Source organism: Bemisia tabaci, chromosome 9 (assembly GCF_918797505.1).
Source record: "Bemisia tabaci chromosome 9, PGI_BMITA_v3".
Lineage (NCBI taxonomy): Eukaryota > Metazoa > Arthropoda > Insecta > Hemiptera > Aleyrodidae > Bemisia > Bemisia tabaci.
This window is the reverse complement of record NC_092801.1, coordinates 21,252,042-21,396,220: the sequence shown is the minus strand read 5'-3', so window position 1 is coordinate 21,396,220 and position 144,179 is coordinate 21,252,042. Positions and strand designations below refer to the sequence as shown.

At 39.8% G+C, this 144,179-nt stretch overlaps 6 protein-coding genes across 9 annotated transcripts in view; 5 read left to right on the top strand and 1 right to left on the bottom strand.

Moving 5' to 3' along the window:
• LOC109040465 (uncharacterized) overlaps positions 1-10,931 on the top strand; it is a 22,071-nt gene extending 11,140 nt beyond the window's left edge. For 3 of the 4 annotated variants that reach the window (XM_072303905.1, XM_072303903.1, XM_019056422.2), the window contains 5 exons: positions 710-757; positions 3,218-3,700; positions 5,676-5,837; positions 7,602-7,681; positions 8,722-10,931. In XM_072303905.1, coding sequence (XP_072160006.1) covers positions 710-757; positions 3,218-3,700; positions 5,676-5,837; positions 7,602-7,678 — 770 coding nt within the window. In that variant the 3' untranslated portion in view covers positions 7,679-7,681; positions 8,722-10,931. Of the gene's footprint in view, positions 1-709; positions 758-3,217; positions 3,701-5,675; positions 5,838-7,601; positions 7,682-7,980; positions 8,218-8,721 lie in introns of those variants that run through there. The other variant, XM_072303904.1, reaches the window with a different exon arrangement.
• A 19,199-nt stretch (positions 10,932-30,130) lies between these two features.
• LOC109034654 (uncharacterized) lies at positions 30,131-101,437 on the top strand. The gene is made up of 10 exons (XM_072304460.1): positions 30,131-30,650; positions 33,368-33,415; positions 50,746-52,329; positions 55,029-56,549; positions 68,267-71,860; positions 79,962-81,260; positions 83,449-84,452; positions 87,064-89,056; positions 97,944-98,197; positions 99,324-101,437. Exons 3-10 carry the CDS (start codon positions 50,761-50,763, stop codon positions 99,643-99,645), a joined length of 11,556 nt encoding a protein of 3,851 aa, XP_072160561.1. The 5' UTR covers positions 30,131-30,650; positions 33,368-33,415; positions 50,746-50,760; the 3' UTR covers positions 99,646-101,437.
• Positions 38,014-38,610, top strand: LOC140225461 (N-glycosidase Npun_R5314-like). Its single transcript, XM_072304461.1, has one exon. The coding sequence runs from the start codon at positions 38,014-38,016 to the stop codon at positions 38,608-38,610; it is 597 nt and encodes a 198-aa protein (XP_072160562.1).
• A 210-nt stretch (positions 101,438-101,647) lies between the features above and the next one.
• LOC140225354 (uncharacterized) lies at positions 101,648-104,372 on the top strand. Its single transcript, XM_072303906.1, has 2 exons — positions 101,648-101,992; positions 103,567-104,372. Exon 2 carries the CDS (start codon positions 103,606-103,608, stop codon positions 104,224-104,226), a length of 621 nt encoding a protein of 206 aa, XP_072160007.1. The 5' UTR covers positions 101,648-101,992; positions 103,567-103,605; the 3' UTR covers positions 104,227-104,372.
• Positions 104,373-104,552: 180 nt separating this feature from the next.
• LOC109034653 (uncharacterized) lies at positions 104,553-134,781 on the bottom strand. Its single transcript, XM_072304459.1, has 6 exons — positions 134,584-134,781; positions 132,895-133,039; positions 130,023-130,236; positions 125,114-127,261; positions 112,150-113,697; positions 104,553-106,817 (listed from the first exon to the last, which is right to left on the bottom strand). The coding sequence occupies exons 3-6, from the start codon at positions 130,025-130,027 to the stop codon at positions 105,257-105,259; spliced, it is 5,262 nt and encodes a 1,753-aa protein (XP_072160560.1). The 5' UTR covers positions 130,028-130,236; positions 132,895-133,039; positions 134,584-134,781; the 3' UTR covers positions 104,553-105,256.
• A 7,633-nt stretch (positions 134,782-142,414) lies between these two features.
• Positions 142,415-144,179, top strand: part of LOC109034692 (WD repeat-containing protein 20) — a 19,582-nt gene continuing 17,817 nt past the window's right edge. Inside the window, exon 1 of the mRNA XM_019047968.2 lies at positions 142,415-143,365. Within this exon, the coding sequence (XP_018903513.1) occupies positions 143,111-143,365 (255 nt within the window). The 5' untranslated portion in view covers positions 142,415-143,110. The remainder of the gene's footprint in view (positions 143,366-144,179) is intronic.

Genomic DNA, 144,179 nt, shown 5'->3' with positions numbered 1-144,179 from the left:
AGACGGAAAATCGATCCATTTTGTAGACAGAAGAAAGATCTATTTTCTTTGGTAAATAGTGACACTCACTTTATATCTCCTGTCTAATTTCCATATGGTAGCTACTTTTTCTTTATTTTCTAAATTTTTTTCATGAAACGATTTCCTTTTGCTACTTGGGCTCAGATAACTTTTGTGCAGATTGATTAAAGTGAGAGGTGTTGGAGCACAATCCAAGGAAATGACGCAGCATGATGAGCTTTGAGCACCCAATATTTATCATTTTCTTATTCCTTACAGCTCAATATAAAGGGTTTTGACGGGCCGCCACCGAGTTTACCGACTGTTATTTTGCCTAAATAATTCACTGGAGAATGATAAGGAGGAAGCCTTTATTATCCATGCTGTTAAATTATTTTTATTTATTTATTTATTTTTTTTTAAACAATTTCAAATACAACATCAGCCTAATCGCATGCTCAATACCCAAAACCCAGGTTGCTATGGCCTGAGACGATGGAACTCAGACCACCTGGGCGGGAATTGAACCAGCCGTGGAATGAGCAGTGGATTTGTAAATTCCGAATGAAAAGTCTTCATGGTTGCCTTTCAATAGACTATTTCGGAACCTGACTGCCTTGTTTTTTTCTTAGCCTCATAGGTAAAATTATTTTGTGCAGTTGCTTTATTTGAATAATGCAAATCAATTTTCTTCTCCTCTTGTTTCCAGCTGGCAGTGTGGAGGAAGCGGCTACAGTCCTAAACTCCTTCAAAAAAAGTAAGAATAGTATGCTCTTACCAATTTTAACATGTATTGTAAGGCAAATGGATGTTCTCTTGACAGGTTTCATGTACAGACAGGGATGGAAAAAGCTCATTGGGTTATCAGCTTTTATGAGTCCCTTCATTTAACTGCCCCCATGAGACGTTTCTCTCCTCACATATTTTCAGGTAGCATTTACATTGATGTTCACACAGGAGTATGAGTGTGAGCTTCACTATTTCCCACAAACGCAGGAGGAGTTACATAGTTTCCTCCATTGAAAGTAGCAGGCCTAATCATTTCTTTATTGGAAAATAACGCATTTAACCGTTTCCTACACCTACCTAGTGGATCCGACCATTCAACAAAATTTCAAATAAAAATGTGTTACGCTAGATTCAAGAAAATCCCCAAAGCCTTCACATATTTTCCCCTCTTCAGGATGTTTCACATTCATTGTGCTATCGTCCAATCGAGGACTTTCTGCACGCATGTTACGGAAGTATTCGATAAACGACTCTTTTTTAGTTGAGACATTTGGAACTGAGCGGTAAGTTCCTGATAAGGCAGAGAGAATCTAAGGAAGTCTGTACATGATATTGAAGTGTAAAAGGTTGAAGGGAGCCGAAGGAAAAATGTCATTAAATCTTGAATTTTTGTGATCGGCTCCTAATGCACCCGTAATTTTTATTGCCATAAATCCTTCCTCTATAAATGGGTAACAGGAAGGGTTCTTAGTAACAAAGATTCACAAAAAGTCAAACGAATCTCTGTAAATATTTCTGTGTCGATTTTGGTATTATCGGGAAATTGAACAAGTCGAAGAACATTGTCAGTGATGAATATACATTATTTTCTCTAAGGAAAATGATTAGAGGTAGAACTCCATAAAACATACACTTCATATCTACTTTGCTAATTGTCGTTTTAAAATAACGCAGGAACCGAATTGAATCGTTCAACTGCACCAGATGGGATGTGTTGTAATGGCTGACTGTTTGAATAAATATCCGTACATAATCTGATGTCCCAGGGTGGGATAGAAAACATTTTTTGGGGGGAAAAATCAAATTGTCATAGTGGGAAGAAGTTGTGTTTCCGCATCATTTCAAAGTAAACAATAGGGTTTTTATCCTGTAGCATTGTACGGAACGATGCTAACCGACGTGGTATGTAAGTTTTCTTCTTCTTGTTTTTTATTTATTTTAGAAATGTACCAAAATTACACAGGACGCATTTTATCATCGATTCAGAGCCAATTTCTAATCATTCCTTTTAAATGTAAATCGAGTGGATAAGATTTTCCAAGCGTAAATGGAAGGATTTCATCGGTAACTGAGGAAAGATTTCGGGAAGGAAAGATGTTGCATCTCAAAATATCAGTCTTAGTCTGATAGTCAAGAGTGATCGAATTTTTGAATGCAATAAAATGTTATTGGATATTTTGGTGTTGATTTACGGAGAGAATATTGGGAATGCACCACTGTTCTACGTTGTTGGTACTTACAGATCGGGGCACATCTGTATTGTTTTTCTCGTGGATGGAAAGATGACAGCCATGCAGATGGATGTATAAGTATGTAGTGTTAGGTACAAAATCCAAATGAGACATAAGTTTCTTCCCAACATGACCCAGCGTATTGGGACGTTGGATTTACTTTGGGAACCGTTGATTTTCCCAGGAATCATCATTTAATGGAGGAAAGTGTTTGAATTCAGCTGGGAAAATACATGATCAATTACTGGGCGAGGTCCTTGCTTCATTTTGACTGCAGACGTGGGGAATTTGCCTCTGAAAAATCTTAACTTACAACTTCTATATTGATACTAGAGATGTTATCTGAACATTGAATAATTTGTAATTTTTTTTTTATGACAACTTGTGTATCATGAATACTGTAAAGTTTCTAATAACAACAGCAGAAAGGCTAACGTTGTTAAGCAGATGAAAAATCACAGGATTCTTCTGTGGCATATAAGAATATTCTTGTCTGGTTCATAAAGAGAGATGAGAATGATTTTACAGTAAAATAAAATTACCATTTGTACCATGAAGGAAGTAAAATAGGCGATGGTCCAACTCCATGGTAATAAGATAGGGTGCGGTCCTAGCATAAATAGTGGTATTTGCTAACAGTAACCTTTTTTAGAGGCTCCATTTATTTTACTCCCGGGATAATTCGTTTCGAAGACACAGACACATCTAGAGACAGACAATTATTTTTCATCTTTGAAATCAAGATGTTGGTATCAAAGATATTTCATTTTCATAAGGAAATGAGATTTTATGTCTTTGCAGAAGGTTTTCACTGATAAGCAAAGTAATAGACTCGTTACAAAAGTTGTGATAGGATTTCTTTTCCCGTCACCCAATGATCATCTTCCGCTCCAAGGGAGTATATATTTCACAGCAACTTCATTACATGGATTGGTATCTTTCTTTCTCTAAATAACCAGTTCTTTTTTTTCTTCCAGAAACATTGGACGCAATCAAATTAAATGACCTCAAAATTGAGAAACAGAAGATGGAAAAAAGGATTAGAGATGAACAGAGGCAGAAAAGGTTATTGGAGTATGAGAATAGCAGACTTGATGAGAAACGAAAGATGGAGAAAGATTTAAGAAGAACGAGACACAAGGAAGAGAGAGAAAAGGCAAATTACAGATACAAAAAAGACAAAGAAAGAAGACATAATAAGGAAGAGAAAAGAGAAAGTTACCGGCGGAAGAAAAACAAAGAAAGGAAGACACGCAAAGAAGAAGAAGAAGAAGAAACTTACAGACGGAAGAGAGACGAAGAAAGGAAGACACGCAAAGAAGAAGAAGAAAAAGAACGTAACAGACGGAACAGACACAAAGAAAGGAAGACACGCAAAGAAGAAGAAGAAAAAGAACGTTACAGACGGAAGAGAGGCGAAGAAAGAAGACAGGCAGAACAGGATAAGAGAACTGAGAGAGGTGAGTGTTGTCGAGAAAAGTAAATCCCATATTTTTAGTCAGTTGCTCCCCAGATAAATAGGCATTAGTAATCAACAAAAGAAGACTTTCAATGATTGAAGTAAGCAAGGAGCACAGTTAGATTCCCGGAGGGATGTGGAGCCTCCATCTCATCTCTCCCTTTACCCAAAGATAACATAAACAGGCCGAATTTGTCAGATTGGGGTGAAGTTTGAATGGGTTTAACTTTTATGGTGTTTGACGATTCATCTTTGTTCAGTGATTTTATAGTCCCTTTTCGTAATCTTATTTGGGCTGATTTTAAAGGTGAAATTTCATTATAATAATTGTTGAATATCCATGTTCCTGAAGTTGGATATTTGTTCGACATTATCGACATGAGGGGTGGATAATGAGATATTGAAAGACCCTCATTCTGTGAATGTCGTTCAGAGGGATATCCGTGGTTCAGTCAGTAAAACATATCTTTAATCACTTTGTATATAGGAAGAGAAAGAGAGCGGGTATCTTCGTATCTTCATGTGTTTATAATAAAAACAATTATTTTACAAATTACATAAACTGAGGTAACATATTGTGGGGAGAAACTGTATCTAATGTGAAACTTAGCATTCTCAAAAATGTTAACTTCTTCAGACAGAAATCCAGTATTAAGAAAATATTGTTGCCCGACAAAATTTCTTGCCTTGACGATCCCCTGCTTTGAAAAAAGAAGATTCAGGGGTTACATTCAAGAGAGAGAGGGGGGGGGGGGGGAATGATAAATTGGTTGTTTTCATGTAATAAGCAGTGGATTTTCAACTTAGTAACTCAAAATTTAGGAGAAAATCACGGTCATTTCACCCTCTTTGGTCAAAATGATGGATGAAGATGTGGTTCTTAAAATTTTGGACCCTCCAACATTTAAAAGATGCTCTGTTCAATTGGGGGAATTCACAATGGGGCGGTGGAAATTGGTTCGAATGATGGATATTCTGGGTAATAATCAAAGAAATAAACTACTTTCTGAGTCATAAAAAGCTGCTTTCGAAGGAACATGAGATGTTGGACAATGGAGTGGCACTGAGCAAAAGGCGGAGCAGGAGAAGGTTTTGGTTATTACTTGCATTATTCTATTATGTGGTGCTTCATGGTTTCAACGACCACAAACGGAATTCTAAAAGGCTTTCTATATTTGTGATTCTGGTTTGTCTTAATGCGAGTTCAAATGGTGAAAAGTAGGTAAACAAAAGTTACAAAAACGAATGTCAAATTGTTAATTGCATGTGGCAGGACAACAGAACGTCAAATGACGAATCTAGAAGAACATTAACAGGTTGTATACTAACACCTGAGGACGTCAACTTTCGAGTGCCATGACAAAAACTGTTGGCATGGTAGCTTTTCATTCAAAATGAGGTGGGACTTTTGGTGCCTTCAAAAGTCGTTTCTTCGGTTGAAATTGAACTAAAATTAAGACGGTAAAATAGGCACCACATTTTCTTCGTATTTTGCAAGTATGAATTAGGTAGAAATTAAAGAGGACATTGGTCATGACAATAGAAGGAACACTAGGGTAAGGTAAGAAATGTTTTTGGCATTTTGTCAAAAGCCGAAACGAAAACCAGTGAATATTTTGTAGCGGAATTTTTGGTTTCTTACTTGTAGCACAAGTTATAAGTTGTATCAGGCATTTGGGATAGGAGATTCAAAAAAGGAAGCAAGCAAATTGGCTTACGAAACTATCAAGAGTTGCATTTCCTTCTCTGCTGACACAATCATTCTCTCAAGTATCCAATCCTTTTAGCCAAAAGAAATATTTATGATCATACAATTATGAATCCAATGAAAATGGTATAGCTCAGCACAAGTAGCTGGAAGGGTTTTGGTGGAATTTCTGAGGTGGCCAATCGATGTTTCTACGTATCAAGGCTTATTTACAGTCAATCGTGTTAAAAGGTGGACAATGTTAATTGTTTGCATTTTCCTCTTTCAGGTTCCAGGACCCCTCCAACCTCACAGCAAGAAGGAACACCAAAAACACCCCCACGTATCATAGATTCAGGTTCCAGGACCCCTCCAACCTCACAGCAAGAAGGAACACCAAAAACACCCCCACATATCATAGATAACCTAACTATTTCCTCAAGTGAAAAGGGTATGATATTTGAATTATATTTGTGATTGACATACAATTGGAAGTATTTCTATCAAACGGAATCATGTGCATTAAGACATGAGGCCTGAGACCCGTAAGAATACATGCATAACAGGGCTCACGTCATAATGCACATAGTTCTGTTTGATAGAAATACGTCCAATTATTAATATAATAGGCATTGGAATAATATTTTTACGTTGATGGTAGATGGAGTCTGTTATGCACATGATGCCAGAATGAATCAGCCAAAAGGGTGAAAATAAATATCAAGGAAGTATGAAGCATTGCATCATAAATTATTTTTCAAATTACATCTTCTGGTAGCAAATTACTAAGAAGCAACAAGGTCATAACTTTAGTGATGCTTAAGGTGTTCCCTAACACCTGTCTTTTACGTGAATCTCAAAATTGAACTTGATAATCAATACATTGTCATCATAGTTTGACCCAAAGGCAATCAATGTATAAGTTTCAGCTGTCCAAGGTATCCTCAATAAGGATATTGGTCAAGCAAGAATGAAAAGTCACTCCCTTCTCTGTATAAGTATGGGTCTCATTATTAAATGGATTCCTCGGGCCTTAAGTTGGGTAAACACTAAGATAGGTACATCAATGTGTTATGTGAGTGTACAAACTCTCCGTTGTCTGCCCTATGAGAAGAAGTGGAGTTTTTTACACGGTGTTCTTGAGAAGGTATGAGCTGATGAGAAGAGCTGATATTGCCATGTGATAATATCGGGCATTGACTTGAAAAATTTGACAATTTCTGTGTTAAAGTACATTGGTAAGGTATAAATGGAAGAAACCACTGCTTTTGCTTCAAATATGTGAATATCAGAAGTGACAAACAAAATAATTAAGGATATTTTTGGTAGAAGGGGATAAGCGCCTTTAGCCCATTTTCGGGAGTACAAAATTTGTGAATTCTTGTAAGATAGCGTATCCAGTAAAATGTATGTAGCTTATAGGTGCTTCTGTATGATAGAAATGAACGAAAGATCATAGAGGAATTGGGATGCAAATTTTGCAAAGTTTTCATGTTTGTAAGAGAGTAGATAACCCTGATCCGCTGTGTGGTAGCCATCTATACACCTGCATCATCCATGCGCTGGCAACTAATGAACGAAGACTTCAGTAGCCTTATTTTTCTGGTTAAAATGAGAAAGGGGACATGTTTTTAGTAACCGCATACCCTTCTCAATTACCATTCATGTTGGAAAAAAAAAAAACTTAAATAATAAGAAGCAAATCGTCTCAGGAGCAGAAAGCAACCTGCCAATGAAATAAGTTGTGGATGTTTTCAAACATGAAAAATAAAAAATAAAAAAACAAAAGAAAAAATACGTTAGAAACATGCACAGGGCGGCGATCTGCTATTTTCCACACTCCTTTTCAAAGGTTTAGCAACTTACAAAGGAATTAAAGTTTAGGGGCAGTTCAACTAATGGAGGAAGTACATGATGTTCAAGCTTCAATTAGGGATTTTCTCCAAAATAAAATTTTCGGTTTACAATCTTTTACTGTCAAATACGCAATGCTGAGATTCAAAGTTAAACAAATTCTACTCATTAGGTGGTCGTTATGTTATCACAAGCCTGTAACATTGACTAAAAAAGCATGACGGTATGATATAGTTGTGTCTACAATGAAATATCATCATTGACTGAAGTTGACTGTTTTCGATTTTGAAATCATACTTATGTACTGAACTGTACGAAATTCTCTGATCTGTTAACTTGGACGTTTTTTTTACATTCACAGAAAACAATGATCACACTGGATTCGAAGGACCTATTGATTACACTGGGCGCGGTAGTTCGTGCGATTTTCCCAATTAGTAGGTGAGTTTTCAATTTGTTGCGAATACACTTAAAAATTGTATCATAGTAATCATTCTTGGAAGCAAAAGGTTTTAACTTAAGATTTTACTCCTCCTTCAGGTTAGTCATTGAGGATAATAAGCTTTTTTACAAATTTTGTTTTTACCCATCTTCTCAAGTACGGTCTATGAGGACAAGATTTAAAAAGTTCCCTGAGAAAATCTGCTTAAAAAGTTTTTCAATAGTGCAATAACATGGCTGTCTATTTTTGTTGTGTTCAATGTTCTGATACTGAGGACACTTTTGGTATTTGGCAACAGAGATTTGTTTCAAAATAATGCTACGAGATGAAACGGATGGTACAGATACAAATTTTTGGAAGTGAGTACTTGTCAATTGGGAATGTGGAGCTTGTGGTGACAAAACGGTTGTCAATGAGGATTAGGTACGAAACTTGTGTAAATTTAATGGTGATGGTATTATCCTCGAGAAAATTTTGAAGAGAGGTTTCATGCATGTTCGTTGCGCCTTCATATCCTTGAAATTGAGATAAGAGAAGCTTTCAATGGGAAAATGGCTATTTATAAAAAGACGATATACCATTATTAAAGGGTATAAGCCTTGGCATGATGTAATTAAGTCAAGTTTTCAAAACATTAATGAGGTCCTAGACTATTTCCATTCCTTTAAGGTGATGTTTTGAAGCCAAAGCTGAAGGAGGAATAAAACAAATGGAAGATTATTGAGTTTTTTCAAAGGGCGTACCGGTAATAAAGCAGTTCATTGTTCAGTGGACTTGTGGATGCAGAAAACAACATCCTACTAGAAATAGGCAGATGACAATACCTGAATTCTCTGAATGCTTGTGCTTGAGATTTTCAGCTCTAAAAGATGCAATGAGCCGTGGGAACTGATGAGTGGGGTTAATAATATAGGTAGTCTGTCTTCTTGTACCTGAATCCCCATCATAATTTATGAATAGAATGAGTTTGAATCAATGTTGTAGTCCGCGTCATTGTCTCTGTTCTTTTTTGACTGTTGATTTTCTTTTTTCTCTACAGGTTGGTGCACACGTCAGACAGAAGAGAATGAACCTGTCTACAATTTACATTTTTTCTTCACTTTTTCTTTTTATAAATTTAGTTTTTTTTTTTTAAGGTTTAATAACCGAATATAAGATGATAAATTCTTGATTAAACACTTTTTTGGATTAAACAATTGGTGCACACGTCAGACAGAAGAGAATGAACCTGTCTACAATTTACATTTTTTCTTCACTTTTTCTTTTTATAACTTTAGTTTTTTTTTTTAAGGTTTAATAACCGAATATAAGATGATAAATTCTTGATTAAACAATTTTTTGGATTAAACAATTGGTGCACACGTCAGACAGAAGAGAATGAACCTGTCTACAATTTATATTTTTTCTTCACTTTTTCTTTTTATAACTTTAGTTTTTTTTTGTAAGGTTTAATAACCGAATATAAGATGATAAATTCTTGATTAAACAATTTTTTGGATTAAACAATTGGTGCACACGTCAGACAGAAGAGAATGAACCTGTCTACAATTTACATTTTTTCTTCACTTTTTCTTTTTATAACTTTAGTTTTTTTTTTTTAAGGTTTAATAACCGAATATAAGATGATAAATTCTTGATTAAACAATTTTTTGGATTAAACAATTGATTATTATTTTTCTTGTGGTTATAATTTGAAATATATAATTTGACATATTCTAAGAACGGGATATAGTCTTTGTCTGTTATGAAATTAGCTTTAGTTTCTTCTCTTTCTTTTTTGAGAATCCAGATTAAATTTTTACAATGGTTACAATCTAAAATAGGGATTAGGTGCAAACATTTACTCTTTTTGAGTTCGTCTAAATTAGTTGGGTTACAAAGTTTACATTTAGCTATTTCAATATTATGTTGACACTAGCAGTTGACACTGAATTTATATTTAAGGTAAGAACCTAATTTTAATTGCATATTAAGTTTTTTGAAGGGAGTAGGTTTTTCTATTCCTGGTTTTTCAATTGAGGTCTTATTTTCTCCAGAAACAGAAGGTTCCTGTTTATTGAACAGTTCTGGGTGTTTTTCGGTTAGAAATTTAAAGACAGAGGGTTCAATTTTCTTAACGACTTCTAACATGTCATAGTTTTTATAAACATGCACTATACACGGTGAAAATTCCTTGTCTATATCACGTTTAACTGTGATTAAACTGTAACAATGTTCGCAAGAAAAGGGACTTGTCGAATGTTGACAGTCCAACCCCGGTATCCTTTCTTTGCTCATTTGATCTTTGCAAGAATTACAATTATTCAAGTCTTTCTTGTGAAGACACAAAAGGCCTTCTTCTAAAACAATCTCAGTATGTTTCGACTGTCCTATCTTATCCGGGTTTGTCTCCATTTCTTCAGTTTTCTCTATAAATAACTGCGGGTGATTTTCTATCAAGAGATTATAAAAGGAGGGCGAAAAATTGTTAAAAATTTCCAGCAATTTTCTTCTTTTAACGTTATCTTTACAAGTATGCACCAAGAAAGATAAATTAACGTCATTTTCAGCAACAATAAGAAGATTATAACAGAGTTCACAAATTATGGCTTTCGCTGAGTGTTGACAAATCAGATTCCGTATCCCTTTTTCTTCCATTGTATGTTGGCAAAGGTTACAGTTGCTTACGTCTTTCATGTGAATACAGATAAGGTCTTTAAAAGTCCAGTTGATGTCAGATTGTAATTCCGGATTTGCCAATGTCTTTGGTTCCATGATGGAAAACGTAAACAAACAGTCGAGCGTTCACCAAGTTAGTAAAAAGGCCACAGAAGAGTTTAGAGCTCAGTGCTACTGGTAAAGTTCTTATCAATTGGAGGAGTTGCCATAATTACGTTACAATTCACGTAAAACTGCTACTATATCAGGCAATCACTCCAGGACGGGCATCTAATATCGTTAAAAACGTAAGATATCTTGCCCGTAGCACAAAATCTTGCGAAAGTCAAATTATGATGTCGATCTGGAGAACAAGATCTTTCGATTGATCTAAAAACCAACACTTAAAACAACTTTTGACACCACAAGAAAATAAAGGTCCGTAGAGTGAGCAACTGTTGAACTTCAAGCTTCTACGGTTACAAACGAAGTCCCTTATAACTTTAGTAAAACTCGTGGAATTTAATTTAAGTAATGCCACACAATACAACCATGTTTACTATATTAACCATTCAGTTACAGCCTTTGCTGGTGTCCGTAAAATAAAATTATCTAATCTTAAAGGAATTTCGTTGTCGATGTTTTTCCTTTTTACAGTCAGAAATAAATAATTTTCATGTAATTATTCGATGAATAATGTGTTTTTTAAACACTGATTTATTGCTTCGTAAATACAGTAAGACATCAATTTGTCGGATAGCTATTTAAAGGATCAATCTTCTGGTTGCTTGAAGGGCTTCAAGCTAATGGACTCCGTATCAATCTATCAGTCCTGTGAAATCTGATTAGTTGAGGCCTTACTGTATTAAATTTGGCGTAGGTAAAGCTTATGAATTTATTACACTAGGGTAAGAATGCGGGAAAGATAGGGGGGACTAATATTGGTGGTGTAATCAAAAAACAATATCTTAATTTATCAAAATCTGGTAGTTCATGAGGAAAAGCAAGGTGATTTTCGAAGTCAGCACCCATAATACAGAGTATGGCTCACTTATAGCATGTCTGAGAATTTTCCTTGCGTCCTCTGCTGGGAAAGTTCCTTTGGTTAGATGGCTTTATTTTTTGCCTATATACATCCATTTAAAACTTTCTCATCATGTCATGGGATGTAATCTAAGTTCAGAATCTTTACATCATGAGGGTAAAGTGCAAAAGCGAACATCAAATAACACAGGTTGTCAGTCAGTTTTTTTTGGCACTTTTTCTACTCTTCGCGTGGTTTACTTCATGTGGTATAAAATTTTGGATCCGCTTTTGAGAGTGCAGAGGTTCCTATTTATAATTGTTTCTCCTTTTTTAAGGAAAGTATACAAATAGACTTGAATGAAACAATTGGTAATATCTTTCATCATTTCTCGGAATAATATTGGCAGATTTGGTGATGAGAAAGTGTGTCACTGCACCAGAGTGATTCAGGGGGCATCTTTTTCTCCTGCCAACAAGATGAAGTGATTCTCTTGAAGGCTCTCTGAGCACCTTTTCTGCCACAGGAGTATTACACAGTATCAGACGAAAAGAAAGGCGCACAAAGGTATGCAGATTGACTTGTATCGTTTACCATTATGTAGAGTCGACCTGATCCTACGATTTGCGGCTCCTGTTCGATCAATTTTTATGGAACTTGGTGTCTGGAGGTATGTTAGGACAAGAAGCATAAATTTCAACTATTTTCCAAAATCCAACAGTGGGTGTAGCCTAAAATGCTGTCTTGACGCATTCAAAATGATTCAACTTTGCAATCGTATGATATAACCAGTAGGTATATGGAGGAATTATCTAAGTTTAAAATTCCATTTGCTTGCAAGTGGTGAAGCAAATTTTTGTTTCGCAAAGTGATTTTATTCAAATCAAGCAGCAACACCCAACACAAGCGTTATGCACTGATTGTCGAGTTATGTAAGAATTAAAGAGTCAACACCTCGATTATTTAAAAGAAACTTGGACAATTTTTTAGTTTCGAAACGCTTAACTCTTCTTACTTTAAATAGAAATGGAAATTCCTGAACTCAGCTTCTGAACATATTAAGAACTGTATGAGAATTATATTTCAAATTTTGCCGCCTCGAAACGTGTGATGTAGGTGTTGTGGACGGAGGGGGGAGAAGGAAGTCATAACAAAAACATAACCTACGATTCATAGGTAAACAAACATGTATTTCAAGCATGGTGATTCTTAGTAGTGCTAGTGATAGTGTTCTGTTACTTTGGTACTTTCTCATGGAGTGGAAAAATATGTTTTTCCACGAGTTAATATCGTCGCTTAAAAGAAAGGCGATGTCTCTTACAAAGTTTTTTGAGAAGACACCCCCAGACATTCAGGAAGCTGGCAATTGTTGTTTCAGAATCAAGCACGGATACAGCGGGTAAGTTGTCAAATCAGAATGTAACTCATTTTTTAGTGTAGCTTTAATGAAAACGGACGGTTGGAGAGATTAGGGCAGAAAGAATCAGGAAGTTTCCATTGCCTTTAGAAAGAAATAGGGGGGCTGTGATTGAACCTAGGTATGAAGAATTTTCCTGAGAATATTTCTTTGCTCTCTGCATCTCTACGAGGAAAATTTCCTCTGTAATTCAAACAGAGAGTCGTAGGGGGAAAGCTCCAATTCAGTATTACAGTTTTTAGATGGGACGGAATGCTGCTGACGAAGGAGATTTAGCTGAAAGGCGACCATAGTCTTCTCAGAGGTGAAGTGAAATATTCTCTCTTTGAAAATGGGAAAAATTACTTACTGATGAGCAGGGTTTTCAGAATGGAGTTCACTGAAAGATGTTATCTAAATGCAGACAGCACACTGTCATATGTGCAGGAATCCAAAGTAGGGTGTCGTTTAAGGAGATGCGTGAAGTACATACCTTGGTGAGAAACCAAAGCATGGGACCACAGACATAGACGGATTGCAAGCTTTTCTTTCAGAATTTAAAGTTTAACATAAATTTAATTGCATCTGCAAAACAGAGCTAAGAGGAAAAAATTGTCGGACAGAATTAGTAAAACAGAGTAATTATCTTAAAACTGTACAAAAATACAAAGATAATTACTGATGATTGGTTTCAATGACTATCTACGTACTACAGTCTCTCCTACTGGAACTCTTAATGTAATAAATTTATTCTCTCATGCAGAAAGTAGAAGGACCTATAGAAGAGAAGAATGTTTTTTCTGAGAAACATCAGTAATTGGGGTGCTCCACAAATCATTTTACAGTGTCTGCCAAGTTCCATATTTCAACTCATAACACTGCAGTAATTTAAGTGTTGATCAAACAAGATGGTAACAATGAGGCTACTGTATTATCCAAATCATAAAAGTAAACAAAGACGAATCGGTCAAATTAGAAAGACGGTGGAAAGTGAAATAAGTAGACTTCCTTAGAAGTAACAGCACTAAAGTACACGCTAGATTAAGTATCATGTATGATCAGATTACAGAAAAGGAAAGGTAGGTAATCTGATCAAGGAAAGTGCCATTCATACCAGAGAATTGATGTACATAATGATTTGAAACATTATTAAGAAACCATATTAGAAAAATTCCCGGCTTTGCAAAGAATCCAGGATTTGCCATGATAAAAAGCAATTACTCTTGTGTGTTCCAACTATTAGGGTCCTTCTGAGTAAATATCAGCTGCAAATCCGAACGAAAAAAAAGCGCTCCCATGGAAAAGGAATTTCCTCGTTGTAGGTAAGGAATATAGGTAGGCGAAAAGAAAAGAGAATTTTCCGAGATTTTCCGCGGTGACATGATGTTTTTTTTGCTCAGTCGGACTCCTAGGATGCTTCCGAGTAGGTTTCAGCCCCTAAACCGAATGGACAAACAACAGTTTTCCCTTGGAAAAATCATTTCATCATTGTAGGTAAGGATTTCTGGGCGTCCTAAAAAATGATGAATTTTCCGAGATTTCCCGCGGTGACGTGATGTTTTTTTTGCTCAGTCGGACTCCTAGGACGCCTCTGAGTAGATTTCAGGCCCCTAACCGAATGGACAAACAACAGTTTTCCCTTGGAAAAATCATTTCATCATTGTAGGTAAGGATATTCTGGGCGTCCTAAAAAATGATGAATTTTCCGAGATTTTCCGCGGTGACGTGATGTTTTTTTTGCTCAGTCGGACTCCTAGGATGCTCTCGAGTAGTTTTCAGCCCCTAACCCGAATGGACAAACAACAGTTTTCCCTTGGAAAAATCATTTCATCATTGTAGGTAAGGAATTCTGGGCGTCCTAAAAAATAGATGAATTTTCCGAGATTTCCCGCGGTGACATGATGTTTTTTTTGCTCAGTCGGACTCCTAGGAGACTCTGGAGTAGGTTTCAGCCCCTAAACCGAATGGACAAAGAACAGTTTTCCCTTGGAAAAATCATTTCATCATTGTAGGTAAGGATTTCTGGGCGTCCTAAAAAATGATGAATTTTCCGAGATTTCCCGCGGTGACATGATGTTTTTTTTGCTCAGTCGGACTCCTAGGAGACTCTGGAGTAGGTTTCAGCCCCTAAACCGAATGGACAAACAACAGTTTTCCCTTGGAAAAATCATTTCATCATTGTAGGTAAGGATTTCTGGGCGTCCTAAAAAATGATGAATTTTCCGAGATTTCCCGCGGTGACATGATGTTTTTTTTGCTCAGTCGGACTCCTAGGAGACTCTGGAGTAGGTTTCAGCCCCTAAACCGAATGGACAAACAACAGTTTTCCCTTGGAAAAATCATTTCATCATTGTAGGTAAGGATTTCTGGGCGTCCTAAAAAATGATGAATTTTCCGAGATTTCCCGCGGTGACGTGATGTTTTTTTTGCTCAGTCGGACTCCTAGGAGACTCTGGAGTAGGTTTCAGCCCCTAAACCGAATGGACAAAGAACAGTTTTCCCTTGGAAAAATCATTTCATCATTGTAGGTAAGGATTTCTGGGCGTCCTAAAAAATGATGAATTTTCCGAGATTTCCCGCGGTGACGTGATGTTTTTTTTGCTCAGTCGGACTCCTAGGAGACTCTGGAGTAGGTTTCAGCCCCGAAACCGAATGGGCAAACAACAGTTTTCCCTTGCAAAAATCATTTCATCATTGTAGGTAAGGATTTCTGGGCGTCCTAAAAAATGAAGAATATTCCGAGATTTTCCGCGGTGACGTGATGTTTTTTTTGCTCAGTCGGACTCCTAGGAGACTCTGGGGTAGATTTCAGGCCCCTAACCGAATGGACAAACAACAGTTTTCCCTTGGAAAAATCATTTCATCATTGTAGGTAAGGATTTCTGGGCGTCCTAAAAAATGATGAATTTTCCGAGATTTTCCGCGGTGACGTGATGTTTTTTTTGCTCAGTCGGACTGCTAGGACGCCCCTAAGTAGATTTCAGGCCCCAAACCGAATGGACATGCAACAGCTTTCCCTTGGAAAAATCATTTTATCATTGTAGGTAACGAATATAGATAGGCGTAAGGAATAGAGACTTTTCCGAGATTTTCCGCGGTGACATGATGTTTTTTTTGCTCAGTCGGACTCCTAGGATGCTCTCGAGTAGGTTTCAGCCCCTAAACCGAATGGACAAACAACAGTTTTCCCTTGGAAAAATCATTTCATCATTGTAGGTAAGGATTTCTGGGCGTCCTAAAAAATGATGAATTTTCCGAGATTTCCCGCGGTGACGTGATGTTTTTTTTGCTCAGTCGGACTCCTAGGAGACTCTGGAGTAGGTTTCAGCCCCGAAACCGAATGGGCAAACAACAGTTTTCCCTTGCAAAAATCATTTCATCATTGTAGGTAAGGATTTCTGGGCGTCCTAAAAAATGAAGAATATTCCGAGATTTTCCGCGCTGACGTGATGTTTTTTTTGCTCAGTCGGACTCCTAGGACGCCCCTAAGTAGATTTCAGGCCCCAAACCGAATGGACATGCAACAGCTTTCCCTTGGAAAAATCATTTTATCATTGTAGGTAACGAATATAGATAGGCGTAAGGAATAGAGACTTTTCCGAGATTTTCCGCGGTGACATGATGTTTTTTTTGCTCAGTCGGACTCCTAAGATGCTCTCGAGTAGGTTTCAGCCCCTAAACCGAATGGACAATCAACAGTTTTCCCTTGGAAAAATCATTTCATCATTGTAGGTAAGGATTTCTGGGCGTCCTAAAAAATGATGAATTTTCCGAGATTTTCCGCGGTGACGTGATGTTTTTTTTGCTCAGTCGGACTCCTAGGACGCCCCTAAGTAGATTTCAGGCCCCAAACCGAATGGACATGCAACAGCTTTCCCTTGGAAAAATCATTTTATCATTGTAGGTAACGAATATAGATAGGCGTAAGGAATAGAGACTTTTCCGAGATTTTCCGCGGTGACATGATGTTTTTTTTGCTCAGTCGGACTCCTAGGATGCTCTCGAGTAGGTTTCAGCCCCTAAACCGAATGGACAAAGAACAGTTTTCCCTTGGAAAAATCATTTCATCATTGTAGGTAAGGATTTCTGGGAGTCCTAAAAAATGATGAATTTTCCGAGATTTCCCGCGGTGACATGATGTTTTTTTTGCTCAGTCGGACTCCTAGGAGACTCTGGAGTAGGTTTCAGCCCCTAAACCGAATGGACAAAGAACAGTTTTCCCTTGGAAAAATCATTTCATCATTGTAGGTAAGGATTTCTGGGCGTCCTAAAAAATGATGAATTTTCCGAGATTTCCCGCGGTGACATGATGTTTTTTTTGCTCAGTCGGACTCCTAGGAGACTCTGGAGTAGGTTTCAGCCCCTAAACCGAATGGACAAACAACAGTTTTCCCTTGGAAAAATCATTTCATCATTGTAGGTAAGGATTTCTGGGCGTCCTAAAAAATGATGAATTTTCCGAGATTTCTCGCGGTGACATGATGTTTTTTTTGCTCAGTCGGACTCCTAGGAGACTCTGGAGTAGGTTTTAGCCCCTAAACCGAATGGACAAACAACAGTTTTCCCTTGGAAAAATCATTTCATCATTGTAGGTAAGGATTTCTGGGCGTCCTAAAAAATGATGAATTTTCCGAGATTTCCCGCGGTGACATGATGTTTTTTTTGCTCAGTCGGACTCCTAGGACGCCCCTAAGTAGATTTCAGGCCCCAAACCGAATGGACATGCAACAGCTTTCCCTTGGAAAAATCATTTTATCATTGTAGGTAACGAATATAGATAGGCGTAAGGAATAGAGACTTTTCCGAGATTTTCCGCGGTGACATGATGTTTTTTTTGCTCAGTCGGACTCCTAGGATGCTCTCGAGTAGGTTTCAGCCCCTAAACCGAATGGACAATCAACAGTTTTCCCTTGGAAAAATCATTTCATCATTGTAGGTAAGGATTTCTGGGCGTCCTAAAAAATGATGAATTTTCCGAGATTTTCCGCGGTGACGTGATGTTTTTTTTTGCTCAGTCGGACTCCTAGGACGCCCCTAAGTAGATTTCAGGCCCCAAACCGAATGGACATGCAACAGCTTTCCCTTGGAAAAATCATTTTATCATTGTAGGTAACGAATATAGATAGGCGTAAGGAATAGAGACTTTTCCGAGATTTTCCGCGGTGACATGATGTTTTTTTTGCTCAGTCGGACTCCTAGGAGACTCTGGAGTAGGTTTCAGCCCCTAAACCGAATGGACAAAGAACAGTTTTCCCTTGGAAAAATCATTTCATCATTGTAGGTAAGGATTTCTGGGAGTCCTAAAAAATGATGAATTTTCCGAGATTTCCCGCGGTGACATGATGTTTTTTTTGCTCAGTCGGACTCCTAGGAGACTCTGGAGTAGGTTTCAGCCCCTAAACCGAATGGACAAAGAACAGTTTTCCCTTGGAAAAATCATTTCATCATTGTAGGTAAGGATTTCTGGGCGTCCTAAAAAATGATGAATTTTCCGAGATTTCCCGCGGTGACATGATGTTTTTTTTGCTCAGTCGGACTCCTAGGAGACTCTGGAGTAGGTTTCAGCCCCTAAACCGAATGGACAAACAACAGTTTTCCCTTGGAAAAATCATTTCATCATTGTAGGTAAGGATTTCTGGGCGTCCTAAAAAATGATGAATTTTCCGAGATTTCTCGCGGTGACATGATGTTTTTTTTGCTCAGTCGGACTCCTAGGAGACTCTGGAGTAGGTTTTAGCCCCTAAACCGAATGGACAAACAACAGTTTTCCCTTGGAAAAATCATTTCATCATTGTAGGTAAGGATTTCTGGGCGTCCTAAAAAATGATGAATTTTCCGAGATTTCCCGCGGTGACATGATGTTTTTTTTGCTCAGTCGGACTCCTAGGACGCCCCTAAGTAGATTTCAGGCCCCAAACCGAATGGACATGCAACAGCTTTCCCTTGGAAAAATCATTTTATCATTGTAGGTAACGAATATAGATAGGCGTAAGGAATAGAGACTTTCAGCCATTTTATCATTGTAGGTAACGAATATAGATAGGCGTAAGGAATAGAGACTTTTCCGAGATTTCCCGCGGTGACATGATGTTTTTTTTGCTCAGTCGGACTCCTAGGACGCCCCTAAGTAGATTTCAGGCCCCAAACCGAATGGACATGCAACAGCTTTCCCTTGGAAAAATCATTTTATCATTGTAGGTAACGAATATAGATAGGCGTAAGGAATAGAGACTTTTCCGAGATTTTCCGCGGTGACATGATGTTTTTTTTGCTCAGTCGGACTCCTAGGATGCTCTCGAGTAGGTTTCAGCCCCTAAACCGAATGGACAATCAACAGTTTTCCCTTGGAAAAATCATTTCATCATTGTAGGTAAGGATTTCTGGGCGTCCTAAAAAATGATGAATTTTCCGAGATTTCCCGCGGTGACATGATGTTTTTTTTGCTCAGTCGGACTCCTAGGATGCTCTCGAGTAGGTTTCAGCCCCTAAACCGAATGGACAAAGAACAGTTTTCCCTTGGAAAAATCATTTCATCATTGTAGGTAAGGATTTCTGGGCGTCCTAAAAAATGATGAATTTTCCGAGATTTCCCGCGGTGACATGATGTTTTTTTTGCTCAGTCGGACTCCTAGGAGACTCTGGAGTAGGTTTCAGCCCCTAAACCGAATGGACAAACAACAGTTTTCCCTTGGAAAAATCATTTCATCATTGTAGGTAAGGATTTCTGGGCGTCCTAAAAAATGATGAATTTTCCGAGATTTCCCGCGGTGACGTGATGTTTTTTTTGCTCAGTCGGACTCCTAGGAGACTCTGGAGTAGGTTTCAGCCCCTAAACCGAATGGACAAAGAACAGTTTTCCCTTGGAAAAATCATTTCATCATTGTAGGTAAGGATTTCTGGGCGTCCTAAAAAATGATGAATTTTCCGAGATTTCCCGCGGTGACGTGATGTTTTTTTTGCTCAGTCGGACTCCTAGGAGACTCTGGAGTAGGTTTCAGCCCCGAAACCGAATGGGCAAACAACAGTTTTCCCTTGCAAAAATCATTTCATCATTGTAGGTAAGGATTTCTGGGCGTCCTAAAAAATGAAGAATATTCCGAGATTTTCCGCGGTGACGTGATGTTTTTTTTGCTCAGTCGGACTCCTAGGAGACTCTGGAGTAGATTTCAGGCCCCTAACCGAATGGACAAACAACAGTTTTCCCTTGGAAAAATCATTTCATCATTGTAGGTAAGGATTTCTGGGCGTCCTAAAAAATGATGAATTTTCCGAGATTTTCCGCGGTGACGTGATGTTTTTTTTGCTCAGTCGGACTGCTAGGACGCCCCTAAGTAGATTTCAGGCCCCAAACCGAATGGACATGCAACAGCTTTCCCTTGGAAAAATCATTTTATCATTGTAGGTAACGAATATAGATAGGCGTAAGGAATAGAGACTTTTCCGAGATTTTCCGCGGTGACATGATGTTTTTTTTGCTCAGTCGGACTCCTAGGATGCTCTCGAGTAGGTTTCAGCCCCTAAACCGAATGGACAAACAACAGTTTTCCCTTGGAAAAATCATTTCATCATTGTAGGTAAGGATTTCTGGGCGTCCTAAAAAATGATGAATTTTCCGAGATTTCCCGCGGTGACGTGATGTTTTTTTTGCTCAGTCGGACTCCTAGGAGACTCTGGAGTAGGTTTCAGCCCCGAAACCGAATGGGCAAACAACAGTTTTCCCTTGCAAAAATCATTTCATCATTGTAGGTAAGGATTTCTGGGCGTCCTAAAAAATGAAGAATATTCCGAGATTTTCCGCGCTGACGTGATGTTTTTTTTGCTCAGTCGGACTCCTAGGACGCCCCTAAGTAGATTTCAGGCCCCAAACCGAATGGACATGCAACAGCTTTCCCTTGGAAAAATCATTTTATCATTGTAGGTAACGAATATAGATAGGCGTAAGGAATAGAGACTTTTCCGAGATTTTCCGCGGTGACATGATGTTTTTTTTGCTCAGTCGGACTCCTAAGATGCTCTCGAGTAGGTTTCAGCCCCTAAACCGAATGGACAATCAACAGTTTTCCCTTGGAAAAATCATTTCATCATTGTAGGTAAGGATTTCTGGGCGTCCTAAAAAATGATGAATTTTCCGAGATTTTCCGCGGTGACGTGATGTTTTTTTTGCTCAGTCGGACTCCTAGGACGCCCCTAAGTAGATTTCAGGCCCCAAACCGAATGGACATGCAACAGCTTTCCCTTGGAAAAATCATTTTATCATTGTAGGTAACGAATATAGATAGGCGTAAGGAATAGAGACTTTTCCGAGATTTTCCGCGGTGACATGATGTTTTTTTTGCTCAGTCGGACTCCTAGGATGCTCTCGAGTAGGTTTCAGCCCCTAAACCGAATGGACAAAGAACAGTTTTCCCTTGGAAAAATCATTTCATCATTGTAGGTAAGGATTTCTGGGAGTCCTAAAAAATGATGAATTTTCCGAGATTTCCCGCGGTGACATGATGTTTTTTTTGCTCAGTCGGACTCCTAGGAGACTCTGGAGTAGGTTTCAGCCCCTAAACCGAATGGACAAAGAACAGTTTTCCCTTGGAAAAATCATTTCATCATTGTAGGTAAGGATTTCTGGGCGTCCTAAAAAATGATGAATTTTCCGAGATTTCCCGCGGTGACATGATGTTTTTTTTGCTCAGTCGGACTCCTAGGAGACTCTGGAGTAGGTTTCAGCCCCTAAACCGAATGGACAAACAACAGTTTTCCCTTGGAAAAATCATTTCATCATTGTAGGTAAGGATTTCTGGGCGTCCTAAAAAATGATGAATTTTCCGAGATTTCTCGCGGTGACATGATGTTTTTTTTGCTCAGTCGGACTCCTAGGAGACTCTGGAGTAGGTTTTAGCCCCTAAACCGAATGGACAAACAACAGTTTTCCCTTGGAAAAATCATTTCATCATTGTAGGTAAGGATTTCTGGGCGTCCTAAAAAATGATGAATTTTCCGAGATTTCCCGCGGTGACATGATGTTTTTTTTGCTCAGTCGGACTCCTAGGACGCCCCTAAGTAGATTTCAGGCCCCAAACCGAATGGACATGCAACAGCTTTCCCTTGGAAAAATCATTTTATCATTGTAGGTAACGAATATAGATAGGCGTAAGGAATAGAGACTTTTCCGAGATTTTCCGCGGTGACATGATGTTTTTTTTGCTCAGTCGGACTCCTAGGATGCTCTCGAGTAGGTTTCAGCCCCTAAACCGAATGGACAATCAACAGTTTTCCCTTGGAAAAATCATTTCATCATTGTAGGTAAGGATTTCTGGGCGTCCTAAAAAATGATGAATTTTCCGAGATTTTCCGCGGTGACGTGATGTTTTTTTTTGCTCAGTCGGACTCCTAGGACGCCCCTAAGTAGATTTCAGGCCCCAAACCGAATGGACATGCAACAGCTTTCCCTTGGAAAAATCATTTTATCATTGTAGGTAACGAATATAGATAGGCGTAAGGAATAGAGACTTTTCCGAGATTTTCCGCGGTGACATGATGTTTTTTTTGCTCAGTCGGACTCCTAGGAGACTCTGGAGTAGGTTTCAGCCCCTAAACCGAATGGACAAAGAACAGTTTTCCCTTGGAAAAATCATTTCATCATTGTAGGTAAGGATTTCTGGGAGTCCTAAAAAATGATGAATTTTCCGAGATTTCCCGCGGTGACATGATGTTTTTTTTGCTCAGTCGGACTCCTAGGAGACTCTGGAGTAGGTTTCAGCCCCTAAACCGAATGGACAAAGAACAGTTTTCCCTTGGAAAAATCATTTCATCATTGTAGGTAAGGATTTCTGGGCGTCCTAAAAAATGATGAATTTTCCGAGATTTCCCGCGGTGACATGATGTTTTTTTTGCTCAGTCGGACTCCTAGGAGACTCTGGAGTAGGTTTCAGCCCCTAAACCGAATGGACAAACAACAGTTTTCCCTTGGAAAAATCATTTCATCATTGTAGGTAAGGATTTCTGGGCGTCCTAAAAAATGATGAATTTTCCGAGATTTCTCGCGGTGACATGATGTTTTTTTTGCTCAGTCGGACTCCTAGGAGACTCTGGAGTAGGTTTTAGCCCCTAAACCGAATGGACAAACAACAGTTTTCCCTTGGAAAAATCATTTCATCATTGTAGGTAAGGATTTCTGGGCGTCCTAAAAAATGATGAATTTTCCGAGATTTCCCGCGGTGACATGATGTTTTTTTTGCTCAGTCGGACTCCTAGGACGCCCCTAAGTAGATTTCAGGCCCCAAACCGAATGGACATGCAACAGCTTTCCCTTGGAAAAATCATTTTATCATTGTAGGTAACGAATATAGATAGGCGTAAGGAATAGAGACTTTCAGCCATTTTATCATTGTAGGTAACGAATATAGATAGGCGTAAGGAATAGAGACTTTTCCGAGATTTCCCGCGGTGACATGATGTTTTTTTTGCTCAGTCGGACTCCTAGGACGCCCCTAAGTAGATTTCAGGCCCCAAACCGAATGGACATGCAACAGCTTTCCCTTGGAAAAATCATTTTATCATTGTAGGTAACGAATATAGATAGGCGTAAGGAATAGAGACTTTTCCGAGATTTTCCGCGGTGACATGATGTTTTTTTTGCTCAGTTGGACTCCTAGGATGCTCTCGAGTAGGTTTCAGCCCCTAAACCGAATGGACAATCAACAGTTTTCCCTTGGAAAAATCATTTCATCATTGTAGGTAAGGATTTCTGGGCGTCCTAAAAAATGATGAATTTTCCGAGATTTCCCGCGGTGACATGATGTTTTTTTTGCTCAGTCGGACTCCTAGGATGCTCTCGAGTAGGTTTCAGCCCCTAAACCGAATGGACAAAGAACAGTTTTCCCTTGGAAAAATCATTTCATCATTGTAGGTAAGGATTTCTGGGCGTCCTAAAAAATGATGAATTTTCCGAGATTTCCCGCGGTGACATGATGTTTTTTTTGCTCAGTCGGACTCCTAGGAGACTCTGGAGTAGGTTTCAGCCCCTAAACCGAATGGACAAACAACAGTTTTCCCTTGGAAAAATCATTTCATCATTGTAGGTAAGGATTTCTGGGCGTCCTAAAAAATGATGAATTTTCCGAGATTTCCCGCGGTGACGTGATGTTTTTTTTGCTCAGTCGGACTCCTAGGAGACTCTGGAGTAGGTTTCAGCCCCTAAACCGAATGGACAAAGAACAGTTTTCCCTTGGAAAAATCATTTCATCATTGTAGGTAAGGATTTCTGGGCGTCCTAAAAAATGATGAATTTTCCGAGATTTCCCGCGGTGACGTGATGTTTTTTTTGCTCAGTCGGACTCCTAGGAGACTCTGGAGTAGGTTTCAGCCCCGAAACCGAATGGGCAAACAACAGTTTTCCCTTGCAAAAATCATTTCATCATTGTAGGTAAGGATTTCTGGGCGTCCTAAAAAATGAAGAATATTCCGAGATTTTCCGCGGTGACGTGATGTTTTTTTTGCTCAGTCGGACTCCTAGGAGACTCTGGGTAGATTTCAGGCCCCTAACCGAATGGACAAACAACAGTTTTCCCTTGGAAAAATCATTTCATCATTGTAGGTAAGGATTTCTGGGCGTCCTAAAAAATGATGAATTTTCCGAGATTTTCCGCGGTGACGTGATGTTTTTTTTGCTCAGTCGGACTGCTAGGACGCCCCTAAGTAGATTTCAGGCCCCAAACCGAATGGACATGCAACAGCTTTCCCTTGGAAAAATCATTTTATCATTGTAGGTAACGAATATAGATAGGCGTAAGGAATAGAGACTTTTCCGAGATTTTCCGCGGTGACATGATGTTTTTTTTGCTCAGTCGGACTCCTAGGATGCTCTCGAGTAGGTTTCAGCCCCTAAACCGAATGGACAAACAACAGTTTTCCCTTGGAAAAATCATTTCATCATTGTAGGTAAGGATTTCTGGGCGTCCTAAAAAATGATGAATTTTCCGAGATTTCCCGCGGTGACGTGATGTTTTTTTTGCTCAGTCGGACTCCTAGGAGACTCTGGAGTAGGTTTCAGCCCCGAAACCGAATGGGCAAACAACAGTTTTCCCTTGCAAAAATCATTTCATCATTGTAGGTAAGGATTTCTGGGCGTCCTAAAAAATGAAGAATATTCCGAGATTTTCCGCGCTGACGTGATGTTTTTTTTGCTCAGTCGGACTCCTAGGACGCCCCTAAGTAGATTTCAGGCCCCAAACCGAATGGACATGCAACAGCTTTCCCTTGGAAAAATCATTTTATCATTGTAGGTAACGAATATAGATAGGCGTAAGGAATAGAGACTTTTCCGAGATTTTCCGCGGTGACATGATGTTTTTTTTGCTCAGTCGGACTCCTAAGATGCTCTCGAGTAGGTTTCAGCCCCTAAACCGAATGGACAATCAACAGTTTTCCCTTGGAAAAATCATTTCATCATTGTAGGTAAGGATTTCTGGGCGTCCTAAAAAATGATGAATTTTCCGAGATTTTCCGCGGTGACGTGATGTTTTTTTTGCTCAGTCGGACTCCTAGGACGCCCCTAAGTAGATTTCAGGCCCCAAACCGAATGGACATGCAACAGCTTTCCCTTGGAAAAATCATTTTATCATTGTAGGTAACGAATATAGATAGGCGTAAGGAATAGAGACTTTTCCGAGATTTTCCGCGGTGACATGATGTTTTTTTTGCTCAGTCGGACTCCTAGGATGCTCTCGAGTAGGTTTCAGCCCCTAAACCGAATGGACAAAGAACAGTTTTCCCTTGGAAAAATCATTTCATCATTGTAGGTAAGGATTTCTGGGAGTCCTAAAAAATGATGAATTTTCCGAGATTTCCCGCGGTGACATGATGTTTTTTTTGCTCAGTCGGACTCCTAGGAGACTCTGGAGTAGGTTTCAGCCCCTAAACCGAATGGACAAAGAACAGTTTTCCCTTGGAAAAATCATTTCATCATTGTAGGTAAGGATTTCTGGGCGTCCTAAAAAATGATGAATTTTCCGAGATTTCCCGCGGTGACATGATGTTTTTTTTGCTCAGTCGGACTCCTAGGAGACTCTGGAGTAGGTTTCAGCCCCTAAACCGAATGGACAAACAACAGTTTTCCCTTGGAAAAATCATTTCATCATTGTAGGTAAGGATTTCTGGGCGTCCTAAAAAATGATGAATTTTCCGAGATTTCTCGCGGTGACATGATGTTTTTTTTGCTCAGTCGGACTCCTAGGAGACTCTGGAGTAGGTTTTAGCCCCTAAACCGAATGGACAAACAACAGTTTTCCCTTGGAAAAATCATTTCATCATTGTAGGTAAGGATTTCTGGGCGTCCTAAAAAATGATGAATTTTCCGAGATTTCCCGCGGTGACATGATGTTTTTTTTGCTCAGTCGGACTCCTAGGACGCCCCTAAGTAGATTTCAGGCCCCAAACCGAATGGACATGCAACAGCTTTCCCTTGGAAAAATCATTTTATCATTGTAGGTAACGAATATAGATAGGCGTAAGGAATAGAGACTTTTCCGAGATTTTCCGCGGTGACATGATGTTTTTTTTGCTCAGTCGGACTCCTAGGATGCTCTCGAGTAGGTTTCAGCCCCTAAACCGAATGGACAATCAACAGTTTTCCCTTGGAAAAATCATTTCATCATTGTAGGTAAGGATTTCTGGGCGTCCTAAAAAATGATGAATTTTCCGAGATTTTCCGCGGTGACGTGATGTTTTTTTTTGCTCAGTCGGACTCCTAGGACGCCCCTAAGTAGATTTCAGGCCCCAAACCGAATGGACATGCAACAGCTTTCCCTTGGAAAAATCATTTTATCATTGTAGGTAACGAATATAGATAGGCGTAAGGAATAGAGACTTTTCCGAGATTTTCCGCGGTGACATGATGTTTTTTTTGCTCAGTCGGACTCCTAGGAGACTCTGGAGTAGGTTTCAGCCCCTAAACCGAATGGACAAAGAACAGTTTTCCCTTGGAAAAATCATTTCATCATTGTAGGTAAGGATTTCTGGGAGTCCTAAAAAATGATGAATTTTCCGAGATTTCCCGCGGTGACATGATGTTTTTTTTTGCTCAGTCGGACTCCTAGGAGACTCTGGAGTAGGTTTCAGCCCCTAAACCGAATGGACAAAGAACAGTTTTCCCTTGGAAAAATCATTTCATCATTGTAGGTAAGGATTTCTGGGCGTCCTAAAAAATGATGAATTTTCCGAGATTTCCCGCGGTGACATGATGTTTTTTTTTGCTCAGTCGGACTCCTAGGAGACTCTGGAGTAGGTTTCAGCCCCTAAACCGAATGGACAAACAACAGTTTTCCCTTGGAAAAATCATTTCATCATTGTAGGTAAGGATTTCTGGGCGTCCTAAAAAATGATGAATTTTCCGAGATTTCTCGCGGTGACATGATGTTTTTTTTGCTCAGTCGGACTCCTAGGAGACTCTGGAGTAGGTTTTAGCCCCTAAACCGAATGGACAAACAACAGTTTTCCCTTGGAAAAATCATTTCATCATTGTAGGTAAGGATTTCTGGGCGTCCTAAAAAATGATGAATTTTCCGAGATTTCCCGCGGTGACATGATGTTTTTTTTGCTCAGTCGGACTCCTAGGACGCCCCTAAGTAGATTTCAGGCCCCAAACCGAATGGACATGCAACAGCTTTCCCTTGGAAAAATCATTTTATCATTGTAGGTAACGAATATAGATAGGCGTAAGGAATAGAGACTTTCAGCCATTTTATCATTGTAGGTAACGAATATAGATAGGCGTAAGGAATAGAGACTTTTCCGAGATTTCCCGCGGTGACATGATGTTTTTTTTGCTCAGTCGGACTCCTAGGACGCCCCTAAGTAGATTTCAGGCCCCAAACCGAATGGACATGCAACAGCTTTCCCTTGGAAAAATCATTTTATCATTGTAGGTAACGAATATAGATAGGCGTAAGGAATAGAGACTTTTCCGAGATTTTCCGCGGTGACATGATGTTTTTTTTGCTCAGTTGGACTCCTAGGATGCTCTCGAGTAGGTTTCAGCCCCTAAACCGAATGGACAATCAACAGTTTTCCCTTGGAAAAATCATTTCATCATTGTAGGTAAGGATTTCTGGGCGTCCTAAAAAATGATGAATTTTCCGAGATTTCCCGCGGTGACATGATGTTTTTTTTGCTCAGTCGGACTCCTAGGATGCTCTCGAGTAGGTTTCAGCCCCTAAACCGAATGGACAAAGAACAGTTTTCCCTTGGAAAAATCATTTCATCATTGTAGGTAAGGATTTCTGGGCGTCCTAAAAAATGATGAATTTTCCGAGATTTCCCGCGGTGACATGATGTTTTTTTTGCTCAGTCGGACTCCTAGGAGACTCTGGAGTAGGTTTCAGCCCCTAAACCGAATGGACAAACAACAGTTTTCCCTTGAAAAATCATTTCATCATTGTAGGTAAGGATTTCTGGGCGTCCTAAAAAATGATGAATTTTCCGAGATTTCCCGCGGTGACGTGATGTTTTTTTTGCTCAGTCGGACTCCTAGGAGACTCTGGAGTAGGTTTCAGCCCCGAAACCGAATGGGCAAACAACAATTTTCCCTTGGAAAAATCATTTCATCATTGTAGGTAAGGATTTCTGGGCGTCCTAAAAAATGAAGAATATTCCGAGATTTTCCGCGGTGACGTGATGTTTTTTTTGCTCAGTCGGACTCCTAGGACGCCCCTAACTAGATTTCAGGCCCCAAACCGAATGGACATGCAACAGCTTTCCCTTGGAAACATCATTTTATCATTGTAGGTAACGAATATAGATAGGCGTAAGGAATAGAGACTTTTCCGAGATTTTCCGCGGTGACATGATGTTTTTTTTGCTCAGTCGGACTCCTAGGATGCTCTCGAGTAGGTTTCAGCCCCTAAACCGAATGGACAATCAACAGTTTTCCCTTGGAAAAATCATTTCATCATTGTAGGTAAGGATTTCTGGGCGTCCTAAAAAATGATGAATTTTCCGAGATTTCCCGCGGTGACATGATGTTTTTTTTTGCTCAGTCGGACTCCTAGGAGACTCTGGAGTAGGTTTCAGCCCCTAAACCGAATGGACAAAGAACAGTTTTCCCTTGGAAAAATCATTTCATCATTGTAGGTAAGGATTTCTGGAGTCCTAAAAAATGATGAATTTTCCGAGATTTCCCGCGGTGACATGATGTTTTTTTTGCTCAGTCGGACTCCTAGGAGACTCTGGAGTAGGTTTCAGCCCCTAAACCGAATGGACAAACAACAGTTTTCCCTTGGAAAAATCATTTCATCATTGTAGGTAAGGATTTCTGGGCGTCCTAAAAAATGATGAATTTTCCGAGATTTCCCGCGGTGACATGATGTTTTTTTTGCTCAGTCGGACTCCTAGGAGACTCTGGAGTAGGTTTCAGCCCCTAAACCGAATGGACAAACAACAGTTTTCCCTTGGAAAAATCATTTCATCATTGTAGGTAAGGATTTCTGGGCGTCCTAAAAAATGATGAATTTTCCGAGATTTCTCGCGGTGACATGATGTTTTTTTTGCTCAGTCGGACTCCTAGGAGACTCTGGAGTAGGTTTTAGCCCCTAAACCGAATGGACAAACAACAGTTTTCCCTTGGAAAAATCATTTCATCATTGTAGGTAAGGATTTCTGGGCGTCCTAAAAAATGATGAATTTTCCGAGATTTCCCGCGGTGACGTGATGTTTTTTTTGCTCAGTCGGACTCCTAGGAGACTCTGGAGTAGGTTTCAGCCCCGAAACCGAATGGGCAAACAACAATTTTCCCTTGGAAAAATCATTTCATCATTGTAGGTAAGGATTTCTGGGCGTCCTAAAAAATGAAGAATATTCCGAGATTTTCCGCGGTGACGTGATGTTTTTTTTGCTCAGTCGGACTCCTAGGACGCCCCTAACTAGATTTCAGGCCCCAAACCGAATGGACATGCAACAGCTTTCCCTTGGAAACATCATTTTATCATTGTAGGTAACGAATATAGATAGGCGTAAGGAATAGAGACTTTTCCGAGATTTCCCGCGGTGACATGATGTTTTTTTTGCTCAGTCGGACTCCTAGGACGCCCCTAAGTAGATTTCAGGCCCCAAACCGAATGGACATGCAACAGCTTTCCCTTGGAAAAATCATTTTATCATTGTAGGTAACGAATATAGATAGGCGTAAGGAATAGAGACTTTTCCGAGATTTTCCGCGGTGACATGATGTTTTTTTTGCTCAGTCGGACTCCTAGGATGCTCTCGAGTAGGTTTCAGCCCCTAAACCGAATGGACAATCAACAGTTTTCCCTTGGAAAAATCATTTCATCATTGTAGGTAAGGATTTCTGTGCGTCCTAAAAAATGAGGAATTTTCGGAGATTATCCGAGAATATCAGAGGGGGGGGGGGGGGGGGTATTTTTTGGAGGTGGAAAGCGTTATTGTCTATTGTAGAAGGGATGTGGATAGTAGGAAAGGAGTAGGCGGTGAAGACGTATGGTCCGCGGCACCCGGGCCCAGTGTGCGGCGGAGCGCCGTATCCGGGTGTCGCGGCCATTGTAGTTGGCGGCCGTTGTAGCTAAATTCATTCCAGTTTCATTTGTTTGACTTGAACCGCTGTACGCAATTTTCATGCACTTACTGCCCACTGTTGATTATGCCTTCTGTGTGAATTATCCTCAAGAATTCATCCCCTAAAGTCGCATTTGTGTTCTTCGGTCACGGTTTATCACCAACTAACAATTAGTGATCTGTTATTACTTGGGGTTTGTGTTCCTCGCGTTATCAGCTGCCCTCACACACCGCTACGCAACCTCGCCCATCTTTCGTCTTGAGCATCATGAGTTATGCCATGTGAATTTTAAGATTCCGAGTGTTTTATGTCAAATCCTGTGATAGTTGAAGTGACTTCCACCAACCATACACTGTAAGCGTTCTTTATCTTGAATCTCACTCTTCTGCGAATGTAACTTTGAGGTTAGGTTTCCTCTCCCATTCTCTACCATATATTTTCAAAAATCGGTAATTAACAGGCTCGTGATCATTGCGATCATCAACGATGATATGATTAGCAGAGAGACGCATTTACAGCATTCGACAAGTCAAGAGCTGATTGAATTCTGTATCAAACCCTTGATCAAAGTTGTGCACCACAACCTGACAATTTGACGGTGTAAGTTGGCAATCACATAACTCAGTTTGCGATGTTGCAGACTTCCTGTCATACTTTATTTTTTAAACTGAAAACTATTCACGGGCAATTCTTTCAAACTGCTGTGATTTTTCTTCTCTGTGCGAAGAAAATTCTACATACACTTCAAGGAATGATGTCAATTTGTTCTCCTTCAAAGAAATACCTAACATAGATGCAGAGATTTCCAGACACCGCAAACGAGAATCGTAATTGCGAACTTACAAATTGCTATGCGCCCCATCACCTTAAGTAGTCATTGCTCATTGCTTTGAAGTGCTCTCAACATTTCTCCTTGATTGTTTAGTCCAGTGGGTATTCATTTTGATTAGATGTGCACTGGTTTCAAGCTGAATTTTTAAGTAATTAGTTGACCAATGTAAGGTCTTGTCTCATTAGCCAGAAATGCTATCATGACAAAGTACACATGGGGACCATCGGCCCCTAAGAAAATTGAGATACCAATTTTACCAACCAGCAAGAGTTAGAAGCTGACCCTCTTAAGAGATGATTAAGGTGTCGCAGGGTTAGATCAAAAGGCAGAAGCCTCATAATTTGTCTTTTGGAGACATAAAGCTTGCACAAGAAACATCATAACTGAAGGGCACAAAAAATGATTCTTGTCTGTTTTATGTGGTTGACGATTGAGTTAATTGTGCTGCTGAAGTGCTGACACAATCATAATAAAACCATGTGCAAGGAAAGAGAATTACACATTTTGTATTGTGTTTATGACACAACATGAGTGAAACAATCGTGTAGCCTTGTGCAATCAGAGGGAAAGAAACAATTGACCGCTGGACGAGGTACGAACTTAAGTATTCTGGTGCTTGTTTGTTGACCAAAATTTCACGTAAAACCCAATCCTTGCATCAAAAATTAATGGAATTAATTCCTATCGAAGATATCAACGTATCTATTTTACATTGGCTTTCGGAAATTCGAATTGCGTTATCATAAGAAATGCAATACTCTATGCAAGTCAAATTGCGCCTCACAACGGCTTTGACAGACTTCTCAATTGAGCATTGTTCCTCTCCCACCCTTTAATGTCCCAAGTGTAAACAATTTCCTACAGCTGAGCGGAAGCGTCAAGATTGAGGTCACCATATTTTCGTCAGAGACAAGAGACCATCCATTGGCTTTTTGGCGACAGGTGGAAACTTACACTTTTAGCAATTTAACACTTATGGACATCTATTAGGGAGTAGTAGTCATCACTCTCTTTCCAGCTGTTGACCTACCTACCAGGTGGATAATGAGCTTCGGTCGACGTCATGAACCAAACAAGTCCAAACTTCAGTTTGTTTGCAAAACAAAACTCCCAACTCGTTGTTAACCATCAAAACCCAGTTGGTAGGTCAACAGTTGAATACTGGAGTCCCAAAGGTAATAGCTTTCATCTTCATGCATTGCCAAATTTCCTGCAAAACTCATGAATATTTTTCATCCAATTTTTCGGATAATTTTGCTCGCACTTTCAACTAAAGTGCCTCTCAAGGAAAAATATTTGTAAATTTCCTCAATAATAATCATTTTATCGAAGGAAATCTGGCAACTCTCGAATGTTCATACGGCGTTTTTCCTTAACATGGCAAAAGGGAGGGTCTCTTGTCTCTGATTTTTTTATTGCAGAGACTGCTACGGTTACGTTTAGTGTGCAATTTGACTCATGTAGACCATTGCGTTTTCATGAGCAGTGGATTTGAATTCCCGCATCAAGAAACATTAAAAATCTTGGTTAGGAGTTATTTTAAGTATTTTTGCAAAGCATGTTCTACACGGAATTATGGTTAAGATACATGTATCAGAATGCTTGCTATTGTGCCTTGGCTCAGCCATAGCAAGTTGTTTACACTTAGAACGGTAAAGGTTGGGAAAGGAACAGTGCTCGACTAGAAGCCTGCCGAAACCGTTGTAAAGCACGATTTGACTCACAAGGAGTATTGAGTTTCTCGTGACCGGGCAATTCAAAGTTCCTGTAACCAATGTAAAATTAAAACAATAAAATCTTAGTATTAGGAGTTGATTTCAGTAATTTTTGATGCAAGAATCGTGTTCTACATGAAATTCTGGTTAACAAACATGTATCAGAGTGCTTACATTCGTACCTTGTCTAGTGGTCCATTGCGAACAAAACTGTCTTAAAAAATTGAAGAAAAAGATTCACAATTTTCCCATTAAATTAAGGTTTTATTAAAGGAAATGTGGCAACGTCTGACGGTTCATACGGCGTTCTTCCTTAGCACGGCAGTGTAGGTGTGTTCTTCTAGACTGTTTTTGATAACCCATGATATCCTGTAATAATGTTTTAAATTACCAAATCATCATTGAAAATTAGATTTGTCCCTCTTAGAGAGTTTTCCGTCATTCAGTTTACCCTTTTTAAAATAAAATTTTACGTTTTTAAAGATTGTAAATAATCCGCTTCTTATGTGTTCTATTTTTTTCAGAAATGACTCCACCTCATCACAAATCAGAGCTGCCTTAACCCCTTATCGGTGAGTACTTCAGAATTTTTAAATCCTAAGATCTGCCTTTGCTAATACACACAGAGAGGTTGAACATGTTGCAAGTGAAGTCATGATTGGTCTTTTTTTTAGTAAAATTATTGATCCTTTGAAAATGAAGCTGAACAAGTAGTCAATAAAGTAAGTCAAGCAACCAAATAACTGTTTTTATAGTCAGTCAAATTTCTTAGAAATTGGAATGTACTCCATTGCCTGATTCATTCCAGCATCCTAATGCTTTGTTCAATTGACGTGTTTGATCTCTCTCCGGTGATAGCATGGAAGAACCTTAGGAGGTATGCACTGACTAGAGGTTTTAGCACTATGGACCAAACTCAAGAAGTGTCTTTGTGAGTGTATGTTAACGGCAAACTTGTGAAATTTTTTCTCTGTAGTTTTCACTCAAAGTTTCAGTCAGAACCTCGTAGTATGGACTGTTGGTCCTCCAAGAAGCTTGTAAATCTTGTTTTATTCAGGCTCTAACTAAAAAGCAGGGGTGCAGAATCTTTCCAAGTTTTCACATTTTCACGGGCCTGCCAGCCGGCTTTCTACATTTTTCTCATCAGTTTTCCACCAAATATCCCACCAATCTAGAAAAATATTACGTCTTTCATCTGTTTTCCTTTGACTGTAGACTGTTGGCCCCTCAAAATGTTCCCTCCTTCTACATTTTTGGGGCTTTTCCACACTTTCTGCACCCTGCCAAAAAGTTAGCTAAGCTTATTTCAATGGCTAAACATCTGTCAAAATCCATAATATCTCTGTCAACTCCACTCAAATTTTCATTCCTGTTCCATGGAATTTTACTTCATCAGGTTTGGTCCACTGTGATTTGCCCTCGAGACATTGGTTTCTCATGTATCCATGAGGGGAATTGTTTTGCTTTTTGGTAAATAGATAGCCAGTGGATAAGTTCTAATGAGGGTTGGCTTTGAACATCATCAATACTCTTTTTCTTTCGTGTCCGCCAGTGGTAGGTAGCAGCCCTAAAAATGTAACAGCATGCATTTTCCCTTTTAAATATACTAATGCAATTTGCTCAGTGAAGCATCCTGAAAAGAATTTTGCCCATCCCTGAGAAGTTGGGAAAAGTTCGGGATTTTGCTGCGGAGATGTTTTAGCCATACCATTGCATTTTTTCAATTTCAATATACGTTGCGCTCAGAATTTTTATCAGAAATCATGCCAAGTAAACACTGATAAGTCGGATATTTTGAAGATTATAATACCTGAAAATTCGGGGAATTTCGACATCCAAGGAAACTTGTCGCCCTGCAAAATAATAGTGATGATCGCGATAGGTCGCGATTCCGATCGATTTTGCCGATAACGGCCCAACAGATCATTGCGTAACCGGTGGGAAAACAGCGTATTTTTTGACGTACTGTTATGCGAAATGTGTGAAGTATCTATGCAGTCTTGCAGGCGCTAACATGCGTGTCTTGTCGCCCCTACCGTGTAGCGAGCTCATTCAATAACGGCCCAACAAATCATTGCGTAACCGGTGAGAAAACAGCGTATTTTTTGACGTACTGTTATGCGAAATGTGTGAAGTATCTATGCAGTCTTGCAGGCGCTGACATGCGTGTCTTGTCGCCCTTACCGTGTAGCGAGCTCATTCAATGACGGCCCAACAAATCATTGCGTAACCGGTGGAAACACAGCGTATTTTTTGACGCACTGTTATGCACAATGTGTGAAGTATCTACGCAGTCTTGCAGGCGCTAACATGCGTGTCTTGTCGGCCTTACCGTGTAGCGAGCTCATTCAATAACGGCCCAACAAATCATTGCGTAACCGGTGGAAAAACAGCGTATTTTTGACGTACTGTTATGCGCAATGTGTGAAGTATCTCCGCAGTCTTGCAGGCGCTAACATGCGTGTCTTGTCGGCCTTACCGTGTAGCGAGCTCATTCAATAACGGCCCAACAAATCATTGCGTAACCGGTGGGGAAACAGCGTATTTTTTGACGCACTGTTATGCGCAATGTGTTAAGTATCTATGCAGTCTTGCAGGCGCTAACATGCGTGTCTTGTCGCCCTTACCGTGTAGCGAGCTCATTCAATGACGGCCCAACAAATCATTGCGTAACCGGTGGAAAAACAGCGTATTTTTTGACGCACTGTTATGCGCAATGTGTGAAGTATCTATGCAGTCTTGCAGGCGCTAACATGCGTGTCTTGTCGGCCTTACAGTGTAGCGAGCTCGTTCAAACTCACGCCGCACAGTGGATCGAGTCAATTAGAGAGGTCGGACTTAAGGTTTCTGACTGAAACTGCAAATTTAAATGTTTATTTCGTCACATTTTAAATTTTAAGGGATGCCTCTGAAAGAAAATTATACGAAAAAACCAGTGGAACCACTTTTGGAATCTCAAAGTTTTGTATAAACGGTGTTATAAGCGTTTAAAGTTTCCAAATTATGTCCGACCTCTCCTATTGACTCGATCCACCGTGCGCCGTCTGCGTTTCGTGACTCGCATGATCTCAAGGGTTTTTGCACCGGTATACTCTGTATGAACCATTGTCATTTAATATTATAAAAAAATAAAAAACTACAGAAAATTCTACTTTCCTCTCTCTATTTACGTATCGATGCCCAAGTGCGAAAGCACGGATCTCCGTGTGCGACGCTGCAGAATCTTGTCGTACGTACTTCACTGTTGATTTGATAAGCTAGTCAACTTAAGTTCGGAACAAGTGCCCCGATGTTTTCCTTCTCTGTGTGGAGAATATCCCGTCTAAATGTCAATTTATAAATTTGACTCGTTTATCATCGAGAAAATAAAATAAAAGCGGCAACTATGAAACTTTTCAATGATTGTACGTGGTTTCGCACGCCGGACATCGGTGTTGATCAATACTAACAGCCTTAAATAAAGGAGTTCTGAGTACATTTGTATTAATGAAGAATACTGTAAGCGCGTTTACTTTCGGTGAAAATAACTGCAATCACGCTCAAATTCAGTGAAATTAACGCAATGTGCGCACATGGATAATTGCGTAATCACGTAAGATTTTACTGAACGACTATAAAAATCGCGTTTTTTCCGCAACATCGAAGTGAAAAAGGCGTAATTTGTTTTATTTTTACAAAATCGTTGGATAAATCGCGTATTTTTTAAATGTTCGTAGACAATTGCATGAAAATGTTTCATGAATCAACACTTTTCAAAGTGGACACCAAGCGCGCAGTTATTCGAACTTCCAGAGTAGTCACTAGGTATCACGCGAAAATGAAAGAATATTTTAGCTTTTTGCCCGTCTCAAATTATACTGGCGCTTATATGAATGCAGGTATTATGCTCGCATCGTTGAACTCGGAAATCAAGCACTCAACTATTCGAACTCCGAAGTAGGTATGTGATGTGGTATCTCTTGAAAATGTAGGAAAATCTTAGCTTTTCGCCTGTTCGAAATACTGACGTTTATGAATGCAGGTATTATGCTCGCATCATTGAACTCGGAAATCAAGCACGCAACTATTCGAACTCCCAAGTAGGTATGTGATGTGGTATCTTTTGAAAATGAAGGAAAATCTTAGATTTTTGCCTGTTTAAAGTACTGACGTTCATGAATATAGGTATTATGATTGCATCGTTGCACGCGGAAATCAAGCACGCAACTGTTCGAACTCCGAGGTAGGTATGTGATGTGGTATCTTTTGAAAATGAAGGAAAATCTTAGCTTTTCACCTGTTTAAAATACTGACGTTCATGAATGTAGGTATTATGGTTGCATCGTTGCACGCGGAAATCTAGCACGCAACTGTTCGAACTCCGAAGTAGGTATGTGATGTGGTATCTTTTGAAAATGAAGGAAAATCTTAGCTTTTCATCCGTTTAAAATCCTGATGTTCATGAACGTAAGTATTTTGCTCGCATCGTTGAATTCGGATAGTAAGCGCACAACTAGGTATTCGAACTCCGGAAGAAGTATGTGACACCACGTGAAAATAGAGAAAAATCTTAGCTTTTCGCCTGACGTCGTTCAATGAACCGAGAGCACGGGTGTTTATAATAGTACACGAGATGGCGTTCACGTGCGTAACAATTCAAGGTGTCTACTGTGCGGAAAAAGTACGGATACGCTGAAAACGGATTTCGGAAGGTCGGTACGGAAGCACGGAAAAGGTCTGGAAGTTCCAGATTTTTGTGATAACCTCTAAAAAGTATCCTGAGGGATATGCGATTTCCATTGAATAAGTTTTCGGTTCGATTCTTCGTGTTTTTCGGTTTATTCCTTTGTCATTCTATCATTATTCCACTTTTCCAGTCTGAATACAGTTAAAAATGCGTGTGAGGTGAGGTAAAGGTAAGGAAAAAGCGAGGATTTTGAAGAATCGCCAAGAAATGAATTTTCGGGAAAGTAAGGAAATAGCAAAGCAAAGTACAAGTTCAAATAAAATTACCGTTTGCCGCCGCGGATTTCCCGCGCTAATTTACACACTCACACAAACGCAGAGCGCCAGTGCTGAGTCACTTCTCCCCCGTGTTAGTAAATACACGAGAGCTCCGTCTTTATGTCTTTGGCTCTGACTACATGGGCGTTTCGGACGCTTCTGTGTGTTTCAGTCGAGAGCCAATCAGATGTCGAAGCTGCCGTCGAGAGCCAATCAGATGTCGAAGCTGCCGACGAGCCGGGAGGAGCTGCGGGCGGCCGTGACGGCGGGACAGTCCTTCGAGTACTTCTTCTTCTGGGGCCACCGGAAGCCGGAGGACGGGCGGACGGGGAAGTCGTGCCTGAGCCAGTGGTACGAGCAGCCGTTCGTCGTCGACGGGGAGACCTTCGCGACGGCCGAGCACTACATGATGGCGCGGAAGGCCCGGTTGTTCGGCGACGAGGAGGCGGCGCGACGGGCCCTCGCCGCCGCGACGCCCAAGGAGGCCAAGGCGGTCGGGCGGCAGGTCCGCGGGTTCTCCGAGGAGGTCTGGCGCCGACACCGGGAGACGATCGTGCTCGAGGGGAACCTGGCCAAGTTCGGGGCCCGCCCGGAGCTCCGCGACTTCCTCCTGGCCACCGGCGACGCCGTCATCGTCGAGGCCAGCCCCCGCGACACCATCTGGGGGATCGGCCTCGGGCAGGACAACCCCAAGGCCAAGAGCCCCGCCACTTGGCGCGGGCTCAACCTCCTCGGCTTCGCCCTCGTCAAAACGCGCGAGCGGCTCAGGAGCCCCCAAGAGTAACCCTAGTCCCAGGTAGAGTCCCTTTATACTGAGAGCGAAGACAATGCGAATTAATTTCTGATCGGTTCCCGTACTTTAGGCCTTTACGGTATCACAAGCGGGAATAAAGTTTACACTTTCACTTTCACCAATGGAGATCAGTGTTCGAAACGCACCTTTGAGTTTTAGGAGCCATGTGGCGCATCAAGCCCGATTTTTAGGAGCCATTGAAGATTTTTTAGGGGCCAAATTTACTTTTTGCCTATATATTACGGCGCATTTAGTGAAAAGTTAGATGCAAGATGTTTTCGTAACAGAACTAGTGAGTAGCTGTAACTTGAGGAAGACAAAAACACAAAGGCTGAAATCGTGAAGAATAGAAAAAGCTTTCACTTGTAGTGCTGAAAATTTCGAATCATCACCGGATATGAAAATTCAGATTTTTAGGGAGCAATTTTTAGGGGCGACATTGGCGCAGAGCCTTCATTTTTTAGGCGCATTTGGCGCGTTGGCGCCTGTGAGTTTCGAACACCGATACACATGTTGCATGTGTGAGAAATTTGCGATTTGACTATTGATTCCTATGTGAAAGTTCGCCAGAAACACGATCGTGTCACTGGTTCTCTCTGAAATCAACTCCCAAGCTCAAGAAAAGCTCTCAAGTTGAGGCCAAAATGGAGGGGATATCCCACCTATCCTGAGAGTCCACCTCTACATCAAGACGAACCCTCCATGCGAAGATAGGGAGCAAATACATTGACAGGGCTGCCACTTTATTTGGGGACTCCAAAACTGAAAGCACGGCAACCCTGCTAATGTATTTGCTCCCTATCTTTGCATGGTGAGTTTGTCTTGATGTAGAGGTGGACTCTCGGGATAGCGTGGGATATCACCTCCATTTTGGCCTCGACTTTAGAGCTTTTTTTGAGCTTGGGAGTTTATTTCAGAGAAAACTAGTGGCACCATCGTATTACTCGCGAGCTTTTACACAAAGATCAACAGTCAAATCGCAAATTCCTCACACACGCAACATCTCCATTTCAAAGGTTATAAACCGGAATGGACCGGGGAATGGTAGGTGGGGGGGGGGGGGGGTACGGCAAGGAACAAATGGAATGAGATAGAGGAAGAAAACAGGAATTCAAGAATGGGTTGATCGAAGATTACTCAAAACTAGAGTACCTTCACAGGGATAGTATGGACAACTCGATTTGTGTAGCTCTTAGGGCCCGAAAGTACTACAAGTTGTAGTACTTTCGTCTACAACGTGTAAAACGAAAATCACTAGAAAAGTGCCGCTATGCATACTTGAAAGATTAATCAATATGGCCGACAACGCATTGTAAACAAGTGTCTTTAAGGATTAAGATTTTGAAACTGAGAAAAATGCGAAATCAAAGTTATATACGTGCTTTTATAAATTTTAATCAGTGCACCTACTCTTGCAGTTTACTATTGTGGAAATGAGTACCACTGGATAATTCGAGTTCATAGGTTGGTTGCCATTGGGGGGCCCAAGAGCTACATGATCTGATCAAACCTAATCTCCAGATTTTTTAGTTGTCCATACTCTCCCTATAAAGGTACTCCACAAAAAAACCTCCGATTTGTGTAATCTTTATTTCCGTTTGTGACACCCATAAGCCGCGTTGTCTCAACTCTCCTCTAAAGGGACTCTAGTCCCTGGGATCTGAGTAAACTTAAAAATGTATACCTAATGATAAATTGTATTCAAGTTTTATATACGTAGACAATTTCGTTCATGTTGATCAAATCAAGTGCAGATATTACGTCCTTCTTGAACAATAATTTCAAGAGATTTTTTCACGAATGCTCAAAACTGCTTTGTATGAAAATTGAAGCAAATATTAGTCAACGATTAAAAACTTCAATTGAAGATCGTGTTGATATTATTTCCTTTGATATACTGGAGAATTTGCATGCAGATTTGTTATTGCTTCATCTGAAAGTGCTCAAAGAGCTGATTTCACAGTATTTTTTAAAAAAAATGTCTGATATGGTAAATAGTATGAAAATGGATTTAAAAGTGAGAAAATGCACCGCTTAGTGACGTCATCTGGCGGCATTTCCCACTTAAACACACGTATTTTAGCAGATTAGATCATTTTGTCCTAGTGATTGTTCAATTCATGAACCAAGGGTATACAGGGTGACTACAAGTCCGGAAATAGTACCTACTGATTTTTAAAGGACCGCCCTTTAAAAATCAGTACTATTTCCGGATTTGTAGTCACCCTGTATACCCTTGGTTCATGAATTGAACAATTACTGGAAGTACTGAAAAAGTGCGGAATTCCGCATGAAGGTCCGGATTTTTTTCAATTTTTTGTCACTTTTGTCGCAATTTGAGCGGGTTATTAAAATTTTTGAAATTTGCCAAATTTCGCCAATTGGAGGTGTTGAAAAAGTACTGAATTTTTCTGTTGAAGTGGTACTGAATTTCTTGGGAATGTACTGAAAAAGCACTGTTAAAGTACTGATTTTTAGCCAACCTGTTTTAGTAGACACCCTGGTATCCTCGTGTCCAATTCACTCCGTAGTCTCCACTTAAACACGAAATTTATGAAATTTCAGACACCTGCAAATTCTCTATTTTCAACTAGACTTCTTATCGGTAAATCTCGACTTATTCTTAAATACGTTTTAAGAAGCTCCGCTATAGGGAACCGAACCTAGAAAGAAACACTGCACAAGTATAAATTATTCCACTGTAAAGCACACTGAAATTAGTTGTGCTTGAGTAATACTCTGGTCCTCACTATATTCGTACTCTTACTTTTACATTTCATAAATCTTACTTCCGGGTGGTAGGGAGGGGGGGACGCAAATATACTTTTTGTACTTCTTAATCAGAGTTTCCCTTAGTCTTCCTTATGTTGATAAGGTCCAGAAAGAAGTTATTAAAGTTACGTAACACATGCATTAAGATTCTCGAGGAAAATTCTTTAGGTGAACATAAAGGATACAAAGCTATATAGCGGAGTAATTTTCTTGGAGTGACGATTCGAATCCGCAACAAGGCCCACTCATAATACAATGTGGCCAGGCCATGAATAAACGAGTGCTGACATCATGCTTCATCAGCGGGTCGTGAAAAATTAGCCGTTATGTATATCTACTTTCAAATTCTGTGTGAAATGCATCCACTTTTCTCTCTCAGCGTTTTTAAGCGTGCCAGTAGGGCTCGCTTTTTGAAATCACTCGGATGTACCATAGTACAGCACACAGATCAACCAATGCTATTCAACGGGTCGTCCAAATACTTTTTTCCTCGCACCCGTTTCTTTGTCTTTGAACCATTACACTGTCAAGCCCTGATGGTCTTTTACCAAAAAATCTAATGAACTGCTAATTGGAAACCCTTGAGAACATTTTTCTGTCAAAACCGTATTATTCAATTTGACAGAAACCTCATAGGAGCTTTCTTACGCTCGGAGGACTCAACTCTAGAACCTTCTTTCCCGCCAAAACTCTATAGCCAATGAGCGTCTTGCACTGTAAGTGCAATCTGTGATGAGCCTCGTGACTCATTATACTATGTACTAACCATGGCCCCTGCCGAAATCCACTTAAACCACTACAGTTATCTCGCGATATAGCTTTGGGTGTCCGGTTTCGAGCAAGGCAATAAAAGACGGCGAGGCGATTAACCGATTAACCATTCACCGTGATGCCAGGATCCACCAAATTTTATCAAAAATTGTTTTCCGTCTATTTAGCGAGTTTTTCTTTACTTTCCGTTGGAGTACAAATAAAAAGAGACCTCATTTGTACAAATCGGCCGAATAGAAGAGAAGTTACAGTTCGAAATCCAAAGAGATTAACTGAACGCGATTTCGATGCACGGCAGTTCGCCCAAATCACGGTCGTGCGCAAATGCCGCATATCAGCTTAAAATCAAGATAATTGGACGGAATCTTTAAAATTAATTTACATTCAACGTTCATGAATCAATATTTTCTCCCAAATTTAGCAAAAAGTACCAATTGATGCAAAAAGCAAAGACGTGAAAATAAGAGGTATTTGTCCAACATTTCAGTTATTCGGCACGCTTTTCCAACAGACTCATGTTGGATTTTTTCTTCTTGTTTTAAATTGACGAAGCGAACCAGCGATGTCACTAAACGCCTTCGAAAACCGCTCCGGTCAGCAACGAATATCATCACACTGGTTGGTCTACTACTTGTCCACCAGAGCAACCGGGATTTGTCTCTGGGGGAGGGGGAAGGGGGTGTCTTTTGTTTCACCCCCCAGCTTTTTCATCGGTATGGTCATTCGAGATTCCACCGAACCTCGAAACTCGTTCGTTAACGGCTATTTTATCCATGAAATACGATAGATTGTGTCGTATCAGAGACAAAAGGAGACCCTCTACTAACCTCTAGATGGAAGCTTTGACTTTCGGGGACCCGACATTTCCTCATGCTAGCGACCGTGACGGCGTTGAGTTTCAACTGCTGATGGACTCTTCGGTCAGTCTCAATTGCCATATTGTTTTTAGTGCGTCAGTATTTGACATGCGGGAAGTTGCACCTGAAGAGCGAGGAAAAAGCTGATTCTTAACGTTCTAGTGAAAGAGGGTTATTCAAAATCGGCGATTTTACCGTACGCTTGGATTTTGCCCAGAGTTGGATACGTTGTTCCCTATCACAAGACACGCCTTTTTCCGGCATTGGCAAGTTCACCCGAAATTTTCCCGCGCGCTACAGCGTTGCCAAGTTGAAAACGGGCAAATTCCGTAAGGGGCATTAAAATTGAGCTATGAAGTTGCGGTTTAAAGAAAATTCTCTAAAAATTGGCACTTTTAGGAAATGACCATGTTTTTGATGTCGCATTAATTTTAACATGCATTGTTGCCAATTTTTCGATTTTTAAATTCGACAAATTTTACAAATCCGCGAATACCCATAAAAGCTATCTTCAAATTTGAATGAAAAGTTGTCTGATCGATATTTTAAGTCATTTTTGCGAAATTTGGCAACATCTTGGTGACAATTTTTTTATGAAATGGTCAAATTCGGATAAACTCCATTTTCTCAGAATTATAAAATAAAATTGTATACTGAATATAGGTCGATGAATAATAATGGTCAAATACCGCCAAAATTCGATGATTGTACGTAATTTTGGCAATATTGCAATGCGTCTTGTTTGTTTAATGAAGTCAGTCCGAGGAGTACATTTTATTCATTACTTTTTAGCAGAAAGTTTTCCATGATTGTTTAAAATGTTGTTTATTGGCACGATTCGATAAAACTCACTATTTTATGAATTTTTCCTCTCTGAACTAAATACCCTAGTAATTAGTATATATCTAAGTTGACATTAAAATATTCTACAAAAGTGTATTATTTTGCACGAGAGATACATTTAAATAATTTAAAAAAAAGAAATGAACAAAGAATATTGGACAAATATCGAAAAACCAGCGAAAATTCGAGTATTTTGTTTAAGCTTGGCAACACCGGAATATGTTCGATTTTATTTTACTGTTCATTTATATTAAATTCTGCTCATGTTGTTCATTAGTTTAGTCAAGAAACATTCTCTTAATTGGAAAACAAGAAACTTAGGACAAAAACCGCAAAAAGCGCCAATTTTGGTGTCTTTTTTTCAGTTTACTGCTTGTCGCGCGATTAATTTTGCCGTGAGCAGAAAGAATTTGACTCAGCTAGTAGAAAGTTTAACGAGTTTTAACTGTGGAAATAACCAATTTTGTCGTCTGATCAACTCCTGGCAAGTCACTGGCCATAATCCGCCAAAAAGGCCTATTTTAAGCCATTTTTGCGAAATTTGGCAACATCTTGGTGACAATTTTTTTATGAAATGGTCAAATTCGGATTCAGCGCCAAAAATTATATAGGAAACCATGGAATTAATGCTACCCGGTGTTTTTGGAGGCTAAAATTTCTATCTGCCCGGACTCAAGAAGCGTCGTCGCTCCATAAAGCTGTTTACAAAAATAATGATATCTCGCGAACCAAAAGTTTCCCAGCGAGCTATAATATATCGATGGATGCGAAATCGAACGAACTATCGATTAGACAACTTTTCATTCAAATTTGAAGATAGCTTTTTTGGGTATTCGCGGATTTGTAAAATTTGTCGAATTTAAAAATCGAAAAATTGGCAACAATGATGTTAAAATTAATGCGACATCAAAAAAATGGTCATTTCCTAAAAGTGCGCAATTTTTCGAGCATGTTCGTTAAAACCGCAACTTCATAGCTCAATTTTAATGCCCCTTACGGAATTTGCCCGTTTTCAACTTGGCAACGCTGTAGCGCGCGGGAAAAATTTCGGGTGAACTTGCCAATGCCGGAAAAAGGCGTGTCTTGTGATAGGAAACAACATATCCAACTCCGGGCAAAATCCAAGCGTAGGGTACAATCGCCGATTTTGAATAACCCTCTTTCGAACTTTTCAATGTAATATCCGTATTTGACGTGAAATCTTGACAGGGATGTGTATAATGTGGTGCTTTACCTCTTTTACCCTGCTCAATGGTGTGCGCAGAGATTCTGCGCACGCTTACTCTTTTTCGCGTAATACTCTCGCTGTACAAAGTGCCTTCGCATGCATGCTTGCTATTGCGCGCACGCTCTTGAGATCAAGTTTTCAACGTCGCCTCCGGTGTTTTTTTGTGTTTCAGCCGTATAAACGCCGCCGTATAATGTCAGTTCGCCGGTTCGTGCAGTGTTTAATCCTAGTCGTGGAGGATAAGATTCCAAGCCATATAGTTGTTGAGTTCTCAGGCCAAAGCTCCGTTAATCCTGCCGAACAGTCACAGTCGGTTTCGGCATGGCTACACAGTCCCACAACAAGCAGATATGTAGCACAATTTCAAGAGACTCCACGCCACACCGCCGGTGGCCCTTTAGTAGAAGTGGCTCGGTCCGTTTCGACATGGCTATACAGTCCCTCAACAAGCGAATATGTCACACAACCTCAGGCATCCAGATCTCAGCAGTTTGGCAGCTCCTTCTCCAGCCCACGCCAAGATCGAAGCACAAGAGAAAAACGCAAGCGATTTTTTATCATTTTGCCCAGAATCTTGGTGACAGAACATCCGACCATTCTACAACAGCTGCTAAATGGGAACATCCGCGTTCTTGACGAAGAAGCCGTATCGTCCATCTCTCCCGAGGCGAAAGTTTCCATGATCGAGATTTTGCTCAACATAAGCAGCACATGCCCTCTCAGTATCCTATACTCTGCACCCGTTTATCCGAAACCGGCCAGTGAGCAGGACTCGGAGTTCTTTGAGTACGCGTCATGTTGTGGAAACGACACTATAATCCGCCATCTCTTCGGCGTAAGTCGGGTTCTCATCGAACCACACGAGCACAGTACTGCCCAATCTGCACTCGATAATGAAAATCTGAGGATTCTCAACAGTTTTTTGAGCAGGAGAACTAGGCTTTCTTTTGCGCAAACTCAAGATTATCAAGAACGCCGGGTCGCACAAGCCTTCAAATTTAAATCCGATATTAAACTGATGACCCAGCTTTTGAACATCGCCGTCAGGTTGGATCATGTAGCACTCCTGAATTTGTTGGATAAGCATGACATATATGTTGATTCTCCTATGGCTCTACGCCTAGCTGTTTTGGCCGGTGCTTCTTCTGTGGTTGAGTTTCTAGTTGAGATCGGCATCGATGTCAACAAACCCAATTCCGTCAATATGACGCCGCTCGGGTTGATTGTCAATGCCGAGCCAGACGCTCTTTTCAGTTTGAACGTAACGAGAATGTTGGTAAAGCACGGGGCCGATCTATTCGCACATGTCGCCCCGTCGTGTTCCAGGTCGATCTTGAAAGACGCCTGCTTGAAGAAGAAACGAGAATTGTTCTCGTTCTTCCTTGAGAACTGCTTTGTGAATCCTACGATGTTCAAAGACGTCCCGGCGCACAGAGCTTTTTTGCGGTGTATCGCTGATGGTGCCTTCGAAAAATCCCCCGACTTTCGCGATATGTTTGCCCGGCACCTTGTCAAGATAGCCGCCCTCTTTTGCAGCTCGGAATTCGACGAGGATCTTTCATCTTTGTGGTCCAAGGACCCAATCGGTCTCGCTGTATTCAGGAGCGAGTGCGAATCAGAACTTCTCCAACTGAAAACCGCCAAGATCCACAATACTGACGTGCCCCTTCTAGATCTGCTGAGGAGCCCAGATCGCCGAGTTTCACGTCTTCTCAGTAACAAATCTGTCACTCGTGGAATCGAATCCCTCAATCTAATCCATGAGTTTCCTTACTATGGTAACATTCTAAAGGAACGAGTGGAAAAATGTAAGAGCTTCAACTTGTGCTTGAAGGAAGCATGTAAAAGTTTAGATTATTTCTTGTCCCCGCGTTCGATAGACTTACCAGCCGAAATTAAGGAACTCATTTTTGGTTATCTCCGTTTCGTCGATCTTGTGAGGTTAAAGAGAGCCGCTCATGCCAGAAATGCTCGATCACGCTCGCGCCCAGGTGTGTGAAAATGTGGATAGGCGCTTACAAATGTGGAAGAAGGGACAATCTTTAAGGGTTAAAAATCGAAAATTAAAGGAAAGAAGAGGAGGAAGATCCGTACTACTGAAATTGGTCGGAATTCATGTTGAAAACTGATTAGAGAAATTTGGAAAGCCAGCAGGCGGGCGCGTGAAAACAAGGAAGCATCTAAGATTCTGCATCCCTGAACAGAGCTACCACTATACCCACGGATTAATAATTCAATCGTTTATTTAAAACTGGACGAAAGAGGCAAGAAATTTTATGCCTGAACTTCTCATCTTAGCTATGACAAATTTTGCGATCCCTACAACATGTTTTGCGCTGACATAAACCCTCTCTCCTTGTATTCAAAAGAAGAAATAAGAAATAAGTTGGTAGGTAAGAGCAGAAGGATATCAACAAATACTTATTGTGCACTTAAAACAAGAAGAAGATAAACCAATGGAGCAACAGGAGGAGAAATAAAGTAATGTTTAACTTGTCGCACCGTTACAAGTTTTTCAAGGAGTATTCTCACATTTAATAGAATATTTTTTCTCTCAACGATGACAAATAAGACATTGCTGTTGCTGTGATCAATTGATTTAGTTTGAACAATATTAATGGAAATCGTTTTTCAAATATCCTAAAATCATGAAATCAGTGTATCTCTTCACGAGACTCGGTTGAATTTTGCTCGATTCAGACCAATCAAGGTGTGGTCAGTACGCACGATTCTCTTTTGTAGACCGATTTGATCATTATTGATGAACTTTGAAGCAGTTCATGTAGCTCCCTCCGTATTTATTTTACTTTACTATTCGACATGTATTCTCGAGTAAGGTGGATCGAAAACGTTAACACCTCAAACTATTTGACTGTGAAGCAAACGCTTGAAAATTGTCAGATGGCTTAAAAAATGCAGTTTTTCAAGTTTATTTTTATTATCATGGTCGAAAGTTATTTTTGTTAAATTTTCACCTGCTTATCAGCCATCTGCCTAATTTGGGTCTATTTTTTGTATAAATATTTTTATGGATTATTCTCCATAATATTCCTTTCGGAGATTCCTTGACTGTGAAGTTAATCGAAACTTAGAGGGAGGTGGCATGTCGCTCTTGTTTAAAACTGCTGAACATGCAGTGTCATAGATTTAGAGATTTTTGTATTGTTTGAATTTTATTGCACTTTCGTGTGTTGTTATTTCACAATTAATAAAAATGATTAAAATATTAAGTTTGAAAAATTGTATTTAATGTGTTTGTTGTTTCTTTATATATTTAACTTTAATCCCTTGCTAATAGGAGTGACAAAACGGTCTTTAGTTTCTAATTTCTCGAACGAAAATACATAAAAATAGCACCTTGACCACTATGAGGTTGTGAAGAAGCTACCAAAGGTTCATTTCCACGCATTAGGCCTGTTGAAAACTCCAGACGGAGCAAAAATGAGTTCTTGCTATTACAAAATTGCTAAAAATTCACGATGAGCGCATCACGAAAGTATGAAATTCACAGCCTAACTTCACAATCTGTATAAGAAATCTGCGTTTTTTCAAGCTTTCCGCTTCAAAAACGACACAACGGTACAAATGAACATTTCACAAGAGGAGGCGTTCCATCCAACTCTTGCGCAATAGGATGTCACGTAATATTCAACATGGCTGACGTACCGCGCGCAAATCGCGAGGAAGCACCATGAACTTGATCGACGTAAGGAAATTGAAAATGTAAAGACGCCGGTTCATGAAATCCCGTCTCATCACGTGTGTTTTGGCGGGTTGGCGTCGATCTTGTTGTTGAATATTGCGTAGCACCCTAGTGCGCAAGGGTTGAATGGATCAACTCCTGAAACGAAATGCTCACCTGTCCCGTTGTATCGTTTTTGAAGCGGGACGCGTAAAAAAGCGCATATTTCTTACAAGATTGTGAAGTTAGGAGTGTACTTTAGACTCCCGATGCGCTCATCGTGATTTTTAAGCCATTTTGTATAAGAAATAACTTTTCTTTTTGATCTAGCTAAAGTTTGCAAAAGGCCTATTTGTGCACCAAAAATATGGTCTCATAGTGGCATGGTTGTGCTCTCGTATTATTTCGTAATATTCAGTTCGCCTTATGTCTAATCGCGATTTTCAAGAATCTACGGCCTGAAATTATATTCTGAGAAACTGCAAATTCTTAGACTTTTAAAAAGTAAATATGTTAATTTTTTGTGATTTTACTTCGATTTTTGCATTCAATTCAAAGCACCTCTTATAGTTTTGGTACCCTTACTTCAATTTTGCCTCGGGATGCTTGGCATCCTCGCAGAACCTCCGATGTTTCTTTCTTAGCTTTCGACACGGAAAGATCACTTAATGCCCGAAAACATATTTTTCTCCATCTGATTGCATTCATTTACTTTCATTTTTCTGAAAGTTTATGGATTTTCCATTAACACAACATACTTTCTACATTCTGTTAATCACAGCGCTGGTTAGTTTTTCTCCAAAATATTATATATCATCTAATCGGATGGACTTTTCTGGCAATACCGTAAACCAGAGGCTTGAGGACGCAACTAACCTTAAGTAAACAGACTTTCCGGTTCTTAATCATCATCGACATCCCTGTACTTCAATTTTATTAAAAACATCACCTCTCTTTATGTTTAATATTGATTTTAATTTAAAATATTATTTGTCTTACCATCGTATCCGATATATTTAACTCGATTAAAAAAAAAAAAACCTCTTTTCATTTGCTGTGAACGATGCCCAGCATGACTGGTGGGTTTGTTTTAGATCTTGTTTTAGACCCTTTTCGAACAATAAGAGCGTGGTTTTTACTCACTCATGGTTTGATTTTATTCGACTGGGTTGTGAAAAATCGGTAATCACTCGTAGTGTGCGCGACTGCCAGCGCTACCTATCAGTGTAGATTGCATCAACTCAGTCCAACTCGGTGGAGGCATGGCCGTGCTCCGAAAGTCCGTGCTCTGCAGCGTCTGCCACAGTCTTTGATAAGACCTTCCGTTGGCTATCAGACGGCCGCTGAGCCTTGCGGAAATATAGATGATACTCAATGTGTCAATAGTACGAAGATATGTTAAGGAGTACGGTCCAACTTCGGGGTGCACGACGGCAGTTGCCAGTTGCCTTGGCCCCTTGAGGGCGCCTCGCCGGCCAGCCCGGCCTTACTTACTTACTTACTTACTTACTTTTACTCACTCATGGTTTGATTTTAGAGATCAAATCAATGGCAACACTGATAAAAATGATTAACAAAATGAAAATCTTCGTACTTTACATATTAAATGTGGGATACTCACCCATTTACATATTGGTGGGTTTACATGGAGCTGAAAGACTTTTCAGACCCTCAGAGACGTCTTCAGTACCTTGAGGATCGAACTTTATTTTCGATTTTACTGTACTACTCAACCAGCAATGTGTGGGTACTACAGATCTCTAAGTCACATATGTTGACTGCTGAAAATATGTGAGAACTTCCCCATCTTCCATCCAGCACAGCTACTTTGAATTCAGCAATTTTCAATCTATTTTCATCATTCGTCTCACCGCTTAGTGAGGGTGTTTTCTAAGGTACATATCCATGCCTTTTTATTTCCACACTTCTAAAATAGTGTATACAACATCGCCCCGGTGTTTTCTGTGTTTCAGTCGAATTCCAGCCGCATGATGACGGATCGCCGGCTTGCACAGTGTTTAATTGTACTCGTCGAGGGAAAGTCAGTCCGACATCTCGATGATGTACCGACCACTTCTGACCCGCCAAATACCAGTGACGTTCTTTCTGATACGGACGAAAGCGACCTTGCTAGAAGGTCGGTACTACTGAAAACTCGGACAATAACCGTGGAAGCCTACCTCCAAGGAGAGAAGAGATCTTTCGCTCTGTTGCCGGAGGCCCTCACGGCGCAACACCCTACAATCCTACAACGACTGCGCCAGTTAGGAATCCTCACCCTCGACGACGAAGCCGTCTCCTCCATTTCACCAAGTGAGATTGTCCGCATCGTCGAGGTCCTGCTCGACGAAAATAATTCGAATCCGCTTGATAAGTTGTACACCGCAGGCTACGGAAATGACTTCACCATTGCCCGCCTCTTCAGTGTAAAACCTTGGCGCATCGATGAATTCAGGTACAAGTCGATCCGTTCTGCAGTCGACGATGCGAATCTCGGAATCATCGACCGTCTTCTGAGCAGCAGACCCACAGCAATCAACTGCAAATTCGGGCCGAACTTGCAAGGCACGTTGCTAGAAATGGCCGCCAGGCTGGGTCATCTAGCACTTGTAAATTTGTCATTGAACCACGGTAAAAAGATGAGATTACGGGAGGGCATTCCTGTGCATCACGCTGTTAAGGCGGGCTCACCTGCCACGGTTCAGCTGCTTGCAGAAGCGGGCGCTGATGTCAACAAAACTGACTCCGTGCATGACACACCTCTTGGGTTGTTGGTCGGTCCCCACCACCTAGACGATTGCACAAAATTGGACCTAGCTAAAATGTTGGTGAAGTACGGGGCCGAACCACTTGCACGCCGTGGACCGACTTCGAATCAGCATATTTCGCAATCAATCCTATTATGCTGTTCCTATAATCTTGAGGATGGATTGTTTTCTTACTTCCTTCGGACCTGCTTCACAGAGCCGAGAATTTTCAAAGACGTACTGGTTCACAGAGCATGTGTCCAGTGGTTCGGCCAATCTCCTCTTGAGATCATTAACTTCCGCAAGAGATTCGCTGAACACGTTGTCAAAATAACTACCCTCTTTCGCAGCTCAGACCTTGACGAGGATCTCCCCTCTCTGTGGTCCGACGATTTGACCGGGCTCGCCGAATTCAAGGGCAAGTGTGAAGCCGAAATTCTATGTTTGAGAAATACCAAGTTCGCCAATACCCACTTACCCTTATTCGATTTATTGAGAAGCTCCGACCGTAATGTATCACGCCTTCTCGGGAACGAATCAGTTCTTCAAGAAACCTCACCTGGTCGTTGGTCGTCCGTCTGGTTCCGGTTCCCCCTTTATGGTACCATGATGAACGAGCGCATTGAAAAAATTAAGAGCCTCAATGTGTACCTGTCGGAAGCTAATAAAAGTTTTGAGTCGTTGTCCAGGCATTTTAAAAGTTTACCCGACGAGATTAAAGAACACATCCTTCGTCTACTCAGCTACACTGACCTTGCGAGGTTGAAGAGAGCTGGTACGTCCACCGACCAACAAATTAAACTCGAGCTCTAAGTTACAAGCGACATTTTATCCCGTCGATTCCTAAATATTATTAATCGTTCCGAAAGGAATGAGAAGTCTATTCCACCTACAATAATCTTGCAACCATTACTTGACCCGTCGAATATCTCGAAAGATATTAATAATAACTCATGCCTTTGCGTCTAGGGTGTCCCAAAAGAACTGCACGTTTTCTTCGGACGAACAGTAGCAGGTATGCGGTTAGTGTAACGTTAAAGTGCCAGTAATATCCCATGAAGCAACCCGAGCTCAACAGGTCAAAAAGTGACCAAGTTACAGCGGCTTGTAAATGACATTTAGAGCTGATCCCTTCATGATTTTCGGAATTTTTTCTGAAAGGAAAAATCCATACATTCTTTGGTGACCTAGGGTGTAGGGTTGTTTTGAAATGTATTTCACGTTTTATTGATTTCTTTTACATTTTAAGTTACGTTAAGTCTTGGCAATGAGTCTATTAATACATTCAAATTACCTAATCTTAGGTAGTACCAAAGTTTAGTCTTAAATGTAGGTATTGTAGTTCTATTCTTACCTATTTTGAGTTAATTTACGACTAAAATTATTTACAATGAAACGAAACTAGAAAAGTACCGGTTTCGCCCTGGGGTACTACACCAGCTTGTTGTTGTTGTCGTGGTGGTTGCAACTGGGCCATGCGTGATCAGGTGATTTCCTGGTGGAGGAGTCACATCTCCTTCATCCCTAACCACTTTTTGGCAACATGCTCACACGGTGTCATCATTACAAAGCAGTGACGTTGAACGACAACATGTTTCGAACTTCATCGTACCGCGGCGTTCTGTCTGTAGAAGTTTTGACTCTGTAATCTCAGTTTCCTTTTTTAAAAAAAAATGCTAAAAATACATGAGGGTTCATCTTGACATACCATTTTCAAATCACAGTAGCCCGGTCAATTTTGAATCTAGAGAGCTCGGATTGGTCTTGCTCTGTCGGCAATTACTAGCATTTTAACGTTACTTAAAGCGCATTTCTGTATCCACAGCCTTTCGTCCACACGTTCCAAGGAAACACGTATTACTTTTGGGACACCCTGTGTATATAAATGGTGGAAAATGGAGGCAAAAATAGTGACAAAGGCTAAGAATTACACTCATTGTCGTCGACTCTGTTGGTTGATTTTTTGGACTCGAAAAGAAAATATACTAGAAAACGACACAGAGAAAGAGTTTGAAAACTTTGATAACGGCAAATGTAGATTTTATTCAATGTTTGCGTCCTTTATCCCGCAGTATGAAGAGCAAATTAGTGGTTTCATCAGGGTTCGCTTTATTTAACCAGTCATTGTGTCCTATTGAATATAATACGCCATTTACTTTTGCTTTTAAGGTACAGCAGTTGTGGCAGAGGCTAAAGCCTCTGCCATTCTCTCTGAATTTCCCTGTTATAGAGTCTTCGTTAAAGAAAGCTTAAAATAAAAGTTGTTCAATCATTTTCCTCGTTAAAGAAAGGTCAAATTAAAAGTTGCAAAATTACTTTGAATTTATTTCGATAAACCAGAATATAGGAATCGCTTCCATGTTAGCATGAGTTTGCGGAATGTTGACTACGGCACTAAAACTGTCCACATGGTTTTTGTGAGCTCCTCGAGCTCTTTACGTAATTAGCGTTTTTGTAGATGTACGTTTACATGCAAGGGTTTAAAATTACGTCGCCGACCTACACTCAAGCAGTTCAGTTTTGTATCGTTGTTACTGTAACTGAGCGTACAACACGACACAACATAAAGAATTAATCACACATACATTTTTGCCGGAAAAATTATTGCAAAATATAGAGAAACTGATTGCGGAATGTTTGATTCGGTCGCCTAATCCTCCAGCATTTAATACCTCAACGATGCATGGCACTTGTAATGACGAGGAAGAATCCAAGGTCGTTGAAGTTGGTTGAACTCAATTGCATTAAATTCAACAGAGAAGGATCACGCCGAAGCAAGCTAAAACTATGAAAAAGACTAATGAAAGACTGGAATGAGACTTCCAACAAGAAGTCTCATTACATGAGATCTAATGTCAACGACACATTTTTGTTCTTCTTATTACTCTCAAAATAATTTTAGTCGACTTTAAACTTTTTGGCAGGGGAGCTTAAACCAAAGTGGTACCGAAGCTTACTCCTAACTCATTTTTTAACCTACATTTGTCTTGAATCATCTAAGTTTAAGACAGTGGTGTGTATTGTCCTTTAAATACTGAAAGCCAGTCAGTGAAAAGATGTCAACTTTCTTCAGCCAAGAAGCGATGGTTATATTTGACCCCTCTATTAGAAACTACGTCATCAGAGCGGAAATACTATGGTTTTGGGGTTTCTCCTAAAGTTATCAGAATGCGGATCATAGTAACGCTGCTCGCTCTACCTTCACAAGATCAAGTTTCAATCTCCAAAGGTGTCTCGGCATTCGGACGAACCTTTCCGGCAGTAGTCTAGCCGGCGGACAACCAATTCTCCAGGTTATCTGACGATAATACGGGGAAATCCTCGAAATGAAGAGCTGAAGAAGTCGAGGGAAAATTTACCTTATTTTTCTGAACATCTAATAAATCGTCAGCACTACTCGGAATTGTAGAAGGATCTTCAAGTGTCGGGGAATGCTAGTCAAATTTATGGATGAAGATTTTAGATGCAAGTGCACCGCTTTAACGCCGCCACTTCGATTTTTGTTTCAGCCACGAGGGTTCAACTTGATCATGCTCACCGTAGCTGAAGAATCACCCACAATCAAAGTCCTGCTTCTGCTCGTTCCAGATCGGATAGGCACGAGCCTAGACGGTGGGCGGCGCTTGCGAAGCACGCCCGCTGCCCCCCTCCCACCGCCGGTGGGCGTAGCGCTCCTCCCCCAGAACTTCAAGAACCAGCGGCCGGACATCTGCGACCTCTTCCGACGCCGCGGGCTTCCGGTCGCCAACACAGTCGCCGACCTGACTCAACTCGACCTGCCCGCAACCGACCCCCGGCTGGACATGCTTGAACTCAGCCTGGACGCTCGGTCCGCCTCCATGGACCCTTTAACACTCTTCAACATTCTGGGTGACAACCGGCAACTCGTTCGTCTTCTACTTAGCCCGACCTCTGTCCAATACCGTCGACGTTGCTGCAGCTCTAAATACTGCACTTCATTGAACCATTGGGCCACTTGTCGAGGACGATCATTCCTCGACCGAGACAATTTTCAAATCCTACGCTACCTGATTCTGCTCCGGGTCGAACTGACTCACCGCGACCCCACATGTGGTACTCTACTTCACTTAGCCGCCAAGAGAGGTTACGAACGTATCGCTAAGTGTATATTGCCTCCTTACAATCTCGATCCCAACGCCCAAGACCTTAACGGCCGAACTCCCCTTTTTTGGGCTCTTGAAAAGCAGCACGGTGGAGTCCGAAATTTGTTGTTTGCCCTCGGCGCCAACATCAACCACAGAGATCGGAACGGACAAACAGTCTTGCACGTAATGATGTCCCTGCGGTACACGATGGCATCTTATCTCATCGCATACAACGCAGATCCAAACGTGGCGGACAACCAGGGCCAGACGCCCCTCATCCTGGCAGCTCGCGAGGGCTCCGTCGAGGACGCCAGGAGTCTTCTGGACGGGGGAGCCCGGATCGACGCAGTAGCCAACGACGGCACGACGGCGTTCCACGCGGCGTTGTGCGGGCGCCACTACAACCTCTTCCGGTTCCTCCTCGAGTACGATATCCTGCACATCCTAACCGCGTTGAGGATGGAAGTCGGCTTGTTGTTGAACCCGGTGAACGTACCGAACGTCAGGTTCCTCCAGCGGGCCGCCAAGTTCCTACAAGATCACCTCGTCAAGGTCCTGACCTTACTACAAGACTACCACTATACGTTTGACTTTCTCGACTTCTTGGGTGACGTGAGCGATCTGCGCGCCAGGTGCTCGGCGGAGGCCGCCGCTCTCCGGGCGGAGCAGGTGTGTCCGGGGGTCTCCTTGTTCAACGTCATGACGATGGACATGGGACGGCTCGTGGGTCTCCTGCGCAACGGGGCTGTGGCCCGGCGCATTCGCAACACTGACCGGGAGAGGTTCCCTGTCTACGGCAACATGCTCAAGTACAGTTTCAACCGCGGGATCTACCGTAAGAGGCTTCTCCGAGAGGGTGTCAACGCCTGTCATGTCCTGATACCCCGATTTCGGGCGCTTCCGTTGGAAGTGTGGTTCGTCGTAGTGAGTCATTTGAGCAACCGCGAGTTGGAATATTTGTCGTTCCAAACGCATAAATAGATCTCTCCCCCTTCGTGGTGGAACCGTCCCTCGGAATCCCGCCGTGAGACGCAGCCACGCTACGGGTTTCCGACTGAGAAAGATTAGATTCGTTACCACATTTCTACGGCAGATTAGTTGCACTGAGGTATTAGTTTTATCGAGACAGTGACAAGGAAAGCTTTAGTTGTGATAAGTGATAGTAGAAGTTTTCTTTTCGCGGTGAGATGTTTTTGGTTGTGCTAACCCTAATTACTGGGATAGTGATGTGAAACAGCCACATTTACATTGAGGGTTTAAAATATGAAGCCATTTGCAGAAGTGATGGACTCCTAACGGAAGTATGTTGCATAGAAACGCACATGAAATCGCAATGAGAAGAACATGGAAAGAATGAGAAAAAGAAAAGAAAGGTGCTAGTAGAAGGAGACAGAGTTATAAGAACCATTTGAAGACGAACAAAGTAAGAGTAAGGGAGAAACGAAGAAAAAAGGGAAGAATTTCATTTTATTCTTTTCTTCCTTTCTCTTTTTATTCGTCTTTCTTTTCCTTTTTCACATTTTCCTCCTCACACCTTTTCTTCCTATTTCTAATGTGTTGCAATGTGACGTAATTATGCTAGGAGTTTTAAGCCAATAAAATTGCTCTGCTGGCCTGTTTCAAAACACGACGAATGCCTTTCTCATTGTCAGTGCAACATAAAACTGCTAAGGATACTTTTTCTTTTGTTGTGATGAATCCCGTTTCTCTTTTTGAAGTCAAGTGCCATTAAGTGCATTTTAACCTTACCGTAAGACTGTGATATTACTTTCGTTTTTATTGAGAATCCGAATGAGACCGAACAATTTGCTTGTTTAGTTTTCTTTAAAAAAAAATAAATGAAAATAAAGAAACGAAGAAAATAATCTAAAATATGTCACTTAATTTATGTTTTTCTCGAGAAAATTAATAATGTATCAATTTTCTACTCTCTACACTGGAAGAAAAAGTTGAACATTTTGCAGCGATGCAAGTCCTTTGTTGAATGGTAACTAATCATTCCTCGCAAATTTTCCTCAATTTTTACGCATTACAATAAATATTCATGAGCGATAACTTACAAAATTTGATGGATTGTTTATCATCCTAACACTTTAAACCACCGGACATTTTGACTCCATTCTCCAAGCACGTGCTTCGCAGTCTAGCATCGACGCTTTTTAGAATCTGAAGAGGTCTCTTTTGATTTTCGCAGTAAAATATTTCTTCACGAATGATGCATTTTAACTGCGCAGCGAATTATTTTTTCCCTTTTAATCGAGCTCTGTCCGAAGTTCTCAGGTGATGAAATGACCAAGTTTCAGACCGCACCAAAAATGTTATCACCTATCGCTAGGTCATACGTCATTTTTCCTTTGTTGTTTCTCCACCGTCTTACTATTTTATTTGCTCCCGATTTTTTCCATTCACTTGTATCGGATTTCTCAGCCTTTTATTCAAACTTCTCGTGTTCATTTTTCATAATTTTGTATTACATTATTTCGTACCATAATAAATATTTTTGTTCTTTTATCCCCTAGAGAATTTTACCCATGTATATTCTACACCAGTAAAATTTTACCAACCTTTAGGTTTAATGATTACAAATGGAAAAGAGAGAACTCACCACCCTGAATTGTCCTAGCATAGACCGAAAAAAGTATGGTTTAAGCGACAATTATATACTATCACCATTCATCAACCGATTCTACGCAGGAAAGACCGTATATCAGATCGCATGCACCCAAAGTATGATAAATGTTATCAAACGTCTGATTATCTTTATCCTTCAGTAGAATTGTCAAATTTCAAGTGGACTAATGATAGAATGTCAAACACTTACTTTTGTTACAATCCACTTGCCTTACTTTCATTTCAGAGTAACCGTCAAACGTACATCATAGTGAAGAAGTGGATATTCTCCAAAGTTGGCACCACTATTTTCCCTTCTTTTCAATCAGTGGTGAGGCGTGAATAATCGATTGTTATTTCCTCATTTGCAGCTATGGTAAAGAATCGATTATTAGGATGTTCGTTGCAAACACCCTGTTAATCAGTCCTTTTCCATAGGTTTAAATGACAGATCAATCGATCGACTCAGCGCGCGCCTCTGATGTCAATCAATTGTGGGCGAGTCAGTAGGGTGGCCCTTATTTTGGACTTTTCCGAATTTTTGAGGTGCGACCCCCTAAAAGGGTGCCTTTTGGTAAGTAAAGGATGGCAAAAAAAAAAAATTCGCGAAAAAAAATTTTTAAGTGGTGCCCCACGGGCGTTAAAGTTGGGACGCGCGTAAGCGTGATTTCCGCAGATCGCGGTTTTTTACGATTTGACGCCTCGCGCAAGGGATGATGAAATTGACTTAGACTTATGAAAACTTGGTAACTTACTTAACTTTTTACGTACTTTCACGTGGTGACAACAGATTTTTTTAAAAAATTTTAGAAATTCGATTTTTTGCCCCGTAAAGTTGGGGAAAAACACGATTCTTGACCATCGAAACGCGCGAAACGCACATTTCTTCAATTCGGCGCGTCTGTTTTGGCATGATGAAATCGACTTAGACTTATGAAAACTTGATAACTTACTTAACTTTTTACGTACTTTCACGTGGTGACAACAGATTTTTTTTTAAAATTTTTAGAAATTCCATTTTTTGCCCCGAAAAGTTGCGAGAAAGCGCGAATCGCACATTCCTGCAATTTTACGCGTCGCCTCAAATATCGTGTAGTTCACGTAGAAATTTGGAATTTCAGTAAGGCATTAATCACTTGTTAAGTTACTCGGCGATTATGATACCATGATTTGTGTAAAAAATGTCAAAAATCCGATCTTTTCTATTCAGAAGAGACTGCACTGAGTTGAGAGCGCGAGAAGCAAAACACGTTGAAACGCGTTAAGACACGAATGAACATGAAAAATCTAGATCGACGGATCTCTCATCATTTCAAGAATTTGTCTGATTCAATTCAGTTGCTCGTTTATGTCTCAACGGGAATGTACGTTCGAAGTGCAATGAAAGTCGAAAGTGTTTTTTAATTTTAATTTGAAAAATGTCCCCGCAAACTCGGAGGAACACCGATGTGTATTTAATAGGGAGTTATTTTTCTCAGATAGTTGGGAGCAAGTTGCCTTCAAATGGAGACGCTCTAAAAGTTTTGTTTTTTAATATTCGTGAAGTCAAACATTCTTTACGCGAAAGTGCACATTTAGTCATTGATGAAATTTTATCATTTTGGAATAAAGCTCGTATTCCAACGAAACATCGGAGTGATTGCGTGAAAAAACTTGTCAACAGTGACACTTTAAAGTTTTTTACAAAATTCGGTTTGCCAACAAATTTTCTTCAAAAGGACCCGTCAACTTGGTGCAATGACGACGAATACAAAAGTATTTCCAAAAAAGTGTGTAAATTAAAATCAGTAAATGATGTGGCTGAACGGGGTGTTAAGTTGATCGAAGAATACAATGGTAGGCTAACAAAAGATCCTGCTCAACAACAAAATATTTTAAAACTCGTAGAAGACTACAGAAAAAATTTCCCCGAGTGCACCAAAGAAACCTTGTGTCAACCTCTACTATGAAAGTGTACTCTTATTTCCAAAGAATTAAATATTGTGTTTTTACTTGATTAAATTACCCTGTCTCTTTTTGTTTCACATAATCATCAGATAATATGTGAATGCACAAAAGATCTAATTTGCAACCGAAAAAAGACGCTCTGCAAAATCATCAGCGCCATTTTCCGCGAATCGCGTATTCTTGTAATTTAGAGGGTAAAAACGATCGGATTTTTGACATTTTTTACACAAATCATGATATCATAATCGCCAAGTAACTTAACAAGTGATTAATGCCTTACTGAAATTCCAAATTTCTACGTGAACTACACGATATTTGAGGCGACGCGTAAAATTGCAGGAATGTGCGATTCGCGCTTTCTCGCAACTTTTCGGGGCAAAAAATGGAATTTCTAAAAATTTTAAAAAAAAATCTGTTGTCACCACGTGAAAGTACGTAAAAAGTTAAGTAAGTTATCAAGTTTTCATAAGTCTAAGTCGATTTCATCATGCCAAAACAGACGCGCCGAATTGAAGAAATGTGCGTTTCGCGCGTTTCGATGGTCAAGAATCGTGTTTTTCCCCAACTTTACGGGGCAAAAAATCGAATTTCTAAAATTTTTTAAAAAAATCTGTTGTCACCACGTGAAAGTACGTAAAAAGTTAAGTAAGTTACCAAGTTTTCATAAGTCTAAGTCAATTTCATCATCCCTTGCGCGAGGCGTCAAATCGTAAAAAACCGCGATCTGCGGAAATCACGCTTACGCGCGTCCCAACTTTAACGCCCGTGGGGCACCACTTAAAAATTTTTTTTCGCGAATTTTTTTTTTTTGCCATCCTTTACTTACCAAAAGGCACCCTTTTAGGGGGTCGCACCTCAAAAATTCGGAAAAGTCCAAAATAAGGGCCACCCTAGCGAGTCAGTCTGTAATTCGGTGTACATCGATTAATTTGTATCACATCCATTTAAATAGATAAAACGGACAGAATTCGACACATAAATCTGTATCTGTATTCCTGTGTTGAATACGAGTTTTTCCCCCCTAAACGGATCCTGCTTTCATGCCTCTGAATTTTGCCAATATTATCGTGTTGAATGATTCTTCAGGCTTATGCGCAGGGATTATCGTCCTATTTTCGGCTTAAAATTCAAAATCTGCCGAAATTTTACACTTAATCGATGCGATATATCGCACGCCAATTCGACCTCGTCAGAAACCGCGATGAATCGCCTTGAGCAAATTCAGTATATGTGGGCTGAGGTCTATTTCGTTCAGTTTCAATACAACTGCGAATAAACGTCTGCGAAAACAACGTTGTTCAGGATCGGAAACGCTCTTACTACTGCTACTCTTTTTTGCACGAATAAGTTGTCATTCCTGAACAATCAGCTCATAAAATTTATGAATTCCTTTTTCTTCTTATTGCTTTGCGTGAGATCCAAAAAACCAAATCAAAAAACATTTTCGGGGTAGAAACCTCCTAACTGTCATGACCGAGCAAATCTCATGCTCGCAATGTTGTCCCTCCGGACCAAAGATAAAAATTGAATATGTTTTTGCTGCATTCTAATTTTTGATGTTAGCTAAAGAATCCCCATTTCTTTGGTGTCTCGAACAAGAACGCGGTGGAAGTCGAAGTAATGATGAAACGTATGCGAACAAGGTAGAATATTCGAGTCAGTGGCGTGGCGTGAATTGCGATGTATCGATTGCTATGCCATTTAAACCTATGGTACATAATCGATTATTTAAGTGTTCGCTGCGAACACTCTGATTATCGATCCTTTTCCGTAGGTTTAAATGGCATTACAATCGATATATCGCAAAGCAAGCCACGCCACTGATTCGAGTCAGTTGATTCGATCGTCGAATGATCATATTCATACTCATTTCTTCAACCTCTATCAGGGTGGAATCCTGAATGAGATTTTATCTGTAGGCACCTCAAAAATTACCGCGATGCTCGATAGCTTACTCGAATTCTTGATTTTTAAGGAATTTCACTTTCGGATGAAAGGTAATAGTTAAATGTAGTAAGATAGGTGTTCAAGTTCTGAAGTTACTGAAACATTAAGGAGGGCTTGTCGCTGTTCCACAGCATGTCATGACCGTCACATAATGTGCGTGGAATGAACAAGGCGTGAGAGACTTCAACGCCAAGATAGAAAAGCAAACGCAAAATCCGAATCTCGTACCATCTATTCAAGCGCATGCAACGGATGAGAGACTTCAACGCAAAGACAGAAAAGCAAACGCAATATCCGAATCTTGCACCATCTTTTTATGCGCGTGCAACAGACGAGAGACTTCAACGCAAAGATAGAAAAGCAAACGCAAAATTCGAATCTCGTACCATCTATTCAAGCGCATGCAACGGATGAGAGACGTCAACGCAAAGACAGAAAAGCAAACGCAATATCCGAATCTCGTACCATCTTTTTATGCGCGTGTAACAGACGAGAGACTTCAACGCAAAGATAGAAAAGCAAACACCGTATCCGGAGCTCGTACCATCTATTCAGATTATGTGAGTGCAACAGATGAGAGACTTCAACGCAAAGATAGAAAAAGCGAACAGAATATCGTGAAGAGAAATCGTTGTTAGTTTGGTAGTTCGCAGAAGGTGACGACATTGTTTTTATCTCTACTAAATTCGTCATGAACAATCAATTGTATGCACAGGAGTCGGACCCGCTCAAAGGGGCAGATACACCTGCGCTTTACACGAGCGTCTTGTCCCAAAAAGTAGGATCCGATCCTACTTTGAGCGAGTTGCGGCCTGATTGGCTACGAAGATCGCCGAACACGGCCGAAGGCCTACTCGCCGCTCAAGACGCGCGTCTAGCTCGCAGGTGTATCTGCCTTTTTAGTTCGATCGTTTTACGCACCTTTAAAGGTCGAAGTTCAGCGTTGCCAACTTTCCAAGATCTTCACCGGTTGACATACTGCCATGCTAAAGAAAAACGCCGTATGAACCTCCAGGCGTCGCCAAACTGTCTTTATACATATAACATGAATTCCCTGGTAAACTTATGAATATTATTCTTCCAATTTTTCAGCGAATTTTGTTCGTATTTTGATCTGAAGTTCCTGAAAATTTCAGGGAAAAATATTCATAATTTTCCTCAAGAATAAACATTTTATCAAAGGAAACTTGGCAACACTCGAATATTCGTACGGCGTTCTTCCTTAGCACGGCAGCATAAGGCCCCTATGATAGGGGTGCGGATTTTTATTATTACGTGAACTCTGGAAAGTGTAGATCAGCATGGTTACTGTTGGGAGGGTATGAATTCGATCGATCGAACGTGAATCGATCGACATGAATTGATCGACTCCGATTCGTTCGACAAATGATTAAAAAACCGGTGTCGATTCGATCGATATGAATCGATGAGAAAATAAAAACGTGAATTGGTCGACGTCAATCAATCGACACCGATACGATCGACAGTCAATTTAAAAAAAAAAAAAAAAAAAAAAAAAAAAAAAAAAAAAAAAAAAACCGTGTCGATTCGATCGACATGAATCGATCGAAAAATAAAAACGTGAATCGATCGCCGTGAACCATCGACACCGCTTCGATCGTCAAAATTCGATCGATTAACGGGCTTGACGATCGATTCACGGTTATCGATCGATTCTCGGTTTCATTTTTCGATCAATATATGTCGATCGAATCGACACGAGGTTTTTCAAATTAACTGTCAATCGAATCTGTGTCGATTGATTCACATCCATCGATTCAAATTTTTGTCGATTTATTCACATCCATCGATTCAAATTTTTGTTTTTCGATCGAATCGGTGTCGATAGATTCACGTCTTCATTTTCGATCGATTCATGTCCATCGAATCCATACCCTCCACGCTGTTGTATCACGGAGAAAAAAACTTCGTGCGTGGGACCCGAAGTTGAGGTCATATGGATCTCTGAAATTTTCGGATCACGTATCTAAAAACTTGAGGTCGAGCTGCCGAGGTTCGGGTCAGATATCTGAAGTACTTCGATATATACCGAGGGGTTCGGGCCACACATCTGAAGTACTTCGGTACATACCGAAGTGCCTCGATGTCTGACCCGAACTTCGGCAGCTCGACCTCAAGTTTTCGGATGCGTGATCAGAAAACTTCAGAGATCCATAGACCTCAACTTCGGGTCCCTTGCACGAAGTTTTTTTCTCCGTGTATACATTAATGTAAACGTAGTATGAAAATTCGGACGTTTCCCAATTTCTTTCATTTCGTATGTCTTTTTCTGGATGCAGCGAATTTTGCTCACAATTTTATCCTGTGTACCTGAAAACTCCATGGGAAAATATTCTTCTTTTCATAAGTAAATATTATATCGGATATTATCGGGTAACGTACATTGCACGCATGCTCGTAAGGTTTTTTGTCTCAGTATGTTTGAGCTAGGGTTTTAAGTGGGAACCCTTCCGTTCCCGGGAGTGGGTCACTCACAGTAGCGAGAAATGTATGATCGATTATCGATATTTCCCGATTTGAAGTTATGGTAAAGAATCGATTATTGAGGTGTGCGGTGGGAACACCCAATGTATCGACCCTATACCAGTGGCGTGGCGTGAATAATCGATTATCGATATCTCGCCATTTGAAGCTATTGTAAAGAATCGATTACTAAGGTGTTCGCTGCGAACACCCTGATAATCGATCTTTTTTCATAGGTTTAAATGGCATAAAAATCGATATATCGCAATTCACGCCACGCCACTGCCCTATACCATGGGTTCAAAGGACAGGCCAATCGATATATCGCAAAGCACACCACGCCACTGGTCACTAAACCTTGTGGTTTTCTTTAAATGTCATAAAAGTACCAGGTGAGGAGATTACGTGGTGATTTATCGCTTGTTTTTGGACCCAAAATCCTGGACGAACCCGCTTTTAAAATGTCCTAAGACTCGAATGAATTTCAAATAATCCAGAATGGCGGGAAAATGATGCACTACGGCAGTCAAATTGCTATCACCTCTCATTTTCCACCGATGTTCGTCAATATGAAACATATTTTAATGTGGAAATGTTGCATGTTAACCATAGATAACATGAATGAGATTTGATGCTATGATTGAAGCTCCGAAAATCCCGATGCTGTCGCAACGGCTCTTCCTCGCTCCTTGCTCAATAGGCAAATTTCTTACAGTCCCTGTAGTAACAATTGTCTACGTAGCAAGGAGCTTCGAAAATCTGTAACTTCTTCGAAGCTCTGTTGCGTCAACTTGACGCGTTTCTTAAAAATGTCGTGCAATTTCTGGTGCCCTTGATTTTTTGCGCTCTTTCACGTGCCGTAATCCGCAGCAAATAGCTGAGGCAAAGCGCAAAGATTGAGGCTGCCAGATTTTTTTATCGCAGAGACGTTCATGATAACGTTTAGCGCGATGTGAGTCACGTAGAGCATTGAGTTTTCATGAGCGGGTGGTTTGAATTCACGCATCAAGAATCATTGAATATCCTCGTAAGGAGTCGATCTCGGTAATTTCTGTTGTGCGCATCGTGTTTCACGTGAAATTTTGGTCAAGAAAAATATATCAGAATGCTGAAATTCGTGCCTTGTCTAGTGGTCCACTGCGAAAAACAATCTGGAGCCTCGGTACCCTATGCCAGCTTTCAGCGGTTTAACCTCATCTCCGCAGCCGGGACCGCGACTTTCGACTCCCGCCTTAGACGAGCTTTTCGGGGTGCGAATGTTGTTGACACCTTCTTTACTGCAAGGTCACGTGGTCAATAGGAACATGTAAAACGAGAATACGAAATTGCATCTCCTCAAAACCATGTTTTTGAATCTATGAAACAACCATCACATCGATTTGTCGTGTTAGATAGGCGAAGCGTAGGCCGATGAACAAGATTCTGAAATTTCGACGGAAAACCCTCGCCAGTATTCTAAAGTGTAACAAGTTGTAAGTTGTTTGCTTCATTTTTTAGTCCAACGGAGGGGGGGGGGGATTGAAGTTGCTGTAAATTCTGACAATTTTGTGCCCGGAACATGTAAAACGAGAATTCGAAATTTTCGACGGAAAACCCTCGCCAGTATTCTAAAGTGTAACAAGTTGTAAGTTGTTTGCTTCATTTTTTAGTCCAACGGAGGGGGGGGGGGGATTGAAGTTGCTGTAAATTCTGACAATTTTGTGCCCGGAACATGTAAAACGAGAATTCGAAATTGCATCTCCTCAAAACCATGCATTTGAATCTATGAAACCACCCTAACATCGATTTGGCGATATTATAGGGTGCCTTTCGTAACGAAGTCTTTGGCGAACACTCTCTTAAGTTCTGGTATCATTAACACAAGTTTTAATGTATTTTTTAAGACCTCCTTGCATTGCTATATGTATAATGATCTTAACGAACTTTTAAGTTCGATACTTTTTAAAATCGAACTTTCTTTCCGGCAATTTAGAGAAAGAGGGGCTGGAACGTTAACAATTTGACATTTTTACACGCGTTTTTTGATAGATACGCGGCACAGTCTCCATCGGATTTGCAGAACCTTTTGTTCTGAAGCAGTCTTATACCGACAGCGGCAAAAAACGAGGAAAAAGAGCATCTTTTCGATCTCTAGCATTTTCTCTGCATACATATATTTCGTTTAAGAATGCTAAAAAATAAAATTTGTGTACACGTTTTTCTCAAAGAAGTAAACAGGGAGTTTGATTTTAAATTTCATCATAATCAGGAGTCCGTGAAGAATATCATCATCATTAATATAAACTTCGAAGGATTCAGACTTTCAGTCGATTCCACCTTTTTCTATTTCACTTGAGAGGTTGCCAGATTGTGCGGTAAATATGAATATTTTACATGAGTTTGAACTGGGACAAGGGCTAAAAAGCTACTTATCTGGCAATAGTAGAGTTCGCGAGGGACGAGAGGCTGCCTTCCTGGGAAAACCCATGATTTCGCCGGAAATGTCATTAAAACAAGTTGGTTCCGTTTGAAGCATCAAATGTACATTAGGGGAAAGCTATATTTTAAAATAATAATTGTAAATGGACACAGATTCTACAAAAAAGGAAAAAATGAAAGAGAAGGGAGATGAAATGAGGATAAAATTACTTATGCAATCAGGGAAAATATAACAAAAACATCAGAGAAATTCATATGCAACAAAACTATGAAAAAACACAAGTGGGCTCATAGAGATTCGGAACTCGAACTATACTATCGTTGAGTAGTTTTTAGACCCCTATGCCATCGATAATCTTCTTAGGAAGTAAAGATGAACTTTTGCTACTTCAGCAAGTCAAATCGCGGAAGGAGATCCACGGTTGTCACTTTCCTGCACCCGATGGGACTGACGTCCCAGTCAAATGCGTTTTTGCAGAAACGATCGTTCCTCATCATTGCCTCATCTCCACATAATTATATTTATTAAGGTGCATGTGATGGCACACTTCAGTAACAAGGTTCTGTGACAAAATCATTTTTGTCTTGAGAATGTCCAAAATTTGTACATCATAGTAATCAAATGTCCAACTAACCAGAAAAATAATGCCACTCGCGTAGCGAGTGACCGGGGGTCCAGGAGGCGCAGCCCCTTGGCTAGCCGTGACGGACGCGCAAAGCGCGTCTAGAACGGCTAGTACTGACTAACAACGATATTTATTCGAACCCAAATTCTTTGGTTCTCCGTGCTGAGTCCTTTACTTTACTTCCACCGGGATGCTTATTGAAGTTGTCAGACGAAGGTCTAGAGAAACTGAATGGATATGAGGAAAAATGGAGCGATCCTATCGGTTAAAGCGGGTGGATGCAATGGAGCCAGGAGGTAAGTAATAGACTAACGATCGGAAATTCAAGAGAGACCCTATTGGTGGTTTTTTGGGGGGAGGGGGGAGATGGACGCTTTCCATTTTACTTTAAATGTGTTACTCGGTCAGACGAGAACCGTTCTCGTGATGCGAGTCCGGTGACTTGACCGTAACACACGCAACAATGCGGACACCCACTCGCTCTCCTCCCTCAACTCCGTGGAACAATCGAATCTGCTTTGTGTGTTTCAGCGGCGATGGCAGATGGCGTGCTGTTGCAGCTCGGCCACGACGAAGAGCCGAACCGTCCAAGAACGCCGTAAGCAGTAGATGAGAAGTTTTCGGAATCGACAAGCGGAAATGCAAAGGCGAATGAGCGCGGCGCGAGGCCGCAACGAAGATGATGTCCGTGAGCGTGACCTTGATCAAGTGCCTGAACGTGACCTTGATCAAGAGCCTGGACGTGATCTTGATCAAGAGCCCGAGCGTGACCTTGATCAAGAGCCTGAACGTGACAGAGAGCTCGACCGGGAGCGTATCCTTCAGCGTTATATCATCGTCGAGCGTGACCTCAGCCTTGAGCGTGACCTCGACCGCGAGCGTGATTACGAAGTGGCGGGCCTTCCATTCGACCAGCCTATCCGCCGACTAACATATGATCGAATGAGGAGAAGGCTACGCATCCGCGAGATTGGGAGGGAAAGACCGGACCTAGGCGAGCCGAGAGGCCAGATGGAAGACGACGAACGTGAGCGCCCACGTGATCACGGACGTGAGCGCCCACGTGATCACGAACGTGAGCGCCCACGTGATCACGACCGTGAACCTGAAGCAGCGATGGGAGACTTACTGCAGAACGGCGGCTTATTGCAGCCTGGCCGCAACGAGGGACCGAATGCCCGGGAACTCGCTGAGTTGTTGTTTAACGTCCAGCGAGTGGGCAGAGATCATGCGCACATGTACCCGTGGCGCCTCAACCACAATGACGACCGTGAACGCCCACGCAACGACGAACGTGACCTAGATCGTGAGCGTGATGCTGACCATGAGCCTGAAAGACCTTTCTTCCCACCTTTCCCACCTCTCCTCGACCGTCCTCTATATCTCCCGCAAAGACAGGAGCACCGGCATCAGATGCGTGGGTTGCTCGCGGAATTTCCTCGGCCACGCGGGCCTCCTTTTCAAGACAATCCGGGGGACGAGGAACGTAATCCTCCGATTGAGATTTTGCGTGTGGGCCTGCTGGGCCCCCATCTTGCGGGACCCCGTAGTGGGCGTGATGATCGCATTCGTCGCATCCAAGAAGACCTCGCGCAGGACGAAGACGATTTTATTCGACGCATGCAAGATTGGCCGCCGCGGCAGGATCCAGTGCCAGCACCGTGTCCGCGCTCGTCACCCCCGCGTGCACGATCGTCACCTCCGCCTTCGGAGGTCATGACGGCGCCGAGTGAGCCCGGGCGTACAACCGCTGCGCAGTGCCTAATTCTAGTCGTCGACGAATGTGAAGGGCACGCGCTAGAAGGGTACGTACTCTTCGCGCAGGATGAGCAAATAGCTCTCCCTAGTGTCTGTCGGCTCTTCAACGCGAACGGGCTCCAGATTCTTGTGAACGGAGATTCGTATCCCACGCTAGAGGCGGCCGTTGCCGTTGGTCGAGTTGAGGTCATAGAAATGCTCGTCACGGAAGGGACCCTCGGGCCCTCTGGAGCCGTAACCCCTGAACCGCGGGCCCACGTTGAGAACCACAACCGAAGATGGGTCGATAAGCTTTTGGATCTGAACGAGATAGTGCAGTACGAGGCTGAGTTCTGCTGTTTCCATGAAATTCGGTCGGCAGTTGACAGAGACAACCTGGAGCCTCTGAGCAACATGCTGGCGCGTGGCCCCGACATTCGCCATCGTTACCCTAAGGGGGGGACCCTTCTGCATCTCGCTGTGAACCGTAGCGACGAGCCTCTCGTTCGGCTCTTACTTGACAAGGGTGCAAGTGTAAACGCACAACGATCCGACCGATCGACCGCGCTTCACTTGGCCGCTCACAAGGGTCACGAAGGCATTTTCCGGCTACTCCTAAGTGGTGGTGCTAACGTTAATGTCACGATGACAGGATCGAAAGCCGGTTCCACGCCACTCCATCTCGCCGCCGCCAACGGCCACCTCAAGATCGTGGAGGAGCTACTCTTGCAGGGCGCCGACATCAACGCTGCCGCGTTCTCTGACACCAGTCTGGGCGGAGCCACGGCCCTCCACATGGCTTTGGAGAAGTATCAACCGGAGATCGTGGAGTTGCTTCTGGAGAAAGGCGCTAATGTGAATGCCACAGCCTTCTTCGACAAGACTGCCCTCCTCTTGGCCGTGGAGGTAGGCCGCTTGGATATCGTTGAAACTATCCTTTCGCGTCGACCAAGCTTGCACGATCCCAGCAATGAGTGCGCCTACCGCCTAGCCATCACTTCTCCCGGTGAAAACTTTGCGGCCATCACGAATAGGCTAACTGAATATGGGTTCACAGTAGGACCGGCCGATGTAGGCGAGAAAGACCTCCTCCATGGCGCTATCCGCAAAAATCAGTTAGAGGTTGTCCGTATGCTCCTTTACCACGGCACTGATGTCGACGAGATGAACGGAAATGGATTCTCGGCGTTAACACCCCTCCACGCTGCCGCCCAAGCAGGGGGGGAAGGCGTGCTCCGGATGCTACTCACATGTGGCGCCAATGTGAACGCCCTCAACGGCCAGGGCAAAACTCCCATCTTCGAAGCCGTCGCCTTCGAGAATCTAACAGCTATCAAGCTGTTCCTGGCGTACAACGCGAGTATCCACGACATTCCGACTTATTTAATCACTGCCTGCCAAAAAGGGCTCGAGGATATCGTGAAGAAGCTCCTGGAACGCGGAGCCGATGCCAATGTCCGGAATAACCAAGGGGAGACACCGCTCTTCATTTGCACCAAGAACGCGCGCGTCGTCAGAAACCTCCTGCGCTACGGCGCCCGGGTCGACGTCACGTCAATCTTCAACCGGACGCCGCTTCACGAGGCGTGCGCCCACGGGACCGCGGAGGTCGTCGAGATCCTCCTCCGCAACGGCGCCGACGTGGAGAGCTTGTGCGATATGAGCCGCACGCCCATCTTCTACGCCGCGCAACGCTGGGAACTAGGCACTCTCCGGATCCTCGGCAGGTTCAACGCCCGCATCGACCATCGTGACCGCGAGCACAAGACCATCTTCAACCACTCCACCACCCGCGGGCGCTCCCCCACCGGCCCGTCCGAGAAGCCTTTGGAAACTCTCCTCAATTACTATCTCACATCGCCGCACGTTGTCACCCTCATCCAAGAGCGTCAACGCGTTGTGCCCCCGCTTCCTCCTCCTTTTCGACATGACCCCAACAGGACCCCCCAGGACTTCCATCAGGCTGTCCTTACCGCCCGGAGCCACAGCGTGTGCATTTTAAAGTTAGAGAGGCATGCCTTCAAGATGAAAGGCACCGGACTCTTCTTCGTGGACAAAAGTTTGAGTGATATGAGCCTCTACTCGCGAGGCTTCCTCGAGGAGTGCCGGGCTGAGATCGAACAAATGAAGGCAAAGGCGATCGGCAAGACCTTCGTATCTTTCTACGACATCCTCGTCCAAGACGAGAACCAGCTGGCACGCTACGCCAGGAACGAGTCCATAGTCAACGCACTTAACTCGACCCTATGTGCGACCTTCCCCATCTACGAAGATCATCTCAAGTCCCAGTTCGAAAAAGGCATGCTGAGGAAAGATTTCTTGAGCAGATGCGTTCCCATCTGCGATTGGATGTTCAACGCGCACTCGCCGCTGCCGTATGAGGTCAAAGAGCGGATCCTCACCTACCTGAGTAATAAGGACCTTGGTCACTTGATCTATACTTCGCGCTTAAAAAGAGTTTTTTCCTAGATGGATGTTGTTCAGATCCGTTGTTGGTGTGTTCCTGGTATTGGACGGATGTGTCTTATTTCAAAATGGAGCAAGTTCCTCAGCGCTGAGCCCACTGGTTCCATTAACTTATGCCTTAAATTACAAACGTGCTCTCGAAATGAAAGGAGCGCCTGACTTTCAGCAGGATCGCGCCACAAGGTCTCGCCGTAAATGACTTCAACCGGTGCGGCGCTGACAGAAAATATTTTGTAAGGAAATGCAGTTTTTAGATTAAAAGACTTATGGAATCCTTGAAAGTCGCTGCAGGTGATCAATGAAGTATGTATCTCTTAACTGAATGGCGTCAATTACTTCGAGAGTTGAAGTCATAGTTATCGCCCACACTATAGACAAGCGAAGAAGACTTTACGACGACCAAATGTAGATCTGTGCCGTACCTGAAGCACAGTTTTTCTTGCCGAGTTCGTATTTAGGAGCCTGTTATAACTACGTATTAGCTCCCTATTAGGCCTTTTACGGTATCCGCTCTGAATTTTTTTTTTATTTTCTTAGAATTCTGCATTTAGAAGGACAATATACTTCAGAGATTAAATGTCGTAAATGATTTCAAATCATTCTCTGAAAAAAATTTAAATTTGTAAGATTGTAAATTTGCGAGAGCTCAGACTTTTGTCAGGTCATGAAGATCGATCGTTTTTAATAAGTAAGTACCGCCGGTCTTTTGCTTTGATCAGGTCAGGGATTCTTTAAACTATAATCATGTACCCCATTAATTTCAGTGTAGAGAGAAAATTCATATTTTAGTTATTTATAATCACTTGATAGTCCATGCACCTGGAGTTTTCACACTCCTAAATTGGATCATCAAATTATCCAGACCAAATTCAGTCCATACACTAATCTGAACTTATCATCAACGCTTGACCTTGAAAATGTGATGAAGTTCTATTGCAGCACGTTCACATATCCTGACAGTGTAGCCCATGCAATTGTATAATTTGATCCCAAAACATTTGACACGTTACTCTTGTGGAAGACAGGAATTCGCTGAACGTCAGGAAAGAGCCTCCCAAAAAGTGGCCCCTTTTTTGAAACTCGGGGATTTCATTCGTATGCGGCTTAAATGAAACCTTATGATGAGACAAGCCTCCAGTAAAAATTTTAGCTTGAGTATACGTCTGGTTTCCAAGATACAGCGTTGCAAAGTTTGCATATTTAAGCTTTAAAAATTCGCATATTTTCAAATATCTTACTTTAAAAAACAACTCCATCAGATATGATCTGTTATTTTGTGACATTTTACCTACAGTCAGTCTTATCTTTAAATCTATATTCCTATTGATACGGTGGTACTGCTGATTCTCTTGATACAACGTCGCAAAGTTGACACCAAAGATCTATAAAAATTGCTCATTTTTGTAAGTTTCTGAATGAAAAAACGAACTTATTGATCACCAAAAGATCTGTGTATGGTGTTTAGATGTAACTCTACAATATGATAAGTCTTTTGTATAGGTCTTACCGCAAGAGTAAGTACAGATTTAATGATGCAGCGTTGCTAAGTTTATGCATTTGAGCTTTAAAAATGTTCATATTTCTAAGTCCCGCGTTTAAAAAGCTACTTTCGTGGATCTTCTTTAGAATTTGAAGCATGAAATCTACCAAATGTGTCATTTGTAGCTCTATGTTTGTATTTAAATAGGGATACTTTAATTGGTGGTGATACAGCGTTGCCAAGCTAACAACTTTAAACTGTCGAAATTATTATTTATGATAGTTAAAGAGGACGTCAATGGGTGTCAGGCCTTATATCAAGGATAAATGTCGAGGGCTGATGTCAGTTCCAAGTGACGATTGGTATTCGCAAAAATACTATTGCTAAGTTTATTAATACTTATTTTCAAACAATTAATAATAAAATTATTTTAAAATAAAGATGCCTCCAATAATTGATACTTAATTTTTTTTTTTTTTTTAAATATTATTTTACTGTTTAATTTTTATTTGATTCTATTAATTTTTTCAATTTTTTTCAATATTTTTAATTTTTATTTGATTTTTTTATTTTTTCAATTTTTTACAATATTATTAATTTTTATTTGATTTTTTTTTTATTTTTTCAATTTTTTACAATATTTTTAATTTTTTCAAGTTTTTTCAATATTTTTCATATTTTCATTTTTAAAAAAAAAAACAGTGGAGGTACTCTATTTTGCAAGGCATAATAAATGTATTCTCTAGATCAATATTTATATATACTTAAAAAAACTCGGCAAATTCTGTATTCTATGTTTATTTTTTTCATTCTACTTAAAGAACGGTTAAATTGGCAACTATGGCGAGGCACAATTTGTTGGAATTTGAAAGCAATGCTGGTGCTGCGAGCATTTCATCGAGCATGGCAAAGTCTCTTGAATTTGATTTTGAAATTAGATAATTATTGGAAGTACCCTAATTTTAATGTTATTTTATGATTAAATGTTGAGATAAAAAAAAGATAAAAAGGCAACAGTGTCATTTTTTACACCAACTGTCACTTAGAACTAACAAGATTCCTTGTATTTCACTTTACAATATCGAAGCATGTTTGATCGGAGTTGTCTCTCATAAGAAAACAAGAGAAAAGACATTTTCAGAGATTTAGGATGTAAACTGTGCAACGCTGTGTTACTTGAAATCATTGTAGCCTTTTATCAATGCAACTATGCATCCAAAAGTATCACTAGGGGTTAATTTTATCCCTCAAAACGCAGTTTGATATTCACTAAAATTGGTTTTTAAACAAGAAACTTAAAAATATGAGCATTTTTAAAGCTCAGAAAGGTAAACTTGCAACGTTGCACTACCAAAACAGGGGTCATGCATGAGCTAAAAATTTTGATGGAGGCTTTTTTTATCATTATGCTTCATTTACGCTTTGTTTTAGATTGTAAAGTTCACTCTGATGTTGGTTTTAGGAAGATAATATTTGAAACTATGAAGATTTTTAAAGCTTAAATATGCAAACTTTGCAACGCTGTATCTCCGAAACCAGACGTATACTCAAGCTAAAATTTTTACTGGAGTCTTAGGTCATCATAAGGTTTCGTTTAGGCCACATTTGAATGAAATCCCCGAGTTTCAGAAAAGGGGCCAAAAAAGGCCCTTTTTTTGGGAGGCTCTTTGATGTCACCAGGAAAAATCAGGGCAATATCAGAAAAATTGGTCATGAATCAGGAGATTTCGAGTACGTCAAGCATTTTCCAACCACAGGCAGTTTAGTACACTCAAAAGTCAAACATTTTATTCAGTGAATATCTCGGTTTTGGACATTCAAACGAGTGTCAAAGCATTCGCGAAAACAACAAGGACATTCTATTAAGAAAAGCAGAAAAATCCAAAATGAAATTTTAATAGACTCCTATTTTGCGCATCATACCAATGCAAATAATTTTTAGGCTTTAACTAAACACTGCTTTTTCAATCACACGTGTTGCGTCACCGTTACCATAGAAATGCTGTTTTTTACCATCTTTCCAGTGTGAATCAGAGTGGTAGCTTGAGTGGGTTTTGATTGTCCTTACTTCGTACATTTTCTACTTTATCATCCCTTTGAAGTCAAGATATTCTCAGTCTTTTATGTTCAGTATTTGTCTTTTCAGTATCTGTCATTAAACTACGTGTGTTCTGTAAGTCAATTGTATTATTTCTTATGGTATTATTGCACTAAAGCTCATGTTCTTAGCATGAGATTCGAAGGGGAGATAACCTCATCTTTTTTGGAATAAAACATGGAGAAACAACACGTAAAATACCTGGGAAAGTTTTGAAAAACAACCGGTGTAGGTATCCAAAAGTGCCCGCCCCCTTCTTCTTTTCAAATTGTCACAGTCACTGCTGGAAGGGATTAATTGTAAGTTAATATTATTCCGGAAACGGGGCCTTCCAATCTTTAGTGTCGTTCATGACGGACGTTTAACAGATTTCATAGCATCTAATTTTAATTTATAATTCAATTCGATGGTTTTAGCTCATGATAGGAGTCGCATCTTCTATTATTTTGTCTGTTTTCTTTTTTAGTGATGTGCATTAGCAAGTGTCGTTAGTCTTGTAAATGCAAAGCCGTATAATTTTATATTTTTAGCTCTTTCCTTCTTCTTTTTTTCAACGTTTTGTGACCCAAGTAGCACAGATTACAATGAATTGCAATTACATGGTAGAATAATTATTGCTACCGCGTCGGCGTGTTGTGTATGGCGCATATCGACGGTGAAACTACCAAACCACGTATCTCGGTTTGCGACGTCGCAGACTTCCTGTCATACTTTATTTTTTAAATGAAAAACTACTTATCGTCCAGTCTTGAAAATTTCTGTGATTTTTCCTCGTCGTGCGGATAAAATTCTGTGAAAATTTCAAGGAATGATATTGATTTGGTCTACTTTAAAAAAATAAAAAACGAGCGTAGATTTTTAAACACCGCAAACGAGATACGTGGTTTGGTAGTTTTACCGTCGATATCTACTAATTGGTTTAACTTCTTATTGAAATGTATTGCCACAAACTTGCAATTCGTTGAAATTTTTCATAGCATTGCGAATTGCCTGTATTTTTGACACATGATGCTCAGTTTGTTGATTGTTCAAAATCAGCATTTATGGATCTAAGGATGTAAAAGTATTTCAATTTCGTGTGAAAAACATTCCAATTTAATTGGACTAAATCGCTATTTATGAGTTTAGTTGTTTCATCGCACTGTGCTGCTTGGGAAATTTAGGACGCTGAAACGCTTCTTCATCAATCACAATCGATAATAGTTATCTTCATAAATCGATGACTTGGAATATCATCTCTTTATTTTAAGTTCAATTTTTACTGACTTTTTCACTATACGTAATATTCTAACTTCATTTTCTCAGTATAAATTGAAAATATTTGTTTGACTTTTCTTACAATTCTTCATAATTTGTCTTTATTAGTGCTATCAGTGATGCACTCACAATAATTTCAGGGGGGAGTAACCGGATCGTTGTTTCTGAAAATTGTCTCTCTTTATCTTTAACATTTGACGCTGACAATAATTCAGTGGCGAAGCGTGAAAGATCGATCATCGATATTTCCGCATTTGAAGCAATGATGAAGAATCGATTATTTATAGGTGTTCGTTGCAAACACCCTGTTTATCGATTATTTCCCATAGGTTTAAATGACAGATCATTCGATATATACCAAATCACGCCACGTCTCTGGTGTAATTTTCTTTTCATCCAGGACGCGTTTACTGATAAACGAAATGAATTTCACTCCGAGTTCATGTGAGTTGGAAGAATGCTTTGTGGTATTATAGATTTTCCAACTTCAGGAATGGGAGCAAAAAAAAAAAAAAAATTTTTCGATTTCAGTATTGCTTTGGAAACCATTTGCTCTGTCGACGAGGTAAAACGAATGTTCGAGAGAATACACCACAGCTTTATTATATTAGAGCCAACGAAAAATTCCGCACGTTATTTCGAGAGACGTTTATTTTTGGTCTCGTCCTTCATGAAAATAAAGTGCCACAGGAGGAAGCAAAATTACAAAGACAGCCAGACAGCGTCTACTCAAACCCCACGATATGGACTTGCACTATCTAAATGGGGATGCACAAAAAAAACCAATTGATTGTGAGTGATTTATTCGGGCATTGTCCTGTATCTCAATTGAAGGAATTTAGTTGGCCATTTGAGGGCGAAAGGGGTGCAAGCTTACGATTATAATTAAGAGTAAATTAAGAAATCCAAAGTTAATTTTTAATTTTAGTGTTTTGTCTTCATGGAGGACATTTAATTTTTGCTATTTATAGATCCTCTTGCTTTGCCTTCCTCCCCTCATTTTCTTTCATTTATCTGTAAAAAAATTAGGGACGCATCGCAGTCTTAGGTACTTTACTGCCGTCCTAAGGAAGAACGCCGTATGAGCCTTCAGACGTTGCCAAGTGTCCTTCTATAAAAACCGAATTTACCAGGAAAATTGTGAATATTTTCCCCCCAAAAATTTCAAACAATTTTGTACGTAATTTAATCTACAATATTTGAAAAATAAAAAAAAAATAGGTGCATGAAGGTCGTCAAAAATACACGTTTTATCTAGAGAAATTTGACAACTCTCGAATGTTCATTCGGCGTTCTTCCTTAGCACGGCAGTTTAGCCATTGTTTCGGATTTTGCACTCCTCTTGAGACTGGGATACTGTCGATTATGTATGATTTAAAAGTGAAGAAAGAAATTTGAACTACATTTTTGAATAACGAACTACGAATACCGCAATGTCGCCAATGACTGTATAGCTTCCATATTTTTATTAACGCTGGATGCAGATCGATGAATGAAATTCACATGGTATTCGCGAAATGTTCAGGTTTCTCTTGCTCAGCCTTACTGAAAAACGTACAAAATCTTAGATTTTATGTTTTTCCAGCGATATTGACTTGTTTCTCCTTTTCTTTTTAAACTGGAAACATGTATACCAATTCTCAGATGTTGCCTAAAATTAGTAAGATATTTTAAAATCCAAATTGGAAAAAAAATGGAAGAAAAGATTTTAGGTTTATTTTGATCTGGAACGGGCTCGGTTTTAATCAGAGCCTTGTGTTCGGGCATTGCGTGGAATCCATCAATGTTTCAATTTTTAGTGCTATTCGGCTCTAATTGTCAATATTTTTAAGAGTTTTTTAGAGTTTCTTGTAAAAATTTACTCTCAAGTATTTCAATTTGAGCATTGGTATGTAAAAAATCCTTACCTGTACCTAATGTACATTTTGCTTGAAGCTTCGGCCGAAAGCTTCTGTTATTTTTTTTATTGAATAAAATTTTTGAGTACTCTACCAGTTCCGTCATCTTTTCATTTCCTTCGCTGAAAAACATTTCAGCCTTAAAAGAAGTGAATACGTACTTGAGCTCAAACACGACCCAACTCGAAAAAATTTTTGAATTCGTTTCGCCGAAAAATTGATTTTTATTGAGTTCTGCGCAATTTTAATTTTATTTTTATGAACTTTAACCGTAGGCCAATTCCCCCCCCCCCTCCCCTCCCAAAGTTGAGTTCGGAAAAGATCCATCTCTGCAGCTTTCAATATCGTGTATCTCCTAAAAGAGCAAAACCATTGGTGCCCCTGCCTGTCTGTTTTTCATGATAGCTTACCTACAGTGGGTGGGTGCATCAATAATATTTGCAAATTATTAAAAAAAATATCGGATCTAACTAATTTTTTTCTCATTTTCTCCCATCTGAGATAGGACTTTTTCGAACTGAATGATTTAATCAAAGTAGCAGTAAAGTGGAAACCCAGCAAAGGAACCTAAGGTATTGCCATGCCATTTAACTTTAGCATTTACCTGGCCTTGTCCTGTCGGTTAAATATGGAGGATGGAAAAAACAACCTGTACGGTTCATGCTATACACTTATTTCTCATATATCTAATCCAATTGGCCCTGTTGTATCAAATAGCGTGACAAGTTCATGAAATGTCAGTAAATATTACTTGGCCTTAAAAAGTAAAGAAATTTTGCCCGAAGTAAACCTAGAATGCCTCTTCTAATTGTTTGGTTGAAAATATATGGACGCTTAGGTTTACGCTAAACGCGTCTTGAGGAAAGTTTTTTCATGTGCATAATCTTTCCCCAACAAAATTTCGGAAAGAAAATCACCAGCATGTGATTCTGCTGGAATCGAGAAAAGTGCTCGCGTCGCGGTGTTCTGGCGGCCGGGTCCCGAGTGATATTAGTGCCAGAGTCATCATAAACAATAAACAATCGTATGGCAGACCGGCCTGTAGTGTGTAAACACGGTGTCAAGTGTAGCTACGTCAACAACGTTTTTCTCGGGTGCGAAAAATGTCTAAAGCGGGGATTGCTCACCGGCCTAACCTACCTACCTCGAACTAAACTAGACACGTTGCCAAATAGCCAAATGGAAAATCCGTTCGGGAAAAGTTCTCTTCTCCCGAGGTCTCCGCCCCGCCCCCCTCAGTCTGCAAGGGCGGATGATAACCTCTCTCTTACTGCTACGGAGTCAAGCTTGACAGCGATGGCGTCGGTAGAAGATAAAGAAACAATTATTGATGAAATTCTAAACACCAACATTGTTCCTGTTCTTCAGGCCCCTACCATTGATGCATCAGTTAAAAGTTTTATGACCAAGGCGCAAAACATGGTCAAAACGCTGTCCAGTGACAAAAATGAACTGGTGAATAGAATCAATTCCCTTGAAGCAGAAAATGCGAAAAAAATACAGAAACTACAGGAACAAATTAATGCGATTAGCTCTGCAAATGCAAGCTCTCGATCTAGAGATGCCCATCTACAATCTGGGAAAGAGTTAGTTAAAAATAACTCTCGTAAGCCCTCAGGGCAATCTAAATTAACACAGTTCGCCACTGGGAAACCAGTTACACCAAAACCAGGTGCATCTACAACACCTGTTTCTAACCAATTTGCCACTCTGGAAAATGACGTGGAATCGAATCACGATGCTGATGACTCTGAATCTTCTGATACATGGGTCGACTACAACTCGGATCCCGAATTTAACTCCAAACGGAAAGCTATCCAATCTCAAAGAAGGAAGCGTAAGAGAGCGAGTACTTCAGCTTCAAGTGTCCATACCGATGATCAACAAACCAAACCGGGTGAGAGCGCTCCAGTTAAAGTAAATATACCTAATCCTAGTGTATCAAATGCATCTAGTGTTAAGAAAATTTTACCCACTCCTCCCATTAAAGTTATAGGTGTAGACAATTATGTTAATCTTGTAGAAATAATTACAAAAAAATCAGTTAAAAAGGAAGATGTCAGAACTAAAATTATTAATAATGAAGTCTGGCAACTAAATCCGAAAGACGACGCTACGGCGAAAATAATTTTAGAATCCCTCAGAGAAACACATGAGACTAATAATAAAGTGCAGTACTACACTCACTGCAATAAAAATCTGCGTGATATTAAAGTTATTGTAAGAGGGCTTCACCCTTCAATCGAAGAGCAAGATATTCTTGACGACTTAAAAAATAAAGGTTTTAAACCTAAAAAAGCGACTTGCCTTATGAAACGGGTCCCACTATCGGACGCGGAACTTAAAGCTTTGAAAAAATCAGTATCACCTGTGGATTCAGCTCCACAGACCCCTGATCCTAAGTCAGTGCCTGAGCAAAATTCAGTCTCGGCTATGGAAACAAACTCCACCGTCAATGAGACAACCTCAGGCGAAACCTACCCCTCAGAAACAATTGTAGATAAAGATAATGTGCCTCTTTTTATTGCTGACTCTGCTTATGTAAGTAAAACTAAACTGATAAAAATACCAGTCCATCAGGTCGACTTCGACTATACTGATGATATAGAAAAAATCTATAAGATTGTTGGAATCTGTTCTATGGTTGTAAAAGTAGAACCCATTAAAGTTAGTACTACTAAGATAATACAGTGTCGAAAATGTCAGAATTTCGGACATTCCCAAGCATATTGTGGTAAGCAAGCACGTTGTGTAAAGTGCGCAGCTAAACATTTATCCACAGAATGCCCTTGGGCGAAGCGCATTATCAACCCTAAGTGTGCAAATTGTGGGGTAACAGGTCACCCAGCTAGCTATAGAGGCTGCCCCTTCGCGAAAGCGATGCAAAAAGACAGAGAAAAATCTATTAAAATGAGAAAGGGAAAGATCGATGGGTCTAATTTTCCTAACTTCCCAGATAAACCAAATAAAAAGAAAAAAGGGGGAAAAAATCCTCCTAGTGCTATTAAACAAGGAGTTAGCTTCGCCGACGCAGTATCCGGCCCGAAACCCTCTAATCAACAGGAAGAGCTCATAAGTCAACTCTTAATGACCATTGAATCATTAAGGAAGCAACTAGAGGAGATGAGTAAGAGACAGGAAAAATACGAACAGGCTCTTATGAGCCGAGTGTTGAGTTCTCGATAAAATGAACAACAAAAATGAAAGCATTCTTAATCTTATCGCATGGAATGCGAATGGATTAAAACCTGCTAAACTCTTAGAATTTAGTGAAAAAATGGCAAAATTACGCGTAGATATAGCATTGTTCTCTGAAACCCATTTTGCCAGGGAATCGAGAGGATACTTGAAAGGATATAGATTTTATAATTCACGACATCCTTCTAATAACGCTAGGGGGGGAGCCTCTATTGCTATCAGGGAAAACATTAAACACTCTGTTCTCGAAATTGTAGAAGAAGAACGTTTCCAAGCGGTGATTATTCAAATTGAGTCATCGCTAGGGCCATTTAATGTCAGCGCGTTATACGCTCCACCACGTCATCGATGCTCAGTTGACGACTATTCTGGTCTACTTGATAAATTGGGTCCTCGCTTTCTTATCGGGGGGGACTTCAACTGTAAAAACGTCAGATGGGGTTCGAGATTAACTAACCCGAAAGGTGATAATCTTGAAACTGCAGTCAATCTTATCGGAGGTGATTTTATCTCTCCGGGTAAACCCACCTTCTATCCAGGTAATCCATTGAAAGAGCCAGACGTAATTGATTTTTTCATCTTCAATAATCTCAATCTCAATAACAAAACTTCTTGCAATGTGTTAGAGGGAAAAAAAGATCATGTGCCGGTTTTCTTATCTATATTTGCTACTCCAGTATTAGTTAAACGCCCACCCTGTCTAATTTCTACTCAAACAGACTGGAAAAAATTTCGAGAATTATTAACTTCCCGTATTAATAACTCAACTTCAATAAACGACTGCTCCACACTTAATAAGGAGGCAGAGTCATTAATTTCGAGCATCCAAGAGGCTGCAAAAGCAAGCACGCCGGTTGCTAGAACTTTTAATAATTTTCATCATAAATGCACTCTTCCAAAGGAAATACTCAGCCTTATTGACCGTAAAAACAAAGCGGGAAGGAGGAGAAGGATTACTCACCATGAATCTGATAAAAATCTCTACAATAGACTAAACAAGGCAGTGGAGAAACGTATTAATGAATTTCGTAATGAAAAATTTGAAAAATTTGTAGCTAATCTCAGCCCAAGCGAAGCTAATAATTACACCCTTTGGAAAGCGACAAAATCCCTAAAACGTCCTTTCCTAGCTAGCTTCCCAATTAGAAAACCGGACGGTGAATGGGCAAATAATAGCCAGGAAAAAGCCCATACTATTGCCGATCACCTTGAAAAAGTATTTCAACCTAACCCCTGCGAATCTCCAGAGAAGGAATGCGAACTAGAGGAAGAAGTTGGTAATATTAATTTTCTCCCTGCAGAAAAAATCAACAAAATTACATATGACGAAATTTTCAAGGAAATTAAATATAAAACAAAAATCAAGAAAAGTCCAGGTTTTGATCTTATCTCAGCAATTATCCTCAAGCAACTTCCTCCTGCGGCAATCAAAAAATTAGAAGCACTCTTTAATGCAGCATTGTCATTGAAATACATCCCTAGTCAATGGAAATTGGCTGAGGTGATTGTTATTTTAAAATCCGGAAAACCTCCTTCAGCCCCTAGTTCGTACCGCCCTATCTCCTTACTTCCCCTGATATGCAAACTTTTCGAGAAGTTATATATTAAACGTTTACTGACAATTGTAAATAAGAAAAAGTTACTTCCTAATGAGCAGTTTGGTTTCAGGGCTAAACATAGCACAATAGAACAATTACACCGGATCTCTTCTTATATTGAAAAGGCGCTAGAGGAGAAACAGTTTTGTAATGTAGTTTTCTTGGATGTCGCCCAGGCATTTGACAAAGTCTGGCATTCTAAAGTGGCATTTAAACTTTCTAAATTCTTGCCTGGGAACCACGTGCAATTAATAATGTCCTACTTAGCAGATAGATCTTTTAGGGTTCGATTTGAAGACTCTTACTCTGAATTTAGGAAAATAAGAGCAGGGGTACCTCAAGGTTCAGTACTCTCCCCCCTAATCTTTAGTCTCTTTACAGCTGACGTACCAAAACCTAAAAAAGGGAAAATTGGGATCTTTGCGGACGACACGGCCGTTGCGTCCTCCGCGCCCACATATGAGGAGACAGTCACTAACATCCAAGAGTGCCTGGACGACATCCAGGATTGGACTGAGCGCGATCGCACGGCGCTTAACGCCACCAAATCAGTTAACGTGGTCTTTACCTTAAGACCATATGTTTATGTCCCTGTGATCCTAAATAAAATTGCTATTCCCCATGCGCAAAAGGCTCCTTACCTCGGCCTTACCATGGACTGTAAGTTAAAATGGAAGGAGCATATTCTAAATAAGAAAAAGCAAATTGACTTAAAGCACAGACAGATGCTATGGCTTCTCGGAAAGCGATCTAAATTAAAGCTAAAAAATAAAGTTTTACTTTATAAATCAATGTTAAGGCCAATCTGGGTATACGGCTGCCAGATTTGGGCGTGTGCCGCCAGTTCCAATCTCAAAATTATTGAGACAATTCAAAATAAAATACTCAGACAAATGGCAGGGGCCAGGTGGTACGAGCGTAACATCGATATTAGAGATGAGCTCGGGATCGAAGAGATGGACATGTACATCTCACGTATGTACAATAGATATGAAGAGAGACTGGGCGGTCACCCCAATCCCGAAGCAATAGCGCTTTTGGATTGGGGCTCCGAGACCCGGAGGTTAAAAAGACGCAAACCACATGAGTTGAGCACAGCTCATTTCCGTCGGTGTTAGGCTCGTGCCTCTGGCCCTTACCAGTCTTAGTCGACTGACAGGGCGAAAGCATAGTTAGTAGAAAAATTCTCTAGAATCTAGTTCTAGGAATAATTATAGTTAATATCAGTTAGTTTTTCTCCCGCTTTTTACAGGATTTTACTTCTATCTCATTTGTTCATCCTTCATTTTCATTCTCATTAATTTAATCCATAAAGCGGTGTTTATTTCTTTTTTATTATATTAGGCTTAAAGGAAAATTTGTAAAGACTCGTAAGGTCTAGTAATATAAGTTGTAATTCAATATGTGTAATTACAAAATTAAATAAAAAAAAAAAAAAAAAAATAATCTTTCCCCTTTAAAGTCAGGATAAACTGAGTAGACACTCTGTTTGTCAAGAACCGTAAAAAGTCAAGAAATTCTAAAAAATCTGACCATAATCACGTTATTGGTTTAATGACTTCGTCGATGCGAGCTGGGTGCTTCTTGACCGAAAATTCACTTAAAGGCTTAAGGAGGGTTCTTATTTCATGCAGAAAAAAAAGTAAGAAACGAAAAAGTGCACGATTATTTACCAAAACCGCTCATTTACCAACTTACCAAACCTTTCAACCAAAAATTTGCTGAAAAATATGAATGTATCTTGGGATTAAGTGACCAACGAGAACAATGTATCAAAGAAATGGCTTGGAAAGAGGCTTTAATCAATGATCAACTCCTAATTCTATCTATGTTTATCAAACAGGAGAGATTTGATGTTTTAGTTTCTCTCATCAGCTAAGAGAGTCTCACGCAACACAAGGTAGATTTACACAGGTATGGACAGAACTAAACAACTGGCCTCTGATTGGCTCTCCAACGGCCCCTTAACTTCCGTCATTTTGTATGTTTTGATTATTTTGATTTATTATGTTCGGTTTATCGTTCGATTGATCGTTCGTGTGATTTTTTGCACAATTTTGATAATGCGATATTCATTTTAACGTTTAAGCGCACAAACGTTTGAATGTTAATTTGATTGTAATTTAATTAAAAAACGGGCCCCTTAACCTACGTCCTATAGTCATGTGACACGTACTGAGGCTCATGGGGAATTTTCAACTTGTCCATACCTGTGTAAATCTACCTTGCACGCAACACACAAAATGTGTACATACACGATGCAGGAGAGCAAAGATCAACAATCACTGTGCCGCACAGTTGATCGAGTCAATAGAAGAGGTCGGACTAAATTTGGAAACTTTAAACGCTTATAACTCCGTTTATACAAAACTTGGAGATTCTGAAAGTGGTTCTATTGGTTTTCTCGTGAACTTTTCTTCGAGAGGCACTCCTTGCAGTTTGAAAATTGACGAAATAAACATGAAAATTTCCAGCTTTAGTCCAAAATATCATGTCCGACCTCTCTGATTGATTCGATCCACTGTGTGCCGTCGTGTCGCGGTTCAACAAGTCGCCTTCAAAATTATGAGGCACTATACGCACGTGCGGAAAATTTAAATAGTTACCGATTCGGATTGTTTTGAGTCTCGAGCATAGTTTTGCTTTCAAAAACGTCGTATCTAATCGCTGGGATTGATTTAATCGTGACGTCATACACTATTAGCACTCAGTGAGAAGGAATCGAGTGTCGAGCTTACACCCAAAGCCTAATCGTTTAATCCCATCTAAGATTTACAATACGCACGAATTCCCTGTTCACGCTTGCATTTTGCAGGGAATTCTATCTCGCTCTTTTCTTGAGAACCCACCACCGACGCAGCTTTTGATCGATTCTTTTTATCGCATATGGTGAGAGGGGGGGGGGTGAAAATTTGGGAGCCTATCTTGATCGCTTACTTTCTTATCCCCGTTCAAGTCTCTCAAGAGATTGAGATGGTGAACGCGAAATCGTCTACCTTCCTTGTCCTAAAATTGTACAACACTATTAGCAGAACGGATTTATCTGCATAGCGAGTTGTAAGAAACAACGGAAAATCCTATAGATCACCTGAATTGTGACGCGTTTTTTTTTTAAACATCAAATAGTCGGCTTGAACTTTCTATCTGCCACACAGATCAAAGTAATCTCGAAATAGCAAAAACTGCACTCATGCGCCGTTTCCTCCAAATGCGCCTCATTGGACTATCTCAGGTAGCTTCGCCACTTAAAAGGTAGAACTATTTCCCGCTTTCTCAGATGAGTCATAGGGTGTCTCTGCTAAATAATTACATGCCTCTCATAAGTTAGGAAACAAGGACGAATGTCACCTTCTATCACAGCGGAATATTGTTCGATTCATTAAAAGTAGATCAGTGCGAAACCACATATTTCCTTCGTGGTGTTTTAAAATCTCTGTTCATATTCTATTTATTTGAAGAACGTCGCAAACGCTTGTACGTGGTTTTGCACCTCAGCCATCGGTATACTTTTGTTTCTGAGCTCCGAAGAAAAGTAAAATGTCCCCAGTAAATGTCTCCTCGTAACTAGAGGCAAATTAGGCGTCGAGGTTTGGAAATATCAACAATATTCTAGTTTTGTTGATTTTATTTCTTCAAGCTCACTCATCCTTCCTTCCTTTCTAATTTTGTTTCAGCCCAATGGCGTGCGACCAGCGCAAACACCAGTGCCTAATCTTCGTCGTCTACCAGGGAACACCGTATGATTCGCAATCTCATCAGCCTCAAGCGACAGGCTTCGCGCTGTATCCGGAAGCGCTCAAGGCAGTCATCTCGGAAGACTTCCTTTCTTTAGTCGGCAATCCCCTCCAGGTCCTCTGCAAGGATGAAACGTACCCGGTCCTGGATCAAGCAATCGACGAAGATCGGGTGGAGATCGTCGAGCTGATCGTCGACCAGGAAGCCGTCGCTGGCTCCAAGTTCATCTACGCAGAACGATTCAACAACGACATCGTCCCTGTCCTGCTAGGTAGTCGTGCCGTCGTCCACTACGAGGCAAAATTCCACATCAACCATGTCCAGACGGCCCTAATCGAAGAACACCGGACTTTAATCGACCATATACTCTCCCTGAGGCCGGACATTCGGTATAGACACGTCAAAGGCGGAACATTCCTTCATTTAGCTATAGAGCGGGGCAACGAGACTCTAGTTCGACTGCTTCTCACCCGCGGCGCCAACATCGCGACGCTCCGTAACGACGGTTCGACTGCTCTCCACGTCGCGGCTCAAAAGGGCTTCCTGCCCGTCGTCCAAGCTCTCCTCGACGCAGGTGCCGATCCGAACGGTAGGATGAAGGACGGCTCGACTCCACTCCACCTAGCCGTGGAGAACGGGAACGAGGATGTGGTTCGTCTCCTTCTGGCAAAGGGCGCCATGGTTAACGCCACCGCACTCTCGAGCTCCTGTTTGGGCGGCGCCACTCCCCTCCATATCGCCGTTGAGAAGCGCAACGGCGAGATGGTGCAGCTCCTCCTAGAGAGCGGGGCCGACGTCAACGCTACGGCTTTCTTCGGCATCACCGTCTTGCAGTTGGCTATTGAGCAGGGCTCGGGCGCCATCGTAGAGTGCGTTCTCAAGTTCGCCCCCGCCGTCGATAACGTCAACAACAAGCGGGCGTTCCGCATGGCCGTGTGTCAAGACGACGGCGAGTACGACAACATTGTAAGGCAGCTGCTAGATAAAGCGTTCATGGTGGATAAGGATGACGTGGGAAACGCGGAGCTGCTGCTCGGCGCCATCCGCAAGAACTCGAAGCCGATCGTGCTGCGGTTGCTCGAGCATGGGACACAGATCAACGAGTTGCTCGGCAGCGGGTTCTTTTCGGCGACACCGCTTCACACGGCGGCTCGATATTCATCCGAAGAGATGGTGTCGCTGTTGCTGAGTGCCGGCGCGGATCCCAGAGCCAGGTGCGGGCGCGGAAAAACCCCGGTCGAGGACGCATTCGAGTGCGTTAATCTAAACGCACTTAAGGCGTTCGTTGCCTCCAATGTACACGACGTCGACGACCACGAGCTGTTCCTGAGGGCGGCTGAGGAGGGCTGGCTGGAGATCATCAAGACCCTCCTAGCGAACTCGTCGGCTATCACGGAAGCCACGATCAGGGACCCAACGCTCCTCTTCACGGCGGCACGACGCGGACACGGTAACTTGGTCGAGTTCGCGCTGGGTCATGGGGCCGATGTCGACGCCCGTAGCGAGGACCGCCGCACGGCCCTCCACGAGGCGGCCGCCAACGGGTTCGCCGAGGTAACTGAGTTCCTTCTCCTCTCCGGCGCAAACGTGGACGCCGTATGCGACACGGGGCGGACGCCCCTCTTCGACGCAGCGCTGAAGGGGGAGACTAGCGTCGTAGAGGCGCTCCTCAAGTTCGGGGCCCGTGTCGACATCAAGGACCCCAGCTGGAAGACGGCCCTCCATGAGGCGGCCGGCAAGAGCAACTTCAAGTGCCTGCGCACCCTCCTCGAGTACAATTTCACGGATCCGAGCTTCGTGAGCTTCGTCTACCAGGCGGACGCCCCACACGGTGCCCTTGAGCTCTCATTCCGCCACAGGCTCCTCAAGTTGATGGACGTCGAGGGGGCCCGAGTTCGCCGCCAGAACGATCTCTACTTCGGCACTATAGAGGTAGGCACTTTTAATCAGGTTGAAAGACCTGGAGTACCTTCAAAGGGAGAGTATGGAACACTGGGCGGGCCCCATGGAGGGCTTAGAGCTCAAAAATGGCGGCAATTTGTGTCGCTTTATGAGGATAGAAGGACCATTGCCAATTTTGACGGTTATCACCATCCGCACTTGCTGCCAACCTTACTATATCTAAGATGCATTTTCTCGAAAGTAGCACACGGTTGGCCGTAAAACTACGTAAATTGAGTAAAGTTTTGTTGCGATACGTAAGTAAAACTACATTTTGAGTCATTTTGTTTTTCCTTATATCTACTTACTGCGCCCGCCATTTTTGGGCCATAGAAGGCCTCTATTCAGCCTAAGATAGCTAGAATAGATATCTAAATAATAATTAGAGGTTGTAACCGCAGTGACCATACTCTCCCTAAACAGGTACTCTAGATTGCCGCAAGTCATATCGTTAGGAAAGTTGAGTATCATTATCTTTTGACAACAGTGGAGAGGGCTGTGCGTGTTGTCAAAAGATTCCCCCAATTTACTTATCCCACTCTGCTGTTCCCCACGATTACATCGTTTTTATGCTGATGGGAGGGGGGGGGGGCTATGCAACATAGCAGCGCATAATTTGGGGAAATAATTTGAAAGTAGTGAAACAACAAATCAGGGGAATAATTCGCCGGATCGGGAAATTCCAAAGAACATCTTATCATCGGACTGACCTGATTCTATCGACTCGCTGTTGAGAGCGTAGGGTTCATGCTCTCTGTCCACGGACTACATTTTACAATTACAAATCATTTTTTCAGCTCATTTTAGAATCAGTAGGTAAATGGATGGCATTATTTTAAAAGGAACCAGAGTTTGTGAGAAAGTCGGAAAACTGCTCTTTGGCTGTTGAAAGAATAGGTACCTTGTTTTGCCATCGGAGCGATCGTTTTGGGGAAACGGCGCATAGGTCTCCATAAGCAATCGTTAACCGATACGCGGTGATCATGAGATTCCCAGTCGAACTACGTTTTGCAATAAGGAACTACTGTTTCTAACTCATTCAACAACTAATGTGCCCTTAGTCTATCTATTCGAATACTAAGGGGCTATGCCCCCTGGCCGCTACGCGGCCCAACCTCCAGAGGGCACTTCGCGTTCTCTGAGGCCCGCATCGACAAAAGAACGACAAAAAAAATGAAAAGATTTTCATACCCGACTCTCTCTATTCAATCTCCCTCTGGCCGGGAGCAATTGGGCCAATAAGAATCGAATGAAAAAAGCGGCACTTATTTCAAACTTCACGCCAAGACTAAAACGGAACGGAACGGAGCGGAGCGTTTCGCCCCTTTTGAATAGTCAGTAGCAAAAGAACAAACCTTTCGATTCACTTCCCCTACTAACAGACCAAGATTTAACAATTCCCGCTTACTTCAATTTTCCGCTAAATTTGAAATTCACGTTATTTTTCATTGGCGAAAATTTCAAATTCCCCCCCCCCTTTCTATGTTTTCTGGTCTCCTCTAATATAGGTAAAAAAACCTGGGTCCTCTTTTCAAATTCTGATTACTGCGGGCCCATCTAAGGGCCCTCACCTGTCGATAACCGCAAAAATCATGGAAATTGGCTCAGTAGAACGCTCAAACGAATTATGACAAAACTAAAAATTTACATTGTTTAAATGGGAGAATTCGCTACTTTACCACGTAAATAAAAAAAACCTGGGTCCCTTTTTCAAAATCTGAATAAAGCGGGCTCATCAAGATACAGTTGCCCGTCGAAAGCCGCAAAAATCATGAAAATCGGCCCGGTACACAGTGTGTCAAAACCCCAATCTAGCTGCTCAAAACCTCTTCACGTCTCTAAATTTGGTCGGATAACCACCAAATTTCGCACAGGCATTAGTGTAAGCTTGAAGAAGGTTCACCTAAAATTTCAAAACTTAGTCATCAAAATTTTCAAAATGGCGGCCATCTAAAAATCCTGTTCAAATCATGTAAAAATCGTAAAATTCCAACTAAGTTTTAGGCGCCTTATGTGACCTGATGAACCCCAAAAATTAGTCAAATTGTGTTTTCCGATCCAAAATAAGTCCTGGAGGATGTCTTGGGCTTATGCATTCCACTTCAAAATGGCGAATTTCTCATTTGGCCATCCAAAGAAATATGAATTCCATATTATTAAAATGATACGTTTCGGCAACTCTAAGTGATAAGTCAAAGATAATATTTTCAAAATGTTTGCCAGTAAAGGAAAATTTCGGCGAGCCCCCCCCCCCCCCCCTTTTCATTTTCCTACGTTTCATAAACCATGCCCGAAACCTTTCCTCATTAGAAATAAATAAGAAAGTCTGTTTCAAATCATACAAGAAACTTGTTAAAAATACGATGCAACTTTGTATTTATGAGGACCCCCTCCCCCTTCCATGACAGTATAGATAATGGGAAAATCGTAATGAAATAGAAAATAAAATTTCAAAAAATTGATCTGCTCGGGATTTGAACCCCGATCATGCAAGTAATAATGAAAGAAGCAATCAACTGAGCCACCACACTGTCTTATCTGATCGGTGAAAAGCCTCATGATAAGGCTCACTCAAATCAGGGGACCGAGCGCGCGTGGTGAGATGCTGCCTCCGTCTCACTTCACCTGTGACAGCCTGTAGGGGGAGATCGCAAAACGCCGCCCGCTCGCTTTTACACTAGGAATCGCCGAACAAAATGTGCTCTTATTCTCAAGGTTGCGGAAGGTAGCAGTAAAACTAAAGACATTTCAAATCTAGATAGTTTTCTGAACACTCTCATATAAGTTTCATGGTGTTCCGTGTAGTTCCGCGCTTTTGCGGCTCTATTAAAGCCAGGAAAAGTAAACGGTCTTGGGCACTGTTTTCAATGAGCAATTATAATACTTAAATAATGATTTTGGAGAAATCAACGGTCATATTTCCTTTCTCTGGCCTTTGGCATCTCGTTTCATCCAGAAATGACCCTTTTTCGCCACGAAGTACTCTAAAAAAAAGCAATACAGTGGCACCACTCCTGATGGCGAGATTGAGGTTGGAGGTTTACCGGCTGCAATCCCTATCATTTTAGCGACCAAAAAATTTATTTTTGTGATAACCATGATAGATACGTAACCAGTGGGTGCCTGTGGACCCACTCTGACCATAAATAACACCATTTGTTGACTTGATATAAGGGGGGTTTTGAGCAGCTAGATTGGGGTTTTGACACACTGTGCGGTAGAACGCTGGAACTAGACGTTACCAGATACGCTAATTTAGGAGGTCTCGAAGCTTATAGTATACATATAGATACAGTGCCTATAGAAGATAAAGATATGTTTTCATAGATGATCCAGAAATAGTAGTTCCCTATTGCAAAATGTAGGTAGTCCATTTGTAAAACAAGCTATTGAAAACTGGGACGTATTAATATGCTGAAAGGAACTACGTGCATTGTGGGCTTGCACCCGCTTGCACGCAACATAGTTTCCTTTAGCACGAATTTACGTCCATTTCAGTTTTGCAGAACCACAAAGCTGGTTCCTGCTTAACCACCGCGTCTCTGCCAACGAATTGAACTAAATTTTGCAGCAAGGAACCACTTTTTCTGGCTCAATTTGGAAACAACGTATGTTCCATTAGTGTTTCCCTGTGTTCATAGTGTTCCTACGGAAGAGCCGGGAATCGTGGTTCCTAATTGCTAAACGAAGTCTAGTTCTAGTCGCCGTTTCCTGAAATGCGGTCACTTTCAAGCGGGCAGATCTCCTCTTTCCGTGCACCCTTGCGTAGGTATTAGGAGGCTTGGAACTGCTCTTAAACATTTTGAGAAGTTCCCTTAAACCATTTAGAGGAGTGGTTCTGCAGAAAAACAATCACCTGGATGCAACCGAAGCTTCGAGAGCAAAATGATCGAGCTGTTGTAAGAGATACCTAAACTTGGTTTTCCGAACTATTTTCACTGCTCCTTGAACTGTACTACCTATCGACGTTTAATTTTGAAATTCCCTTTCAGTTTTTTATCCATGCCATCTTTGCATTGTTTTAATGCCTCTCCCCAAGTAGCCGTGATCGCGATAAATAGGTATTCTATCGGTTGGTTAACGCGATTGTATCGGTGGTAATATATCGAGATATTTTCGCATTAAAAATTGCGATGTTTGGCGATTAAATCGCTACAAATCGCAATATTTGCCTCGATAAAATCGTGATTAATTTTCGTCGATGAAATCGAGATTAAATCGCCATTTATCGCGAGTTTTATTTCGAAAATATCGCGATAAATTGTCCGGCGATAAAAGCACGATTTTATCGCGATAAGATCGAGGATAATCGTTCAGATGTTGATGATCCTGGCGATTTTATCGCCGATAAAATCGCAATATATAGCGATTTTTCCGTTGAGAAATGCTACTTGGGTCATACAGCCTTACTCAGAGAAAACTTACCCATTCAGTTGCCAAAATCCCTTCCTTTCTCTTTTACAGGGCCGAATTTAGGGGGTGGCCACATGGGACCATGAAGGCTTTAGGCGAGGGCGGAAAATTTTGCAATTTTTTTAAATGTAGGTATAAAAAAAATCGGATTCAGAAAAAAAATTACAAACGAAAAGAGGCGTCAAAATCTCTCATTTCCTGAGAGTATAGTAATTTATAATTTATCGTCTTTCAGTGATACAAGAGACAGCACCTTTTATTAGTCGAGTTAAGAGAGAAACCAAACCAAAATTTTGCCTGGAGCAGCGCGGCGCAGAGAGCAATGATGACAAGGACTTGAGATGAAAAGGAAAAGAAAAGGCGGTCGGCACGTAACACATATTAGCGCCTGCAAGACCGCGTGAATACTTCACGCATTGCGTCATGCGTCAAACACAGTGCGGTCATCAGCCAGCGGTTGGCGTGAAACGCATAGCTCCCACAAGACTGTACGAATTCTTTACTCTACTTCATTGGTCAGCGCGGCGCAGCGGCGGCAGTTAACCATCAATGGCATAGCGTTTCGAATTCGTGACAACGTATTTCGGGGTTTTTAAAAATCTTTCCCTGTGCTATGATTTTGCGAAATTTCATTAGTTTTTTCTTTTTTTGAAAAATTGATTCCCTTAACATTAAAATTTTGAAAAAAACAAATTTGGTACTCTTTTTTATGCAAGCTACAAAATAGATTAATTTTCCTTAGAATAGATCCAAAATTAATTCATGCCATAGAGGGTTAAAATTATTAAACCACATTTATGTTTGTTCTTTCATAATTTTTTCGTTCATTTCTTATAAATGGAAGACCTTGTCCACACAGTGATAGGTTTACGGAACTTAACTTTTGCGCTAAGTTCCGTGAACTTTTGCTAGTAGTGTCGACAGTGCTTTCGCAATAAAATGTGTCTAACACGAGTAAACGCGTCTTATGCACCCCTCCCCCTCCGGCACGTTCACTTTATGGTTTTTATTGATGTTTCAAAACGAATGAGAAGGGGGCAGCAAAATACAGGTGGTCCATGAGCGGCAAGTAGGTAAATCCGGCCCTGCGTCTTTCATGCACGTTATACCTAATAAAGTTATTAAAAATGAATTACCTACTTCAATATTATTAATTTCTTTTGTTGTGGGAATGATCATTGAAAAAATGTATAAATTGAGGGACTTTGGAGCACAAGGTGTAGGTATACTTAAGTGCAGTTTTTGCTATTTAAAGAAATTAGTGTTCAAAGTTTAAAAATTACAAGGAGCCTCATGACAGAAAGATAGTTCAAACTCATTTTGATGCTTAAAAGTTGGATCTGAGTGGTGAATTTTTCTCAGAATATCTTTTAAGACCGGTAATTGTACCTACCTAGTTGAAATCATTAATAACTCAATATTTCCAAAATTTGTTTTTATATCCTCCTTGTCTTCAAAGCCCCCTCTCCCAATTATGAAGCCACTCCAGAAACAGAACCAAAATTAAAAGTTAAAGTAATAGATGAGATAAATTTAAGTGACCATAGAGGCCTAATACTAGAATATAACTCTCAATTTAAAAATAATAGCAATAAAAGTCAAACAATCAATAACTGGATACTTGATCCAACAAAATATACAGATTTCTCAAAAGCAGTTAAAGAAATCACAACTAATTATCTTAAAAATACTAATCTTTCCCCAATACTTTGTGAAAAAATAATTATCGAGGCCGCAAACAAAACCTTTAAAATCAAGAACTCAGACACATCAAAATCCTTACCTTATTGGTGGAATCAAGAAATAAAGCAAATCAAGAAAAAATGCATTAAAGCACAAAGAAAGATTACAAGAAAACAAAAAGGAATAAAGAACTCAGCAGAAGATCACCAAAATTTTCAAGAACTCAAAAAGGAACTGAAATATAAAATCAATAAATCAAAGCATGAGAAATGGAATGAAATAATTAAAGACTTAGATAGAGACGTATGGGGGAAAGCATATAAAATATTTAAAAATAAATTGAAACGACCAACAACTTACGATAACAACTCGCTAACAAAACAAGAGTTACTTGAAACCATCGATAAATTATTCCCAGATCACGGATACACACAATGGAAAAGAACACCGATTCCTGAAGATGATATACCCTCGATCACAGACGAAGAACTACATATGGCCCTGAGAAGGCAGAAGAATTACAAGGCCCCAGGACCAGATAATATCATACCTGTTCTCAGTAAAATGTTTATTAACACCAATTTCAAGCCCTATAAAGAAATGATGAACTGTATCCTAAAAAACTGTGATTTTCCAAATACTTGGAAAACAGCTCGACTCGCACTACTTCCAAAACCAACAAAAAAGAATAATTCCCCTAAAGCTTATCGACCTATCTGTATGATTAATTCAATGTCTAAAATTTATGAATTCATCCTGAACAAGAGATTAACTGAATCCTTTACACCAAACTCCGCACAATTCGGCTTCAGAAAGGGAAAGAACACCAGCGACGCAATTCTCAGAATCAAAAAGATATACGATCATCATGTGAAAAACAACAACACACAAAGACGACTTCTATTGCTATTAAATTTAGATATCAAAAATGCATTTAACGCAGTCAGATGGGATGATATAATAGAAACCATGTACAGAAGGAAAATACCAGCGTACCTTATCGAAATAATGAAGGCATATTTGACAGATAGATTCCTAGTATTCCCTGACTTTATGATTAAACTAAATTCTGGTGCAGCGCAAGGAGGCTGTCTTTCCCCTACTATCTGGCTGCTCATATTCGATGAAATACTTAGTCTAAACACAACACCTGAATGTCTTAAACAAGCGTACGCCGACGATACACTACTTATAATAGAAGGATTCGACGAGCAAGATCTTCAATCTAAAACCGAAAAAATTACGAAACAAATTAAACAGAGATTAGAAAATAAAGATTTATTCACCGAAGACAGCAAAACGGAGGCCATCTTACTACATGGTCCAAGAAGAGCAAAAGATGTTACACTGAAGATAGGAGAAGCACAAATCACTGCTCGGTCATCCCTGACTTCCCTTGGTTTCAAAATCACAAGGGCGGTCAGGATGACCGAACACATTAGTGCAGTCTGCGAAAAGGCAAAGAAAGTGGCAACTAACTTCCGCCCATTGATGCCAAATCTTCACGGCCCCACATTTATCAAAAGAAAACTGCTTGTCCATGCGGTACTATCCATAATCTTTTATGGTATTATCACGTGGGCAACAGATTGCAACCTGAAAAAGAACAGAGAAACTATCAGGAAAACAATAAGACCACTGAAAATCTCTCTTTGTTGTGCATACAGAACAACCTCAGATTTTTGCCTTAACATCATATCCGAAATTCCATCAGAGGAAATACTAATAAAAGAAAAGACTCGGAAATACAACAAAGAAGACATCATAGAAATTCAAAAAGACAAAATGACAATGTGGAACCTTGAATGGGAAAGATCTCCAAATAAGTGGATAAAGACAATCATACCTGAAATTCATCTATGGCTTAATAGAAGACACGGGAATCCCGACTTTTATGTAACACAATTCCTCTCTGGCCATGGTGCTTTCGCAGAATACCTACATCGTTTTAAACGAAGAGAAGATCCCTATTGCCCGCTTTGTAAAGACATCGAAAAAGACCCAAAGAATGACTCACCAGAACATACTTTCTTTTCATGCAAACAGAACAAACAACAAAAAGAAGCATTAGAAAGAACACTGAATGAAAAAATAACACCAGACAACATAATGAAGATAATGCTAGATTCTAGGAAAAACTGGACAGAGGTCTACAAATACATTAAAAACATTCTAATAAGCAAACAAGCAGCACTGAATGAAGAACAACAGATAACTTTAGTTACCAACCCCTTCCCCCTCGATGATATACCAATAGGTGATTCCGAGGTTACCAAGAAATCATAATTCAATCAAGACGAACAAGAAACATCAGGAAACTTCTCAAGAAACCGTATCATGTATCAACTGCATAATAATATGTAAATAGTATGTAACTCTACAAAGGGAACATAATTCTAAAGGGGTGAAATTATTCTAAAAATGTAAATTAATCATATAGGTTTCTTTTCAGAATGTATTTACAGGCCTTCGAGCTATGGCCTGTCTCCCATAGTTTCAACTTGTAAATAACCTAATAAATATTGATTTCTATAAAAAAAAAAAAAAAAAAAAAAAAAAAATTATGAAGCCACTTCCTGCTTAAAAAAGCCAAAACTATACTAGGCCCAAGCCTTCCTGTATTTGATTTTTGAGCCAAATAAATGTCATAAAATTTAAAAGTTTGAGGAAATAGTTTCAAATTTAATTTTTAAAGCATCGCTCAATTTATGGTCGAATCAAACATTCAGAATTTTTTTATCATCTATGTTTCTGATTCATCGGTTTATTTTTTGTTGTATAGGTATTTGCAAAGCATGCAATAAAATCAAATGCTGCCGATCTGTGGTTTGATGAAAAGCGACAACCAGTATGGAAGAGCAAAGAGCTGAGCATAAATGAGTGCCAGGAAGAGTTGAAAGCCATGCAGTCGGAGCCTATAGGTGATACAAATGTAACCTTTCACGATGTGCTAATGGGCAACCAATCTCGCATCGCAGCATATGTCCGCAACCATGATATTGTCCAAATCCTCAACTCATACCATTTCAAGCACAGGTATTCATCTTTTTTAAAAGCTTATTTTCACGCGAGTTACCAACCAGGAACGCCCTTAAGTTGTTTCAAATTAATTGAACTTTATACAGGGTTATGCAAAAGTCACACACCACTGGCCATGAGGAGGGTGGCCATTTGAAATTTTTGAGTTCCTCCCCGCCCCCTCCCCCTGAGGGGATAAAAAGCTGGAAAGTACCTAAAAAAATTTCCTTCTTGATATGAGAAAAGATGTCTTAAACCACAAATCGATATCATAATTAGAACTAAAGTTATGACCTGTGGTTTGAATACCCCTGTACATTGCAATGAAAAACAAATTGCACTACAATACCCTAATATCAGTTATAGGCATTTGACTAGGTTCTAGAAACATGAAAATTGTCCGAGGAAAAACCTTATTTTAAGAAATGTTACGTCTCTTTTCTTTAATTATTCTCACACACCTGAAAATTTTAAAGAAAAATACAAAGCTCCTCAATTATAAAGATTTTTTTAGAAGAAAATTTGGCAAAATTCGAATTTTCATTTGTTCTTCCTTAGCTTAACAGGGTCGTCATAATACAACCACAGTTTTTTTTAATTCTTCCTTACTTGCAACAAAAATGAGCCGTTGAAAACTAAAATCATTTTGCCTTTTTAGTGGTTATAATACCTATTTTGCAACCTCAAAAGACTTCTGGTGCCAAGAAACACACAGTCTGGTGCACATTTGAAAGAATGCAAACAACTTTCGAGTGCCTTCCTCTGTTATTTGAATCTCTAGAACTGGAAATTTCATCCAAAGTTTAGCAAATAATTCATTGTAATGAAAAGAAAAAGACTCTTGGTGGAAATTTTGTTCAAAGGTCAGGGAAAATTCGGAAATTTTGGAGTCAGGGAATATCGAAAAAAGTCAAGGAAAGTCGGGGCATTGGAAAGTGATGGAATTATAGACACCCTGATATTACCAGCAACCAAATAAAATTGTAACTAATGCATATGTATTGCTAAGTTTTGTCACAAATACAACTCAATTTTAACTAGTTTTGAAGCTTCAGAGTCTCAAATTTAAATTGGTACCAGCTTTGTTGCATTAAAGCTGAAAAAACTGATTACATTAGCACTCAATACTCTTCCCTATTTTCAGGTTTCCAATCTATGGTGATGCAGTGCGATACCAGTTCCAGAAGGGCACTCTGCGCAAGGAACTGTTGGAGACAGGGATGATAACATGCGGAATACTCTTCAACAAGTATTGTGTGTTACCTGATGATGTTAAAGAAAAGATCCTGAATTACACTAGCAATAAGGACCTTATTACACTTATAAATCTATTCAGGAGTGAGCGACCTCCGGATGAGACCTCTCTGGAGAATAGCGGCGGTCTCCTTTCCCGAATGATCCTCCAGCTACAGCACTATTTCTTACCCATTTTTAGACGTCGCCATTGTGATCACATGGAATTTTGATAAAGGATGAAAAGCTCTGCCGACTGTGATAGATTTTGAAGCCAAGTTTAACTGACTGATAGGTAGCCGATTTTAGAGTATCGATGGCTAAATTGCAAAACTATGTAGGTATCTCCGTTTGCTACATTGCAGACTTCCTGTCATACTTCAAAACTAGTCAACATAATTTCTTGAAAACTGCCTTGATAATCCTCGTCAGTGACAGAATATTCGATAAACATTTCAAGCTATGAAGTTGGCTTGATTTTCTTCAAGAAAATAAAATAGGAGCAGAAATTTTGACAAACCAAATGGAGATACATGGTTTTGCACACTTTGGCCATCAATATGCTCAGCATGGTTATTAGTATGTAAGTGAAGTGACTGATGGACCAATTTGAAACAAGGTACAATTTAAGTATTTTAATGTATGTCTCTCCAGAATTTCAAGAAGAACACGATTTGCGCAACAAAAACTGACATTAACTTCAAACTAAGATAATAGGTAACGTTTTTATTTCCCAACAAATTTGTATTTCCTACTCACGAGAAAAGCCTGAGTCTATGTGAATCGAATTGCTCACTTCAAAGGTATTGGCAGGCTTCTTAATCAAGTTTCCTGCCCTGCCTTGTGTCGTTCCAAGAGTAAACAGTGTGGATCAGCTGAGCCACAGCGTCGAGATTGAGGTTGCCGTATCCTCATATTGCAGAGACTGTTGCTGTGCCGTTCCATGTGCAAATTAACCCAAGTACCTAGATAATGGTTTTTTCCTTAGCCAGAAGGTTGAATTTATGCATCTATTAACATTAATATCTCAGTTAGGGGGTCGTATTTCCAGTAGTTTTTGTTTCACAAATCAAGTTCTAGGTAACATTTTGATGAAAAAACCTACATCATAATCCTTGAATTTACACGTTGTCTAATGGTCCATTATCCTTACCTAGTGGAATTAGAGAAAGGGTATGTGGACAAAAATTTAGTAATATTACAAAAATCAAGTTCCTGTATCAGCATTGTTCTTCGCTATTGCTCCCCTCTAGCGGTGACTATTGAAAATTGTTCTGCAAAAAAACAAAACTCAAAAAGAAAACGCTGTTCTCGCTTATACGCTGAGAAGCGTTCTTCTTTCACGCAATTTTAACTTAAAAAAGAATCTAACTCTATGCGATTTTCCTCTAATTTTCAGAAGTTAAAAACAACTTCTGAAAATTTGCGTTCAAATTCAGTAAATGTTTCTATCAACAAATCATTCAACTGCAAATTATTTACATACTTAATTTCTGTACCTTTGAAAAATAATTGGAGCAGAATACAATATTTAATTACAAATTATGAACAAGTTTACATTTCCAGTACAAGTAAAGATAACTCAGTCACCTGGTTTTCCACTTTGCAAAGTAAAGTCCAAATATTCTTTTGGGTAGAGATTCCAACGATTGCATGAGCACTCATTGAATTCTCAGAATCTTGCCATTGAAAGAAAGATATGTCTTCTTAGCTATGCAGTTAATGATAACTGTTTATTTCAAGTGAAATTAAAGTATTAATTAGGTACTTGCAGGCTCCCACTCTAAATTAAATGATTTTTTCTTGTTCCACTTGGTCCTGCACATGTTTTTCCTTCCAATATTGTGCGTTTAATTTGAATTTTTGACTTCAAGCGGGTTAATAGGCAAGGACGTTCAACTTTTTGTTAGCAAAGTTGTTTATGATATAAGTTCCGCCGTTTCAAGTTGTTTTTTTATAGTTCATTTGTTTTTATTTGTGATTGTTTCTCTCAATACAAAGAAATACACGAATGTTGGACATTAATTGCATTCTCATATTCACTAAGTCACTTTTAAGTTCAGTTTCTCCAGTAAAATTGGAGATTAGACATTGATAAGTCCTCTGCATTTTACAACACAATGGCTCAGTTCATATCAGTTTGTAATGACTCTGACCTTGTTCTTGACCTACCTACACAGAAAACAATAGTTGGAAACTCATGAATTTCTCACTGTTTTCAAAAATAAAAGCACCTCAAAACCAAATTTATGCAAGTTCACAAAAATTGATAAAGAATGGTCTAGTTTTTGAGGATATGTGTCGCACAAGGAAAAGATGAACTCTCTCAAATTACATAAGAAGATATTTATTGAGGAATAATGATATGCTTCTCATTTCTTTTCGCTTAAAAGGAAAAACTTAAATTCTACATTCAATTGGACAGTTCACCTAGAGCCTGTTTTTTGGAGGTGCACATTATACGAGAATTTAGGGACACCTGAGTTTCACAGTTTTCGGAAGTGGCGGATAGGATTACTGGAGACTCAATTTTAATCTGGTGAGAAGAGAAGACTCCTCCAACCAACAACCGCACAAAAAGTGAGTGCTCCCAAGATCATTTAAACATAAAACTCATTCTAAAAAAAAAATTACTTTAAAATGATAATATTTTCTTCAAAAAGATCGACCACTTTTGGCTCGTAAAAATGTTGAATAATAGTGACCTTAAGTTCATTCGGCCAGGCCTGACTGAAGAAGGCCTTCCCTCCACGGGAGTTTTTAGGAAATTTGTTGCAGTTCCAGAGAGTAGGCACTAGCTTTTCTTTCCAGAGCCTAAATCAGCCAACCCATGTAGCAGAATTTCAAGATTGATAGTGATAAGTGAGCTATTTTTAGTCAATTTATTGTCTGTTTATTGCTCTGAAAATTCTACTGAATAGCAATTTTAATGTACATTAGAAATACAAACTTGCTATGAATGGTCATGTTCCATTTTTTAAAGTGAAATAGCTATTTATTAGCAATTTATCATCATGAGACGGCTATTTTTGAAAACTTGTTTTGAATTTTCAATAGCTACTTAATTGGATTGCATTTTGCAAAAAGGAACCAAGTGCATTCCAATGTTGCTGGGATTGTGCAACATACATGCTTTGCAGTAAAATTACTATAATTACAACGAAAATCGGATTTACAAAGGTGATTTTCGTCTTGAATTCATAGTTTATTTAGAGTAAAGGCAAAACTTGTATCGATGATCGGTCTATATTTGCAGGGTGAAGAAAGTTGCACAATCTTAGCGACCCTGGAATGCTCCTGGTCCCTTTTTGCAAAATGCAATCCAATTGCCATCTATCACTATCGAATTCCTAGAGTTGAAAACTCTGCTACCTAGGAATACAATATTAAAGAAGAGAATAAAAAAAGACTTTTTATGAAGGTCTCAGGCCGTTCTTTCAATGTGCTTTAAAATTATACGTTTTTAAATGGATTTAATTTTACCACCATTTTTGAAAAAAAGTCGAATGAGCTCATGGTTCGTGAGCCTTAAACGAATTTTATAGTAGAAGGCACCTCTTCCTCCTGTCTTCCTCTCATGAAAAATAGTCATGTTCCACATTACATCCAGGTTGATTGCTGAAAACCCTGCACATAAATGCAGAAACTATTTTATTTGTTCTCTAATGCTCCGGCGGGAATTCAACAAAATCCACAAACATTTTCAATCCAACTAATTTTGGAGGAAAATATGGTTTCAACAAAAAAACATTACTCTCTTGTTACTTCCAGTAATTGCATTACTTTGCTTAGTGCCTGGGTCAGTAGCATGTAAATGTGGAGGAAACGGGCACAGAATTTTTGAGAATCACTAGGAAGGAGGAGAAGGGTGTCCTATATCCTGATTAAAGTCCACGCCAAATAACAAGTTTATGCACTCTTGCAGTACCTCAAGATCATTTGTCTTCAGTTTAACATTGCAAGTAAATATAAGAATTACAATGGCTGATCTTCTATCACACTCTAACAGTACATAAACTTGTTTGATGGGGACTCTGCCGTGTAATCAATATTGTCATCCCCTTACTATGAATTACAAACAGGGTTACAGGCAAAAAAAAATATTTCTGCGTAACTGCACTAGTTTTAAAACCCCTGTTTCATGAATATTTCAGGTTTTTTGGTAGCAGCGAAGTTAAAACAGCCTACAAACAATGGGAAAAGCTGCTATTATCACACTTGCTTTATTGAAAACCTCATACTTGCTGTCATCATTTTTAGAGGTGCATGCAGCAGACTCCTTGCCGCAGTATACTCAAGCACCAAACACATGCCCAAACGATACTTTTTCATGCGTCTACTGTGCTCCTACTAGCTTGAGAATAGTTAACGCTTTGCTACTCATAGGCGGAGCCAGTGATGTTGTCGTCAAGAAGGCAGTTGAACAAGTTCAGGCAGTAAATGCAGTTCTGTGCTCTTATGCGAATCCAAAAGTCTCATGTCAGGCCTGTGCAAAAGGTGTTGAGGTAGCGGATAACGGGAACTCGCTCAAAGCGATTACAGAGATTATTACAGCTGCTATTCCCAATGCTAAAACAGAGGGGATTGCTCTGTCAGGGAAGCTGGCCTATGTAACAACAGTAGGGGAGTGCTGTTCAAGCAATCCAAAAACGGATGTCATGTTGAGACAACTGAACACACAATACCTTAGGGGTCGAAACTTCACTGCTCAATCATGCACCTATGTTAACTGCTCTACAAATAGTTATGTATGTGGTTCTCAGTGCAGCTCATCAACTTATGGAGATGACATAACTGGGACAGCTAACAACTAGTATAACATCTGGTATACTGGTGGATTACCCACCTACTTAGAGGCAAATCACAGAATTTACTTTTTTTGTTTTGAGAATTTTTGTATCAGAATATTCGTATGCACTACTTCAGGTGGTCCTTAACTGAATGAAACTATTCCTTCGCAAGCCTCAGAATTTTTCATCATATTCCATTCTTATGCAGAAAACAATGACAGTTTTTTTTTATGTGTACAATCTTTGTCTGTCTGATAGGAGCATTGAATTCTTTTAAAAATTCGAATTTACATTCAGGTTCTCTCACAAGCGGAGGAAACATGGGGGAACGAAAACACTTGAAGCAAAAAGCAGCAGAAAAAATGTATTTCTTTTTTCATTCAATTGAAATATATACTTATTCAATTCCAGAAAGATTATGGCACCTAAGCATTGAACTTCAAAAGACAAAAAAATTACCTCAAAAATTCAATATTTTCCAGAGTACATACCCGTAAAATTTGTTTCAAGTCTCTGAAATTTAATATATTCTCACCTTCCAGCCAAAGTATCACAAGCTTTTTGCTTCGACTTGTCGCACTTGTCCAATTTTTTTGCTGGAACAACTAATGAACATCATCACTTAAAAATTTCACCTAAGTACCATTTCTTGTATCATCAAGATTAATCTCTGAATTTTTCATGGAAGTGTGCAGAAGCTTTGAAGAAAAAATTCCAACAATAATGGGATGCCCAGCAACATCTGTGATGTTTTAGCGGGAAGGAGACGATTTCAAATATTTATAATTTAAGAAATTCGAATAGGTAAGTAGTCCCTTTAACTGTGATAACGTTCGTTAGAAATGAGAGTTGCACATGAAAGAATTAACTCGACAAACTGGATAGCGGGCGGTTTTGCATGATTGAAGGTTATTGATGCTTCATGAAAATAACATTATTGTGATAGAGCCTCCCTCTATAACTCAGTCCAAAGAGTTAGATTGACTTAAGGAAGATAACACACTTAGACGATTGGTGCACAGATTTCTATAAAATCGAGGTTAAACTTTCAATTCTAGGCCTTGGCAAGAATTACAACAGTCCTTTTCAAATTCATAATATCTGTAGGGCTGAGAAAATTGATAATTTTTTCTTTAATTTCATCAGGTAGAGCTTTGAAGTGGCAGGACAAGATCTTGAAGCTCTTGAAGCCTTCTTCCTGAAATACCTTCCAATTTTTTCCTTTTTCTAAATGGTATTTCATTATGTTACCAAACTCTGGGAACTGTTCGCTAAATTCTAAAGAACTGAGACCTACTGCAATTGATTCATTTTCAAGCAGCCTGGCGATTTTTTTTTCTTTGCTTGTCAAAATATCAAACAGTGATACTCCAGTTTCAGCAATCTGAAAACTTATCAGTCGAATCACCTCTTTTTCACAAACTTTCCTAAATTTGACAAGGCGGCGTTTTCCTCCCCGCCAGATAGATTCAACTACATTTTCTGAATCAGGAATTTGCAGGAGTGTTGCTACTTTAACCAAATGGCGAGAGAAAACCCAATTAATATTGTCCCATGTTCTGCCCAGCTCGTGGAAATAATGAGGACACTCTTTAATAAGGTCTTCAGGTATGCCACAGGTAGCATCATGGAGAGCTTTATCTTGAAATATCGAGGAGTCCACAAAACAGCATTCCAGAAAATATTGAAAGACGGGAACATACGACCTTTCCAGGATCAATTTTAGGATAGGGTTGCGCTCGTACTTCCCCTCAACCTGAGCTCCGTACTTCAAAAACAACTGCAAACCAGCCTGGTGAAGTTCGAAGACACTATCTCCGGCTGGGTCTTGCAGGTATCTGAGGAGAGGTGATTTTCCATCTCTATCTAGGGCATTTACATCAGCACCACTTTCAAGGAGAATCTTTGCCGAATCTAGATGTCTGGCATAATGCAATGGAGTACGAAGTTCACTGTCCTTAAGATTGACATTGGCACCCCTATCAATGAAAAGTTTAACTATGCGCTCAGAGCCACTAGAAACGGCTTGGTGTAGTGGTGTACAACCTAGAGCATTATTTTTGCACTGGATGTCTGCACCATTATCCAGTAACAAAATCACAAGGGCTAAGTGACCTGTTCTTGCGGCCATGTGTAATAGGTTCCCATGTATATTATTAAACTTACAAGGGATATCAGGTCTTCGGCTAGAAATTTGCTCGATGACTTTCAGGTTCTCATCATCAAGGGCAGAGTGAATTTTATCGTACTCTCCTTCTTTGATTTGTTCTGGGTTGACGCCAAGAAGCCTTTGGACGTCACTATGACAGCTGGCAGAGGTAGCTACATAAAGTGGGTCCAGAGTGGCTGATGGACTGCCATCCAAGAGAATTTCCAGAACAAGCAGCTCGTTCACTTTTGAGAGAAGAGCAAGGACACTTTCACCATTGAGGATAGCGATGTTTTTACGCTCAAAAAGTCTAAGTATATTGGTGTGTTCCCTCAAGAAATTGTCAGGCAAAAGAGCGTAAGCCACGTTCCCTGATGAGGCTGACGATGCACTGTTTGAGGTGGCTGGAGACTGGTTATTGATTGTAAAGATTAGGCATTGAAATAGGGGATGGCTTGACATGGTTCAATATTTGTTAAAACTGAAACACAAAAAGCATCATAGACTTAATTTCAAACTACGTATATTCCCAAGTTTAAAAGGGGGAAGTATGGGGTGTGATTTTTTGAGACCTCCAATGCCAATCATAATTCAGCTGTGATTGAGTAAAATTGAATTGGCTACCTCAAAGTTAAAAAATCTTCATGAATTTAAGACTCGTTATGCAATAAAGATACTAATAACATGAAAAAGTGTGTCTGAACGCTTTTGCAGTAAATACTTTCTAATTTGACTTCAAAATAACCAAATTATACGTTAGCATAATCTTATCTGCCTTTTTATCTGGAGGAAGACCCCAGTGTTAAAAAACTCAAAATTAAGATAATGATACCACTGCTTGGACTAGTTTTTTATAGTGATTTTGTAGCAGAAAATTCCCAGAAATGTCGAACCTAACTAGAGTTATGATGGTTTTAAGTCAACAGTTGAAAAACTGTAGTGTGGAGATAGTTCTACCCAAAGTTTTGACAAATTTCATGAAAATTTTTCACCCTGGTGCAACTCTACATCTTCAATTAACACAAAAATAAACTAAACCATTTAAAAATGGAAACCACTGGTGAAAATTCAAATCTAGAATTTACCCCCAAACTGACCAAAATATAAAGAAATTGGACCGCGTTAAGCAGGAAGAAACCATGCCACATCAGCCATTGCCAAATTTCATTGGGCAATTTCATTTTTTACAAGAAAACAACAGTGCGAATTTTTGTGCAAATTTAAGTAATTATCAAAGGAATCTACACAAACGTCCTCTTGTAAAAAATTATATTGTCAGGTTAAATTTGGCAATAGGTGATGTGGCTTGGTTCTTTTCTTCTAACGCAATCCAATTTGGCTCATTACAATAACGTGTCTTTTCCTCCTGAAGGTCATATATTGATAGCCAAAGTGCGAAACCACATACCTAGATTTATGATGTTACTGACTTCCTGTCATACCTAATTTTTTTTTTTTGAAAACTAGTCCACGTAATTTCTTGAAATCCTCGTTGCTTCTTCTATGTGAGTAAAATATTTTGTATAAATTTCAAGCTATGAGTTGGCTTACTTCTCTTCAAAAAATAGGATAAAAACAGAAATTTTGGAATTCAGCAAAGGAGGTACGTGGCTTAGCACTTAGGCCATCGATGTTCAACTACTTAAATTTTTGAAAGCAGAAATTCTGGCCAAATTTCTACAAGATATTGATAAAAGGCAAATGATAAAAATGTGACGTCATTCTGGAAATACTTCTGGTAATGCTATTAGCTCATCAAAATTATATGTTCTCTTCAAAGCAAGATTTTAATAGTAATAATAATTGAAAAGTGCTGTGAACGATTGAGAGACCAGAAAAAGTAAGCGGACGAAATTATTTGTTGCTTAAACAATTTTATTTAAAAGATCAACAATGCCTTACAACAAAGCAAAACAAATAGCTTTTTACAATTGAGAGGAGTTATGAATGGAACAGATGAGGGGTGTTAAGGACAAGAACAGTTTACGCTGAAACCTTACAAAGAATACAATCATCAAATAAAAATTATAACGAGTATCAATGAGAAAGATGAATCAGAATGTGTTTTGATGATTAACACTTCCAGATCTGCAAAATAATGACACTGATTCAAATATCAAATTTTCTCAAAGCGACATTTGGTTTCTTCAAAAAAAAATTTCACAGGGTGATTCAAAAGTCCCGTACCACCCTTTTAATCCCTACAGCTCTTCCTTCTTCACAGGGGTGGTCCTCCTAAAAATTTGAGAATCCCAAACGTTGTTTCCTTTGATCTAGGAGCACTGACACAATCCCAAGTCTCTATTTTAATTTACAGTACTCTTTTTAGTTTCTTTATTTTAAATTAAATTATCAAGTTACAGGGGTATTGATGGTGGTGAGAGACGTTTTAATCACCCTGTGTAAGAAGGATCAATCTGGAGAGGGGCACTTGTCCAGCTGGTGTTGCTTTGACTGCAACTTTGCCATCATCTAACTGTGATTTCAAGTCACAAAACTTCACACAAAAGCATTGAAATAATTTGCAGGGCAACCATGCGAACATAAATGCTGCCAAGTCTAACTAATAAAAAAACACATAAAAAACTGGACGGTCTTGATGACTCTGACTGAATATGTGCACTCTTCCCAAATGGTTCTTCATAAGGTGCCTACAAAACTGTTGCTTCTACCATACTCTCATAAGTTCACTCAAAGACCGGTTTTATGTGATTTATGCTTGCATTTTAGTCACTAGAAAAATGTCTTCTAAATACTTCATTTGGTAAATCATTTCAATTTGCACTGATGAACAGTGGTTGCAACCTTGACTGAATGGTTGTCTGGTGCTATGCATCCTCAACACATGAGCGGTCAAAGTGCCTTTCATTTGGAAAAAGGCTGGGCATGGCTCACGTTTATGTGATAAAAGAACAACTTAATTTGGGGAAAAGGCTGCAAATAAAGAAAAAGGAATAAACAAAACCCGGAACGTTTCAAAAAAATTGCAATTTCATTTTCAACCGGAAAATAAATTAAAAACAAAAACGAACCGTCGCTGCGCTGTTATTGCGAGACCGAGATATGTTTATGTGATACACCATTGCACTTCAGCATGAGCTTGTGAGCCAAGCTCCTGTTTGATAGCTGCTGCAATAGAGCATCTGGTTCTTTATCAATGTGATATAATGCTTCGAACTATTTTCTATGGATCATTATATGTTTCTTCAGATCATCTGATTGGGCAAAGGAGGCTGAGCAAATATTGCAAGCGAGAGAGCGTTCGCTATTGTGAGCAAGAATATGCTTTCCTAGTCTCTTGTTTTAGAACAAAAGAGGCCAAGCGATGACTGCGATCGAACTGTTTCCCACTTGCATTTTGCGTGTTGCGATGTATAATGAGGGCTGCCTTACTGTAGAATATTACAGAGCAAAAATTGCGACTGACCTTTGGCTAATCTTTGATCTTTTTCCACCATGATTACGTTAGAGGCAATAATTGATTTGGGTGAGCCTTCCGCGGTTGATGATTGTGGATTGGATTCATCACTGATGTCCGAAGGATCTTTTCCTACCTAAATGATTTCTGCAACACGAGGATCCTGCATTAAATGCAGAGGCTGCTCTGGTAAACAAGATTCTTGTTCTGTTTCGTCTGCGTCCCGAGGCACTCAACTTTAATGTTATCGCTGAGATGCAAGTCTGGTTCATCTTATGTTATTTCGTCTTTGATCTGGCTTAGCATGGCAGTGGTGCAATTTATTTCAAGCAGCCTTGGTGGAGGGCATCTTTCAGGAAAATATAGGGGATCTTCCCTTTCAATCGACTGCGTACAGCGATCTCCTAACTCACTCTCACAGGGCTCAATGGACAAAGTCGACATATCGGAGGTATTGGAAGCTTCACCCTGTGTAGGGCAGGCATTGAAAGTAAACTCTGAGAACATCATAGAGGGTTCAGTTGATGGAGCTGACAAATTAGAGATACTAGAGACTGTAGCTTGCATGAGCACCATTCACGGCATATACGACAGCCCTTGGAAGAGGGCTTAAAGGAGATGACCAACAATTATCAAAGCCGAGATCCTAATTATTTAAGACGATATTAGCATTGGGGACACATCTGATAGGTGTCAGTAGGTATTTACATCAACACCCTTGCATAAAATACACAGTATAACCAACCTCTAAGTTTGGACTTGACGAAATCATTTTGTAACTTACATCTGATAGATTTGCTGCAACACTGGCTCATTAAAAGTTTAGCCGTTGTTCAGATTGGCTTTCTGCAAGACTTTCATCCGTTTAACACCCTGAACAGAATAAATGCATACTATCAAAGAATGTCATTGTTAAAAAACATACTTATGACTGACTCTTTTTAAAAGATGAGCAGGCACGAAGCAAGTGAAACTGAGATTAACTGAGGTTTTTTTTTAAAAAAAAACTTGTGTTTAGCTTCCTCCACCTACTTCCTCGATTTTATGAAGTCAGATAGTCGAAATGTAAGGCTGGTGCTAGCAAAATGTATTAGTTGAAAAAAAAAAAAAATATGAGTGTTTATGAGAGTTGTTTGCTTTTTGAAATTATAGAATGTATTAGAGCTATTTGAACGTATTTATGTAAAAAGGAACTATGTGCATAGGAATTTATGTGAAACATGGCTCCTTTCAGCATAACTACATCCATTCGGAGGTATTTATGCTGGAGGAAACCGTGTCAAATTAATTGAATTAAAAGGAACTACGTACATAGAATAAGCAGGCTTTGGATTTAAATCATTTGCATACACTTCTTTCCAACATAAACTGGTTCATATAAACAGCCAGACTGTTTTCAAAATTTTCCAAATAAGAAAGAAGGTACCTAAAGCCTTCCTTCAATGGATAAATAGAATTCCTCATAATGTACAGAGCTTTTTTGGTCGAGAGGCTTTGCATTATCCGGCAGCTCTTAAATCCCATTCTTAAAAAGGTTGGTTTAAATAACTTTTAACGTTTTTTAGACTTTTTATCCTTACCGTAGATCCTGAATGACAACTTCAATTCAAGGAAGATAAAATTTTAGAAGTTAATAACAATTTTTTACCTTCGGAACTTATTTTTAGACTACATTATAGTGATAAATTTAAAGAAAATTGCGGTCGAGGTTGAGCTCCCCTAAGACTCAGCACTTCTTGTACGGTCTATGATAGCACAAAAACAATTAATTTTGACCTTGCCGTACCGTATACCATACAAAAAGTGCTAAATCTTAGGGAAACTCAACTTTAGACGGCAATTTTCTTTCAATTTATCATGAATATAATACAGTCTAAAAATAAGTTCTGAAGGTAAAAAATTGTCATTAACATTTAAAATTTTATTTTCCTTGAATTTAAGTTGTTGTTCAGGGTCTACGGTAAGGACAAAAATTCTAAAAACTGATAAAAGTTATTTGAGCCAACCCAATAAATGTTTCCTCATACGAAACAAGAAAAATCTTTTTCTGCACATATAAATGATTGACACTTTTAGAATAATGTATTGTTTGTTTGGAAAAGTGAACCATTGGTGAAAATAAATATTTGGAAGGCAAAATGCACTTCTTTCATAGCAGATACAAAGAGAAAAAAAGGACGATTAAGGGTTTGACCAGGAAAGGATGTAGGTGCCATCGAAGCCTCATGAATGGAGAAAAACACTACCTATCATTATTTTCAGCCTGATCAAATGGAACTTGACGCACTATAGAGGGTAAAAACTGGTCAAAAGGCCAAGTAACGAATCAAACGAGTGCTGGGCCCACCATTTTTCATCAATCCTACAAGAGCTTTGCTACTTCAACTTCCATTTGGAGCGCACAGTTCTATTGAGGATCATAAAGTCAACAGGGCTAAACTGAGTCAGGATCATTTCTCTTAGTTCATAAGGTAGTCGCACATACTGACTGGACAAGGCGTCAAAGTTTATACTTCCCTGCTTCAAGAAACTTCGAATATTTTTAGCTTTTTCGAGATGGTATCTTATGATATTACCGTAGATGGGAAACTTTTCATCCAGTTCCTTATCTTTGATGTTTATCACCTTCGCCACCAAATCATTTTCCATCAGGCGAGACACTTTACGTTCGTTGGTGAGCAAAATATCGAATAAGGACAATTGGGGATCAGAGCACATTCGATTTTTTAAACTTTCCACTTCTGCTTCACACAGACTTTTGAATTTGGCAAGACTAGTCATTCCTGTCCAGAGTGAATTGATGACATTGTCAAAGAGAGGACTCTGATGAAGAGTAATTATTTTGACCACATGGTGAGGCAGCATTTTATGCATTGCAGACAAGTCTTTAGATACCATGCTGAAACACACACGAGACACATCTGTGTGAACTGACGTTCCTTTCAAGAGAGCAGGGTCTGTGAAGCAGCTTTCAAGGAGGTACAGGAATGTTTCCGGCCTCTGCGCTTTGTATGCAGTTCTCAGGACTGACTTGTCCCTGTCTTCCAAACGAGATCCATACGTCAAAAACAACTTCACAAAATTTGATCGATCCGAGGTGAGATTAGATTCAGCTACAGTGATTATTCTGGACAGAGGTGTTACCGCATCACCATCCATACTATTAACATCTGCACCGTTTTCCAGAAGAGTCTTTGCTACATCAAAGTGGTTAACATAGTGCAGCGGGGAACAACCGTTCAGATCCTTAGCGTTGAGATCAGCACCTTTGTCAGCAAGCAGCTGAACGATTGACGCAAAACCACCAAACACAGCATGGTGCACAGCTGTGTACTTGTGAAATTCATCCTTGCAATTGACTTCTGCACCATGGTTCAGCAGAGAACTCACAAGTGCTAGCTGACCCGTTTTAGCAGCCATGTGCAAGAGATATCCATTACGGTATGGGCCGAAATTGCAAGGAATGTCAGTTCTGCAGCTGAAAAGTCGTTCAAGGAGCTTTAAATTATAGTCATCAATAACAGGGTGGATGCATTTCACCTGCCTGTTGCCAACAGTTGAAATTGGAATATTTAAAAGACTTGCGATGGTGTTTTTACTGTCCAAACAACGATAAACACACAGTTGAGGTAAAGAAAATGGATTTCTTTGAACAAGAAGAATTTCAATGCTACGCAGCGAGTGAACCTCCGGAAGCAAGATGGACACATTTTCATCATTAAGGACATGAATTTGTCGTTCTTGAAAAAATCTCAGCATACCAGGATGATCTGTGGTGAAGCCAGTGGGCAAAAAAGCATACGCTGAGGCTTCTACTGTGCTTGTTCCTGGATTGTAAAGCATATGTTCGTCAACAAAGAACTTCTTTCTCCTTTGTAAGAAGATAAGGCCTTGCACATAGTGTGCCATGATACAACTGCTAAATGGACTGAAACACAAAAAGCATCAGAGGGCTCTAGGTAAAATTTAAGATGGAAATCTACTAAGATTAAGTGCGATGTCAAACTGATTTCCTTATTTTTTTTAGATCATATCTTTTCTTTACACAGGGTTCAAGAGCTTCAATTACACATTAGACATACATAAACTTTCCATTTTCATTAAGTTAAGCCACCTTTTTACTCTCATACTTCAAAAAAAAAAGGCACGGCTACAATTTGGTTGGAGCCTAGTTACGTACATTGAACTGATACCGGACTAACTTAAAAATATCTATCAAAAAGAGGTGGAAAAAAAGTTAATCTCTAAAGAATGCAGCACAATTTGTGACTGTTTGCATCATTTGTAGTGATGAAATACATTACATCGACTTTTACTCTGGTGCTAAATAAACTTCTTGGAGTGCTAATAGCGCCAAATTAAAATGTATTGCCTTTAAGAATGGGACTGAGAAAATAGTGAAAAATAATCACAACATGATTTTTTTTTTGTATAACTGCATACCTAGTTGCTGAGGGACAGACAGATAATTTAAAAATACTGATTCTTATATTTCATGAGTAAATATTCATGACTCTTTCCTTGATGTTAAATTGATGGATATTTTTTCGTTTCTTGATTTTTTTTAATTACTCGTCAAAAGCTCTTCTATCATGGAAATTGTGTAAGTCTGCAGTAATGAGTTAAATTCTTTTCAATTGCCCTCCACACAGACATTTTTCCTTTGATGCATTGCGTTTTACAAGCTAGACTCTTAATTTTGATATCTTGTTTTGATCAATAATTTATTATGAACACTAATTTGCAAAAACGTTTGCACATTTTTATTCATTGGACTTCTTAGTTTCTGGACTTCCTATGAGCCAATGGTTTTCATTCATTGATGAGCAAATTATTCTTTCCTCTCTTTCACACAATTTTCATTTCTTTATCAAAAATTTGTTCAACTTTTTTAAAACAATGGACCACCAGACAAGGTACAAATTAAAGCATTATGATATATGTTTCCTAATCAAAGTTTCTTGTAAACGTGATTTAAGCAACAGAAACTGCTTAAATTAACTCCTAGTTGGATAATAACATTTTCAGTTCGTATTGGTTCGAAAAATTTGATTTGGCCGCTCACAAGAGAAACAATACTCAACATGAGTTTAATCGCGCATTACAGCGATTAAGGTGGGTTTCTTTATCAAGCTATGTTCCTTTCTCCTTCCCTACTTATGTTGTTTAAAGTGTAAACAACATGCAACAATTGAGTTGGAGCGCCAACACTGGCCAGGTTGGCCTAGCAGTCAGTGTGTGTGACTCTGGACCAGTAAGTCCCGGATTCAACTCCCCGATGGTGGCAACGAATTTTCACGGACCTGATGAGTGGATCTACAGAAACAGATTCTACTTGGCCTTAATCCCTGCAAATTTGAAAGCCGGAGCAAGGATGTGCCAAAATTCCCCTGATGTCTACTGACAATAAAAAATAATTTCTACGTTAAACTCTTGTTTATAGATGGCTGTAGATTCCTAAACTGGAATAAATGCCAAATAAACTGCCCCCCCCCCCCCAAAAAAAAACCCTGAGATCATTGTATTTTCATGCAGGAGGGGCTATTATGGTAACATTTAAAGGGAGATTTGATTTGCATAGAGTTTCGTTTTTTCATAATGAGAGGTTTGATTTTACGCATAGAAAAAAAAACGTCAAATATCTCGGTTAGGAGTAAAATATCATTGCCAGAAGCGTATTCTACTTAAAATTTTAAGTAGGAAACATGTACCTATCAGAATACTTTAATCCATACTTTATCTGGTGGCCCAATGAAACATAACAAAAAAATACAAACTGGAACACTTATTTTTTAGTACCAAACAAAAAGACAGATATTACTGCTGAACAACAAATACAAAAGAATTGTGACCACAAAATACACATTAGCCAATATTTTTGTTCCATCAAATGATAAAATTTTCAGCTGGTACAACTGCTTCATTAAAGCACATGATACATACATAAGGAACGGAACAAAACCAATGGACCACTAGACAAGGTACGAATTAAAGGATTCTGATACATGTTTTTTAATCAAAATTTCGCGCAGAACACGATTCGCGCAACGAAAATGACTGAAACCAACTCCTAACGAAGATATTAATGTTTTTATTTCACATTGGTCACGAGGAATTTGAACTGCCCGCTCACAAGAAACTCAAAGCTCTACGTGAGTCAAATCGCGCACTACAACGGTTTCAGCAATCTTCTCAATCGAGCAATGTTCATTTCCCACCATGTGTTGTTCAAACTGCAAGCAATTTGCTATAGCTGAGCCAAAGCATCAAGATTGAAGTTGCCAGATTTTTATATCGCAGAGACTGTCATGATAAACGTTTAGAGCGCGATGTGAATCACGTAGAGCATTGAGTTTTTCATGAGCGGGTGGTTTGAATTCACGCATCAAAATTATTGAATATCTTCGTAAGGAGTTGATTTTGGTCATTTTCGTTGAGCGCATCGTGTTCTACGTGAAATTTTGGTTGAAAAGCATGTATCAGAATGCTGAAATTCGTACCTTGTCTAGTGGTCCATTGCTACATTTCAAGAGCAACATATAAGAGGAAAAGTAATTGAGGCATTATTTGCAGGGCCCTTTTTGCAGAAATCAATTGCCCATATCCTGGAAAATAAGGTTACTAAATTTGGTCATGATCTGACAACTCTATGAGAAATGCCAACAAAAGATGTACACTGTAGAAAGGCCAAATTGATGCGTTTGGAGGTGGCTTGCGCCACAATGACAGTAATGAGTAGACATAATGTGCGGTAGAGCATTGCAACGCCTGGAGTTTCTACATTGCTCCAATCTGCCAGCTTTTCTCATCATCGGGTACTGACAAATACAGCTTAGTCTTAAAACAGATTGAATGGTATATTCTACAAATTTCATGCTTTGTCCTGCAGTATTGGGTTCACAAAATTACAGTCTATGTGCAGATAGATTGACTCAAATCACCATTCTATGTGAAAAGGGCCATAGGACCACCTTCCATTTATTTAATTTTGGAACTACTCATTGATAAAAATTACTCAATTCCGAGTATTTCCCTCTTAGAAAGATGTATGGGTTACAAACAAAATTAGTCGCAAAAAGCCGTTTTGATAATGATAAATGCAATTTTTACAAAATATGAAAGCCCTTTTTGCATGTAATGCCTCAATTTTTCTCGGTCAAGCCAAGTTACAAAACCAGTATGCAGATACAAATATTAGGAAAAAATGTGCATGATTGTCTAAAAGTAGCTCATCTTCATGCACAGTTGAAATTTAGGACGTTCAGCTACACAATAGCAACTTGAGCTTTTCAGCTATTACATAACATTAAACTTTCAGACACTTTCAGACTAAATTATGAAACAAATTTACTAAATGTAATGACCAATTTTATGGCAGGTAATAGTTACAGATTAAATGCAATTAAACGTAATTTAGGTACTTATTTGCCTTATGGATCAGCTGTCAAAAAGTAAACATAACTTTATAGGCATACAGAGACTTCAGGTGTCATCAAAAAAGCTTAAACTAAGCCATCATAAAGGGGCCTCGGGCTTTTTAGGCATTATCAATAATATCGAGAAGAGAGAATTTAAAAAAGAGAGGAAGATCAAAATTGACCACAAACTTTGATAAAAAGTTGAAAATGAGGTCCAGTTGGAATTGGTATTCAATCGTTTTTGTTTCATTTCCCTGCTACTAAATTTTCATTTCTCTTTTTTTGGTCCAGGAACAAACCAAAAGAGTTGTATCAGGACTTTTACTTCTTAATTTTTCACATTTGATTTTTGAATAATCGACCGATAAAGGCTATAGGTGACCAGTCAAAACGTCTCCAGTGTTTCTTTAATTCTTTTTTAGCCTGGTTGCTAGCTTATTATTTTCTACCTTAGTTCACTGTCATTTGTCTTTGTGTTGTGTTGCTGCTGTGTAAAAATTCCGATCTCACATTAGTGGTAAATTGATGAGAGTTAATAAAATGAGTAATCAAACAAAAAGAAGATGCATGAGCTGAAACTCGTTTCTAGATGCACGAACCATCATCATTATCATTCTCACCACTGATGCGGGAGTCTTGAGACAGAAGAGTTGATTTTAATTGTGTATAAAACATGCAGCCTTTGCTAACACACTGAATTGTGCAAATTTTACAAAAATAAGATCTCTCGATTTCCAGAATTGTGGAGGGATGTCAAACCAATGTTGATGATGTTCACAGATGACGATCGATGATGATGACGATGGATGATGATATATGCTGATGACAATTGGTAATGATGTATGTTGATTAATTGATGACAAGTGTTGATGATGATAACATTCTTCCTAAAGAAAAGTTCCATGGTACAGTCAAGCCTGACAATATCATTTAACTGCAGAACAGCCACAATTTCTAGATTTCGACTTTCGGTGAAGATTTCTTTAAGGAAAGATTTCTTGGGGACATAAGCTTGGCAGAAAAATTTGATCAGAGCTGTAGCGCTTGACGAATGAAAAAACGGTAAAGGTGTTGCAACATTTCAAAGAACTTCTCAATTTTGCTATTTTCCCATATTTTGCGCAAGGTAGATGAAAGTGCTTGTATCTGACAATTCTTGACCCCCTTGACAGATGAAGTTAAATTATCATGCAGATGATGATAAATATAAAATCCACTGAGAAACAATAGCGGGCGAAGTATTTCTTGAAGGTACTTTGGTGAGGAGCATAAATACCAGCAAGCCTTGTAAAAACACTCACATAGAACATTCACAAAGAAATTTTGTTATTGATTTCATTGCAGGAACTGACTTCGCCAAACAAGTAACAGCTAGTAGGCCACCGTAAGGTAACTGTAAAGTAGGGCATGGCTGGCCCTAGCGTACTTGTCCGTTTGAGAGGTATTAGGTATGACATTTTAGCCAAGACAAATCCACATAGATCAGTCATTGCACATATTTTTTGAATCCACTACCTCACCTAGCCCTCACTCCATAACAGCCAGTGTGGTATGGCATTGGCTGCTTTTATAAGAAATACACTGCATCTAATCTGTCCACCACAATGCGCTGTAGGGTCTCAAAATTGTCCACAGGAATGACTGACCTGTGTGAATTGGTCCTAAAGTTAGCTTACGGCCAAGTAAAACTTTAGTTTTGGCCTCCTTTTATATTGTGATGAAAAATAATTGTCAAAATACTGGATGTAATCTGTGGTTTTCAGCAGATTGATTTTCAGAGAATATCGTCCTCATCAATCAACTATAGATAGGATGACCATATTACAAAAATTAAGGAGAACAGGGGAGTGTAGTATTAGTAAAAAAAACCTAAAAATTCTTGGAGACCTACTCGCTTACCAGATAACAAAAATCGGTATTGTTGTGCGTAATTTCTAACATGTAATTTTGTTATACTCCATTGTTGACCAAACAAAAACCAATTATGGTTCTTACCAGCGTGGAGAAAGGTGAATTTTATCAGTCGAAAACTCAGTGTAGTAGAAGTCCTTGGAATGATACTGAAACAAAAATCAATACCCTCAGTATCCTCACAAACAGATGCTGTAAGTATTAATTAATGACCATTAGTTTGGATGGTTGTCCGTTTTTTTACTTTGCGTTGAACAGTTTTATCTTTACAAGAAATGATTTCAAAACCTGTAATTGTATCATTTTCTGGTAGAATTTTTTAAAAGAAAGTTCATAACATGACTAATTTTTGGTGTCATTTTATTCCTCATCTGATGGTCCATTAGTTCTTTCCACTTTCGAAGGGATTGAATATTACTTCCTTCCGGCTATTTATTGTTCTTATTCTAATTTTTATTTATAAAATTTTAAAATAGGTGAAACAATTGGATCTAGCATTTCTTCTCTATAATTTTTGAAGACATAAACAGCACACTCTGACAGTGAAACTCCCAACCCAAACTATGTAAATAGTTTGAGGCATTTTAAAATCTTGGCTCCCAGTTTATTTTTTTGAAGGAGAACAAATCGACATCATTCTAAAAAATTTTCACAAAATTTTCTTTGCACAGAGAGGAAAAACTATGAAAGCACAAAAGAATCAATATTAAGTAGTTTTCCATATGAAAAATAAAGTTTGACAGGAAGTCTGCAACGTTGCAAGCCGAGATACATGGTTTGGGACTTTCATTGTCAATTCGTAGGTGTCAGGAAATTCTTTGCAATACATTTCCTTCAGATTCCCTAGTTACATCCGATCAAATATGATGGTATTCTGCACTTTTTGGTCAATAAATATAAAAACTTTACAATCATCATTGAAAAGAAGCAACTGAAAATAATTCTAAAATCTGGGTGAAAAATTTGTTAATGTTGAGTATTTTTGCTACATATTGACGGCTCAAGTCCCTAATCACATATCTCATTTGCGGTGTCTGAAAATCTCCGCCTCTATGTTATTTTTTTAAAGGAGAACAAATTGACATTATTCCTTGAAGTTTATGCAGAATTTTCTTCGCACAGAGAAGAAAAATCATGGCAGTTTTAAAGAATTGCCGTTGAGTAGTTTTCTGTTGAAAAATTAAAATATGACAGGAAATCTGCAACGTCATAAACCGAATTACAGGATTGCCCATTTACATCATCGATATACTGTATTTTCTTTAAAAAAAATATATAGACGTCAGTTAGGTATGCTTCATGAAAATTCTCTCATTTTCAAGTATTTCATGAATTACTTAGGTGTTAAAATGATAATGCTTAATTATGAATCTATAATTTTTTTTATGCTTGTAGGTACTTACCTACTTGAACTAACACATTAAAAAGAAGAAGGAGAAGAAAAAAAAACTCACCTGCTGTCCAAAAATGAAGACAAGTCTTAAATATATTCTTGTGTTGACTGATGAGCTCATCAACAGTTACGTCAGACATGATTCTATGGATAAAGAGGAGTCTCATATAGTTTGATAAATCCAGTTCCTACAAAAGTTTAATTAAAAAATGTTAAATTACATATGATGAACAATACTCTGGGATGAAAACTATCTGACTAGATTCAGCTTGATATTTTTTTTGAACGTCTTTTGAATTTCGATACTGGATTCGAAGTGCGGTACTTTTCACACATTAAGTAATGAAGTAAATTGGTAATGAAACTCCCAAATCATGCATCATGTTTGCAATTTTTCTTAAAAACTCAGCTCACATTCTTTCTGAAGGAGGACAAATCAACGTTCATTCCCGGAACTCTTCACAGAATTTTCTTTGCATTGAGATGAAAAATCATATCAGTTTTAAAGGATTGACGTTGAGAAGTTTTCCATGAAAAATCGAAGTATGATGGAAGTCAGCAATGATATGGACAAGTATTCATGTCAGATCAAAGCTGTCTTTTCGTCTTTTAATAAAATAGTAATGAATAATAAAAACTGAAGAGCTAGGAAAAATTAGATACCTAAAGCGCCTATGTTTCATGAGGATAAGCCTTTTTCAAAACTGTTAAATCTTTTGATCAGCTATCAATGTGATGGGTGAGCGCATGGTCCCTCTACTGAACTGTTTCAGATTCTAGCAAATAGACCTTTCAAGCTGGGATCACAAGCTGAATATGAGAGTGGAATATGGCTTGAATGTGAAAGTCATCGGTCCAATTCCTGGATTTGAAGCATTATGTGCAAAGATTCAAGGCACCGATGAGGATTGGAGCTCAGCAGTTATCAGTTTGCCTGAACTATTCAAATAGATTTGATACAAACCTGGATGAAAATAACTCAAATTTACAAAATTTTAGCCGTTGAGCGATTCACTGTTGACTCCAACATTCCGCTGCCAAACTTAGTGTGTGATTCCAGCGTCAGCATTAGAGGGTAAGAGAGCTTACTGGTCAAATGGATAAATTGAGAGTATCTACTTCGTCCCTGCGTCCATATCCTGAGGCAGGCCCTGAATAGATTATGTTTCAGAGGTGTGGACGCACCATCCCCTGAACAATAATATCCTTAGTTTGAATTGAAACAGATAAAAAACTTACATGATGAGCTGTCTTGATGTCACGTTCATCAAGCAAAATACAGGCGAAATTGCGAAATCCGGCACTTGGTACAAATTCTACCACTTACAATGCGAAAATGACAATTTCAGAGACATGTACAGGGGAGGAGAGAGATCTTATTAATGAGATAATTGTAAGTTGTCAGTCGTTGATAAATCAGCGATGGATTAAAAGAGAATGTAAAGTGTGCAAAAATCGTGGAAAACTCACACACATGTACTCAAGACATTCAAGTGGAAAGTCAACGGGGCCTTATCGTGGATGAATAGATTACTACGTATAGTTTGATTGATAAGGATAAGGGACCAAAACAAACGAGTGTATCAAATTTCCGTGAAAAGATGCGAACGCATTCTGACGTTAAAAGTATGAACTAGGATCAGCTTCAAGGAATTTAGCTAGCAACTTTGGCGTAACGCATTTTGCTTAACCAGACTTTTGAAGGCGGACTGAGCGTAAGAGAATGAGGAGCTGATCTGATCGTTCAAAAGTTGTAAAGAAATAAGGTTAGGTTAGGTAGGTTAGGGTAGGTAAGGTTAGGTTAGGTTAGGTAGGGTTAGGGTAGGTAAGGTTAGGTTAGGTAGGGTTAGGGTAGGTAAGGTTAGGTTAGGTAGGTTAGGTTAGGTAGGGTTAGGGTAGGTAAGGTTAGGTTAGGTAGGGTTAGGGTAGGTAAGGTTAGGGTTAGGTTAGGTTAGGTTAGGGTAGGTTAGGTTAGGTTAGGTTAGGTAAGGTTAGGTAAGGTTAGGTTAGGTTAGATTAGGTTAGGTATACTCAAGACCCATCCACACAGGTCAGTCATTGCGCAGCTTTTTTGAAATCCACTCCCCCCTTCCGCCGTAACTCGTAGCACTCAATGCTACGTCACGATGGGTGCTCCCATAAGAAATACATTGCAGGCACTCAATACTACGTCATGAGTGTGTATCGGTCCATCTAGTGTTTTTCTATGTGTCTTGAAAGCGAGAAGCCCGAGTACGGAACTGTTTAATTTTTTTTTGTTTTAGCATGAATCGATCGCCAGAGTCTGAAAACACGGAACTCAATTGAGGGGCTTGGAGGACAGGAGAAAAAATGCAGTTTTTACTATTTCAAGAAAATACGTGTTTTAAAGTTTCAAAATTACATGGAGCCTTAGGGCAAAAAGGAAGTTCCAACTCACTTTTTGAATCTTGAAAATTGAATTTCATTAACAGAATATAATTGAAGACTAAGTTTTAGTTGGAATTATTAATACCTCAATTTTTCTAAAAACTGCACTTAATCATCCCTGCTCTTGTTCTCCAAGTTCCTCAATTACAACATTTCAAAATCTCAATTCATATTTAAGACTATTAAAAAAACTGACTAAGATAATTGCTTGAAATTTCAGAATAATAGAGGAAAAAAATCAAAGATGATAATTCTAAGAAATAACAAGATGTTTTTTTTCTTTTTTTCAAAGAAACAAATTAGGAGAGGAAAATTGCAACAATACATTACGGAATAATCCATGTTTTTAGAATTTGGCAATCGATTTGCATTTCCTCTCATCGTTATCTCCAAATAGGCCCTAAGCACTATTCCCAAAATGTGAGAGGCTGGAAGGACTAGTGGGATAAATGCAGTTTTTGCTATTTTCAAGAAATGCATGTTCTTAGTTTTAAAATTACACTAAGTCTTATGGTGGAAAGAGTTCGAACTCACTATTCGATGCTTAAAAATTGGATTTCACGGGTGAATTTTCCCCAGAAATTGTTTTCAGACTAGCTATAGTTGAAATCATTAATATCTCAATTATTTCAAAAACTGACCACCAACTTGTTTTTTAAGCTCCTTATTTGTACCTAATGACTGCAGTCCCCTGCTCCTGTATCCGTCTGCTAATCTACACTATTCAAAGACAACGATGTAAAAAATCGATGTTTACCTACTAAATTTATCTGAAGCATAGTGACAGACTTCATTTCCCACTCTCAAAAGAGTTTATAGAGCAACAATTCAGACAAAGGAACTTGATGAACATGATAAACTGTATCATTTTCGGCTTCTAAGTAAGCTGAACATTGTTTGTGTTTTCAAGGTACCTAATCTGGTTATATTTTTAATTTATCATGCAAGTGTACCACCAGAGTATTATTTTCGTGCAAGATAAAGCTCTAAGCAAAGCAGAGAAGTTAAGGGACAGTAATGACATTTTATGGACTTCGTAATTTCTGCTTGTTCTACCTAAAGTGACACCGACAAAAAAAACCACATGAAAAAATACAAGAAAAATCTCACAACTCTCTCGAAAATTACCTAAGGCACATGGTGCGAAATTTAAGTGACAACACTTGGGCATATGCTCATGAAAAAAAAAAATTCTCTGGAATAACAACATAATCCCTCTCATGTCGTTTTTACACCTGACCTTGCATCACCATCTACAAGAAAAAAGGAACAATCCACAGAAACTCAAAGTTGTGTGATTCATAACACAACATTATGAATGGTTCTAGAATAATATTGGAGAAAAAGAACGTTAAAAATGTTCAAACAGACGGGATTGATGATGGTATGAAGCTTAGAATTGAAAAAACTCAGTTTTGTACGGAAAATTTTTCGAATTCTAAACTTCCATGTTTCATGTATAAAAGTGCTGTTACGCCATCAAGTCACACATAAATGAACCTGACTGTACGTCGCAAAAATTTTTGGGCAGACTAGAGAGAGTTTTTCGTCAAAATCTAAATTCAATTTTTCGCCCTAACTCGACTAAAATCGTCCTAATGAAAATATGACCCTTGTCGACTGAGGTCCTTTGCCTCTGGATGGTCATATTCATAGAAAATTAATTACATATCATCGTAGAAGGTTATCCCACAGGGAAAATAAAGAGGACGAAAATCTTTGGAAAAAATTTTATTAGTAGATTAATTTCTTATACATTTTTAATAACATTAAGCTTAAACATTTCTTGAAGGGAGGAACACATACTCTTGGAGTTTAATTTTTTTTTGGAAGGGAAAAAAACATTGACTGTAAAATAAATAAAATAATAATATAATTGATGAAAGATTTGTCCGTGTTCTCTTTCTTGCCTCTATGAGTTAATTGGTTGTCATGGTCCAATTTAATGTATGTAAACTTTAACCTTAACAGATTATACATATGTACAATTATCTACATACTGTACTTGATCTTAAGATAATATGTACCTACATAGTGACCCATTATGTATATACCTTCCATTAGCCCCCTGTCCTAGGAGCATCTTAACTCTAATAATCATAATTTTATCTTATAATAATATATCAAAAATATTCTTAATTCTGTGAGGAATACAGATGAAAATTTGTTGATGAAAAATAAGAAAATAAAGAAAAAAGTAGGTATGTACATCTCAAGTTCGAGAAGAAGAATTCCGCCTCTTAGCAGCCATTGAATGAGTGCAGACTCTCCTCAAATTCAATATATCAATGACACTCAAATAACTTGTGATATTGTCCTTGATTTCGAAAGGAAGACTCTTAAAATGATCAGACAGGCGGCTAAACCAACAGATGCCTCGTTTTTGAAAGGAGCATCTATTCCGTCCTTTCTCGATGTGATGAGTCAGAATGTTTCCATAGATGGGAAATGACTCTTTTATACAGAGAAGGTTAATAACACTTACAACAGATTGGTTTCTCAGGAGACAGGAAATTTCATTTTCACTTTTGGCTAAAACATCGAAAACTGATAGATAAGCCCCAGCAATTAGTTGACCTTTCATTTTATTGACTTCTGCTTCACATTTCTCTTTGAAATCTGAGAAGGTTTCTCCTCTCCAATGCCAAATGGACTCAATATCAATATCAATAAATTCATAAAGATTCAAGGACATGATCTTGACAAGATGACGGATGTAGGGTTGCGAACAGACGACAGAGCGATGATTCGCACCATCCATCCCTGCGTAATGATGGAGGTCAAAAGTAGGGTGAAACAGAGTCTCATGAATTTCAGTTCCTATTAGAGAAAAGGGATTGATGAAACAGCGCTCAAGGACATACTCAAATGCTTTGGTGCTCGAACGTCCACACAGGTAAGCCCACGCTAACACTGACTTGCCATCAAATTTTCTTTCCACACATGCTCCATGATCTAACCACACCTGGATTCTACTCGGACCTTCATAATCGATCTCTTCAAGAAGAGCTCTTAATTGACTTGAGTCAGACTCGTTGGGGTCGGCTCCATTTTCAAGTAGTACTTTCATCATTTCGAATGATCCCGCATTTTGTAATGGAGTGCGAAAAAGTCGGTCCTTTGAGCTTACATCTGCACCACCATCAATAAGCAGCTGGACCACACTTGTCCATAAAACGTTTGTATTAGCCACAGCAACTTGCAATGGTGTATTGCCGTTGTTGTCTTTGGTATCAACTGCAGCGCCTCTTTCAATAAGCAACTGGACTACCGCGTTTTGGGGGCAAATCCAATGGTATGCTAAGAGGTGCAAAGGGGTATAGCCTCGATCTTTTGCTTTTGAATTGACATCTGCGCCATTTAGGACGAGTAATTCCATCACATCCAAATGTTCTTGCTTCGTTGCAAAATGAAGAGGTGTGTAACCATCCTCATCCTCGGCATTGACATTTGCGCCTTCATCAAGTAGAAGGTTGACAACTGCAACCAAACCGTTACCAGCAGCCCAGTGTAAGGGTGTGCGGTCATCACTACCTGTTGGATTGATTTCAGCTCCATTTAATAAGAGAGTCCTTACGATTTCCAGGTGTCCTTGATTGGCAGCAAAATGAAGAGGCGTCCAACCTTTTCCATCCTTCTTATTAACATCAGCACCATTTTTGAGGAGAATTTTAACTGGAGGAAGGGCACCATTGCGAGTGGCCCAATGTAAAGCTGTGCGACCTTTGCTGCTTATAAAGTCAACATTGGCACCATAGTCTAGCGCCAATTGGACCAAGATCTCCTGCCCTCTGTTGGAGGCAACTGTCAGAAGGCTCCCAATTTCCTGTGGCAATACGAGTGAATACTGAATGATGAATTTATGACTCAAGATATGCTTGAAAACTTCAAAATTTGTGCTGTCAACGGCTGGTTGTGTGGTGGCAGCTTTTTGGAGAGAGCGTTCTGTCTGGATTTTGAGGCTTGTATTGTGAAAAATCCATTCAAGATCGTGCTTACCGCGCCCGCCATCAGATTTGTTATTCATCGAGATCACAGTTAGGGTTTCTTTCTGTGCCAGAGAGTTTTGGTCAAGATGTATTTCAATTAAGTCCCACGAATCATTTCCTTTCTGCAACCTCAACTTGTCATCATTGCTGACTATGAAGATGCCATTATTTCTAAATAATTTCACTATACCTAATTGCTTTCTACAGTAAACTGTAGGAAGAAAAGCTGCTACTCTGATGACTTGCGAGAGTGAAGCAGGGCTCGTTTCTGCTCTTATTGTGGCCTTACTCAAGAGTATCCCAGATCTGTGATCATCGACATTTTTGGAGAGCAGAATAAGGCTTTGGATGCGTTCGTTACTCTTGTCTTCACTGAAACATAAAGATTAGGTTCATCGAGTGCCAATGTTACAAGCGTGGTGTGCATCAATGATGTTAATGAATACTGAATTGTCTCTTTCCGCAGAGTTGAGTTGGGAGGAATAATTTTTTTTGAAAGCTTGTTTCAGATCCTGATTACTAAGGCTCAGATTTGCAATTTAAACCCGTTATCTTGTAAATAATTTTGTAAAAAATTCTATTTGTCACAAAAATTAAGAAATATCATGACTGGACCAAAAGGGACAATAGTTGCTTTACTGAAAGAGAAAGGCTTCATGGACACACTGTTCTATCTCTTGATCTCTTTCTTTTGTAAAGGAAGGAGTTTCTTTTGAACTTCTGGAGGAAGCTATCTTTTGATGCTTTTCATTCTTTTCGCCTTTTAGCTGGTCACTGGGAGGCAAAGGATAATCTTTATCTTTTTTTTATCAAAAATATCGTCCTGGGTTTTATTCAATGACTTCTTTGGGAGTCAATGCTGGCAATTTTCCAAATTGGTATAGGCAGATGTTTCAAATTTCATGGTGCAAGAGTATTATAAACATGGTTGAAATAAACATAGGTCTGTCCTTCATTGGAAGCTCGAAAAATTGTCAATTTTTAATTTCATGGCACAAGTTTTCTAATGAGAGACACCAGATTCATTTCCCTACTCATTCAATCATGATTGGTAATTAAAATTTTTGGGTTTTAAGTTTCATCCCCCTCCCCTTCCCCCCAAAAATTTCCAATTTATAAACTACAAATTTTCTTTAACATCCTTCTCTTCCCATGATTGCCTGATCAAGTTCTCCCAGGTGGAGCACATATTTCATGCGGTTACTGACCTCTATTCAATTTCTGCTTGCTTTGATCCATATTTTGTCTATTATTGTCAGCACGATTACAAAGGCTTTCTTTTGACTTTTGATAAAAAATAGAAAATTGAGGACCTCTACATCTTTATGAAGACCAGATACTTTGTGGTACAATTTCACACGGCAAATGAGGACTAAAAACTATGGTGCGCAAAGCAGATAAAAAAAAAGGAGTGAAAAGTGGGGCAAATAATATTTGAGTTTATGAGATACTTAACAAGGAGACATGGTCTCTTTTATCATTCTTACAATTCCTGGCTGAAGGCAAGCTCGTTTCAAATTCATGATATCAGGAACGCTGAGGTAGAATGTTATTTTCATCTTAATTTCGTCAGGCATACTTCTGAAATGGACAGACAGAGATTCGTAGCTGCAAATGGCTTGTTTCTGCAGGGAAAATCGGTTACGTCCTTCATGTATATGATACATTAAAATTTTTCTGTACGAGGGAAACAATTCTTCTAATTCCTGTTGATCAAACTCTACAAGTGGGTTTCGCAGGAGACAGGCGACTCTGTACTCATTCATCGTTAATACATCATAGACAGACAGATCTGTTCCAGGAATTATGTGTCTTTGCATCTGACTGACTTCTGATTCACATTTCTTCTTAAACTGACTGAAGGTGATTTCTGCCTCATTCCAGACAGACTGAGTAGTATCATCATCATCTGCCTCATTCCAGACAGACTGAGTAGTATCATCATCATCTGCCTCATTCCAGACAGACTGAGCAGTATCATCATCACAAACATCTTGTTGTAACGATATAATTTTTGCTAGATGGCGCCCAAAAATTCTCCTATTTGGTAGATTATTTGCGCATTCCATGGAAGCAAATTCATTAATTTGTGCTATTGTCAGAGGTAGGTGATGAAGAAAACACCTTTCCAGAACATAGCTAAATACTTCAGGATTGATATACTTCAAAAACAAAGCACTTCGTACAGGGTAAAATTATTGCTGATATGATTCAAATCAATCAGAAGGCCAAAATCTAACAGAATTTTAACTTGTTCCAGAATATTTTCCCCATCTTCAGCAAAATTATATAAATTTGTCTCTTGGTTCGGGCCCATGTTATTAGCATCTGCTCCATTCTCTAAAAGTGCTTTCATCAATTGGCAATTGGTTGCAACACCGAGAGGTGTGAGACCCATATCATTCTTTGAATCGACAGGAATGCCCCAGTTCACAAGTAGATCTATTATTGCTGGATTCTCCTGGCAATATCAGGATCTGCAGCAAAGTGCAGGGCATTCGAGCCACCATTAGCTCTTGCATCAATAGAGGCGCCTGCCTCTAGGAGGGTCTCTATTAATTCTATGCTATCATAATTCTTGCAAGCATGATGAAGAGCAGTCATCTTATCGTGATCCACCAAATCTACTTCTGCATCTTTTTCAAGCAACAGTTTAACCATTGAAACATCGAAACACGCATGATGTAACATTGGTTTCCCTGCAAATACGTAACTTATGTCAGCTCCATGGTCCAATGCAAGTTGCATCAAAATCTCTTGCCTCCTGAAATGAGCTAGACACAGCATACTATCTACACTAACACAGGAGAGAGGAAGCATAAAGGGGGCGTTCAACAATTCTTTAAATACTTGGCAATTTCCATCATCCACAGCAGACTTCACATGGGTTGAGGTCCTTGAAGTTTGCAGATCCTGCATTTCAGACCAGGTCTTGTTGCTGATGAGAACCAGTTCAGTTCTAGAGAAAATTGAAGAGAAGGGTATCCATGAAAAAAATGGATTTACCAGTCCAAATCATGGAGACAGGTTCCACAGTTGCCTCAGGTCTGTCATCTAATAGTACCTCTAATAAAGACCACATGCCATGATCAGTGGGCAAAAGAAGTTCATCATCATTGCAAACAATGCGTACCTCATTCTTTTTGAAAATTTCAACAATGCCAGGGTGGTTTTTGCAATAAACTTCGGGCAAGAAAGCTACAGCGTTGATGTAATGTGGAGCTGCAACAGCACTTCTCGTCCTTCGCGCGTTGGCACGGGACAATTGGATTCTACCTCTCTCCCTGCATCTATTGGTAGCAAATAAAATAAGGCACTGACAGTGCAGATTGTTCATGGCAGCTGTACTGAAACAAAAGAGAGGAGACTTAATTGAGCTTAGGTCACTAACCAAAATGCTAATATATTATGCATAGGATCAACAAAGTATAGATGCAGGACGTTTTTTACAACTATGCGACTTCATATTCATCTAAAGAGAGACTAAAGGTACCATCTCATACTTATAAACAATTTTTCATTGATTGAATTTTATAGGGAGGCATTTCTTTCTTTTGGCTTTAGGGATGTAAATAAGTTGTTAAATAAACAAAATGTTGTAATAGAGTTGGACTGCATTTTGCAATTAGGAACTGAAGGTGGCTCGTTTTGGAAACACATGTGCTACTATTTTCCCTATCCTCCTAGGATATGGAGATTTCACTATATTTATAATGCTTCAGTCCTGATTCTGTTTTAAATTTTCGTATTCATATGTACTTGTCACACCGCCAAAAATTAAGAAAAAAAATCAATTTCCCTTTTGCAGCATAAAATAGAACATTAGAGCTTGACTGTAAGTTATTTAATAGTGTCAATTTGGCTCTCTGGAAACTTAAATTAGAACTTGAAATGTTGATGGATTTGCTACCGAGTTACTAATCCGAGCTCCAGCACAACTAAAGTAAATAGCAAGATGTCTTGTCCTGGGAACTTAGGCGGCTATCAATGTAGAAAAGTGATATTAAGGTTGAGCCCAAATTAGTGGTTTCTTACTGTAAAATTCAATGGTTTGCTTTCAGAAAACGATTCCCTAAAAACTATAGCTCGGGAAATAGCTTTGTACTGCCATTATGTATGTATCTCAGTTGCTAAGTTTATAGATTTACATTAATTTTTTAAACATTTTTGTGCAAAATGTCCAGAAAATATTCTCGAAAACTGTAGAAAACTGCATAAAATTTGGTACTCAGGATAAATCTAGATGATCAGTCATTTCCCAAAAAAGTAAAATAAGATTACAAAACAATGAAATTGGAACCTGAGATAAAAGATTTTGCAGGGGTGCAGAAAAAGCTCAAAGGCACAAATATTGACACGCACTTGACATTCAGAAAAATTATATTCCCAGAATGAATCCCAGCTGAAAGTCAACTGTTGCGGTGTCATATCACACAACAGTGCAAAAGATTGTCAAGACATTATAGAGAGAGGATTTTAGAACGGCCATCCTATGAAATTCGTAGAGAGAATGCACCTGGTTGTATGAAATGTGACAAGAAAGGCATTTGAGTCATCAGATCAAGAATGAAAAAGTCTTCTATTTTCATTACTTTCCATAAGAAACCCCTCTTGGAGGCGCACCCCCAGGGTGAAGCATCGGGGAATGCCCATCAGATATGTTGGGTAGGTAACAATGTCACCTGCAGCCCGAACAGGTAGGGCAGACAGGGTTCTTAGCTATGGTTTGCCTGTGAGAAATAACCAGTTTAGGGAAAAGCTTCAAAACCAAACGCTGTTCATCCCGGTGGGGGGGGGGGGGGGGTGAGTCATCACTTCATCAGGCTGACTCTCCAATACTCATAAAAAGTTCACTGTTCATAAACCTTTCACTACTGGCGCCGGTGTCTTTTAAAGTCAACAGGAAATTCAACTAAAGTTACAAAAATGGTCCCTATAATTTGGAACTTTGAATGTGCAGGACAGTTCCCAGAAATTGACAGAGGAGGTATCGGAGATACAAAACCATCAGACTGATAAGGCAATGATAGCTGACACAAGAAAAAAGTCACTTAAAAAATTTGATAAAATTGTTGAAATACAAAATGCAATTCTGTTTCCAGCAGTTCTAGGGGCACAAAAATTATTTTTAACTGAAAACTGACTGACAAGCTATGAAGCTCCAGTACCTGCTATGCATATAATTGTAAGTTAATGTGAATTTAGATTCCAAAAGTGAAGACTCTGGCCGATTTCTATCCAGCTTAAAAAGTACAATTGAATCATCAGAAAACGCACGAAACAAACAAATTATTTTCCACAAAACCTAGGTACCTACATCATCAAAAAACAATTTGTTAAAAAAAAAAACACCCTTTGGTAGGCTTCAAGGTGATGCCATATTGCAACTTTTTTCTGGTATTGGGTTTTGATTTTTGGATAAAGCTTTTCTTTGGCCCACTCTAGCATACCCTTCAATGGCCTTCTAATGTATCATAATTTATGTAATTTTTGACCGAATAAGCTCCACAAAAACTTGTTCCAGAGCTAACCAGCTACATAAGTGCTGTATAGGTTGCATTTTGCTACCTTCATTTGTTAACTGGTTCAAGAACTAGTAGCAGTATGTTAGGGTTAGGCTTCACCTACAATGTAATAAAAAATAAATGAGGTTTATCATTCACGCAGTGATGTCAGATCAACATTGATTCCGGGTATGTGAATGAATTTATAGTGAATGCTTTCATACAAAGTTGAAAGTAAATGTCATGATCTTAAAATGATGGACTACTAAATCAGTAATGAATACTGATGTTTGAATGAACAATTAATGTTGAATCAAAATCAGTTCCATGTGAATGAACTTAGTGGAAGTATTTCTATGTTGATTGAACACTGAAAAAATGGATAATCTATCCTTGGTCAAAAAGAATTCAGTATTGATCCTTCGATCACAAGATCAGGTTTTCGTGCACTTCTCATATACTAGAGGCATCTCTTCCTTGAAAATATCTTTGGTAACCAACCTGCAGCTTGATGTTTGCAGATGTGTTTTGTCCAATAAATCAACAGCAACTGCTCCGTTCTGAGCACTTAGCTGTCCTCCAACAGAAGTCACTGCTCAGATTTTGGCAAGTGAATATCCTACAAAAGGAATTTGAATTAGGTACCCTGGCAACAAAAAAACAAGATTTTTATATTAATCTTTCATTCTGTAAATACCAAACAAGCTCCTCATTCCACAATAGCCCTAAAGGATACCGTAGCTACTTGATCAATTGTATTTCAATGATGTTTAACCTTCTATCATTTCAAAAAGTGATAATCTTTGGTCCTCCCTCGGTACAAGTAGGTTTTTTGGCCAAAATCTCCATGTGCCGACTTTGAAAAAATCAGGATAAGTCACAAAATTGAGCACCGTCTCCTGACAATCCTTGCTGTGAAGGTACCTACTTATTCTAGGTAAGCTGTGTCATTGTTGGAAAGGGACATAGCGAGAGAGTCTATGCGATTGATCGGATCAGCTGTTGTCACAAAATCTGAAAAAATAAGTTAAACAACCCTTGAGGATGGTAGTCCAAAACCGTTCGGTTTAAAAAATCCAGCTGAGATTCCTGATGCTTTGATCCATTTCTAATGTCTTCACAAAAACATCTATTCACCGCTTTAGATTAAGTATGAGACTTACTAAATCTGCAGAAAAAACGCAGGGAGAGGTAGTGATACAGCCACCTTAAGGTCTAGTAGTACCATTGAAATGTACATGGGCCTTAGTAGCCGATATGATTGGCACTTTTTAAGCAAGGAGCAGACAATGCTTCGCACCACGTGAACCAACTGAATCATGTTTCAGTCCATACCTACTCCAATTTTTTAGGCACAAATAAGCCTCCTTCTCAGGCATATTATGTGCATGATGCCCACTGAAATAGGGACACTGATCACTATGAAACCCTAAATATATAATGACTTGAAAATTAAGGTTTTAATATTTTCCATATTGCAGTACTAGGGTCTACAAAATAATTTAGTAAAACTATGGGACCATGTACTAATTCACTGCTCTGCATCACAACGTTGGGCATATTTTTATACTAGAAGAAACTGTGTTACATGCAAACCCTATTTTCATATCGACGATGTATCGAGATACGCGCAATGATGTATCTCCTTAACGGTGTCTGAAAATCTCCGATTCTACCTATGTTAATTTTTAAAGGAGAACAAATTGACATCATTCCTTGAGTTCTTGCAGAATTTTCTTTGCACACAGAAGAAAAATCACGGCAGTTTTAAAGAATTGCCATTGAGTAGTTTTCCGCTTAAAAAATTAAGTATGACAGGAAGTCTGCGATGTCGCAAACCGAGTTATGTGATTGCCAACTTATAACGTCAATATCCACAATGATAGTGTTACTTAGCTATCTTTAGTTCATTTGCTGAGAACAGGGTATCACTTATCGGGGCATTGGATATCAGGCAATTAAGATTTGAGACTCGTCTTTTCACTGACTTACAGATACAAAGCACAAACTAGAATCTGAGTGACAGTAGATAAGTGCTCGCGATAAAGGAATGTAAATTCAGTTCAAATGAGAGGATGGTCTTGCATTAATATACAGAAATACGGAAGTATGACAGGTGCGGGAGAAGAAAAGGCATGGAACGAATTCAACATCCTACCTATATCAGTGAGGCTCAGAATAGATACTTACAAGTTTTCACTTCCGCAAACATACGATGGTTCGTCACGAAACACCCAGTGTTCTCATACAAAAACAGGCAAATCTTACACAGTTCTGCTTTAAAAAACTAACAGAATGAACGGCCAACCATTGTAAAAGTAAGGATTTTATGCTGAAATGCGCGCACCAAGCGTGCACATGCCCACATGAAGGAATGTAAACAAAAACATGATGATAAGATGATAACTTCAATCGGAGAGTGAGTGGCCAATCACATTATTTGGCGGGAAATACGCGACTTATTTGAAGGCGTGGGGATGGCCCGATTCCGCCCGGCCTATTTTCTGAATACAGGGTGTTTGAAAAGTCCCCTCCCCCCCCCTCTAACTTTTGACCTAATTGAGGTAGAGATTTGAAACTTTGAGGGTGTTCTTAGATCAAAGGGAGCTACTTTTTGACCCCCTCAAAATTTTGGGGGGCCTCCCCTTGGGGGGGTTACGGACCCTAACTTTTTTTTTTCAAATGGGAAGACCCCCTTTGTGATACCTCGTTCGAAAGAGCATAAAAAAAGAAAAAATTTCGCGCAAACCCGAAGTCATTATCTCAAACCGTTTCAAAATGGCGGCCGGTCAAAGTTCAAAATGGCCGAAAATTGGCACCTCTGCTATTTGCGCATGGATTTGCTTGAAACTCGGTAGCTAGGGGTATTTTGGCACGAGAAAAACGAATTTGACGTTAGATTTTTAAAAAAAAACCCTAATTTTTCAAAATAGCCGCCGGTTTAGGCTCGAAATTTCGACAAACTCGATTTTTTGCCGATGGATTCACCTGAAATTACCGATTGCCACCGATTAAAGTTCAAAATTGTCAACAATTGGCAACCTCGACTTTTTGCCGATGGATTCGCCTGGAACTCGATGTTTGGGGGTATCTGGGTGGGAGAAAAACGATAAGCTGAGAATCCTGAAGCTGAAGCTTGAAATTCGGCAAAAAATCGAGTTTGTCGAAATTTCGAGCCTAAACCGGCGGCTATTTTGAAAAATTAGGGGTTTTTTTTAAAAATCTAACGTCAAATTCGTTTTTCTCGTGCCAAAATACCCCTAGCTACCGAGTTTCAAGCAAATCCATGCGCAAATAGCAGAGGTGCCAATTTTCGGCCATTTTGAACTTTGACCGGCCGCCATTTTGAAACGGTTTGAGATAATGACTTCGGGTTTGCGCGAAATTTTTTCTTTTTTTATGCTCTTTCGAACGAGGTATCACAAAGGGGGTCTTCCCATTTGAAAAAAAAAAGTTAGGGTCCGTAACCCCCCCAAGGGGAGGCCCCCCAAAATTTTGAGGGGGTCAAAAAGTAGCTCCCTTTGATCTAAGAACACCCTCAAAGTTTCAAATCTCTACCTCAATTAGGTCAAAAGTTAGAGGGGGGAAGGGGACTTTTCGAACACCCTGTAATGTAAGTGGCAACGTCGCGTGCCACCACAAACGTGTGTTAAAGCTTTCAATCCTGATATAGGCAACTCTGTTTTATAATAAAACGCATCCTCATCTTTTCAGCCACATCGGTGTCCTAAAGAAAATATTTCGAAAGACAGTGACAGTGCTGACAGTCGGGATACCTCGATAGGTAAACTCGGCGGCAACATATCTGAGGATGTCTGAGGATCGTAAGCAGTCGAAAACAGTGAAGAAAACGCAATCAATCGAAGCTAGTGTCGCAAAACTCTCTGGCGACGACAGTGAAAGTGCTCGCTTTAAATTATTATTTTCGCGGTGAGCTATTAAAATACGCCAAATACTTCCCTGTAATACTTACCATTTAAATTACCTACTAATTTTATGCCGCGCCGGGCTCTTAACATCCGATTAGTGCTTCCTCTAATTTAACTGGCAGACAAATATGACAAGAGTTGTGGGGGGGGGGGGGGGGAGAAAGTTCCGTATGCTTTTTCCTTACATATGGTGCCACTCGTAAGTTATACAAGGTGTACCAAAAGTCCGTCCCACCCCTGCTAACTTTTGAACGAATTGAGCTAGGGTAATGAAACTTTGGGAATGTTCCTATCTCAAAGGGGACCATCTTTTGAGGGGGTCAAAATTTTGGGCCCCCCTCAGGGGGGGCGCGGGGGGCCCCCAACTTTTTAATTTCAAATGGCAACCCCTATCTTGTGATACATCATTCGAAAGAGCATAAAAAACTAAGAATTTTGGCGCAAACCGCACATCAATATCTTAATTTTTGACCGAGTTATGATAGGTCAAAGGTCAAATTTGACCTATTTTCAAAAAATCATAACTCCGGTTCAAATTATCGTAAAGAAAAAAATAAAACGGGAAAATCTACCAAATTGTGTCCGCTTTTAAGTAAAAATTGCAGAAATCACTTCGCTGTAATTTTAAGGGGGGGTTTGGACCCCCAAATACGTCAATTCAAAGGTCATTCAATTTTCTCGCGAAAAAAGGCAATTTCCCCTAGATTTGCCTCCACATTATCTCAGTATGGTCAAAATTAGTTCAACATTACGTTGGCAAGTCCCCAAATTTCGGGAAAAGTTAAAAAAAAGAAATTTAAACGGTCAAATTTAATCACCTTAAATTTCGTTTTTTTTTAACTTTTCCCGAAATTTGGGGACTTGCCAACGTAATGTTGAACTAATTTTGACCATACTGAGATAATGTGGAGGCAAATCTAGGGGAAATTGCCTTTTTTCGCGAGAAAATTGAATGACCTTTGAATTGACGTATTTGGGGGTCCAAACCCCCCCTTAAAATTACAGCGAAGTGATTTCTGCAATTTTTACTTAAAAGCGGACACAATTTGGTAGATTTTCCCGTTTTATTTTTTTCTTTACGATAATTTGAACCGGAGTTATGATTTTTTGAAAATAGGTCAAATTTGACCTTTGACCTATCATAACTCGGTCAAAAATTAAGATATTGATGTGCGGTTTGCGCCAAAATTCTTAGTTTTTTATGCTCTTTCGAATGATGTATCACAAGATAGGGGTTGCCATTTGAAATTAAAAAGTTGGGGGCCCCCCGCGCCCCCCCTGAGGGGGCCCAAAATTTTGACCCCCTCAAAAGATGGTCCCCTTTGAGATAGGAACATTCCCAAAGTTTCATTACCCTAGCTCAATTCGTTCAAAAGTTAGCAGGGGTGGGACGGACTTTTGGTACACCCTGTATATCACCGGAAAACATTCAGGATTGCAAGCCCGCGGATTGCGAGCTCGCGGTATGCACTGTTAGCGCGCACCGTGGTATACGCGCAATGCATGAATTATCCTGCAGACTTCTAAGGCGCTAACAAGCGTTCGCGCCGCGCCATGCGCGCCAGCCGCCCAGCTGTGTTTGACGCGATTATTCATACTTGTGGCGTCGGCGGTTTTAAACTTATGATTTGAAGCTTTTTCACAGTTTGTTGGAATTATTGTCATTTCAAATGATTAAACTTCACATAAAACCCAACTAATTTTCTTCTCTTCATTAAAATATTTTAGTGAAACTTTTACCCCTTGGCTTCCTTGTTGCTCAGTGGTGTAATGGCGTAATCGTTTGGACAACATTTTGCTACTCGGAGCTACAATTCGATGGTGAAACTACGATACCACGTAGGTATCTCGGAAACCCCGATTTTTCAGGTCACCCAAGTGGGGCGAGGGCCCGGAGGTCTAGCGGTGGATGGCGACGGTGGGTGACAGGGAGTGAGGGGAGATCAAGCAAAGGATGACGTAAGCTTTCCTGAAGACGGAAAGGCTGAAAATCTTGCTTGATTTTTATCGATTTTCTGCGTTTTCCACCCAAAAGGGACAAAGAACGCAACGTATATTTAATACTCAATAAAATAAATTAATTATGTTCTTAACGCTGCAGACCATATCAACCGATTCTTATCGATTTTCCGCGTTTTCCCCCAAATGGGGGCGGGTATGCGCTAGGATGACGTAATTTTTAACCGGGGGCGGGGGGGTCGAAAAATTGAAGAAAAAAAAACAGGTGACGCAATTTATGGACGGCGGCCCCCAAGCATGCATCTTGTGCTTACTCAATAAAGCCTTTACTTACTCTCATAGTGTCATATTCGTGTTTATCAGAGCCATCATCTGTATTCCCTGATAAGTCATTTTGAGGAGAGACAATTGAAACCAGAGCCGTGTGCAGTCAGTCCTCCGCCGCATATTATCTCAGGAACGTCGCTTAAACATTTTTACATTAAAATCCGATTTCATTTCATTCCTTCTTCCAATGCCGTCTTCGCGGAGTTCCGCTTCAGCGCGGTCCACGCCGAAATCAAGAGGGGGAGGCGCTGGCAGACAGAGGACATCTACATCCACCCCGACACCCGGTTTCAGGAGCAGAGACACAGGCGAGGGTGGCCTATGGAGGTACTATACCGATGATTCTCCCGGTGTGAAAGTCGGTCCTGTTCCTGTTCTCGTCACGTCTCTTCTGTTCATAGCAACTGTGTTCATTCTCCACATCTGGGGAAAATTCAACCGGTCTTGAAAAGTGTTCAACTTTTTGTGTAACTCTTCTTTGTAATAACGACTCCATTCTGAAAACCCGAAAATAAATCCGAAAGTGAGTACAAACTCGAGGTAATGCATTCGATGTGAAAATCAAACGGTCATAATTTTTGCGTTCCATGTTTTTTTTTTCAGTTTTCATTCATGTACCCAGGTTTTACCTTACATAGAGTCGTAATGTAAGTGGGAGAGCTGGCGCCATGTTCTGCTCGACGAGTTCCGAGCCCGGTGTGCGGGGTCACTTTTTCGATACATATTCGATCCAAAATGGCGGTGTGGAATATGGCCGGGTCCCCGTGTATTCGGTGTATCGCAATCAATCGATTATGTATCGAAAAAGGGACCCGGCGCCGCACAGGAATCTCGGAATTCGGGACCCTGGAAAATGCTTAAAAGTGGCGCCAGCTCTCCCACTTGCATTACGACTCTATGTTCTCTATGGGTTTTACAGACAAGATTAGAGTAATGAGTGCATTTTTTGGCAAATATTTAGGTGAGTTTTTTTTATAATTTCGATGTTTGTGAACTCCCGCTGAAGATTAACCTAAAAAGAGGTAATGGGCGGAACTAGGAACTTTTCTTGGGGGGGGGGGGGCTATAGAGGCACCTCGTCAAAGGAGATCGAGGGGGAGGGGAACGCCAAAACATACTACAGAGAGGGAATTCTACATGCGTCTGTGCGGCTCCACTAGCTTCAAAAAAGGGTATGGGGAATTTTCCCAGCTCTGAAGGGGGGCTCGGAAAATTTTGAAAAAGCAAGTCGTCTCAGGAGCAATTTTAAACTGTTCTCGGCGAAAAATCGATCTGATTACAATTTACTAGATGCAAGATATGTCAATCACTTACTCATTGTCAGTAAAAATCCCTCACATTTATTGGGAAGGGCCAAGTAGATTTCTAAGGGGCCTAGTTCTTCCCTTGAAGAGCGTGAGGAGGGATCTAACTTGGGAGACAAGGGTTAGAAATTCGTAAAAATTGCCTTATATGTGTCGGAAGCAAATAGTCAAATCAGGCATTTTATCAAATTCCTTAGGCAGATTCTTAAATTTTCAGCGTTTACGAGGTTTTTTACGTTTTCGCAAAGATCTCTCTAATTTTCAATATTTTGAGACAAAAAATCCGTTAAAGTACAAACTGTCATTTTATTTTCCATTCAAAAATGCTCCTCATAATTCTCCATCCGTCCAAATTGTGAAAACTTTTTATTTTACAAAGTGCTGCATATTTTGAGATAAATTCGCATTAAAGGACTAGAAAATGCTCATTTATGATTGTATCGAACGAGTTGTCACAGGGAATTGTTTTCCACGTGATCAGAGAATTATCTCGTCTGCATCAGCAAAACAATCAGAATTTCAGTCTAAATAAGAATATTTAACTATTTGCCCAGGCATTTAACAAAATGCCTGATTTGACTATTTGTCTACGACATGTGTATATGGACGGCCCTCTATGCGAAATGAAAATTCCTGTGATTTTTTTTCTCCTACTAAAACTGAAAAGAATAATTTTCGAATAAATCGCCGCTTCAAATTGATTCACAGATGAATAATTGAAGAAAAGGTTCAAAGTTTTTCACTTCCAGGGGCAGAGAGCAACAAATCGCTTTTTTCAGTGCTTATACCTCGAGCGCCATTAGAGAGGAAATGCCCAAGTGGGAAAAAGCACCGTCTTAAGGTAACAACTACCGCTCAGGCGTTGTCTGTGATGCATACGCGAAAATATGAAGGCGCTCACATCGTCCAGTGCATTCTCATAGTGGCGAGCTTTTCGCTATTTAGAAGATTTTTTAGTATGCTTGCGAAAAGCTCACGAAAATTATGACTTTTTTTTGTATAATGGTTACTTAAAAATGTTCACTTTTAACACTTTCGTATGCATGCGTTATATAAAAAAAATTAACTTTCGTATACATAATCTTTATCTTTTCCTTCTATGGTTCTGCTACCAGGGATTATTAAGAGCAATAGTCGCCTTTAGCACGATTTTTTTATTCAGTTAGACTCACAAGTGTTGAGAAGCAAAATGATAGGAAAAAACTTCAAAAATGTCAAAAGGGATGAAGGGAAAGGATGAAAACTTTGAGAGCCATTTTCTTGGTTCGCGTGGAGGTGGAGTTACGGCGTTTTTGCGTTGCACGGCAGTATTAGTCCCTATTATCTCAAAAACTATGAGTAAACCGGAAATAGGAAGTGAAAACCTGAAGTTGAAGTTAAAACTGGAAGAGGGAATAGTAAAACTGGAAAATGGAAGTGAAGTTGGAAATAAGAAGTAAAAAAACGGGAATAAGTAAGAAGTGAAAATTTGAAGTGGATGGGGAAAATCGGGAGTGATACCGCAAACACACGCTGAATGTGGGAGCTGAATGTGGAAGTCATCGGCCCGATGTCTGAATTTTGCGCGTCACGCGCAAAATTCAGCAACGCTTCTCAGCAACCATTGGATAATGTCAGATTTGTCTGAACTACTCGAATGGATTTGATACACATTTGGATGAAAATAACTCGAATTAGTGAAATTTCAGCTATTAAGCGCTGACTGTTGCGACTGCCACATTCAGCTGCCAAATTCAGCGCGTGATTGCGGCACGAGAGTGGGAAGTGAAAACTGGAAGTAAACCGGAAGTGGAAAATAGAACTAGGGAGAAAACCGGAAGTGATAAGTGTAAACCGGAAATGAGGAAGGAAAACCGGAGGTGGCAGGTGAAAAGCAGCAGAGGAAAGGAAAACCGGAAATCGGAGAGGAAATCAAGAAGTGGGAAAAGAAAACCGGAAGAAGGAAGTTAAAGCAGGTAATAAGAAATGAAAACCGGAAATAGAAAGTGAAAACCAGAGATAAAGAAGTGAGAACCGGGAATAAGGAGTGAGAACCTGAAGTGGACGGTGAAAATTGGAATTTGAGAGTGAAAACCGTAAGTGTAAGGGAAAACCGGATATTGAAGAGCAAAGCTTAAATGGAAGGTAAACACCGGAAGAGGAGGAGAAAATCGGAAGTTTGGGTTTAGGTTTAATTCAGCTCTGCGCCGTTAAAGCCCGCGGGTGGACGCACAAATAGTTACATAGCCCACAAAAAAAAAATATAGAAAAAAAACAAACAACAACTATCATCAATAGGTAGATGATATGCCACGCGCTTACCTATATACCTCGTAAAATTCCTCACATTTCTTGGGAGAGGCTGATAGTATTTCTGAGGGAGGCGGGGGCGGCCTCCTATTTCCGCGTCCATGTATCGAGATGAATGTTTTTTTTTTTTTTTTTTTTTTTTTTTTTTTTTTTTTTTTTTAACTTTATACGCATTGATTTATTCAGTAATTAAGTTGCCAGCTGCTCATGAGTCAAGTAACGTATGCTAAAAGCCGTCGTTAATGTAAGGTCACTCCCGTTGCGAGTTTCCGCTCAAGATGTCATGATTAGGTACATTAAATATACTACGGTGATGCAACTGGACTTAAACCTATTTTTAAGGCAACCATTGCTTTATTTGGAGTTGATATCACAATCCACTTCACTCTTCGCACTAGGTAAACGGAGCGTAATTGAAAACAGAGTGGCAACGTAAGCAAGTACTGGTGACATGGCACTTGCAGCCCTAAATGCTTCCTCAAAGCGTGCTCAGAAGTGTGTTTTGTTTTTTTGCTCATGCACTTGATTTATTGTTTTTGGACATTGAAAAACAATATTGAGTAATAAGTAAGAAGTATAAGAGGTAATGCCACAGTGAGTCGTCCCTATTAGATCCAACTGCTACCCTAAAAATATTTCGCGCCTGTATAAAATAACTTCACCCTTCGAAATTCCCGCCGTTTTGTGTTGGGCGACAGTTTTCCGGCAAGGTCCGTTTCCGGTTCGATTGTTTCTATTCGTTCCTTTTTTTCGGAATGAAAAAAATGAACCAGTCGGAATCCCAAAACATTGTGCACGGTTCATTTTCTAAAATTCCTTGTATTTACAATTATTCTTGGCAACACGGCGCACGTTTATAAATGAAAATGGCGATTTCTGTGTTTTGAGTATGGTGATAAATCGTGTGAAATGGCGATAAATGTGGACAGTGGAGGAAAAGATGAGGTGAAAACTCATTTTGTGACCCGCGAAGGGACGTACAAGTTGATGCCCTTGTCGGAATATTCCCGGCCGAACCGCCCGCCGTACTCCAGCGTCCAGGGAAACTCGCCTGTTCGTCTCTCGTTCGTGTCTCTGCCCGACTCTGCCGCTGGCACCGAAGAGAGGATATGTTTCAACATCGGCAGAGAACTCTACATATTTGTATATAAAGGAAGCAAAAAGGTACGTCCTTCAACACCCATCCTTCAAATTTTTGCTGCGTAACTTCCCTCCAAGCTCTCCTCAATCAGTCTCGCCTGTCTCCGCACCACTCCTGTCAGTTTCAAACTTTCCCCTGTTTCTGATTGAAGTGTGCTTCGCCAACAGCTACTCCTCGCAATACCAGCCAACTTTGTGTTGGGAATGAAGCATTATGATATCAACAGACTGTGCGTTGACAAGGGGTGTGATGAGGGTTTGTCGACACACACAGGCCATCTATTCTGACATTCCATTACGCCTCACCCTCATGCGTCGAATGCTTCCGTATCTCATGTAAGCTCTAAACGCATTACTCATAACCAGAAGGGTCCTTACAATCAAGCCTCCCCTCACCCCATCAAGGGTACGCTCAGACCCTCCGGCCAGTGTTTGATTATCAAGAGTACATAGCTCAGTTCCTGCTAGTTTTAACAGACGAGGACAGGACGAAGGAATGTTCTGAATGTCCAGCAGTACTTAGGTTTGATTGCAGCTCATTGCATGGAAAGTTAGACAGCTAGAACTGGGGAAAGAAAAGAAGAGACAAATGTCACATCAAAGATCAGCACCATTCTATATAAATTTACATGGTAACTAATGAGCCAACTAATGATTGATGCATTCAGGTTAATGTGAAGTAGGTATGTCTCTTCTTTTCGTTCCCCAGTTCTATAGATGAAGCAGTAGTTTTCAATCAGTGAAGTAGTACCTTGCTGTTGCATTGGAAGATTGCAATTACATATTTATTGCACAAGAACAGGAGGTGATAGCAAATCTAAGGACGCTGCAAGGAAAA

What these genes read in the sequence shown, in the direction of transcription:
- LOC109034653 (XM_072304459.1), bottom strand. An exon ending in AATTCTTCTTCTCGAACTTG is followed by an intron (nt 113,698 to 125,113) that starts AGATGTACATAC and finishes TTTGTGTTTCAG; the next exon opens with TCCATTTAGCAGTTGTATCA. An exon ending in CGCTCCAAATGGAAGTTGAA is followed by an intron (nt 106,818 to 112,149) that starts GTAGCAAAGCTC and finishes TAACAAATATTG; the next exon opens with AACCATGTCAAGCCATCCCC.
- LOC140225461 (XM_072304461.1), top strand. Translation starts at nt 38,014, where the DNA reads ATGTCGAAGCTGCCGTCGAGAGCCAATCAGATGTCGAAGCTGCCGACG.
- LOC109034654 (XM_072304460.1), top strand. Translation starts at nt 50,761, where the DNA reads ATGATGACGGATCGCCGGCTTGCACAGTGTTTAATTGTACTCGTCGAG. An exon ending in GCTTAAAAAGAGTTTTTTCC is followed by an intron (nt 71,861 to 79,961) that starts TAGATGGATGTT and finishes CCTGTTCTTCAG; the next exon opens with GCCCCTACCATTGATGCATC. An exon ending in TCATACCATTTCAAGCACAG is followed by an intron (nt 98,198 to 99,323) that starts GTATTCATCTTT and finishes CCCTATTTTCAG; the next exon opens with GTTTCCAATCTATGGTGATG.
- LOC140225354 (XM_072303906.1), top strand. Translation starts at nt 103,606, where the DNA reads ATGGGAAAAGCTGCTATTATCACACTTGCTTTATTGAAAACCTCATAC.